This window comes from Podarcis pityusensis (assembly GCF_964106645.2).
Source record: "Podarcis pityusensis genome assembly, chromosome: 6".
In the NCBI taxonomy this organism is placed as follows: domain Eukaryota; kingdom Metazoa; phylum Chordata; class Lepidosauria; order Squamata; family Lacertidae; genus Podarcis; species Podarcis pityusensis.
Genome location: NC_138030.1, coordinates 50,488,593 through 50,630,428, shown reverse-complemented (window position 1 = coordinate 50,630,428; position 141,836 = coordinate 50,488,593). Strand labels below are relative to the sequence as shown.

Here is a 141,836-nt window from a genome sequence, read left to right as displayed (position 1 = left end):
TAGTTGCTTTGGGAGACAGTATTCAGGCATCCGAACAACATGACGAGTCCAATGAAGTTGATGTTGAAGAATCATTGCTTTGACACTGGTGATCTTTGTTTCTTCCAGTACAATGGCATTAGTTCACCAGTCTTCCCAAATGATATGTAAATTTTTACGGAGACACCACTGATGGAATCTTTCAAGTAGTTGGAGATGGCATTTGTAAGTGGTCCATGTTTCACAAGCATAAAGTAAGGTTGGTAGTACAATAGTTTTGTAAACAAACATTTTGGTTTCCCTGCGAATATCCTGGTCCTCAAACACTCTGTGCTTCAATCGGGAGAAAGCTGCACTCGCAGAGCTCAGGCGATGCTGGATTTCGACATCAGTGTTGGCCCTTGTGGAAAGATAACTATCCAGGTAGGAGAAGTGATTGACACTTTCCAACATTACACCATTGAGTTGGATTTGTGGCACTGCAGAGACTTTGTTTTGTGCTTGTTGGTGCAGCACTTTGGTTTTTTTGGATGTTGAGTGATAGGCCAAGCTTCTCGTAAGGTTCTGCAAAAATATTTAGGATGGTTTGGAGGTCATCCTCTGGGTGTGCACACACTACATTGTCATCAGCATACTGAAGCTCTATGATGGAAGTGATGGTAATCTTACTCTTTGCTTTCAGCCTACTCAAGTTAAAGAGCTTTCCATCTGTTAGATATATGATTTCTACCCAATGGGGAGTTTCCCTTTGACAATGGGAATTAAAATAATGAATAGAGTTAAACCCTGTTTAACACCTGATACCACTGTGAATGGTTCACTTTGAGAGCCATTGTTATCTGTGATGGTTGCTATCATATTATCATGGAGGAGCTGAAGGATGTTCACAAATTTATCTGGGCAGCCAATTTTCAGAAGGACAGTCCACAGGATATTACAATTTACAGTGTCAAAGGCCTTAGTCAGGTCAATAAATGCCATATACAGGGTTTGGTTTTTCTCTCTGCGTTTTTCTTGATGCTTGTCCAGCTTGCATGTGATGCTAAACCAAACCACAGCTGAGAACAAATGAGCAAGCTTGGGATTTCATTGACTGAATGCTGCAGCTCTCCTTTCCTGGTCCTGCTGCCACCATGCTAGCCAGAGCTAAGCTATGGTTCAGCTTAGTATTTTGTCCAAACCTGAGCTTATTGGTTCAGACATACTTCTAAGCACAGCTTATATCCCTTTGGGTTGGCTTTGAAAAGACACAAAAACAAAACACAATATGTAAGCAGAAATTAAATTGTGGGTGGGGAGACGTAAGCCGCTGATGAAAGCAGAATAAAACAAAATCCAGCAAAATTTAATTTGCTTTGGATTAAAAAAAAAACAACACAACCAAAAACATTTTTTCCTTTTACACTCAGAAGGCCTCACTCTCTCTTGTTGCTCCTCAGCCCATCTCATCTCACCTCACAGGAAGTTAAGAAGCTGCTTTATACTGAGTCAGACTTTATCTATGCTCTCCAGGGTTTCAGACAGTGGATATTCCCAGCCCTACCTGGAGATGCTAGACACTGAACCTGAGACCTCTGTTCTGCCTCTGGACCTTCTTTTTGTGTGTGTACATGCCCTTTTAGAAGAGGCCACCACTGCAAGAAACACACTTGCTAAACGTGTCAGTGTGAGTCTCCTTAAAATCATTGTAAGTTGCCTTGCACATTTTTAACTTAGTGGCAGGGTGTGTGTTTTAAAAACCAATACAGCCTGCTTCACAATAGCATCTCAGTAATCCTCATAACAAGAGCTCTGCAGAGTCAATGAATATTATTTATTATCCCCATATTGCAGAGGGGAGGCAATGGCGCTGAAGCTAAGAGGGTGGCCGAAGGCCATTGGGACTGAGGTAAGCCTCAAACCAGGGGCTGAGGTAAGGCTTACCATACTTCCCTGCTCCCAGTTGCAGCTTCATCCTAACCAACTTTACATACTCAAAAAATATCCAGTTGATTTCAGAGGGACTTACTTTAAGGTAATTATGCTTAGAATTGCATTCTCAGCTTTTGCAGTGGTGACACCACTTTTATATTTAAAACTAATTCATTACATTTAAGTCTTTCCAAAATTTTCAGGGCACTGTACATAGTTTTCTCCTCCCATTTTGTTCTCTCAACACCCAGTGAGACAGATTAGGCTGAGTGAGAGAGAGAGATCAGTCCAAATCACCCAGTAACCTTCACCACTGTCTGCGTAAGGATTTGAATCCAACCCTCTGCGGTCCTACCACTACGCCACACTGGCTCACATTTTCTACCTCAACATCTCATTCCCCAAACCTCATTTATCAAATTCTCTTTAATATCCATTATCCAAATTCACTTTTCTCCACCCCCAATGAAACCATACATCAAGGTACTCTTCCATAGATGGCACTTTTATTGAAGCATCTGGTTAAACTGGAGATTTTTGGTTGTCCGTTGCATAATTTAAGAGGAGTTGTGCTGTAGCTTCCATTTTCTATGAATGATTGTAGGTAACAAACCAGTTTCATTAACGTGTAACCCTGAAATTTTGGATCCCCTCCAAACTGATGCTAAAGCTTCGTACTCATTTTGTGCTGTTTACACCATTTCCCCACATCCTTGACTTTTGGAACAGAAATATGCTTAAGTCTTGTGCCTTGTTCATTGGCTGAATGAGTCACCTTAATACACAAAAAATAGGTTTAGCAAAAGCAAAGCAGCTTGCTGCTCACCAGGTTAGAGCCCTGTTTTCTTTTGAATTTACCCTGAAGGCAGAAGGGCCTTCAAGGTCTTGCACTGCCACTGTCAGTGAATTAATTCTGAGCTTGAAACAAAGATGAGCAACAGGGATAGTGTGGAGCCAATTTCCTTGTAGAGAAGGCATGTGCCTTGAGAAGGAGTGCTGCATCTCTTGGGGAGAGATTTGCATAGTTGTTGCTTTTCTGGATTAAGGCAACCATTTATTGTCCTGCTCCACCCGGATAATTATGGTCTGGTAAGGAGAGTAACTGGAAGAGTAGCTTTTTGATTCAGGCTCGAGAATCCAGTGTGCCTCTGTCTTGATGGGTATTAGCGCATCCACTTTACTTAGAATGGTCTTGTGCACTTTCCAAACAGCAGAATCAACCCAAAGTTCTTAGAAAGGTAACTGGATATGGGAAACCCTGTGCTGGCAAGCGGCTTGGGGAGATAAGACCTATCTCTGCTCAACAAACTCAACAGCTAAGGAGCTTCTTGGTACTGAGTGGCTGGAAGCCAGATCCCAGCTAAAGAGGGAAAGCAGAAGACACTTTGCTTCGCTACTTGGCCCAGTCCTGTGTAGTTCTTCAAGGGCCTGAAGACCACCCTGTGTGCCGGCCCATGCCTTGTTTGGGAATCTGCCAAGATATCCCCAGCGACAGTCACTCTTCCAACTATCTTGCACCTTGGCAGGTGAAGCAGAGCTCGTATGAAAAGGAGCCTGCCTTTCATGCCCAGGGTATGGAAAGCCCCAGCTTGTCAAAAGGAATACACCGCATGCCAGAAGAGCTGAAATAATTAATGTTGATATTCTGAGATCAGTAGTAGCTGTCTAACTGGTCACAGGGACTCTGTACAACATTTAACCCTGTCTGCATTTGGGATGTGCTTGCTGCATGTTCAAATGTATCACGAAAGGTTCTGCCACTGTTAGGGTTCTCCCACTCACAATGCTGCTTATTTAACATTTTTGCAAACTTCTCTCTATCATAAAAAAACCCAATTATCTCTCTCCTGCCACACATATATACAGCTACTGTACCTCACGGAAAAGGCAGCAGCTGAGACCCCGTACTCAGTGATAAAACTATCACTGCTTAGAATATACAACGAACATCACCAGCAGACACTCATGTTATCTAGAAAAAAATAAATTCCAGACTTGGAAGTGAATGGTCTGTTGCTGTTGTTGTTTTTTAAAAAAGAAGGGAACTCTGAAGACCAGATCAGGACTGAAACAGAAACATTCCAAAGCAGAGAATTTCTGAGGCATTCTCGTGTAATTAAAATTAATAAGACCAAGGGTGCTATGGCAGTTTAAGGGCTAATTGGTTTATTGTGACATGAGCGTTAGGTTAACACACACACACACACACACACACACACACACACGTATGCAAATGAAGTCAGTATCTCTTGTATGGTGTGTATGCATACATACAGTACAATATTTTGAAGCAGCTGACACTTGTTACGCTTCTTCCAAGAAAATGTGCTTCAGATTGGCAGGTAAGGCCATATTCATGCAGCAGTGCTTGCACTGCCAGTCTGGTGCTGCAGTGCAGAAACAGAAGAGGTAATTAGAATAAGCAGGTACTTTCCCTTGGGCATCCCCATAGTGAAATCAGGGGATATTCTTGTAACTTCCCCCATCAGTCATGCAGGTAGGCAAGAAACCAAGACAGGATAGGATCCATTCATGAACTACAGAGGCATTCATACAATACTTCAAATTATGAAGTCATGTGTGGGGATGCCCTAACAGAGAATGGAAATAATATGCATAGGGAAGTCATGTGCCCACACTTGTGTAGTAAGCAAATAGAACAATTTACCTTTTCGCATTTCCTCTCTTATTGAATATGTGTGTAGTACATGTTGCTTTTTGCACCTTTTATCACAGAGGGGAGGAGCATATTTGCATTTCCTATTACTAGATATGAGTTTACACATGAACAGAAAGTCAGAGATAATTGATGGGAGGCCCTGTTCTAGTCCTGGAAGCAGCAGCAACCACCTGCCTCCCTATTTCATTTCTTGCTATATTGTCTGAGTTGCTTCAGACATTTAAAACTATTGTTCAGGGGGTGGGAAAGAACAAGCAAAACACTTGGGTTTTGACACCTAAAACTAAGCCTGTGCATCTCCTCACATAGGGAAATGCACGTGTTGTTTCTACAAGTTGATGTGCACGCATCGTCTTGTAGGTGGGCTCAGCTCTGGGCATGCTAAACAAGCAGCAGAAAAAGTAGAATTTATATTACTCTTTTATGTCACTTTCCTCAAGCTTTCTTACATCCAAAGCCTTAATGGATCCAAACTACATTCCTATTGTCTTCTGCTACTTTATTGAAGAGGTAGGAATGGATGGCTTGAGTAACTGGGATAGCTTAGTTAGAGTGTGTTGCTTATAATGCCAAGGTTGAAGGTTCAATCCCTAGATGGGACAGCTGCATGTCCCTGCATTACAAGGGGTTGGACTAGATGATCCTTGGGGTTCCTTCCAACTCTTCAATACAGTTGTATGTTCAGAAACCAAAGCGCGGCTTCTGATTGGCTGCAGGAAGCTCCTGCAGCCAATTGGAAGCTGCGGAAACTGCGCAGGACGTTCAGCTTCCAAAAATCATTCAAAAACTGGAACACTCACTTCTGGGTTTCGATTGTTCGGGAGCCAATTTGTTTGGGAGCCAAGGCGTTCAGGATCCAAGGTACAACTGTACTGTGGTTCTATGGTAGTTACAAATTGATTAATATGATTCTGAAAATAAACAGCCACTGGCATTCCATAGAAGTACTGCAGGGTCTAGTACATTTAACTTTATAAAATTTGTGGATGATACTACATCTGGAGGAACTGCAAACATGCTAGAGTTTTCTGATATGAACCTGGGCTATAGTTATACAGTCATACCTCGGGTTGAAGTTGCTTCAGGTTGAACGCTTTCGGGTTGTGTTCCGCTGTGACCCAGAAGTAACGGAACGCATTACTTCCGGGTTTCGCCGCTCGCGCATGCACAGAAGGTCAAAATGATGTCACATGCATGCGCGGAACCGGTGAATCGCGACCCGCGCATGTGCAGACGCAGGTTGCGTTTACTTCAGGATGCGAACGGGGCTCCGGAACAGATCCCGTTCATATGCAGAGGTACCACTGTATTATTATTATTATTATTATTATTATTATTATTATTATTATTATATCCCACCTTTCCTCCAAAGGGCTCAAGGATGGTTATCCCTCTCCTCATGTGATCATCACAACAAATCTGTGAACTTTCTCCTTCAACCCATTTGAGCTAGGTCTTCAAGAAGCTTGACATGCGAGATCTGTAGGCCTAGAATAACCCATTATTTACTCCATAGTTTACCAATCACACCTTTCTACTCCCTACTTCCATTTTGGTTAGCATTGTGGCCTCAGGCAATCTCATGCTGCTAATGGATGTAATTTCAGTATTGGGATGCTAATATTGCTCTAAAACCCTAATCCAATCAATATGACCCTGCAGTCTGATTCAATCCTAAAGTGTGAGAGAAATGTAAGCCTTATCACTTGCTAAAGCTCAAAATTCAAAATCCAGCTAACAAACTACCAAGAAGACAGCAAGAAACACGAAGGCAGATCTGTTAGAAGTGGGATATATGTTAGAAGTGGCAAAGAAGATACAAATGTTTGGGAATAAGATAGGAGAACAACCAGGCAAGCAGCAAGAGTGCTGAAAATGGTATCAGTGTTAGCTCGGATAACAAACCAAGCATGAGTCAGCAATACGATTCTGTGACAAATATGGTGAATGTCTTTTTCTGTTATCAGCAGAAGCATCACTTCTAAGACTAAGAAGAAGTGAAGTAAGTGTTCTTTGTCATTAAGACTCACATGGTACTCACCCAGGTCTAGCTGAAGGTTGCAAGTGGAGTATTGCATTCATTTAGGCACTTGCAGTTCAGAAAAATTGCTATCAGGCAACAAAGGGGTTCACAAGAAAACAACAAAGGTGGCAAAGGGTCTAGAAGTACTCCTAGCTGGAAAGGCTAACGAAACTGGGCAACAGGTCCATCTTAGGGGAAATAAAGTTAGGACAGATATGTTGAAGAGTTTGCAAATATTTTTAAAATATCTTAGAAGATAAATGGACAACATATTATCCACTGAGCATAAAACAAAAAGCAACTGTTTTCAATAGCAATGATATAGAAACTTTTAAAAATCTATAATATCCTGGCTTTTAAAACCCAAGGTTGGCTGCCTAGAACACTCCCCAATGCAACATTTTGTTGAAGATTTATATAAATATCAGCGTGTACGAGGATTTATAGAGTACAAAGGGATAAGTCTCTGCCTATAGGGTTTATAATCTATAATCTATCACAGGGAGACAACAGAGAAAGGGGAGGGGCATGTAGAATCATAGAATCATAGAGCTGGAAGGGACCCCAAAGGTCATGTAGCCCAACCCCTTGTAATGGAGGAATCTCAGCTAAAGCATCCATGACAGATGACTATCCAGCCTCTGCTTAAAAACCTCCAAGGATCCTTCCACAACTTCCAGAGGGAGATTATTCCCCTGTCGTACAGCTCTTGCTATCAGAAAGTTGCTTCTGATGTTTAGTTAGAATCTCCTTTCTTTGTAACTTGAAGCCAGGGTAAATAAGGGAAGAATATGCATTACTAGTTTACACATATTTAGGCTTAATTGCAATAGGAAATAGAGACTGTGTCAAAGGCTTCACAGAAAAGATAGGTTTGGGATTTAAGGCAGAGCATCATTCAAGTGATGTGAGTAGCAGTTTCATACATAAGAGGAGGCAAGGAAGAAAGGAAGGAGTAATTTAAACAGCAGATTGTCTATTTTTAAAAATGATTTTAATTGTTTAATTTCAACAGCTTGTTTTCTATAGCTCTAGGAAATCATAGAATTGTAGAGCTGGAAGGGACCAGGAGGGTCTTCTAGTCCCACCCCCTGCAATGCAGGAATCATTTGCACAACAACCCTGAGATTAAGAGTTGCATGCTCTACCAACGGAGCTGTCCTCAGAACACTGCTAATATGGACATAGCATACAAAATCACAACGGACTCAAGTCCATTAATTTAAATGGGTCTACTCTGAGTATGGCCTAGTTGGATACTATCCATCATTTTTGCTCAAAAATGTTCAACCCTTGATTTCTACACACCATCACAAATATAGATTAAAGTCCCAGTTTTACCCAGAACTTTTACCGACTTTGGTTTTGCATATAAAGGATGATTAATGCACATTATGCTTAGAACTCATTGACAGGCTTCAAGGGCTTACTTCTGAGTAATCATGCAGAGGATTGATCTCATTATGATTTTGAGTTTCATTCACTATTGTGACATCTCCCTTCTGCTGTCTTTTGGGAGGTGGGGCTAAGAATTTGCCCCGTTTGGTTTCTAAACTTGGAAGTCAGACCTTTCTCTTAAATTATTTCACTCAATTCTAATCATTATTTTTGTGGAGATACCCATGAAACACATTGTGTGCCAAACATTATGTCTATCACCCTGTGTGTTTCTCCACTTACCTTCTTCCTTGGAGGGAAAATCATGCATCAGAACCAGAACTCATTTGCTATAGATGCTACTTCCACAGCAAATTACTGAAGAGGAATAGCAGAACTGTATTTCTATAGACCCCTAATATCCCTTTACAATGGGCATCTCTGAATTTCTGAACTGAGTCCAAGGGCAGTTATGGGATGCCTTTCTGTGAAGACTTTATGGAGGATTTCAGTCTGCTGTGAAACATTTTGATTGGGTATAGGTTGTTGAAGTACTGTACCTGACTTTCAATATTCCTTCTCACTCTCTAATTAAGATAAACATGCCTGTTCAGCCACCTGATCTGCCTTTCCTATTTCATACCCTTTTTAAAATTTATGAACAATACCGATAGGATGTCCAGTTTAAAAAGAAAAATCAGGACACCTTATAGAAAGGAAGAAAACAATTTAAATTAGACATACAATGTAACAAAGTTGAAAGCAGCATAACTGCATAAGACATAACTTTGGGCTTTAATGGGTGTTGGTATATGTTCTTTGGAACTTTAGCAGTAGCCCCAACTATGCCATTTTCAGCTGTGGACATTGGGGTGGGGGCACGTAAGATCTTCTTACAGCCCTTCATTGTAGCTGTTTTCTTCTCTGCTTCATGAGATGTTCAGAGGCAAAACACAACTCCCTGACATTGCTATTACAGTTAACTGGGCAACCACCACTTGCACTTCTGTTTTTTTGCAATTATGCATGAAGCGTGCAGAATGACTTCCAAGCTTCCATGCATAGGTTCATAGCTTCCCCTAGAAGCTGGATCCTGGCTTTAACTATAAGTTGTATCTTATATTTCTCGACCACACACACACACACACTACCTCTCCTTCTAGGAAAAGCAGGGTACAGTATTTGATGTTCTCTGTCTCTCATACACACACTGCAATTTTATCCTCGCATACAACAACCCCTCCTGCGTGGTCTCTTAGCCATCGCCAGTTGGCCAGGATTTAAACCTGCCTCTCCGCAAACCCAAGCGGACACTAACTAATCACTAGAGCACCGTAGATCTCGAAGAGGCTGCTCTCTCCGAATCGATTTTCTACGAAGTGCCTACCGGAAGCATTCCGTGACAATTGCTCCAGAGTAAAGACCGCTTACTTAGTAGGTCTGCTTCTGGATCTAAAAAAAAGGGGGAAGTTGCCCCCCCTTCCTTTACCAAGAATGGGATTTTCTTGCTCATTTCCATTTGCTTGTCAAGGAGCTTCGACTACAGCCGAGACCTTTGTAGTGGGCGTGGCCGTTTCCTTTGTAATAAATTCCAAAGATGAGCCTCCTGAATATGTAGTTCGCCTCGGCCAATCAGAGCGCACGGGAGCTCAGCTGTTTTACTACTGGAACGCAAGGAAACTTTTTTTTTTTTTTGGCGCTTGCAGAAGTTCAGCGCTCGTTCAGTGCCTGGAGGGGAGCTGCCGGACTCGGGGCAGTTTCCTAGCTCTTTCCCGCTCAAGCCACCGTGCAAGATGAGCGCAGCCGTGGAGGAAGCTGTCTTGCCGTCTATCTCCACCTTTGCCGGATTGGTGCCGCTGGAAGACCGGCAGCCCGACATGGTACAGGTGAGGGCGCACGGAACTGTTTGGGAAAGCGCCGGAGGGGCAAGGCGCAAGGAAGACCCTCCCGTCCTTTAAAACTAATATTAACGGAATGGCGCTCCGAGACTATTTGGAGGGGTTGCGGGGCAGGGGCCCTTGGCCCCCGGGGACAGTTTTCCCGTTCTTAATCGCCCCCCGTTGCGCCCCTTGCCGCCGCCAGGATCCAGATGTGTATTTTGAGGTGGGGTGTTGGAAACTCTGCGCGACGGCGCCTTGAGGCTGCACCCCACTTCTAACCTGCCTGGCTTTGCTGGGGAGGTTCCTGGTCTTTGCACTCGTAGGAGGAGAAACTACCTTGGATCATATAAAAATGACACAGGTCAGGATCGGCTGCGAGCAATAAGATTTTTCAACGATGTTAATTTAAAACTCTTGCCTGAGCTGTTTGAGGGCACCAACGTTATTGAGGTTTTCGCTTAAAAAAAAAAAAAACTTATCGAAATTATCTTAAGAATTTTGGAGTGGCACATGCCTTAAACTCAACTCACAGCTGTGAGGCTAAAATACCGCACTCAGCCTCTTGGAGCGCGGGCAGGATACTAGAATGTATATAAGCGAGTTTTATCCTGGTCCAGGAGTACGTGCAGAGAGTAAGGGTGGAGTTCCTGATCAGGCTGAATTGATGCCCGAATTGTTCGGTAGCAAAGTTAGCCCCTCACAGTTACTGGAATTCCTACCTGATTTGTGTCCCGATCCTGCGCAGCGTTAGGCACCCCGAGGGGCAGTGGCGGCGCGTGCAAGCTCTGATCGTTTAATAAAGAAACTTTGGGAGAGGGGCATTTTGAAGCCGGAATAGGTGTCCCTACGAAAAAGGCTATTGGGGTAGAGCCTTTGAGCAGAAAAGCGTGGTAGTGGAGGAGGAAGGTGGTTAAGCATTGCTCTCTCTCCCCCCCCCCCTTAAAATCTCCCTTTTCTTCTTAAAGGTCGTCACGGCTCCCTTATACGTATTTGCGTGCAAAATGTATTTTTGTCCCACGACAATTTCTGGGCGATCTAACAATTTAAAGGCTAGCTAGAAACAAAAACACCTTGAACATATTTTTGTGGGACTTGGAAAGGATGAAGTTTTTTTGACGGCCGAGAAATTTAAACTTAACTCTCCGCGGGACGTTTTGGTAAAGACCGCCGTAATCTGCAAAGGACGGAGCGTACCAGTCATATTCCAGCGCGAGGGGCTTCTCGCTGAGCGGAACCAATCAAATATTGGGGCGGGGGCGGAGAGAGGGCGGGGCTAGTGGGGGGGTCAAGTCAATTAGCTCCTCCATAATTAACTACATTCCAAGAGGAGATGGGTACATTTTGGAGAGATCAGGAAGCGATCCCGGCTCATTCCTGACTGGCGTACTAGCAGGCTGTGTAGACGCAGGATCCGCTCCTCCAAACCATAACGAGGGGATCGGGTGGGATCCAGTGGAGCCTAGCAGATTGGTATTAATTCGAAGTGATTTGAGTGCCAGGCGCGCCCTGCCCTTAAACTCATCGGAGAGGGAAGGTGCGCGCAACCCGTTTTTCAGGTTAGGGGGTGCTATAAATAGTGTCTGGATTTGGCTCCCCAGTAGCATGTTTGCGCCTGGCACCTTAACTCTTTCCCCGCCATAACCCCGCTGCTCCTATCCACGCAGCAGCAGCAGCAGCAGCAGCAGCAGAGGATCCCCACTCACGTGGAGGGCGCCGCGACCATCAAGAGGGAAGCGGACGAGTTAGGGAACTTCGTCGACCTGGAGTTCATCCTGGCGCACACCACGAACGGGCAGCCCACGGGGGTGGCGGCGCCCCCGCACCCCAACCCCAACTACCCGTTGCCCGAGACTCCCGAGAGCTGCGGCACCACCTACGACAGCGACAGCTCCAACTACCAGCAGCCCTCCAACAAGTTCGCCGCGTCCTACATGCCCAGCCCCGGCCACAGCTACATGGCCGAGCTCTTCACGCAGGACATGCAACAGCACCCGGCAGCGGGGCCGGGCCCTTGCGAGCTGCAGCGGCGGGAATACACGGAGCTGCGCGCCCCTGGCTTGGCCCACGCTCCCCCAGGCTTAGCTCGGGGCCTATCCATGGAGCACCTGCGCGTCAAGCAGGAGCCGATGGACGGGCAGCCGTGCATGATGAGCGGCAGCCCCGATTGCCTGGGGCCCGCTCCTCTGGACCACAAGCCCCTCCTGATGCAGGCCATGATGCAGCAGCAGCAGCAGCAACCGCCCCTCCCGCAGCACGCGCCCTCCGGCTTCCCCAGCGAGCAGATGAGCCCCGCGGCCGGCGACATGCACGCGCAGATGGGAGCCCCCCAGCATTACCCCCGGGGGGCCCACCTCTTCCCGCCCAACTTCGCCGGGCAGATGCAGCCCCAGTTCCGTGGACACTTCAGCGTCTTCCGGGAGTCCTTGAACGCGCACGCCCAGGGCCTGCACGGGCTGCTGGTAACGCCGCCCAACTCGCCCGTCTTGGATTACTATGCCCCGATGGGGCCCCCGGAGGAGTGCAAGCCGAAGAGGGGCCGCAGGTCCTGGGCGCGCAAGCGCACGGCCACCCACAACTGCGAGTTCGCCGGCTGCGGCAAGACCTACACGAAGAGCTCACATCTCAAGGCGCACATGCGGACCCACACGGGTAAGAAGGGCGCAGGGCCCGGGCAGGAGGGCGCGGGGCTGGGAGTGGAGTTAGGGAGGGGGATGTGGACCGCCTCGGGTGGGTGGATGTGGGGAAGCGGGCTCGCGGAGAAGGGCTCCCCAAGAGGAGGAACGGGGCGGAGGTGTTCCCCCCCCCCCCGTGGGCGCACAGGGTGTAGCAATGTGGAGAATTGGACGCAGGGCAGACTCGCAGAGTGTGCGAAAACTGGCAGCAAACTCTGCCAGGCTGATCTTATATGACACTTGGGCGTGCTTTGGCTAATCATGTCTTCCCGGGAATGTGCGGCTTGTGTACAGGGGACGCTGCAGGAGCAGAGCTTGGCAGGACAGCGCCAGTGCGCCTTGTTGCTTTATTCCACGAATTAAATTGTTTCTGGAAAGGCGCATGCAATACAATCCTGTGCATGTTGTTTGCCCGGAAGTTTGTTTACAGAACTCTCCAGTTAAGACCGCTGACTAGGTTGAACTAATGCGAGTTTGATGTAAAGCGGTTATGTCCAATGTAGGACATCGTTGGGGCCAGTTTTCACCAGGGATGTGAGATCAGTGGAGAGCACATTCCCTGGAATAGGCCCACATGATCTTTTATTTGGGCGAGTGTTTGCCCCAGGGTGGGTGGAGACAGGGCCATTTGCACTCCTTTTCACCAGGCTAGAAAGTTCACCTTTCTCTCCTTTTCTGTTTTTCCAGGTGAGAAGCCTTATCACTGTAACTGGGAAGGCTGCGGCTGGAAATTTGCACGGTCAGATGAACTAACACGCCATTACCGCAAACACACTGGTGTCCGGCCCTTCCAGTGCCACCTCTGTGACCGTGCCTTCTCCCGATCAGATCACCTGGCCCTGCACATGAAGAGGCATGTGTGAAGCATGGCCTGCTCCCGGGGCACCTGGGTGGGATGTGGTAGGGATGAAGAAGAGGGGGATGGGACAGGACAACGGGGCAGGGACGCAAAGAGACTCTGAACTCTATTTATGAAGGGATGGAATATTTTCTTATTGGAAGAGGTAAATTATGTATATATTAGTAAAACATTTTAATATTTAAAGAGGAAACCCAGTTGGTTCTTCCATGGCAATATGGAAAACGTTTGTGTATTTAAGAGTGAATAGTTACACAGATCTAACTGCAGCAGAGTATATGAAAAATTGCACTGGAAATATTTGTGTGTGGGCACTATAATTGTGGCAGCATATCTCTGCCATTCCCATTCCAAATCTTCAGTGTGCACACAGCCATAGTTCAAAGACTATGTCAATTGCCTCAAGCGAGTTTAACTTTTTAATGTTTTGCTCTGTACAATGGTCTTTATTTTTTATCTTGTAATGTAAAATGCTTGCTCTTGTCAAACTACCTTTTTATAGTAGGTATCCTTGAGGAAAAGAGGGACAAATTTAAACTTGCTGGCTCCTTTTGTTCAAAGGGATGGTGCCAAAAGGGACAGATCCAAAAAGGTTGGCTTGAACTATGTTACCCCAGTGAATTAAAACATCTGCATCTCATACCAAAATTTTTTAATCAAAGATAGATTTGGGCGGGGGTGTTACCTCATGTTTTGCCAATGTATATAATGACCAGGGAAGGGACTAGGGGGAAGTCAACTTTTTTCTGAAATGGTCACTTCTGGAACAGGCTGTAAAACCAAAATATAAACCCTGAACAAAAGGCAAAACTTATTCTGGAAGATTGCATGAGCTGAAGGGTTTCAAGGACCAATGTAGTGCAGGACAATCCTGCTGATACTTAACTCAGAAGCCAGTCCCATTTGAGTTTAATGGGACTAACAGCACAATCCATGCATTCAAAAAAAGCACCATTGAGTTTAGCAAGTGTTCTAAGGTGACCAAGCTGAAAATGAGGACAAGACTCCGGCATCTTTAATTAGTTGTATAGTTTAATAGTTGTAAGTTGTCACGCAGGCTTACATCTTCTACACAACTTTTATTAAGCAGAGGAATCCTGTCTTTCTCCCCCCCAACCCTTAACCCCAAAGTATGCCTAAAGTATGCAAAGTATCCCCAAAGTATGCAATGTTAATTCCCCCCCCCCTTGTCCTGCTCAGAGATGCTGCTAAAGCATTGCCAAAAATGCCTTAACATTCAAATACACTTTTTCCCTGCAAAATTGAGATATCACATATTTATAAGCAAAACCTTCAAAAAGTTGCCTTATAAATGTGTACTACTTCGGTGCTGTCAACCAGCTAAATTTCTTGTGGATGTGATCTTTGCTTTCAACGGAACAAGTCACACTAAATGCAGTGGGAGCCACTTTTAAATAAGTTTATATAGAATTGTGCTTTGGCTGGCTAACTGTACAATCCTATATGTTTACTGAAAAATAAATCCCACTTTTTTTTCAGCAGGGCTTACTCGCAGATAAGTGTGCATAGTATTGCAACCAAACTGTCTTAGCTTTTAACTGACAAGAAGATGTCCATACATCTGCTTGGTTGCAATACCTCTAGGTGCTTTGTGAGAATGTAACATGATTTTCAACCTCTTGTCTTCGTAAATGGGAAAGAAAGCCATCTTTGCTTGCTTCTTAAACAAATGTGTAAGGCAACGAATGCTCCAAGACTCTTGTAGATTTATGTACTAGCGACATTTTTGTAAAAGTACTAGCGACATTTTTGTAAAAGTACAACTGAAAACTATGGTTCTGTTCTTGCAATCATTTGTCCTGAAGTGCCTATTCCTTTGCTCAAAGTAAAGATGCTGTTTGGATCATGAAAGCAATCTGTTCTACAAGGCTAATGATTTGGTTGATTAACTGATAACCTTTTAATATCTGTTTTGGTGTCTCCTTCCAAAGGATGATCATGAAGCCAGGTACTGCTGCAGCTGCAATCCCTCTCCTACAACTGCCATGGCAGCTTTTTTACTTTAAATTTTTTTTGTAAAGGGCATTTTTGTCCATTTCTGCTATACTTGAAACTTTCTTTCCGAAGAGAAAAGGACCCTCTCAATATGTAGCTCCTGCAAACAAGTTGTAATTCTTTTTAAAAATGCTGTAAATGTATTGTTTTTTGTTGTTGTTTTTTTATAGGCTGGGTGAATGACCTCAGCCCTGGTATGTACACTGCACCTGTCTGTATTATATTGTTAATATTGTGTGTGTGTTTGGCTTGGGCCCATCGAGCAATCTACCGTGCAAAATGTTAGTTTTCTCTATATGCATACCTTTTAAAGATTGTTGATCTGATGCAGACAAATAATAAAAAATCTGAACTAAAGTAGTTTATTTCTAATTTAACTGCAAAAAATATGTGGGCAGGAGGACGGCGTCTGAAATGGCGAGGTAGACATCTTTTAAAATAGGAAACTGCTCTTTGTTTCACAAGTTAGGTTTAAAAACAAGAGTGGGGGACCTGTGGCCCTCCAGAAGTGGTTGGACTGCAACTCTTGTCATTCCCAATCCCTTGTGGCTGATACGAGTTGGGAGTTCAGTAACACTTGGACTAACGAAACCTGCAGATGTGCCAGTTTCAGTTTTCTCCCCATTTTGCTTGGGTGCCTAACACAGACGGAAATTCAGGTATGAGGTGGCCAGGTGCAAAGAGGGATAGGGTTCCTATGCCATTAATAGTTGTGTGGAAGTAAGTGGTGTTTATGTACCTGCTAAAATCCCCACTTTTACACACTTGTTAAAGGCGCAGGAGTCCCATCATTGTCTGTAGCTGGCCACCCTACTCAGGAACCAGGATTGTGTTTGCAGCTGTATTAAAAGGAAGCAAGGACTTCTGAGTCTCTGTGATGCCAGGTGGCTAGAGGACAGGTTCCTCCACAAATTCTATCAAGGCTGGGCATGACCCATCCCTCTGGCTCAGCTGAGCTCCTGTACTGGATCTACTGGTAGTTTCACTCCTTGCTAGGCACGAAAGCTTCCTCTTTAAATTAATAAGGGTGACTAAGTTCTGGCAGGTCCCAAGCCCAACAAGCAGGTCTTTCTCCCTCCCTCCCACAGGCACTCATACTCATTTTAAGGGCTGGGCTTGTGCAAACTTGATGCGGAGCTATTAGCACAGGCAAAATGACTGTCCCAAACAAGATGGGTTTCATGAGCTGGGGCTGGAACTGGAGGCCACATCTGAACAGAGGAATCTGTAGGGATGATGGGCTCTGGCCATCCACTCAGTCATCTGGTGGAGGGAGCTTTTCCGTTGTAGATTACTTAGCTAGGTGCAGAGTGGGAGGGTGTACATAGCGATCTGTCCTGAGAACTTTGCAGACTTATTAAGGGGTTTAAAATGAAGTAAGGGCAGCTATCCTGTGGGGGGTATTCTAGGGTAGCTGGTTGGTAGCGAGATCTGACGAAAGCATGCAGTTAGTTGTGTGCATCTTACAGAAAGGATAACTTTTATTCACTTCTTTGCTGTAACAGAGAGCTAGATTCTGCTCATGCTGACGGTGTAAATCTTATTTCGCCCTGCTGGAAGCCTTTGAACTAGTTGTGACTCACTAAATCTAGTGCTGACATGATTTTGGATTTGGTTAATCGCTAGCGCATAACCTGATTTCAAACTAGCTAGTTTGGTGTGCAGATGGCTGGTTTTATACTTGTGTGTTGATAAACTAATTTGGTCCCTTGTGTGAAGCTTAGCCGCCTCTGCTTGAATTTTGAAATATGCTTGTCTGGCTGGATAAATGGAAGATGATCTTGGCCTCAAATTAGATTTTCTAATAGATCCAGGTTTGTGTGTGTGATACTTCTCTAAGGAGTGTCTTTGTTTACAGACCAGAGAAAGAGGTGTGGGATAAGCTGAATACCTGATTAATCAGGCAAGTGTATGTACGTGTGTGTTTGTGAAAGAAAGAGAGAGAGAGCACCACTGCTCTTGATATCGCTAAGCCTCTTAGTTCCTACAAACATCCTGTAACACTGGAAAAGCTGGATTCAGAGTTTACCTCCCCTGCTCTCAGCAAATATCCACAGCCTGCGATTATTGTGGGGGGGAAATTATGTGGAATGACAGATAATAGAATAATAAAATCTTAGGGTTGGAAGGGACCCCAAGGGTCATATAGTCCAACCCCCTGCAATGCAGGAATCTCATCTAAAGCATCCATGACAGATGACCATCCAATCTCTGCTTAAAAGCCTCAAATGGAGCGTCTACAACCTCCTAACGGAGACCACTCCAATGTCTAACAGCTCTTACTGTTGGAAAGTTCTTTCTGATGTTTAGTCAAAATACCCTTTTTTGTAACTTGAAGCTATTGGTTCAAGTCCTACCTTCCAGAGCAGGAGAAAACAAGCTTCCTCCATCTTCCATGTGACAGCCCTTCAGATGCTTGAAGATGGCTATCATACTTCCTCTCAGTCTCCTCTTTTTTAGCTAAACATCCCTAGCTCCTTCAGCCACTACTCACAAGGCTTGGTTTCTAGACCCTTGATCATCTTGGTTGCTCTCCTTCTGAAATTGTGCCCAGAATTGGACCCAGTATTCCAGGTGTGGTCTGACCAAGGCAGAATAGAACGGAACTATTACTTCCCTTGATCTGGACACTATAGTTCTGTTGATGCAGCCTAGAATAACATTAGCTTTGTTTGTTTGTTTGTTTGTTTGTTTGTTTGTTTGTTTCTGCATCACATTGTTAAGCTAGTGGTCTACTATGACCCCTAGATCCTTTTCACATCTACTACTGGCTAGCCAAGTGTTCCCCATCCTATAAGTTGTGGAACTCATTCTTCCTGCCTAAGTGTAGAACCTTACATTTGTCCCTGTTGAAATTCTTTTTCTTAGTTTTGGTTCAGTTCTCCCATCTGTTAAGGCAATCTTGAATCCTGATTCTGTCTTTAGCGGCATTGACTACCCTTCCCAGTTTGGTGTCAACTGCAGATTTGATAAGCATCCCTTGAATACCTTTGTCTAAGTCATTTATAAAGATGTTGAACAACAACAGGCCCAGGACAACCTTGTGGCACCCCACTTGTCACTTTCCCCCCCAGGATGATGAGGAACTATTACTGAGCACTGTTTGGGTTTGGTCAGTCAACCAGCTACAAATCCACCTAACAATTACCTTGTTTAATCCACATTTACCAGCTTCTCCACAAGACTATCATGGGGGCCCTTGCCAAAAGCCTTACTGAAATCAAGATATACTATGTCTACAGCATTCCCCTGATCTACCAAGCTTGTAACTATAAAAAAAGAAAGAAATGAGATTCATCTGGCACAGGGGCATAGTCAGGATTTTTGTTGGGGGAAGCAAGCCTTTTTGTAGGGGAGCAGGGAAGAACCTTTCCTACGTATTTTTTATTGATTTGGGGGGAGGGCAGCTGCCCCTCCCTGCCCCGGCTTGACTACACCCATGATCTGGCATGAGTTGTTCTTGAGAAACCCACATTGGGTCTTTATAATCACAGCATCCTTTTCTAAGTGTGCACAGACCAACTGTTGAATTAACTGTTCTAGGACCTTTCCTGGTATCAGTGTCAAGCTTACCAGTTGGTAGTTAAATGAGCTTTAATTTCCCCCCTTTTTGAAGATGAGTACAACACCCTACTTTCCACAGCACTGTTACTTAGATCTTTGGTGGTTTATTGCTCTGTTCTTATATTTTGCAAGAGGGAATAAAGCATTTGTTCCCATAGTGTTTATAGCTAACTAGAGAGAAGGTGGTGTACCAAACAAAACCAAAAATGAGTGGGATACAAATATTTACTCTTTTAGGCAAGATGGTCAGGTGAAAACTCCCTAAGCTTCGGCTGCTGGAGCATCTATTGTTCTGAAACTCCTTATACAGCTTCTAAAACTGAAATAGGCAGAGGTTTACCTAGGGTCTTTTGCACCTTTGGCAAGGAGCTGTATCTGCACTGGTGCCAGAAAAAAAACTTTACCACAATAGCTACTGTAGAAATTGCTACATTTTACGTGATTCAAGTACTCAAAGCATTCAGAGTGAGGGCGAGGTGAGTAGAAAGGTCAAATAAAGAAATAAATAAAATGCACACCTTTGTGCCATGGTGCAAAAAGGACGGGAAACTTCTCTCGCATTTGATCTTGCATATATACATCATACACTCCATGATCTGATAAGTGATTCTTGTCCCACCCCTGGCTTGAGTCCCTGGTTGGGGCTGGTTTTGCCAACCCCTAGGTATGCCCCTGGTGTTGGCTATTTGCAGTTTAGTTGCGCTGCAGAAAGCTTGCTGGGGCGACCACACATGACAAGGAACTCAAAAATAACTTTAACAAGGTTTTAATAATAAAAACAAAAACTCCTTTTACACTAAATATATCAACAAGCATGACCCAACCACCAACCCATCCCCCAGGGTACTGAGAGAGCTAGGTGCTGCTCTTTATATACTATAACCAATTGCTGACACAGCTTAATTAACACAACTTAGCAGCACCTGCTATACTGTTTCACAGCTGTAAAACTGGGTCTCGTTATTTGCTCTGGCCCTTAAAGACATACACATCTTGTGGAACAAAAATGAACCTTCACATTTAAAGAGACATCTGGAAATAGGATACAAGTCTAATGCTCAGATGGCATCTAAAGAAAAAGCAGTACTAATGGGAATGTTATGTGTTGGGATGGAGGGGGTGGACTGAGTACAGCTATGCAAAATGTGAAAGATGGAGGGGAAAGAAGATGGTACCAAGAGGAAGGGCCTACAGGCTCCTCATCTCCACCATCTTTGGTGATAATATAAGCTCCTGTTCTGTGGGGTAAGGGAAAATGAAAACGCAACTAGCACAGCAATGCCCTAAGATGACAGAAAACATGAATCACCTGGATATTGTGATGAGGCCTTGATCCTATAAACAGGGCAGAAAGAATCACAATACTTGGCCTCTGAGGTGTTGCTCACTGAACTGCTGGGGGGGGGTGTAATTCGAGTGGAACCAGCTGCCTGCTTGCATACGTTACGTGATAGTCCAACCATTGGAAGTGAATGAGGCCCTCAGTGCAAATCATGAAGTGGCTGGTGTTCTCTGTGTTAGCTTTGTAAAAATCACAAACATGAGCTGCTTTGGGTGGAGTTAGTGTAGCAGTTCTGTATGCCTGCATGCCAGGTAGCTTCCAGGGAGCAGCACTTGTAGAACAAAAGCTAGGGTCAGAGTTCTCAGAAGAACTCAGTCGCTGGCAGGTCTTGATGCAAAGAGGCTGTACTGTATCTTGTCCTAACTTCAATTACATTTCCAAAGTAGAATTATGCCCCCTTGTGAAGACTTTGTATAGTGTACTATCAACACAGCTCGATAAGAATGCTAGAATCGTATGTATTTCTTCTTTCCAAAAACAAGTCAGCCGTGCATTACCCCAGTTGCCTGGGAGCAAGCCCTATTTAATTCTGACAGCCTTAGTTCTTCTGAGTAGTCATGTATAGGATTGCACTGTAAATAATTGTCCTGACATGGAATAAGAAATTCACATAGGGGAGTTTGTTGGCACCCGCCTGTCTCAAGAGACCTTGGAATGCACCTCTGGGGTTGAAGTCAAACCACTGCATTAGAAGCACCGGTGACCTCCCTGGGGCACAAGCCTGAGCAGTATAGATGGAGGTCCTGGGCTGCACAGATGACAAGACCCACCCCCCTCAGTCTCACTGAAGTGGTCCAAAAGAAAGCAGAGCAGTGCTTTTGGCATCAGCTTGGCTGTAAGAGTTGCTGGAAGGAGGCATACAAGGCACCATCCAACCATCTTAGGGACTACGCTTCAGATTTGTGTAGGGTTTACTTCTTAGCCTTTTCTTCTCCTGAAGATATCCCACAAGGCAGCGGAGGTTTAGGATCAGTTTTTCCTCCTCTTAGACGGGTTATGTTCCAAGGTTGATGAGCCCCCTCTGCCTCTCACTTCCCTCTACAGCATGTGCAGAAACCACCTTCTTGAGTGTTGGGCCCACTGTTGGTCTTGTCCACTCAATTTGCTGGAGCCTGTCTTCACATGCAGGGGCAAGTCCCTTACTCACGGAGGGTTTAAGATCCATTGGCTACCGTTACCTGGTATAGCCGGCCAGTCAAAACTGTTTACCAGGGTGTGGCTGCTGTCACTTGCTGACAGCTTCCAGGACCCACAAGGTGAGAGCTGCGTTGGATGGGAACCAAAGGTGGACAAACTACCCCCAAAGGAACATGACATGTCCCCCACCAGAGGTACTACCCTTCCCTGAACACCCCATACACCCCAGGTAGGGGAGTAAAGAGACATAATCAACAAGGTTGGGCTGGATCAGGCCAAAGGCCCATCTCCATCAGCATTCTGTTCCTCCAAAGGTCAACCAGGTGCCTTTGAGAAGTCCACAAGCAGGACATGAGCACACCACAGCCATCTCCTGCTTGTGTTCCCCAGCAACACTGAGGATTCAGAGGCTTACGGACTCTGGTCTTGGAGGTAATACATAGTCATCATGATAGCCCTATCTTCCAAATTCCAGTTTCATCTGTGGCATCTCAATTTTCACATTATTCGGGATACTGAAAACGCAAGCAGGCTACAAAGGACTCAAAAGACCTCTCTGGCTGGCTGAACTGAGCAGCAAGATGGCAAATGAGAGTCAATTTAATAAAGTGATGGGGGGGGGGATAGCTTCACACATAGGCCAATATGATCCAAAAAGGCAGTGGCTCACAATGAAAGGGAACTTGGTGGACAACTCAATTAAATGTTCACCGAGTGTGCTGTGAAGGTGGTGAATTCCATGCCAGGGATTATTAGGATGGGAATAAAAAACAAAACTGCCTGTAGCACAATGCCCTTATACAAGCACACTTGGAATACTGTGTACAGTTCTAGTTGCTGTAGCTCAAAAAGGATATCTTAGAGTTTGGTGCAGGAATGGGCAACCAAAATTATCAGCACCTTGCATGGGAGGAAAGACTATGATGTCTGTACCTTTCTAATTTTTTTTGGGGGGGGGGAGGTGACAAACAGCACAGTCCTGACAATGTCAACTCAGAAGCAAGTCTTATTAACACTATGAAACACCTCACAAGTGGTGAATCATCCAGGGAACATGGGTTCACTAGCAACTTCTATAAAGCCACACCATGGCTCACTAAATTCAACAGCATGCTAGAGGGAGGTACCGTAGCTGATTCATGGCAGAAATCAAAAATCGTGGCGCTACGGACACCAGGTAAATGCTCTCTTCTAGTGGGCTCTTGCTGCCCAATAGAGCGTATCAATCAGGACACTAAATTACTATCCTCAGTAATGGTTAACAGATTGCCCTCTAAAAGGAGTTATGACCTGTTTGACAGTGAAATTAGATCATGTATTTCTGTAAGTTCTGTGGGCTGTTACCTCAGACATTTCTTTATCTTTCCCTGACTCCTATTAGGCTCTGCATTGTGCAGCTGTTTAGACTGAAGTGTTGGCTCAGACACTGGTGCCTGGTGCCTATTGGAACTGACAGGTCAAAAGGCCAATGATACATGGAGCTGGAGTCAATGAGAGGCGGAACCAACTAATTCTCATTTTGCCTGCATTCCTATATAGACAGCTATAATGGCAACACTATATGGCTCCTTTAGATGTCCTTTTTTGTGCATTCGTGATTATGTGCACTCATGAAGGTCTTGGGATAGCTATGCACAAACCTGCTTTTAGCACAGGTTTTGTGGTGGACATACTATTTCATTTCCAGTCGGTGCATGTCCTGTACTTACTGATGGAATCCTATACCTTTATGATGCCAAAGGTTCTGGGAAAAATATTTTTGTCTCACTTTTGTTGCACTATAGTGCAAGGGTGTCCTTCAAGATGTCAATAATGCAATAACATGGGGGAAGCACTGCAGAGCTACTAGTAAAGTGGAATGATATGCAGGTGGTCCAGTATAAATCTACCACTAATATACTATTAATTATGTATTGTAGAATACACTCCCCCACACAGAGAAAACAGTCTGGAGAGACCCTATGAAGGAGGAAGCTAGCAGCTAGGTCCACCCTCTGGCCTGCTGGTAAGTAAACAGGCAGGTGGGGGCTGGGCAAGGGTAGGCTGAAGTTGTTGGGGTGTTGCACTAGCTACCCTCACTGGGTTCAAAGTATCTTCTTTCTCTGCTGGGGACTTTAACATGCCTCCCCAAGTTGAGACCTCTGCCCTGCTAGCAGAGGAGACTGGGTGCAAATTGTGATGCGATGCTAGCAAGGCAGAGGAAGGCTATGATGTGACCATCCATGGGGCAATCTCTGTTTGAGTGCAGCTAAGATCTGATAGCACCAAATATGAACATCAGGCAGCAAGGGAGAGCTGGGAATTATCACTGCCCTGTGGACTCTGGTGCCCAAAGGCAAATGTTTCCTAAGGGTGAGGCCGGCCTGCTTCTCCATGTGCGTGCGTACGTGTGTGATACCCATGGCTTAATAATCTCAGCCTTCAATTTGTAATCTGATCAGAGCTGTAACACTGGGCAAATAGCAAAGGAAAAACATGACCACATGCTCAGATTGTGCAACTGGCATGTTTGTCCTACAGAGGTTTGCATTAAGAAATGAATTTCCATATACAGTTGTCTGGGAATTAGGGACCTTGGTATCGTAGGCTACATATGGGGGAACGGGAAGGTCAACATTTTCTGTTCCTTGCAACCTGGAAGCAGTTGCTGTGGAAGTATGCAATTGTTTTAGATGTTTATTATTTAATATGTTATTCTTTTAAAAACTGTACGGTTTTAACACTGATGTATTGGCCGCCCTGGGCTCCTTTGAGAGGGAAGAAGTTAAATTCAATCAAATCAAATCAATCAATCAATCAATTAATCAATATTTGTCTTGATTTTCCAAGAACTGGCAACCAGAAGTGCTTGGCTGAAGGGGCCCTGTTGACACCTCTCCTTGGATTCCCAGGTGCCTGAGGATTCCTGCAACAAGCTCCTTGTGAACATGAGCCTCTGCCTGCATTAAGGCTCCACTGGGTCCTGACACTTACATTACCCCGCCTTGCTCTCAACAGCGTCAGATCTGGCTGCGTGGCCCGTTTAGAATCTAGTAAAGTACAGAAACGGTCGGGCAGAGAGGAATGTGGAGGAGCACCAAAGGAGCGCAGCCTCTTGCTAAATGCTCAGTTATGCAGAGCGACCACCAGAGGGCACTGTGATCCTTTTGAGCCGACGCGGCTGGTAAGGCTGCCGGAGCGCGGAGTTACGTAACCCGGGAGCTCGCACTGCCCTCCGCGTGGCTTTCAGCGCTTGCTAGGGAATGCCAGCTGGCGAAGGCTTCTGGTCAAACCCCCTCCCCTTATGCTTTGCAGCTCCGTCCATTCCAGTTCAGTTTTTTAAAGCATCTATTTTTATTGGTTTTCAATCCTGCGACAATGCAAGCGTACAAAATAAAATAAAATCCCAGCTCTGGCCTCCTGCAAACCTTTGCTCCGTGCTTTGACACAGCGTTACAGTCAAACTGTAGTGGTTATTTTTCACAGGTGCTGGGAGACACAGACATTTAAGTGAAAACGTCCCTTACTCAAAGTTATAAGAAACTGCTCCATGTTTTATTGTTGTTTAGTCGTTTAGTCGTGTCTGACTCTTCGTGACCCCATGGACCAGAGCACGCCAGGCACTCCTGTCTTCCACTGCCTCCCGCAGTTTGGTCAGACTCATGTTTGTAGCTTCGAGAACGCTGTCCAACCATCTCGTCCTCTGTCGTCCCCTTCTCCTTGTGCCCTCCATCTTTCCCAACATCAGGGTCTTTTCCAGGGAGTCTTCTCTTCTCATGAGGTGGCCAAAGTACTGGAGCCTCAGCTTCACGATCTGTCCTTCCAGTGAGCACTCAGGGCTGATTTCCTTCAGAATTGATACGTTTGATCTTCTTGCAGTCCATGGGACTCTCAAGAGTCTCCTCCAGCACCATCCATGTTTTATTACAAGTGATCTAATTTGACTACAAGTCACATTTCATGAGCTGTTACTTCCACTCTGAATATCATCCACTCTGCCCAGGTTGGACAGGGTGGGTTTTACCAGTGCTGTATGGCCCCAAACATAGGAGCCAACTCCTTGGGACAGAGGTCCCTTCGCTCACCCCCGAAAATATTTGAGGGGGCCACTGCCCCCCAAGTCAATGAACATTGCCATTCAAATGGTGTGCATGCACCGTGTGGTGTGATCACTTGAGTTATACAATCAGAAGCTATTCCCAAATCAGCATCTCACAGGTAAACAAACTAGCAGCTACTATCAAGCTCTGTCTTACATACTTTGTTTTTGCAAATATAACAGGGGGCAAATAAACACTGACGATAGCAATTAAAAGCATTGCATCAATCCTAACTTAAACATGCAGATTAACATAGGCAGTCTATGTGTTCAAAGAGGTGACAGAGTAAATCAGCTGCTGAGGCCGACACCCCTCTGCCTCCAGGGACGCAGAGACGCCAGTGATGGCATGAACAAGCTCACAGATCCAACCCACTCAAAGCGTGCCTGTTCCCTTGACCAGTTCTGGGGCTCTGGCTGCTTGCCACCCTAAGAGCTGGGCCTGTCCTGCTCTTCAAGCAGACAGAGTGTGTTGCTTGTTGGATCAATGTCTTACTTTGCACTTAGCCACCTCTTGTGTACCTGCCACACTTTGTAACCTGTGTCTGGCCTGCATACTCAATCTGATTTACAAATTAAAACCTGTGGCAAAAAACAACAACACAGAGCTGGGAGTTCGAGTTCTTCATCTTGCAGTGAGACAAGGACACTTAGTCCTTAATTATTTTAGGCACTACAATACTTGCAAGCCTCAAATACTAGCCTTGCAGTGGCAGAAACTTTCTCTGCCCACCCCACCCTCCTGATTCATTCTCTCCCTTGAAATGTTGGCCATAGTCACTTTTTTCCGGTTGGATGTCTTCTGCCCACCCACCCCAATTTTCCCTGGGAGTTTGGGGTAACCAACTCAACATTTGTTGAAACTCTGCCTTACATTGGCCCAATTTGATAGAAAGGCATGAGGGGAAAGGCTGTGTTTCACCCCATGGCTGGCTCTTGGTACCATCCTGTAGCAGTACCATCTGGGATGGGTGGGTGGGGGGTATCATCCTGTAGGTGACACCCCCGCCCCCACCCCAAATTCCTGTGCAACCCACATCACACTCAGCATTCACAATGGCCATGGATGCACTAGCTGGAAAACAAACGTGTTTCGCTAAGAACAAAATGCTGCTGTTTGGATGCTTTGAAAATGTGGTATTTCTCCCACAACAGAAGTATTACCTTGAGGCAAGATGTCTGGACCATGCACAGCAAAGCAGCTAACTACTGTGAATATATTGTGCAGCAGTCCGATCATCTGGAAAAGCCCTGAATAATGCGAGAAGCTTGGGCAATTGTTCCACAAGCCCTGTCCTAAATAGTCCTGCTGAGAGCAGAGAGGGAAAACAGCATTTGAGTGAGGGTCTGATCTGGCTTTAATACTCAGTGGTGTGGATCCTGGATGTGAGGATCACGGAAGATGCTAGGAACAAAGGAAGCTGCCTTATTATGAGTCAGACCACTGGGCCATCTAGTTCAGGGCTGTCTACACGGACTGGCAGCAGCTCTCCGGGATTTCAGGCAGGGGACAGCCCTACTTGGAGATGCTGGGAATTGAATCTGGAACTTCCTGCATGCCAAACAGATGCTCTACCAATGAGCTATGGCCCTTCCCCAACACTGGATGACTGTCAGGAGAGAAGATACACATTGCAAGGGTTGCTAGGATCTCCTGGATCAAAAGAGTCAGGAATTAAAGAGCTTAGTGAATGTGCCACAGATATGGACAGTGGAGCCAGGCATCCTTCACTCTTCCTGCTGCAGGGCCCTCTGCTTGGGCCACAGCATGTATGTTCTAAAAGCACAGCTGCAGCATGTGCAGTTCACCCCTTGGGAACAGAGCCAGGGGGAGGGGACGGATGCCAGCCCAGGAGAAAGCTGGAAACAATATTGTCCTGTGGGTTAATCCTGCCATTGCTAAATCATACCAATCTGCAAAAAGAAAGAAGTTGGAGGATGAGGACAGTTCTTCAAGCAGAGTAGAAGGTGGAGGCGGCCTTTTTGAACTGCTGATTTCATAGGCAGTCAGAGGAGGAGAAAGTAGTAGTAGCAGTTATTTATTGAGTTTATATACCGCCCTATACCTGGAGGTCTCACAACATATCACAACATATATAATATATAATACAAACATAAGGTCTCACAACATATCACAACATATATAATCAGAATAAAAACAACAACCCAATAAAACCCCCACAGAAAAGAGCCACATTTTAAAAGGGTATAGGATGTTAAACAGATCAACCAAAGGCCTGGTTAAAAAGGAATGTTTTTGCCTGGCGCCTATAGGTGTGCAATGAAGGCGCCAGGTGAACTTCCCTGGGGAGAGAATTCCACAGACAGGGAGCCACTGCAGAGAAAGCCCATTCTCATGTTGCCACCCTCCGGACCTCTCGAGGAGAAGGCACACAAAGGAAGGCCTCAGAAGATGATCTCAGGGTCTGGGTAGGTTCATATGGAAAGAGGCGGTCCTTGAGATATTGCAGTCCTGAACTGTTTAAGTTAGGATCTAAGATAAGGCAGTTGGACCTTTGTCCAGGGAGGCACTGCTCAAGTATCAACAGATACACACAAATACAACAATGTCAATACAAAATAATGCAAATACAAACAATACAATTTATATAAATTCAGAACATTTCAACCATACTAAAAACCAAACACATGGCTCAGTGGGGATTTGAACCCAACTCCCCTTAGTCCTAGTTGGGTGACACTCTAATCTAGGGGTCTGCAAACATTTTCATCAGGGGGCCAGTCCACTGTCCCTCATACCTTGTGGGGAGCCGGACTATATTTTGGGAGGGGGAAAAAATGAACGAATTCCTATGCCCCACAAATAACCCAGAGATGCATTTTAAATAAAAGCGCACATTCTACTCATGTAAAAACACGTGGATTCCTGGGCCGTCCGTGGGCCAGATTTAGAAGGCGATTGGGCCACATCCGATCCCCAGGCCTTAGTTTGCCTACCCATGCTCTAATCACTACACTATGCTGGCTATCTGAGTCTGATTCCTGGCCATCTCCTGTAAAAAGGACAAGGTTGCATGCAGTATGAAGCTTTACTGCCATCGTGAAGACAATGCTGAGCTAAATGGACATGTGATCTGACCTGATAATATGACAGCTTCTTACGATTCATGTCCTTTCTGGTTAGTACTGTTGGATCAGGCCTACTTTTGCACAGCCAACTGCACTTGTGCTTCTCCTGATACAGAGTCAAGGCATGGGAACGTGGAGACTTCAAAACTCAGAATCCCTCCCATCTCAGGACCTGTTGTGTCAGATGATTAAAGCAGCCTCCATTTTAAAAGAAACCGGGATATTCCTAAAATTAACCTGTCTGTATTTCACAAACAGTTCTTGTATTTGCTTCTCTGTGCCGAATGAAAGAGTCCTTGAGGCACCCAACTCTTCTGGCTTCCAGCCAAGTTCCTATGAGGTCTTCCTAAGCAGGCAGGTACTATGAGGGCAACCAAATCCCAAGGACAAGGCTCCTGTGCCATTAATAGATGTAACAACAAAGATTCTTATAGCAGCTTAGAGACTAGCAGATTTATCATGGCAAAGGTCTTGTGTCCTAAACCGACTTCATCAGATGCATGGTCCCTCAGTAGTGTACACATGGGGTACATGGGGGAAATTAATAAACTATGGAACCAAAAGACTGCAAAATGCAAGGAACACTATACAGTGGTACCTCGGGTAAGAACTTAATTCATTCTGGAGGTCTGTTCTTAACCTGAAACTGTTCTTAACCTGAGGTACTACTTTAGCTAATGGGGCCTCCCGCTGCTGCCGCCGCGCCGCCACCACGTGATTTCTGTTCTCATCCTGAAACAAAGTTCTTAACCCAAAGTACTATTTCTGGGTTAGCGGGGTCTGTAACCTGAAGCGTCTGTAACCCGAGGTACCACTGTAACTGCTGTTGTAAATGATCACATTGCTATTTGTGTTTTGCACAGAAATGTTACACACTATATATTTTTTATTCCATGGCCTTCCAGCTCCATGGTTTACAAGATTCTCCGCTCACCCCTATATATATGTGTGAGTGTGCACACGTAGCATCTGGTGAAGTGGGCTCTTGTAGACAAAAGCTTGTGCCACAATAAATGTGTTAGTCTGAGGCACAATATTCCTGTTTTTCTTCTGACTGTAGCAGGCTAACACAGCTGCCCATCTTGGATTCAAAACTAATTTAAGAGAGTGCCCTCGGTGTGCATAGATCTTTACAGAGTGCAAAGGAACAGGTCCCTGCCCCAAAGACCTTACAGTCTAAAATCTGACACAGGTGAAGCCAACAGAGGAAGGAAATGGAGACAGGTGTACTCAGGCAAGCAGTGGTTCCAGTTGTCTGTGTACTAGGCTGAGTTTCAGGAGGGCCTGGGAGCCTGTGGGTTATGCAAAAGGCTTCACAGCAAAGGTGGATTTTGAAGAGGAATTTGATGGAAGGGAGAGGTGGCATCGCAGAGATAATCTAGGAGGCAGTTCCAAGAATACCGGGCAGCAAAGGAGAGTTGTGTAGACTGATGATGCTTTTCTTATCCCTCCATGACAAGCTGAACGTTCCAAACTTCCCCCTTCAACACAGCTATCACAAAATCTCAGTCATTTTGTCCTCTTTTGGAATCTGTCAGCCATTTGTTCTCTAGGGAAAGGTTTGTAGCCTGCTATCTCTGTTGCGGCATGTATAGATACCTCCCCCTATTGGAGAGCGGTGATACTTCAGAGATCCAGCCTGATCTGATATATAGGTGTAAGATACCTGTATAGTGGTACCTCAGGTTAAGCACTTACCGTAATTCGTTTCGGAGGTCCGTTCTTAACCTGAAACTGTTCTTAACCTGAAGCACCACTTTAGCTAATGGGGTCTCCTGCTGCTGCCGCGCCGCCGGAGCACAATTTCTGTTCTCATCCTGAAGCAAAGTTCTTAACCCGAGGTACTATTTCGGGGCTAGCGGAGTCTGTAACCTGAAGCATATGTGACCTGAAGCGTATGTAACCTGAGGTACCACTGTATGTATGTTGTGTCTCTGTGCAAGAGAAAGAATTTGCAAGGATTTTATAAGTATTAATGATCACAAGTATATTTTGATTGCCTTTCTGTTTCCACAATTAGAATAGTAAGACACTGGTTTTGAAGTACTTAAAGGATGGGAGAGTGGTTTCAAACTGTTGCTTTCAAGACCATACTTGTGTCTTCAGGACAGTTCATGAATCCTGAACTATATAGATTCTTATAGGTTTTGGACAATTATCCCTTAACTGATCTTTGAAGCAGTGGATTCATCTTTTTTTGAACCATGGGTAGGCCCGGGGGCCGGATCCGGCCCAATCACCTTCTAAATCCGGCCCATGGACAGTCCGTGAATTGGTATGTTGTTACATGAGTAGAAGGTGTCCTTTTATTTAAAATGCATTTCTGGGTTATTTGTGGGGCATAGGAATTCGTTCTCCCCCCCCCCCAATATAGTCCGGCCCCCCACAAGGTCTGAAACTGAAAAAGTTTGCTGACCCCTGTAATTTAAACCATCCTAACTAGATAATTAAAAACCCTTAAAAACATGCAGTGTATGTTGAATTATCTTGAGAGCAGGTCCTTAAATGTGTGGGTGTTAAAATAAAAAGCCTTTGTCAGCAAGAAGAGAACCAGAGAGTAGATTTGGGCGGTGGAGGCAATCCGGTTTACTCTGCATCTTGTGTGCTCCCCCTGCTGGTTTGGGCAGTGGTGTACACACATCATATTAACCACAATCTATATCCTGTATCCATCCCGTCATTTCTTATGAAATTCTGCATTTTGGTGCACTTTTCCACGAACCACCTTCAATGCAAATCGAGGAAAGGAACAACCTAGCAGCATTTGAAACTGGCAGTGTGTACACGGCCTTATTCTGGGTTGTTTATTCTGGTACAAAAGAACCACCCAAGAGACACCCAGGATGATCCAGCGGCAGGTGCTACCCACCAGAGCAAGGACTCCTTGCATGCGTGGAGCCCCCCTCCCTATACTTAGCCCCATGGACTCCATAAATCCTTCAAAGTAATTGGTGCCAGCTGCCAGCCCAGCTCAGATGCCTTCACCCCAGCTGCTGAGGCCCCTTTTGAGGCCCAGTCACATGATAGTGCTGCACTGGTTGGAGGTTATTTTGAGCAGCTGCAGACAGCTCAGCTGTTGAGCTTCCCCACTGCAAGCAGGGCAAGGCAATGGATACAGACCTCTTGACTGGAAGCTCTTCATATTGTGCCCATCATAATGGGAAGGGCTTGCAAAGGATGGGCAAAGCCATCCAGGAGCAGAGGGCGTTAGGCTCTGTGCCCTCATCCAGGGGCTCCCTGGGATTGCTATAGAAATCACAGCACTTATCCAGTGCTCTAAAGCTAGTATTTTGAAGCTGCAAGAATGACAGTGCCTAGAATAATGGACTATCAAGAAGAAAACAGTACAAGGATAAACTGTATGTATCTCAGGGAAAGGAAACTGCCGACTCAATACAAATATTATGCAATATTTCAGGGAATGCAATTGCTCAGATAACATGGTGGTTTCAGCCTCCCCAGATCTTGTATGACATAATCTCTGTAATTCTTACAACCTCCAAGTAGGCCAATGTTATTTTCCTCATAACGGTGGTGGGTGACTGAAAGGAACAGGAATTTGCCTAACAGCAGAATCCTATACATGTTTATTTCGAATCTTAGAACTATAGAGTTGGAAGAGACCCAATGGGTCATCTAGTCCAACCCCCTGCGATGAAAGATCATGACTATTAAAAAAAAACCCTGACAGATCCAGCTTATTTAAAAACCTCCAATGAAGGAGAACCCAGCACCTTCCAAAGTAGTCTATTCCACTCTCAAACAGCTCTGTCAGAAAAAAATTCTGTCTAGTCGGAATCTCCTTTCTTGTAATTTGAATCCATTGGTTCTGGTCCTACCCTCTGGAGCAGCAGAAAGCAAGCTTGCTCCATCTTCCACCTGACAGCCCTTTAGATACTTAGAAATAAGCTTCAGTGAGCTCTCATTGAGTTACTCCCGGGTAAGTCAGTACAGTATAGAATTGCTGTGTAAGGCTCCCTAGTGATTTAGTGTCTAAAATGGAACCAAGGACACCCCAGTCATACCATCTCCTCATGTGAATGGTGTGGATGGTGTGTATCACTGCTGTGCTCATGAGTCCCCCATATAAGCAGCAGCACCCCACATATCTCTTTCCAAATGTATGGCACATTCCTGTGTGTGTTCATCTCCTTGCCCAACAAATGGCACCCAGCCTTCCTGCCTCCAGAATAACTCCAGTTCACATCACACTTGAAGCTACTGCAGTTACTGCCTGGGACTCATCAAATCAGTCTACAGAAAGGCAAGAGATGGGATTTCTGCTAACACAACTGCGGAACTGAAGGGGGGGGGGGATATGTGATCTGATTGCTTCTGACCTCCGTTAGACCTGTTAGCCATTTTTCTTTCTGGCAAGCTCCTTATGCCTTTAATACAGGGCTGGAGAACCTGTGTTGGTCCTCTAGGTATTGCTGGATTTCATCCCCTGCCAGCATGACTAATGGTGATCTCCAACATCTGATAGGCCACAGATTCCGCAACCCTGTTCTAATAGCTGCAGAACTGCAGGATTCAGCAGGTAAAGCTGCTCTCGATGTGGAATCACCATCAAGAGGGACAGTTTCACTTGTCCTTACTGGGGCTGGGCATGTTCCTGGTAAGTGCAAGATCTCTCACACTGCCTTCTTAGCGCTTGTAGGATGACAGATCTTGTCATTCACTTCAGCACCAGAGCACACAATCATCCTGCACATGGTGTTCAATTTTTCCTTTGGGGTAGCGTAGCTCCCTGCTTATGCTGAACACCAGCAGAACTTGTAACAGTCGGCAGGCTACCTATTCAATCCACATTTAAGAGGTGCTCTACAAACTGGAGAGGATTCTGCTCGTAGTACATGAAAAAAGACAATCCATTTAATGGGAATAGAAAACTACTACAAGCAAAAGTGGGGAAAGGGTTTCAATTTTAAGTCTTGCTACACAAACACAAGGCTAATACATTTTTAACAGACACAAGGCAAACAGCTTAACAGATAGAGCTTTCCATGAGGTGCTGCTGCGACTGCTGAGGGAGCAGTAGCTAAGCTAGCTACACTTGTTGATTTTGTCCTTGTTATATACCTATTAGTAGCTGCAGGACCTTGTAGAAATCTAAAAAGACAGTTCTAGACAAGACAAGACTATCATGTGTGATGCCCCTTCATAACTGTCCATTCAGTGAAAAATGGACTGGCTCTGATTACAGATTCAGGTAGGTAGCCATGTTGGTCAGTCATAGTCATAATAAATAACCAGATGAAAGATCTTAAGACAATCTTAAGATTCTTTTGAAAGATTCTTTTAAAGACTGTCTTAAGATGAAAAGACTTGATTCTCTTAAGGGAGTTATTTTTGGATCATCTTTTAATTTTTTTCCGTCTTGTTATTTATTATGGCTCTGATTATGACACTCAGCATATGGCTGCCTTGCTTGAAAATGAGGGTATGGTGGATCCTCTTGAATAATGGTTCCCAACTGGAAGCTCCCAATGGTGAACCCCATGCAGAATGCTTATCTTCCACTTTCTGAGCCAATAATTCTATTCACTTTGCCAGCAGAGGGCAGCAAAGAACATCAAGCCACAATTGATCCTCTACCTAAGATCATGGGGTAAATAGGGTAGGCGTTATAGCCATTGGTGCTTGCAAAAAAGCTTGAGCAAGTAATACTGGACGAATTTTGGTTGGGATACAGATTTTGTTCAAACTTCCCATAGCCGTGTGCCTTCACCATGCTGACAAAATAGTTATGTTTGTCCTGTGACCACATGCATATCTTTACTCCAGCACCAGGATTATACCGATGTGTGCATGTGTATCTCAACAGCTTACAAAACAGAGCCTTGTTCTGTGTTGAAATAGTATACCACCAGGACAGGCTCCTGTGCCTTTATCAGCTGCCTGATAGGAAGAAATACAGCAGGGCGCATCTCCCCTAGGCACAGAGACAGGACAGAGGGGGGAAACTGCACATGTTATATTTCTGCACAACATGCAGCAGTTAAAGGTCCATGAGCCCTATTAGAAAAGAGGTAGCAATCTCACTATTCAACATATGGGGAAATGCTTTGCATTTGCTGGGTTAGGAAGGGCTCCAGTAACAATGAAATCTGGGAAGTCTGCTTGCCACTGGCTAATCTAGCCCTGGGACGGCCAATGTGGTGTCCTCCAACACTCATCAGCCTCCGCCAGCAGGATTAGGGATGGTGGGAGTGAATCGCCCGCAATATCTGCAGGGCACCATGTTGGCTCCCTTCCTCTTCTCCAGATGTCTATGCTAGCTGGATAAACAAACTTCTCTGCTCCTTCTCACAGCTCTTCCTCCAAAGAGTCTCACAGTGCTGCTGCAGTCCCTGTTCCTGATGAAAGGAAAGGGCTGGGGGAGAGGAAGTGTACTGAGCACACAGCATAACAGTGTTACCTCTTTTATTATTGGGAAATATTTGTCTGGCATATTGCAAGAGTAGGAGGAGGAAACAAAGCCAATCTGCTGCTCATATATGAGCTTGTGAGTTGGGATTGATGTTTTCTTCGACTTAGATCTTATTGAGCCTGAGTTACACTATTCTGGTATCTCCAGTGGGAACAGAGCTTGAATTGCTCAACAACTAGTCTATGTCCACTGGGGCAATGGGGTTTTCTGCTCCTCTCACGAGGCCATGTTAAGTCATGCTGCCCAGATTCCTACTCCTAGTCACCTCACCTAAATGACTGGTTTCATTTGGCTTGAGCCTACTGGCCCCTTTGTTAGACCAGGTCTCATTACTCTCTATCTGCACGTAGCCTAAAGAAGTCTACTTGGCTAATTCAGTTTGCAATAGCTAGACCTTGCTTGTCTCCACTTTTACCCAGTGCTTCACAGCACAATCCCATGCACATCTACTCCTAAGTAAACCCCAGTGAGATTAATCAGACTTACTCCCTGTGTAAGTGTGTATAGGATTTTTGCCTCCATCACCCACTCTGGAGTCTGTACCTCCCTTGAACTTCTTATGATACCAAGGCTGCAATCCTAGCATCCTCACTTACCTGGAACAGAAAGTAAGTCCCACTGGACTCAATGGGACTTAGACATGTATGGGATTGTGCTGTAAGTCTCCTGGCCATGCTCTTGAGCAGGGATGGGAAGCTCTCCAGAAGATGCTGAGCTACAGTTCCCATAATTCTTGAGCATTGGCCACGCTGGCTGGGGCTGATGGGAGTTAGAGTCCAGCAACATATGGAGGGCTGTGTTTTCCCTATCCCCAGTCTTGGGTAACTTCCTGCTTCCTGACTGATTTATAGATACTTCTGGGCCCCTGACAGAATTAAGCAATCACTACTGGCATTCCATTTCTGACGATGGTTAGCAGTCACAGCTGCAAGCAGAGAGAGAAGAGCACAAAAATCTGTTACAGTGAAAAACACATACCACAACTTGACATTTCTATTAAAACCAGTAGTTTAACAATCCACAAGGAGGGGGGGGCTCCCAACAGAATGAAAGCTGGTAATTCTGTAGGGAAGCCGTAAAGTAGACTGTGGGGGGAGCATGACTATGCCCAGTCCAGAAGGGGAAGTTCTGTCCTGTTCTACATGCCTGTACTCCAATTAAGAAAGCCTCAAGTCTCTACATGAGAGACCATTAAAAGGATTGAGTGGTCTGAGACTTTAAAAAGAACTAAAATTATGTAATTTCATTCAAACTGGCTGTTGCATCAGAAGGAATTTTGCTTTTTGTTGTAACTGTTTACTGTGGGCATGCCTGAGAGCTCTCACAAAGCCTCCATTTAGGAACTAGTTCCAAAAGTAGAAATCAGCCTATCTGATTTCTGATCAGGTTGGGGTGATGGGCACCAGCCTCTATGGTCTCTGCACAAAGCATTTTGATTGGTGGAGCACTAGAATTCCTGGCTCTGTGTTCACAAATATTAAGGTGGGAGGCAAACCTAGGATCTCACCTGTACAGAAACATTCCCAAAGAGCTAGGGAGGGTGGGAGAAATATGATAACACAGCTCTAGGGTGGCTAGGTTTAAAAAAGGAGACTAGGGCTCCTTCACCTTTAATTGTGCAGACATTTCAGCAGATGGAAGCCTGCAGGAGAAATTTCCTCTGCTACACAACTTTTGAAGGTGCAGGAACCGTGTCTGCCTTCTCACACAGATCCCATTCTGTTGCAGTGGAGCATTACCCATTTTCCTGGGTAAGAAAAGCCAGAAGTTTCCTTTCTTTTCTATTTTTGCAGCGGCCACCACAAATCAGAAAGCAGTGTGACTGAGCTAGGCAGATGATGGAAATGAGCTGAGATGGATAAAGCAGGGGTGCAACTTCTGTGAGAGATAAATTTCAGAGGGACCTAAACAAGCTCAGGGAATGAGTTGTATGCTGACAAATGCAAATCAGTGTCAACTAATACAGAGTAAATGCACATTGGAGAGCATAATAAGAATTACTCATGCGCATCACTGGGTCCTAAATTAATCAGAGCCAATCAGGGGGAAAGACCTGAACATCTTTGTTTGCAGTTCAGTAATACGGACATGCAGATGGAAATGAGGGGAGACAGTGGAAATACTTGTTAAGCCTAGAGCAGGCTTCCTCAACCTCAGCCCTCCAGTTGTTTTGAGACTACAATTCCCATCATCCCTGACCACTGGTCCTGCTAGCTAGGGATCATAGGAGTTGTAGGCCATTTCAGGAAGCCTGGCCTAGATGATCAGTGTCAACTGGCCCTGCATTTCAGAAAGGTAAGAGAGGAAATGGTACCCAGAGAGGCACTACCCCAGTGGGGTCAGTATAAGAATCATGACTAGATGTTAACATTTCATAACGTTTTTGTTTGAACCCAAGTTGGTTTAACAAGGAAGATTGGGGTCCCCTGGCATCAACAGCCTGACTGGCAGGAATAGGATGAGGTAGAATGATCTTAGGTATTGAAAACGTCTTCCCCCAAAATGCTGGCAGCATAAAGGAGTGTATTTTCACCTTTGATAGGAATGTGCTATGGTAGCGTCTTTTGAAGAACTGTGTTCATAGTGATTATCCAAATAACAGCATAGGCTTCGTTGCCAGTGTCCTCACTGGCACTGTTAACCACCAGTAACGACTAGAACAGAGTTGGGAAAAGGAAAAGTTGAGCCAGATTTTTTCTTGATGTCTGCAAGATTATTAATCTCTAGGCACTGGAAATATTTGGAGGGTCTTTCTGCAAAGGCATGGTATCAAAGGCATGGTTTCTGCCAATTTTGCAGAAACTGACCACTAAATTTAGGGGCCAAATAGCTTGCAAAATGTGTACATTAGTCAAAACTGCATATGAACCATCTTTTTAAAGGAGACATTTGCTCTATAATGCTTCTGAATTTTTGTGAGGATTTTTTTTTTAAATCAAAAATTGCTGCAAGATGGTGGATAACTGAATTTAAGATTGGAAAAATGGGAAACAGAGAGGACAGAAATGGACAGATCCTTCTCTCCCTTGCACCCACTGTGGCAGGAAACAGATACCAAGCATATATGTTACTTTCTTACATAAATCAGGTACCATATTAAAATTATGAAAAACAAACATATTAAAAACAAACATTAGCCGAAAAGCAGCCATGGCAGCTTGCAGAGAAAAGCAACACAATTATGCTTTTGCAGCTCCTTCTTGCAGACAACAACCAGCCTGGCCCCTCTTGGAAATGACGTCTCTGAGCTCCCAGGTCTTCTCATTTTACAGCACGAAAATATCCTGGCAGGCACAAGTATATGTTTTCCAATATCTAACTGAAACACTTTTAATGAGCTCTGAATCATCTGTTATTCTACCCTAAATCTCCAACTGTAACAAACTCCGTGATTTCATGCCAATTAAAAGTGCTTCCATCTCTAGAAGGGCATGCCAATAGGTTACTCTTTGGGTTCCACTGTGCATGCCTGTTGGATTGCAAGAACCGGATACAGCTGAGAGGTGCTTGTTTTGCTCTTCAGGTTGTGAATAGCTATACATGCCTGGATATGTTTCAGTAATTCTTGGACTGGTAACTTCTCCATATCTTCCCATGTGATCTTTCTCCTTCAAATGTAAGGTAGAACGGTATGTTAGGGGGAGATGCTTTTTACGTTTCCTTTATTTTCTTATATATCTTAATTTTATGTTGTCCTCTGTTTTGAACAAACTTTCAATATTGCCCAATTTTCTCCATTATTTAGAAACCTTTTGTTGTTGTTGTTTAGTTGTGTCTGACTCTTCGTGACCCCATGGACCAGAGCATGCCAGGCACTTCTGTCTTCCACTGCCTCCCGCAGTTTGGTCAGACTCATGTTTGTAGCTTCGAGAACACTATCCAACCATCTCGTCCTCTGTTGTCCCCTTCTCCTTGTGCCCTCAATCTTTCCCAACATTAGGGTCTTTTCCAGGGAGGAACATTAGGGTCTTCTCATGAGGTGGCCAAAGTATTGGAGCCTCAGCTTCACGATCTGTCCTTCCAGTGAGCACTCAGGGCTGATTTCCTTAAGAATGGATAGGTTTGATCTTCTTGCAGTCCATGGGACTCTCAAGAGTCTCCTCCAGCACCATAATTCAAAAGCATCAAGCCTAGAGTAAACCCAAATAAACCTCAATCATCTTTTATTTCTCTGCTATTTAGGACCAACCTAGATGATATATGAGAGATCTTTAACTGGATGTCAGTGTTATTTTTCAGCCCCCTTGAATTGCCCAATCTACTCTAAGCCCCAGAAAGGGTATTAACAGCTTTGTGTGCATGTGTGATTTCGCTCAAGGCAATGGTGTGTGCCACACTCCTGATCCAATTTTGGGTAAGGCCAGGCTGTTTTTGAAAAAAGGTGTTGAGAGATCTGAGCGTGGATTAGATTGGTCCCTACAGAACATTACAAAAGTGGAAGTTGGAGACACTTGTTAAGCAAAATTAGGTTCAGAGCCAGCCTGATACACTGGCGGAAGAAGAGGAGTGCGGGGTGAGCGCACTGCCCCGGGCAGCACGATCCCGGTGGGGTGCCATCACAGCTATCCCCCCACCAGCGCTGGGTGCCACACCCCCAGGACACACATCACGCCCCTGCAGGCAGCATGCCACACCCATGGGACGCACTCCAGCCCCGCCCCCGCCTGCTCTCCACCCCCTGATGCTGGAGCATGAAGCTCCGCCACTGGCCTGATAATGGATAAAGTGAGATATGTGCTTCTGTTAACAGACCACAAGCAACACTCACCATGGACTGAATCCATGGTAGTTGCTTGCCTATCAAAAGAGGAGCACATTCTTTGATTTAAATACAATAAGGTGTATATACTGGTGCAACTTTTGTAGCAACCCTTTTGTACGGTTTCATTGGTGACAGGACTGTCATTGCACCATACCAACTGCTCCCCAGTTTAGATTGTTTGCCCTGTAATCTGGGAAGGCTAGTGTTGCTAAGGTCTGCTAGAGTGAGTGGATGTAACTGCTCTCCAAATGTCTCTCTAGGAGAAGCAGAGCAGGAAAGGCAGTGGAACATTGAACCTAGTGTGGCTGGCACTCCAAATGCAATGCACATAAAGCGGGGGAAAGGCCACACTTTCATGAAATGCTTCCAGACCTTGCAGCCAACTTAACCTTGGACCAACCAGCAAACTGGTTCTTCTGCATTCAGACCCTAGCTGCTGGCAGCTAGCATGTGCAGATTGGGTTGCACTGAGAAGAGAGAACTGCTCATATGCTCAGCACGTCGGCCACTGAGCTGTGGAGTTGGGTGTGAACCCAAGCTGGTTAGTGAGCTGGCAGTCAACACACAAAATCACAAGAGAAGCTGGCATGATACAGGCCCAATATGACATTCCAGTTAGAAAATTGGCTCCACCCAAAGCCCCCCGCGGGGGAGCAATTCTAGTGAGGGTGGGGCAGCTCAGTGAGCACTCAGCAGCCAGGTGTTCCAGTTTGCAGTGGGCCTTCTGGGCGCACATAACTGGGGCCACAGCCAGCCACCTCTTCTGTTTACAGCATGGGCAGGGGCAGGGAGGAGCCCCTCCATCACTAAAAATCTATAAAAATCCATAGCAAACTGAGGTTCTGTCTCCCCCTAACAAAAGGCCTGCCACCCCAACAAAAATCCTAGCCACGCCCATGGTTTACAGTACTCACTTTTCAGACATACCCTCCAACATTCCTCATGAAATTTCATAGGTCCCAAATCATAGGCTGTCTGCTGAAGAACAAGCAAACATAAGACTGAGTAGGAAAATCAAAGTAACCACAAGCACAGTCTAAGGGTGGAGTCCTTTGCTCCCAATATAGTGAAAACCTTAACGGTAACCCTACAATTTCCCATCACAACTTTGCTCTCCTCTTAGGGCTCAGCAACACTTTTGCTTGACCTGTATTTTGATTACAGTGGTACCTCGGGTTAAGGACTTAATTTGTTCTGGAGGTCCGTTCTTAACCTGAAATTGTTCTTAACCTGAGGTACCACTTTAGCTAATGGGGCCTCCCACTGCCGCCGCACCACTGGAGCACAATTTCTGTTCTCATCCTGAAGCAAAGTTCTTAGATACTGAGATACTATTTCTGGGTTAGCGGAGTCTGTAACCTGAAGTGTCTGTAACCTGAAGCGTATGTAACCTGAGGTACCACTGTATACTGAATACCCATTAATCCCCCTCAGTCTGAGAGCTTTCCTCATTGTTTCATGGCTGGTTTCTTGAGAAAATCCTATCTTGCCTGCTGAATTGGATCTTATCAGATGCACAGAAAATCAGTAGAGAGATTTGGCTTAACTGAGCAGGCCAGGGTGGTATAGTGGTTAGAATGTCAGACTCGGGGGGAGACCAGGGTTCAAATCCCCACTTGGTCATGAAACTTGGGCCAGTCACTGCCTCTCAGCCTAACCTACCTCACAGTGTTGTTGTGGGAATTAAATGAGGAGGGGGAGAACCATGTACGCTACCTTGAGCTTCTTGGAGGAAAAGGTGGCGTATAATGCAATCAATAAATGCAATCAATAAGATGGGGTTTTGCAAGGCACAGTTGTGGAACAATGAGAAAAGCTTGCAGACATGGGGGAATTAATTGGTACACAATATGATCAAAATATGGGTCAAGCAAAAGTGTGGATGAGCCTTAAATTCACAACCTGAACGTATTTCTCTTCCCCCCCCCCAATAACTATGAGCTTTCCTTCCCCCACCCCTGGATAACACCCCTTCACAGAAGCCAACAACTTATCTGGCCTGAGAGGGTATCTGTCCATCACAGGGCCACTGGAAACTGGTGTTTCTTTATGGCATATTCTGCAACATGCCATTGATGCAATAATAGGGCATCAGTGGTGGATTTATACTGGACCATCCATCCATCATTCTGCTTTGTTAGGTGTTTGGCAATGCTTCCCCAATGTTTACATATTGTTGTTGTCTGGAGGGGCACTCTTATATCACAGCACAACAGAAAGGTGGTATACAAATTTAATAAATAAACAGAAGTGGGGTAAAAAATAAACCAGAACATTTATGGTACAAAAATTTACAGAATTTCAGCAGAAAGCTATGGGACATGCACTGATTGGAAATGAAGCAATTTTCTAATTGTGTGACACAGATTTCCTCATCACTAAGCTGCTTGCTTTGTTTCTAAGCTGCCCCGAAATAACCACAGATGTGACTCAGAAAATGGAAGTAGCTACAAGAACAGTCTAAGGGTGGAACCCATATCCAACCCAATTTTGTGACAACTTAAAATGTAATTCTGTATTCTCCTTTTACTATGTGTAGTCTCTGCATCTGTGTTGAAAGGAAGTGCAAGAAGGAACAAGACAGACCAGCTGTGAGGTTTGGGTGGTCACAAGTTGTGTGGTCATTTTTGTATTTTCACATACAGTGGTACCTTGGGTTAAGTACTTAATTCGTTCTGGAGGTCTGTTCTTAACCTGAAACTGTGCTTAACCTGAAGCACCGCTTTAGCTAATGGGGCCTCCTGCTGCCGCCGTGCCGCTGGAGCCCGATTTCTGTTCTTATCCTGAAGCAAAGTTCTTAACCTGAAGCACTATTTCTGGGTTAGCGGAGTGTGTAACCTGAAGCGTATGTAACCTGAAGCATATGTAACCCGAGGTACCACTGTATATCAATATGACAACATTGAAGACCTGCAGAATTTGGAAACAAAGTGAAACAGAATGACAGGCAGAGCCCATTGGTAAAGACTTCCCTTTTTAGCAGTGAGCGCATTCATGCTTCTGCTTCTAATGCGGTAAGGAGCCATGTAAATGCCCAGTCATTGTGATTTTTCAAAAAGCCTGATCAATACAAACATGAAACAGAATGTTAGCAGAATGCTTCCAATGTTTTAACTCTGCTTTATAGAGTCAACACACAAGCTTACATTTTTGCTGTGCAGGTTTGTCAGCATTGCAACACGGATCAAAGCGACACATTTCTGGTGTTCTGAAGGGGAAGAGGGAAAGAATCCCTGCCTCTTGTTACATGTATCATTTCAGGCACACAGCACAAAAAGGTTACAAAGACGGGTTTGCGTCCTTATTTTGCATGCCTTATTCTGCTTGCCAGCAATACTGTCCAAGTCTTCTAGATTGTCAGCTTCACATTGCAGCAACCGTGAAAACATCCTGAGAATGCTGCAGGTGCTGGCCACAGGTTTCCAGTTCATTCTGGCAAGTAAGCAGTGTGTGAGAGAGTTTAACAGTATCAATACTGGTTACAAATCCGGGGTCACCAACTTTCTAGGTTCAGGGGCAAATTTGGATTTTTGAATAAGAGTCATTGGTGACTCGTTGGGTCACTTCTCCATTCTGCTTCCTCCCCCAGATCAGAACCCCTGCCCAAAATATAGTAGAATGAATCTGAACCTTGAAAAGCCCATAGAGCTGAAAGAAGAAATGAAAAAGAATGTCCCTATTCCAATTTCTCCCTTTCAAGGGAGAAAAAGGTAACTACTCTTCAGTGATGTAGCAGTTGCCTGGGTGCCAAATTCTTAGGGGTGCAAAATTTCAAAAGAAAAAAAGAGAAAGTAGAAATAATAAATTTAAAATAGTGCACCCTCCCCCTCACACAGAACATCTCCCAATGTTTGCTTGGACAGATGGAGGAGCGGATTTGAGCGATGGCCAGTTCCTAAGGCACCCTCTGCATGGGCTTTAGAAAGATACCCGCTCCTAACCAATCCTCTGTCCTACTCTCTGCCGTGCTCAACACTCATGGGGCACCGTGGCTGCCACTCGGTTAGGCCGCCAAGCTATTGCCCCATTGTTCCATATTACTGGTGGGCAGTGCTGAGGATCCTTACCTTGCCCTGGGTGCTGACAACCCACATGACACCATTGCCACCCTCACGCCTCATGACAAACTGGGGCAATGAGTGGGAGAATGTAGAATAGAGATCACCCTACCGATGCATTATTGAGTTTAAAAATTGAGTATTATTATCATGTCTCAGTTGTGAAGAAGGAAGTGGAAAAGAATGCAATGAAACTAACAGTCTGGAAAGGGAGGGAGGGTGATTAACTACTGGCATAGATGGTTGCCTGTGCTTGGGCAGAGTCAGGTGCCATTGCCAGCGCTGTGGGGCTAATCCAGCCTTGTACAAAACTATCAGAACTGCCCTGTGGTCATCAACTGGAAGCCTCCAATTTCCTCAGGTGCACTGAGAGATTTTTTAGCTTACTCATTACAGAAAATGATCTACTGAAGTTCCTTACCTCAGTCATTAATCTGTCTGCCCCCTTTGTTTTTCTGAAACCTCTCCTTTCAGGTGGCAACAATTGATCCATCCTAAGGACCAAATCTTCTACAGTACCTCGTTTCCTAGGCAACCAACAAGCGGCTTCTCTGGTAATATTAGAAGAGACAGCAGTGACACTGCAGTAGTGACTGCTTTTCTGGGAAATGTTGTGGCTGAGTTGCATTCATCATCATCTTAGCAGCATAAAAGAAGACACATCCCCAAACAAAACAGAACAGAAGTGCAGGAACTAATAGACAATGAGGCAAGTAGCATGTGTGAAGGACTATGACTCAGAGGGCATCAATTCTTTCTTTGTTCCATATCCCCACGACATAATGGAGACACAAGTGGGAGTTGGCAGGGCATGCTAGCCTACCGTGTCCTTTCCTTTCAATATGCTGCCCCTCTTCACAAATGGACACATTAACAGTGGGCTTTTTTGTGCTGAATACAGCAACAAATATGTCCTGGTATATGGCAGCCACTATTTCCACACACTGCATTTACTACGCACAAGCATCTCCTGCCATTAAAGCATTGGCCCTGCAAAATCTCTTAGTTTTGCCAGCCAGCATGGCCTGTATCCTGAACGCTCTACAGGAGGAAATCCATCAAGTGGAGCTGGGAGTAATGAAAGCCTCATCAGCGGGAAGTCTGCACCAGCATGGTCACCCTGCAGGCTCTGTGAAAGACAAGATTACATCTGCACCACTCCTTTAGAAATCTGACATAGCTCTGTGGGGTGTTGATCCCTAGCATCGAAATGTCTCTGGGGAGGAAGAGAGAGAGAGAGATGGATGCACAAGGAGAGTTTGACCAGGCTAAAACAGATATTTCCTTGTTAGACACACATACAGATTTCTGTATATGGTTTTCCATTACAGTCTGGAGCTCTGCTGTCCATGTTCGCTGGGAGCATGCGGCTCCCTCAACAAGGCAGGCTTCAGTAGTGTTCAGTAGAGTTTTTGTTCTATTCTACAGGATCTGAAGAGGAAATCGTGCCCTGCTTAGTTGCAAACCTTTCCCCTCCCACAGCACTCATTGTTATGGCAAGCACATGCACACCCAGTGGCAAACACACAGCACTCGGGCTCTCTCCTGAGATATAGAGGCAATTGTCATCCCAGGGAGGATGGGCTTGCAGTCCTTTTGCTGGGAAGGCAGACACATGGCAGTGCTCCTGGGCATTGTGCTTGCAGCAGAGAGTGTGCCATGGCTGTCTCTGCACCGGCTGTCGTTTCCAGAGGGTAGCGCTCAGCTCTGTCTGTGCAGCCTCAGCAGCAGGCAGGGCGAGATGCGGCCTGGAGATCATTGCTGTGACAGGCCTGTCGATGGAAGACGTATGGGCAATTGGTGTGGGAGAAACCTTGAGCTCTCCAGGTTTGTGCTGTTTGTGCAGGAGAGTGCCAGCCAAGGGGAGACCAGAAACGAGGGGCGGGATCCCGAGAATGCTATAATTAGAGGAGGTAAGACAAGTACTTTTATTGGGTTGAATTGCAAGGGTGTAGAAACCACACTGCCCTTCCTCTGGCGGAATGGGAAGACGAAAGGCGAAGTTCAGGCCTTCCATATGATCGTTTAGCAAGCTGAGCCCTTTAATCTTATCAAGTGAATCAGGTCCTCCTTACTGCAAAATTAGAGAGCGACAAAACAAATGAAATACTTTTTATACAGTGACTTCACACTTCCATCTTACATTTTTTAATTCATATTTTATTTAAAGTATTTGATATTATTAGTATTTATTTATACTTCCCCCCACCGGCAGGGAAACAGTTTCAAACTGATTGTCATGACTGCTGCTAGTGGATTTGGAAGTTTTCTTTTTCCTGAAAGGTGAGATAGGAAGGGTTTTTCAAACAAATAAATAAGATACCACCCACTCACAAGGAACACAGTCTAAACCAACAGGCCTGAGATGAAATATGTTCAGAACTACTCAGGGGCAAATGACATTTAGGCTGCAATAATATACACACTTACCTGGGAGAAAATCCCATTGGGGAAAACAGAGAAGACATGTACACAGCTGTGCTGTTTGAGTTCCTTCCTGCTTTATATGGCAAATGTGTTTCTTCGGTGCAAGAGTGGATAGCAGGGTTCATAGAAACTTGAACAATATTGTGATACCAGCTCAGAAAGATAGAGTTATAAATGGTAAGGCACAGGTGAAACATATCTCATTTCCTTTCTCAAAGACAGGACCCAAGTGGTGCAAGTTGGTTTTTTGGCCTCTTTTTAAAGTGAATAATTTATAGCATATAAGTGTTTGGCTGTAAACTGTAAACCCCCAATTAAAATCTTAATTTAGTCATGGTGCTCAGCTGCAGCTGTAAAGCACAGGACCTTCCCATCTTAGTTATAATATAATGATTAGAATTTACACAATGCTTTCCCTGAATGCTCAGTGTCATATCGGTACAAGAGACAGGGCCTTTTAAGTGGTAGCATCAATCTTTGGACCCACTGGGACCCCTCTTTTTATGCTTTAAAAGGTATGCAGAAAAAACTCTCTTATTACAAGAACCTTTCAATGTCTGATCACCTGCTACGTTTTGTGGGCTGCTGCTTTTATTTTGTTATGTGATTTTAGCGATGTTATTCTTCTACGTATTGTTCTTGTAACTTCTTGGTTGCATTATTTTTACAGTTTTAAAGCTGTTTTTTTTAATAGAAAATTGGAATATGAATGATACTTAAATAACACTTAACTCTCTGGCTGGTGCTCATAACGATGGGTTGAATGCAAGCAGCTTGCTACATGCAATAAATCCTTGAACCTTTATTTTAATCTACCCATCATCCTGTCTGAGTGCCCCAAAACACTTTTCCCACTTCCCCAAAGCACTCTCTCTCTGCCCTCTCCCTGTTGCCTGCCTTCTGGACCTTTCTGCCTTTTGTCCTTCAGTGAGACTTACTCTCCTTTCCTGCTCCAGTCTCTGCTTGTCTTGTTTGGTATGTTTGCTATTTTATCCTCATAGGACTACAGCTAGGTTTATTTCCCAGAAATGGCCATTTACCTGGTGGGAGTGGCTTGAAAAACAATATATAAGAAGGTACTTCTTAAGTATTTATGGTGGAGGGACACAGAATTACACACCCTGATAATGAAAAACTGTTGTTGTTGTTGCTGTTGTTGTTGCTTTAAAAAAAGACAATTGTTAATTCCTAGTGTACACAGGACCATAGTTATGGGAGCAGGGGCATACACTAGCAGTCTTATGTAATTTGCCACCCTGTGTTCCAGGCCCCTTCTTTAATCTGGGGAAAAAGTAAGCTTCTGGTCCTTTTTATTTATAGAGATAGGCGGGAACATGTTTCAGAGAGTATTCTACCTAATTGCTCAGTATTACACACTGAGATATTGCAGCTGTCTCCAAGCTTAGAGAATGCCAAGAGAAATATGTAGTTCTTCTTTCATCATCATCATCATCATCATCATCATCAACAACAACAACAGCTTAACCTTAATTTGGGAGTGTGCTGCAAAGAAAATTAAACAAATTTCACCAGGAGCAAAGATGTAAAGGTCAACCTCATTTGTATAGCAAGACCTGTCAAATAATAAGTAAAGCCCAGCCATATCAATATGCATCATCTAGTACTTTACAAGTGACCCACGATTGCTGTTCCTTAAACACCACATCTTGTCCCTGTCGATCAGCATTTTGGAAAGTAGGGATAGTGACGACAGTGTCTTAAAAGAACTCTTTCCCCTGCTAGCACTGCTACTGTTCCGTGTGTGTGTGTGTGTGTGTGTGTGTGTGTTTTAATGGTTGAAACAAAAAACAAATTAGGGATAACATGATGCCCTTTAACAGTACCCTAAACTGTCCTTGACCCTGCTGTCATTCAGGCATTTGTCCAGCTGCCTGTCTGACTGACTGTGTACTGCATGTCCAGTGGTGAATACAAAAGCATCTGAAGGAGGGATGTGTGTATACAAATATGTATCCTTTCAAACAGTGCAGCATTCATCACAAGGCATGCAATAGATACCCAAGAAACTCGTCTGCAACCATAAGTGAGAAACAGTCCCCAATCTCCCACAGCAGTATTTAACTGATGGCAATTAACACTCCTCTGGTCACCCTGCTAAGTCCTATGAAGCTCAATGCACCTGCTCTGCTCACCTGGTCTACTTAGGTGATGCTACAAGAATTATTTTTACTGTCTGGCTATATGTATTTTGCCTTATCTTCCTAGCACTGTATTAAGGAACAAAAGCAACAGTTCTGTGGCACTGTAAATGCTTAGCAACTTTATTTTGGCATATGCTTTTAGTGACAAGGTCCTATTTCATGAGATGTGTGGAAGTTTTAGAACTGGAACATAGAATGTCAGGAAAGAATTTACAGGTAAACTTACTGAGAATTATATTTTTGGAGAAATCACAGCAGGACCCTGGAGAATATTCAGTGAAATCCCCTCCTCCAATTCCAGCATTCACAAATAAGGTGAAATGTTTTGCATGCAGTTTTAATATAATTGTAATATTGTTGATGGAAGCAACGGGTGTGGACTATATTCCTTCCAAACCTTCTCTCTTATCCTATTGTTTCTTCCAACCACATGGACTAACAGTAGTTCCATTCAGTATTACCTGAGACAAAAGTTCTTGAAATAGCATTTTCTGCGAAATGTTGTCAATTTTATTTTTTGGGTCCCTCTCCCCCTCAACTGTTGGAGAATTCGCCCCCCTGTAGAATATTCAGTGAATCCTCCTTCCATTTTCCCACCTGCAAATGTGGTGGATAATTTTGGAATGCATTTTTTGCTCTGTGTTAGAAATCCCTTAACAGGTAGGGGTGTGTGTGTGTGTGTGTGTGTGTGTGAGAGAGAGAGAGAGAGAGAGAGAGAGAGAGAGAGAGAGAGAGAGAGAGAGACTTCTAGACTTGGAGCCATCTCAAGCATTTCTGACAAGGAAATCACTGGATGCACTATTGCACTAGTCTACTGGTGGTTTGATGGGACGCGGGTAGTGCTGTGGGTTAAACCACAGAGCCTAGGACTTGGGGTGAGCTCCCGTTGCTCGGTCCCTGCTCCTGCCAACCTAGCAGTTCGAAAGCATGTCAAAGTGCAAGTAAATAAATAGGTACCGCTCCGGCGGGAAGGTAAACGGCGTTTTCATGTGCTGCTCTGGTTTGCCAGAAGCGGCTTAGTCATGCTGGCCACATGACCCGGAAGCTGTACGCCGGCTCCCTCGGCCAATAAAGCGAGATGAGCGCCGCAACCCCAGAGTCGGTCACGACTGGACCTAATGGTCAGGGGTCCCTTTACCTTTTACTATTGGTGGTTTATTTTGGTGGTGAAAGTATGTTGGTGATATTCTATATACAGTAGTTCTGTTCCTGCCTTATGTGAGGTGGGGAGGAGAATGGACACCCAAAAAAACAGTGCAAGGTTTTCTCCACACACACACACCCTCCACCTTTCCTTCTCTTAATCTCCTCATCCTGCTCTTTTCATTTCCAGAGGAAACAGTTCCAGACTTCTCCATCTCCCTTCACAAATGTTGCTCATACCTTGCAAGGAGCAGTGTCATTCAGCTTGAACAAAGTAGTTCAGATGAGGACCATTCTGAACAATTCTGTTCTACTGAGCAGTACAAATGCAGATTGCGACTGATGAACTGGATCCCAAGTCTTTCCTCCAGTTTGTGTACTCACTGCAGGGAAATTGGGGGAAACGGAATCTCCCTCCTGAAATGTCATGTCCTTTAAAGGAAAGCACACATTTTAGGCAACAAGCTGCATTTTTTCCTCCATTAGAAAAAAATGCTATTCCAGCCCCATCTACTACTAGCACTTTTGCATCTGTTTGGAATGTCATGGATATGTTACGGTTATGCTACTGACATATACATCTATTAGCTGGCCTTCTGGACATCACTGATGCCCATTCACGCATGTCTCCTCCCTGCAGGAATGCCCTGCTGCCTTGTGAAAAGTTTTTCTTCTTCTCACTCTTAAATTTTTGTTTTTACTGCTCCCTCCCCTTCAGCTATGTATGTTATTATTTTAAAAAAAAAGAAACTAAGAAGGACATTCACAGCAGAATGGTTAATTCCACTCCCCCAGCCCCACCATAAAAAATAACATATGAGGACAGGATATTTCAAGTTAGCATAGAGTGCACAGGTAAAGGTAAAGGGTAAATAGGTAAAGCAGGGGTAGGCAGGTAAGCAGGTAAAGCCCAGGGGCCGGATGCAGCCCAATCGCCTTCTCAATCCAGCCCACAGACAGTCCAGGTCATGCTTTTACATGAGTAGAATGTGTCCTTTTATTTAAAATGCATCTCTGGGTTATTTGTGGGGCATAGGAATTCATTCATTCCCCCCCCCCCCAAAAAAAATATAGTCTGGCACACCACATGGTCTGAGGGATGGTGGACTAGCTCATGGCTGAAAAAGGCTGCTGACCCCTGAGGTAAAGGGATATAGGTGACACTATGGTCTAAACCACTGAGCCTCTTGGGCCTGCCAATCAGAAGGTCGGCAGCTCAAATGTGATGGGGTGAGCTCCCGTTGCTCTGTCCCAGCTTCTGCCAACTTAGCAATTTGAAAGCACACCAGTGCAAGTAGGTAAATAGGTACTGGTGCGGCAGGAAGGTAAACGTTTCTGTGCGCTCTGGCTTTTGTCACAGTGTTCCTTTGTGCCAGAAGTGGTTTAGTCATGCTGGCCACATGACCCGGAAAGCTGTCTGCAGACAAAAGGCTGCAGACAAAAGCCTTGCCTGAAAGCAAGATGAGTGCCACACCCCATAGTCACCTTTGACTGGACATAACTGTCCAGGGGTCCTTTATATTTACCTAGTGTGCTTAGTTAAATGATCACACAGATCCCTTGTTGGTCATCATGTGGAGATACCCTGAGCCTTTAATCTTGCCTTCTAAAGAACTTCAAGTGTATGGCATAACCTGAAGCGCTGCAATGTTTGTTCCTATTTCTTTGCCAAATGCTTCTGATTGCCAATCCTGCTAATATGTACCAAGCACCTGCTTCAACAGTTTCCTGAGATAAAGATCTAATCTTCCGCACTCATACAAACAGTCATTATATATCCTATTAGTTGTTCAGGAGCCACGGGGCTCCATTATTTGTGCTGCAGTGTGAGGTGTGCAAGCTGTAAGCAACTCTTTGGGATCCTTTGGGAAGAGGTAGAAATCTGCCAACATGTGAGGTTAACAAACTTTTTAAATATGATCTACTGCTATCCCAAAGGAAAGCAGTAGATCATATTCAAGAAGCAGTGGATTGTAACGTTCTGTTCTAAGAATGCAGGGGAAGGTATTATGAAATAGGCACTGATGTGGGAGCTGATCAGGAATGTGGGCTTGATGCTGAGCAATGGAAACAGTGGGGGCCACTCATGTGTGAAGGCTCCCTACCATGGGCATAGCCAGGATTTTTGTTGGGGGGGCAGAACCTCAGTTTGCTGTGTATTTTGATTGAAGTTTATTGATTGGGGGGCAGTTGACCCTCCCTGCCCCCCTGGCTATGCCAGTGCTCCCTACCACCGTCAGGTCTGGAGGCCAAAGGACCCACACCCCCATACCCACTAAACCCATACCCACTAAAGTGCTTTCACTTTCTGCAAATACCATCTTCAGGAAAAAAAGGGAGAGATAAAGATCAGTTGCACTGAAAAAAGGTGATTGGGAAAAGTTCATCACCCCAAATACCTGCTTATGAGGGAGGGAGGGATTTCTGGTGGTTTCCATGATAAACTGAAATGTATGCTGCCCCCTCTTCCTTAATTTCCTCTTAGATAACGGGTAAAAAGCCTGCTTGTGTGCAAGCCCTACTCTTTTATTTATCTCAGAGATGGGAGATATGTGAATAAGCAGCCGGTACAAGTTTCTGCATGCAGCTTGTGCATGCTTATCCATTTATTCAGAAACCACAAGCTCAGTCATAACTTTTACTTTCATGCTTCTTGCCCAGAAGGGCAGAGTTAAAGGCCCTTTGCCTGCTCAGCAGTCCCATTACCTGGGTCAACAAACACAGAGAGAGTTTTCAAACCTCAACACGTATGTTCTCACATGCACAAACTGACTGCCAGCAGTGCCAGGGCTCCCTCTCCCCCCCCTCGCAGCCCGACACTACTCTTTCTTGGCAGCCATTTTGTGCTGGCACCCACAGCACTTGTATCCAGGGGTGGCCCAAGACATTTTGCCGCTTGAGGCAGAACAGAAAATGGTACCTCTGCCACAGCAGGCTCCTCTTCCTCCTCCTCCGCCAGCCGTCTGCTGCCATGTCCCACCTCAACCTGAGGCAACTGAAGGAGGCCCAGGTAAGCCCTGGAAAACCAAAGGTGGAGGAGAAGGAAAAAGAGGCCAGAAAGGAGGAGGTGGCAGCAGCCCTGCGTCTTCCCAGGCTGCGCATGGGAAACAAGCACAGGAGGTGCAATCCTCAGAGGTTTGGATCTGCTGCCCCTCCCAGCTGTCCCCAGCCTGCTTTCTGACCAAGGCTAATGGGCGGGTCAGTCTTGCTTGTCTCAATGTATGAGTGCTGGCACCTCATTTTTTTAATACCAAAAAAAGCACTGCTTGCTGCCATACCTGGGTGTTGGAACATGTCCCTTAGAAAGCATGTTATCTGTCTAAACAGAGATTAGGTATCTTTCAATATTGTGTAATACTTCTGCTGCGCTGACAACTGTGTGATTAAAAAGTGGCAAAAAGGTGGATTTTCCTAATTCCCCAACACACTTAAGCTGGGGTTCTAGCCTGTACTAAGCCTTGTGAGCAGAGGTGTAAAGTAGAAGATACTCTGCATAAGGTGCAAGAGGCACACGCAGCAATGAACTCAAAACAGCCAATGGCTAAGCAGGAGTTGGCTTCTTTGGAGTCTCCCTCTGAAGTCCATCCCTGGTACAATTGTACAGCTGAGCCTTCAAACAGATTCTGCATGATAAAACAGACGGACAGAAAGTAGTGTTCCTCCTCTCCCAATGTGCTCTTGATGTAAGGAAGAGATATGCTGACAGTGGTGGGGGAGGGAAGAGGCAGAGGTCAGTAGCAGGCGCTCTCTTGGTCAACAGGTCCCCCCCCCCCCGTGACGCGAGGTGGAGCAGCACCAGCGACCTGTCACAGGGAGGATTGCTGGAATCCGTTGCATTATTCACTGGCACTTGTGGCGCCTGTCCTATAAAAGAAATGCCACTTCAGTACAATGATGGCATCTGCATTTGCGGTGAGGGGGGCGGGCGGGGAAGCGTCACGAAACACTTCCTACTTGTCTTCTGGGGGACACTGTCACAGCCAGTTGCACCTTACTGCGGCTTAAGAGGGCGATTGTTGCTGGCAGGTGGGCGCCGAGAGTCAGAGGGAAGTCGACCCTGGGAACTTTTTTTTGTTTGGTTTGGATCGATTAGCAGACTCTTTGGCTCAAAGCTGCGATCTTCGTCCCGGGATGGAGGCAGTTTTGCTCCCTGCCCCAAGCCCCCACCCGCAGACCCCAGGGTGGGCCGGCAGGGGGCGGCAGCGCGCAAAATCCCTCGCTTCCCTGGCGCAGCAAAGAATCGCTGCCACGTAGCAACACGCAAATCTCGAGCAAAATCTGTGGACCAATTTAACCGGGGGGGGGGGCGTTTCAGACTCTGGGGCTAGGGCGGGGGGGGGGTTGCTCCATCCCTCCTCAAGTGGGCTCTTAACAGCACCTGGGACAGTTCGTACGTAGAAGGGAACCCCGCGTTTGTCTGACCAAGGCTGAGCAATGCGATCCCTTTGCTTGCAAGACGCAACAAGCCGGGCGCCTTCGGTCTTGGGCTGGAGAAGAAGATCGAGCACTCTGGGGAGAGCGGGCCCGAGATGACAGGGCAGGGCAGGGAAGACACGGTGCTTCTAAGGCACGGCCCCCCCGAGGCTGGGGAACCATCGCTGGGATTGTCAGGTAAGAAGGGGCCCAAGGCAACGAGGCTTTCCTAGAGGGCAACCTGAAGCCTTAACAGGTTTATTGTCGGCTTCGTCCGATGCTTGATTGGAATGAGGACCTGAGGCACCTACAGCCGCTGTGAGGGGTCCACCGAAAGCACCTCGGGGGCGCGCGCGTCTTCTCTGGGACGTGCCTGTCCAAGGTGCTCCTCGGCGCGTGGGAGCTTCTCGGGTCTGCGAGCGGGAGCCCTAAGAGGGAGGGGCGCTTGCGCGGATGTCTTCCTGGTTGCGCATCTATGTGCCAAGGGAATCGCACATGTTTCCACGAGAAAATGTACGTGCCCCCAGCTGGCTTTCTGCGTCGGTGTGTGTCTGTCTGAGAGAGAGAGAGAGAGCGCGTTGCGCCGGTGCCCCTTCGGAGTACGCGCGTGGCCACAGCCATCTGTTTTGCTCCGCGCGCTTCTTTTGTGCGTCCGCGCCCCCTGCGGCCCGGGCGCGCGCGCCTGCGCGCCTCCAAGCCGGAGCATGCCTTCGAGGTATATGTTTTCCCTGTCATGTGGGTGGCGACGATATTTATTGACACTGTGAGCGCGAGGAAGGGGGCCGCCTCTGGGGTCCCGCGGAGCCGCCTCTCTCCGCCGCCACCAGGGCTCTGCGCAGCCCCCTCCCCGGAGCCCCACGGCGCGGCAGGGCGGGAGCGGGTCGGGGAAACAAATCGCCCCAATCAGCGAGCGGGGCGGGATCGGGCGGGGCGGAGCCGGCCAGGGAAGGCGGGACGTGCCCGCCGCCGTTGCTGCTGCTGCCGCTGCCGCCCCCTCGGAATCCTCTCCCAGAACTTTCATTAAAGTCGGTGTCCCCCCCGAGCCCGCGGCAGAAGAGGGACTGTCGGCTGCCACGCGCGGACACGCTGCTCCCGGGACGCGCAGCAGGCGAGCTCGCAGGGTGCGCGGCGGCGAGGCGAGGCTGAAGGAGTACGGTTCGGGCTGATGCAATTTTCGCTATAAGAGGATCCTCCACCTTGACAGCGCGCCTGAAAAGCCCGGGCGAGGCACCGGCGGGGAGCGGCAGGAGGAGGCGGGAGCGGCATGGAGAGGGTAAGGCGCGGGCAGAGAGAAAAGGATCCCGGGGTTGGGTTGGGAGACACGCGCGCCGGTGTGCGCGAGAGAAAAAGAGAAACGAAGGGGCGGGGAAAGCGTGGTAGGAAAGCGTGGTGCCGCCGAGGAAGCGCCGGCGAAGGTCCGGAGGCGGCGCGGCTTCCAGTGTGTTCCATCCGCCGCTGTCACCGGAGCTGCCTCGAGGCAAGACCTGTAGCGGGCAGCCCCGGAGGCGGGCTGTCAAAGGGTGTCCCGGACCCCTAAGCTTTACGGAAACCGCCACGCGGGAAGGGAGCGGGTGCGCGCGGCCTGTCTGGACGCCGCGGGTTTCTGGCCTAGGGGAGGTGAAGTTGCCGGGCGCTCCCGGGGGCCGGGGGATCCGCGCGCTGTAATTTTCCACCCCGGCATGTGCGGGGGCGGGGCGCGGAGCTGCTCCCACGTGGCAGCTGATGTAACCCCCCGTTTTCTTGCCCCCTCCGCTGCTTTTAAAGGGATCGCGCGCCCCCTCTGGCCAGGTGTTTCGGACTTCTCTGGATTTGTTTTCACCCACGGGGTGTGTGCGTGTGTGCCAGGGGTGGTGGTGCTTCCTTCAGCCGATGCTGTGGTGGGGTCAGTATTTTGACATCATATAGAAAGTGGAGAATGGTGTGAATTTGGAGTTGAAGGAGTGACTTAATAGCTACATCAGCTTGGGGGTAGTATCAGTGAGAGGTTTTTGCCAGCACTTGTCAATGGTGTGCCACCAGGATTTCTCTCTCTGTGTGTGTATGCCACACACACACACGCACACGCACATTATGCCGAAAAAGAACTTAGTTTTTCACTCAACTTTGGGAGGCTAAACTTGCCTCAAGGTATCCTGTGTTCTCTTTCTAGCTTGGCCACATGCCGACTTGTAGAATTACATATCTGAAAGTTAAAGGTGTTCAGGCAGTAGGAAATCAGTTAATGCAACAATGTACCAATGGTACAGTGGGGGGGGGGGAATCCACACATAATTTACATATTGTTAATTGCAACAGGTTTGATGGCTGCAGACGACTTTGTTGAATGTGCTGCTAGCTTGCCACAATAAAGTGTGCCCAACTAAAACAAAGAGCCTATATAATAGATTCAGTCCTGAGGATGGACTGAAAGGCACAAAGCTCACTTCGCACTCAGAAATGGAGGCTGTTCAGTTACAAAGAGAGACTGAGGAAACTTACAAAATTACTCCTTCTGAATAATCAAAACAGCAAAGACCCTTGTGGCACCTTAAAGAATTACATGTTTATTGTGGGTCGGAGCTCACTTCGTCAAATGCCTGAAGTGAAATATATGTTGACCCTCCCTGAATGCAGATGAAAGTAGAAAACAGGGAATGAATGTATAATTATTTTTTGCTGTGATATTATTTTTTGTTTATGCTGCCGCAAAACTAGCATGGCTACCCCCTGGAGTTCTCATTTAAAAAAAAGAATCTGTAACAATGTTTTATTTCTGATTATGAGGAATAATGTTCCGCCAGATCTCCATTTCAGCCCATCAGCAAAACAGTACCAACACTCATGGGCTGGGACGTGCAAGAGTCACTAGCTTACATCCCAGATCAATGCTTCATTCTGAGACAGTCTCATCCATCCTTGAGGAGATAAAAGTGCAGGTTGCCCTGTCCCACGTAGCCATACTTGTGCTCATGCAGGTCAGCATCAAGCTGTTTGCACCACTGAGATGTGGATGTTGCCAGTGTGGTTTGGGTGGTCCTCAGTTTCCTAGCATCTGGGTTCAGCCGCTTGAATAGCCAGACATGTAATCCTAGGGCAGTCTTCATTATTGTGTCGTGCTAGCCATCAGTGGCAAGAGTGGAGATCTGATTACAGTGGTACACTTCAGGTTACATACGCTTCAGGTTACAGACTCCGCTAACCCAGAAACAGTGCTTCAGGTTAAGAACTTTGCTTCAGGATGAGAACAGAAATTGGGCTCCGGCGGCACAGCAGCAGCAGGAGGCCCCATTAGCTAAAGTGGTGCTTCAGGTTAAGAACAGTTTCAGGTTAAGTACGGACCTCCGGAACGAATTAAGTACTTATCCTGAAGTACCACTGTCCTGTTAAAATAAAACTTTGGGCTGAGCTAAGGCCAGGATTTTTTCCATAGTATCAAGTGTGATATACTCCCGCCAGGTCTCAGAAGTTCCCTTCCACCAAAGTCGTTGCTGACTCTTCCAAGACAATTGACTTTCTTGCACGACTTCTGATCCCCTTATAGTTGTGACGTACAGCTGCTGAAGGCTATTCAGTGAACCAAGACATGGTTGGCAGGAGTGCTTCCTCCCCCAGGCCAAAATGCAGTGAGTGTGGCGGGGGGGGGGAGAGCTCCTTGTTCGGTCCCGTGGGCAGGGTGGGTCAGTCCACTTGAGAGAGAAAGAGTGTGTGGACAAAGTGACAAAGTGGCTCTGAGAGAAAGTGCCATCCCTGGGCACAGCTTCCCTCGTGTCCCCTTTGTGAGATGTCCTGCTATTTTGCAGGGTTTCTTAATTGCACTTCCGTGCTTTTGGCATGGCAGAGCAGAAAACTTTTCTGCATCCCAATTCAGTAGCTGCTTGTTGGCAGGACAAGGACTGCTCAAGTATGAAAAGGGAGCCATCATTCCGGTGTCTATCTAGAGTGGGGGCAAGTCACTCAAGCTTAGGAACGGGGTAGATTCCCTATCACATAATGCCTTCTGTGTCGCTTCATTCCTGCACCTCCCCACAGAGCATACTTTCCCCCCCTTGTCTGATCCCTGACAGCTTGAGGGTGTATCATTCATGTACTTCCTTATATTTAGGACACCGGAGCAGAAAGGGCCTCTGTTCCAGCTGCTCCTCAGGGTCCCTTTGGTTGCACAACGTCTCCTCTGGCCTCAAGAGTGTCCTTTGTTATGCTGCATTTTCACCTTGGGTCTTTGGCTAGTTCCTTGCTGCAAGCATAAGAGTGTGATTATTATGGTGTCCTTCCTTGAAGTGAAACGAACATTTATTTGCAAGTGTGCACTGGGCAGGATCCTGAGGGCAATTTGTTTGCTAGGCTGGTGGTTTAAACACATTTCTGGTTGTGAGAGCCAGGCTGTGAAGCAGCAGAGAGGATTATCACTCATGCCTCATATTTTATGCTGGGCCTGTTTCCTGGTTATAATGTGGAGACTTCACCTTTTACCTGAAACAGGGCTGCTGAAAACTCGTGTGTAGCAGCCATATATCCAAGACTGTGCATACTCTTGCATTTATTTATTTTTTAAGAGAGAGATCTGCACAGAGGTTGCCACAATTTGTGGTAGCAAGCATGTAAATCAGATTTGCACCTTTTGCATATCACCATTTCCCTGATTTCCGAAGAGATTTGCAGGGCGCTGTCACGCTTCCTCCTGAACTCAAAATCGTGTGCTTATTTCCCTTCTGGTTTTTGGGACTTGGATGTTCAAGCTTATATTTGCCTTCAGAACTTCCAGAAATTTGCTTTCCACCCACCTCTTTATCAACAACAGCTAAAATTCGCAGGATGCTGAATTTTCTGGCTGCTTCTAAACTTATGTCTATACTTCTTATGTTGTATTTCTTCCTTCCTCCTCAGGAAATAATAATAATAATAATAATAATAATAATAATAATATGCCAGCAAATTCAAACATCAAACAAGGGCTAGCCCAAAACATTTTGCTGCTTAAGTTGAAGAACATGAGAGACTCAGTGCCACCTCTATCTAAAATTAACCAGACTGGTGACATGTTAGCATCCTCCACTCTGCCTGGAGGTAGTAGTTTAAGAGGTCTGGTGTGGGCTGTGTGGCACACACAGAACTGCTGTCCAACCTTGCTGCTCCCCACAACCTAAATCTGCCACCTGTGGTGAACCCCTCTCTCTGCCTAACAGTATAGCTGGCCTTGTGTCCTGCCACTGCTACCTCTCTCTCCTCTTCTTCACTTGGCAGTTGTTCCCTCCCTGTGTTCTTCAGAAGCTCACTACCTGGAGGCCTAGAGATTGCAGTGCACCATTTTTTTAATGTTCCCTTTCCCAGCGCACAAGATCACACCCTTATCATTTGCATTCAGCTGGAGTAATGATCACTCCTTCGTTTAATGCTGCCAGTCTCTAATACAAAGTGAAACCCCACCTCATTGCAGCCAGCATGTTATAGTTATATGTTTAACGTACATCACATGCTGTGTTTGAATGCATTGTATTTAAAATGACGTAAAGGGAAGTTTACCTTAGGCAAGAAGTTTCACTCCAGCAAAAGTGTCAGAGAAGGCTGATATTTTTAAATTGGTTCTTGTTAAAGATTGTCTTGTGTTGGAATACAAACAAATGAACAAGGAAAGTCTCTGCTTTCGATTCATAGAGTCTTTTTCACATTTCATTTACATTTGGTATGAGACACTATTGTCATAGACACTGTGTGTGGTTAGGGGGAAAGAGAGGGAGGGAGAGAGATGGGGGGATAGCGATCTTCCATTCTGTTGCATAGTGTTTGCACAAGGTTTTTGTGTCAGCATCATGTGTGTAGGTCCTTTATTTATATATTTATTTGTATTGGCATTGCGAGAGATTAGAGGCTTCAAAGCTTGCTTGGTTTCAGTGTGGTTTGTTTGTATCTGTGAGCTGTGGGGGGGGGAGGTGTTGTTGGGTCAGATTAGCCATAGTAGTTTGTATGCTGTTGGGGTGGGATAGGTCGTTGTCTTGTTGTGCTTTATATGTGATAAAAAAGAGCTACACCGGGGTGAAGGTGTCCTCCTTTGCTTGCCCGCATGCTGCTTTAAGCTTAAGTCACTTACTCTCAGCAGCTAGAAATATTGTAACTAGACACTGGAAGGACCCATAAGAAGTGAACATAGACCACTGGTACAAAAATGTATGGGAAGCCGCCCTATAAGAAGACTGATACTTTTTCATTCAATAAGGTAAACTACCTGGTGATTCATCACAGGAGAGCTGCAGAGCTCTCACAGCAGGAAGTTGGAACTTAAGAAGCCAGCATGTGCTTCTGGGAGATAGCTGGCAGGAGCAGCAGTGGCTGTAAAGAAGCTCTGCAATGATGAACAAGCTTAGGATCTCTCTCTGGGTTCAGAGAGAGAAAAGTTTACTGAACTGCATAAAGGACCGGACCCATTTCCAATGTATTACTTTTGTTATTTTGCAATGTTTATCTTATTTTAACTAGTGTTTAAGATGGTTCTGCAGTAAAGCTTTGAAACTTATTCTTGTGGTAGAGAGAATTCATTTCTACACAAGTTCCAGGGCAGGGATTTCACTGACCAGCTCCCAACACAGCACAGTGTAGTAACTAAATGACTAAGCTTTGAACCAGGAAGTCCCTTGTTAAATATCCCCTCTGCCATGGATTTGGTAGAGGATGTTGGATGAGACATATTTTTCTCCAGTCTGCAGTACAGGGCTAATAATACAGAGTACCCTAGATGGCTGTTGTAAGGGCAACTGACAGTGTGTGTAAAGTGCTTTGAAAAATATACAATATTAAGTATGAATATAATCATGTCTCCAAAGAATGGCATATTTTTGGGTGCCAGGCAAAAAACATTTCTCTTCTTTCAGGCCTTTGGCTAATTAAAGCCTTTTAAATGGGGGGTGGGGTGGGGGGTGTTACTGTTTATGTCATTATGTTATATATTTTTGTGTTTTTATATTGTAAACAATCCTGTGATCTTTGGATGAAGGGTGGTGTGAAATTTAATTAATAAAAATAAAAAATGAATATATTTTAACTAATCCATGAGAAAATAGTTGATGGAAGAAATGGGATGAGAGGCAAGTCTGTGTGCTCATACTCATGACGCATCTGTTCCAGTTCACTGTCTTTAACTATTCAGTGTTTCAAGTGTCCAGGAACCAAACGTGTCCTGTAGTATTGAGGTTGCCACCTCTGCCCTGGAGAATTGAAAAAAAAAGTGGCAGTGACCACCTCCTGTTTTTCTGTAGTGAATGTGCCAGCTGTTTAGTGGTTGTCTCACAATAAGATATCCAGGGCCCAGTTTTGTGTTCACAGTCCTGTTCACAGGAAGTGAAGCACAATTTGTTCAGCTTTATTGCTTGCTGAATACAATTAGCATCCATAGAATGTCAAGCAAAAGGATCTAGCCTTGTCCTGAAGCTGAAATGAAGCGCTGTCCCCCCACCCAACCCCATGGCTCGCTGCATTTCAACCAAACTAGTGAGTCCACCATGTTATTTATAAACACCTCTCTCTTTTGCCCTGTTCTACGTTTGCAAAAACCCAAGCTGCTTAATTTGCTTGATTATATTGGTTTTCATAATTTATATTTGATCACGGATCCTGTGGTCCTGATGTTTTTTATTTAGTCGTTAGTGTTCCCGAATTTGGGTTCTGAATTTTAATTCAATAATTTAGAGAGACTGAATGACAGTCTGTGTCTACTTTCTTGTTGCCGAGTTCTGCTTTCAGCGCCAGTTTACCCTGGTACTCAGAGCCAAGTATATTATGGAAGTAAAGAGAAGACCAGGACTCTGGTGTTCATGCTTACATGTGCACATTCCCCTAGCTGGAGACCAGGTGAAGAGAATGAGGTGATGTTTCCTCCCTGGTGACCAGAAATGTCTAATGCAGCTAGGTCAGCCCCCTGGGGGGGAGGGCACCTGGGGCCCACCATTGGAAAGCACAGGCAGAAGTGGATGCTCAGATAGGTCTGCTAGGAGCTGAGAAGACAGAATTACCAGAACCCTTTCCTTACAGTAGCCACATCCTTGGAGTGGCGGCTAAGTGCAGTGATAGTACATTAAAAAGAATTTTTAACACTACCAATTGCTGCGTGCATTTTGGGTGGTTGGTATTCAGTCTCCATGGGGTATTTGACCCCTGGCATTTAACATGAAGCTGGGCCATTTGAGTTGAGGGTCTGAACAAAAGTCAATCCAGGTTTGCTTTCTCCAAGTCACCTTATCTGGAGTTAAATCATCGCAGAAGAGACAAAAATGACTCGGAATTTGCGTCCCCTTTGTGTGAGACAGTGGAGAAGAGCTTGCACACTTCATTCAGCTCCTTATCTCACTGGCTCAGGCTCAGCCACCAGCAAGATCCCTCTAAGTACCCACCCTGTCCTCTCCCCATCCACCCTGTTCCCCATGTGCTACAGTTTATAGAGGCAACCTTTCATGCTCTGCCCCCTTCATGACCAACAACCAATTCACTTTTGTCGCCGATGTCTTACAAACTATCTCGGGCGATGCCTTTCCCTGCCACAGACAGACACACAGACACCATGGCTGTCCCTTTTTCGCTGCTTGGCAGTACCACCTGGTCTCTAGCACAATGGCAGAGCTGACCTGGCACGTGACTAGGTGCACCAGGGTGGAAGGCAATTGCCTCCCATCTGTGTCCTCAGTGGCAGCTGTGCCCCTGTGCATGTTTGGTGCCCTGAAGACTTCTCCTGCCCTGAGCACTGGCTACGCTCTTTGCAGCCACGTGTGTGATTCTTGCAGCTTCTTCCCGCTTCAGAGATGGCAATGGGCTGAAGGAACCAGGAATGATGGGGCAGATATAAGTGCCTGTTAACCCAAACTCTGCATCCTCTCCCAGCCCTGCTCTCATTTTACCATCTTTGGGCATATGCTGAATGTAGACTGGGAAACGGCAACGTAATTTTTGCTGTAAAAAGAGATGGTCCTTGCAAATGCACCAGTCTTGGTCACGTGTGTTTGTGTGTGTGTTCCCCTCATTGAATATTTAGAGCAGGGGTAACTACCCCTGGCCCAGAGGCCTGATCCAGCCACCTTCCCAAACCACCTCCCCCACCCCTAATTTTGAAGGCAGTGGCAAAAAAGTAGTGCTGGTGTGGATGAAGTAAAGTAGACACAGAACTTGAGTGGTCAGGGAGGGTTCAAGCTCTCTGCTTAGCACTCTGATGGGGATGCAAATCTCTCATTCTGTGGTCATCAGATCAATCATTTGATGAGCAGAGATGAGCAATAACCCCCTCCTTCCACACTGATCTGCTGGAGAAGGGGGCTCTGTGTGTGTGTGTGCAAATTTGAGGTGACTGCAATAACTTTAGGCCACACCCACCATTAGTATGTGGCCCCTGCAGGACTGGCCAGGAGTGAATGCGGCCCTTGAACCCCCCCCAAAAAAGTTTTGTCACCCCTAATTTAGAGGACAGGAGTCTTCTCTTGTTTCATTTTCTCTAACCAAAGCCCGTTTTATTCTCCACAGCTTCCTGTCTCTTTGGTCTAATTTGCGCTTCTGTCTGAGCTCTCTGTGTAGCCTGGGAAGCCTAGCCATCAAGACGGACAGTGGGCAGCTGGGCGCTCACATCACGGCCCCCAACCATGGCAGAAAAATGCAGTGAGGGGTTGCTGGTGAGTTTGCGGGGAATACGTCAGGTTTGAGTTGGCATATTCTGCCCCCTTGGAATGCAGGGGAGAGGGATCCATGGGTCTCGGTGGTCTGGGGGGGGGGTGTGATGGTGAGGAATTGTTACTTAATTTGTTTGCTGCTTTTCTGCACAGATGTGCCCAAAGCGATGCACTACATGAGAACGCAGCAAAGCAGCATTAGCGTAAACAGCTCAGTACCAATTCGTTTCAAATCATAATACAGCAATCTCCACAAAGGAGTCTGTTTCATTAATACTGTACTGTTATAACATAGTACATTCATTTCAGAATAGGCGGTATAAATCATTAAAGCACAGTATCAATTTATATTATTTATCAGTTGCTAAAGCACATTTAAGCCAGAATTAGATACAATAAAGCTTTCCAGTGTAGCCAGGTTTTCATAAATAATATAGCCCGCAGGCAGTTCCTCAGATGTGTCAAGTGCAGGAAATCGCAGCCCTATATTTTACAGCTATCAGTATAAAAAGGTGTTAGATGCAGATGCATCACAACAATCTTAAGCAGAAGGGCAGTGGATGTAGAGTCTGGGAATTCCCCAAACTAAGAAAGCACACTTGGCTGCCCTCAGATATCTATGAAAAGTCATATAACTGTTTATCTCTTTGACATATGATGGGAGGGCATTCCACAGGGCGGGCACAACTACCGAGAAGTCCTCATGCACCTGTCCATTTCCTCTTCCCCCAAATAGCCTGGGAAGTGGAAGGCAGGATGTGCCTTCCGCAGGTGTCTTTTACCAGAGCTAGGCTCTTTGCTTCTCTCATAGGTGGAGTGATGCTGCTTCCCTTAAAGCCGCCTCCTCCCCATCATCCAACATTACCAGGGAAACATGTAGAGTTCAGCAGGTGGGAAATGTTAGCCCCCATCCACACGGCTGCGTTGTTTGTGTTTTGGATTTCTACATTTACTGAGAGCGAGGCTCCCAGGAGACGCCTGAAATAGCCTGCACCCCAGCCAGGGGGCACCGTGCCAGTTTCAGGCCTGGAACATGTGGGGGAAGGGGAGTTTGGATAGCTGCAACACACAGACACCAAAGTCCCTTGCATTCCATCCATAGAGATTGCAGGTCTTCTCTACTACAGCGTTTCACAGGCACGTCCATGCATTCCTTTACACATTTCCTCTCATGTGCTGCTTTATATTTTTCCTGCATAAAACATCGTTTTGCAAGCACAGAGCACTCAGACCCTGGCATTCGTGCATACAGCACAGCACTGTATGATCTGTGACCCACACACACTATTTCCTCCCATAGCTTTTTCAATCCACATGTCTGCATGTGTATTGGAATTGTTTTTAGATGTTTTAATTGTGCTATTGCTGCTCTGCTCGCTGACCTGCTGGCTCTTTTTGGAGGAACGTCAAGATACACATGTAATAAATAATAATACATCAGTGCATGCACAGACATATTTTCATGCACACAAACACACGTGTAAAGGGCTGTGCCCATTGGGTCATCTCCATTCAACTGAATGTGATTCTGCTGATTAGAAACCAAGTCAGGCCAGCCAGCATTAATCAAAATGAAAGGAGATGATAAACGGGTGAACCACCTGCCCAAGTGCAGTTCAGATTGGTTGAACCTAGACAGCAAAGGGTATGTGCGAAAACTACTCAGATTCCCATATTTGCCTGGTTGCAGGACATTTTGGACTGTGCACATACCCTTTGCTGCCCAGGTTCAGCACTTGGTGTTAGAAAGCATCCCAGCAGGCCTGCAAATGTGTGCACATGCTTTCACATGCACAGGCACTAAGAGCACTGCTCCTCTTCTGCTATATTGCAGTGCTCTTTGTGTGAAATGGTATATAATGACTTGCATATCCTTGCCTTCTTCCCTTGACACAACTTTTATACTGTTGCTCAATGCTCTGGCTGCCACTTTTGTTTCTGGAGTCCTTTGTCAATGTTGTTTTGTGCCCTGGGGTGGGGAAAAGAGGGTGTGCGGCGGGGAGAGTCCAGCATAGCTTCGGAGTACGACATATATTCCGAGTCAATCTTTAACCAATTCTGGGAGTCAATGTTGTCAAATGGGAAAGAGGATGTTTGCAGAGGCTACTAGGACAAGGGAAGGGGTTGGACTAGTAGGTGATCCTTGGGATCCCTTCCAACTCTATGATGGGAAGGTGAATCAGAAATGCCCCTGCATTTCACCCCACCCAATCACCTGGCGTTGAAGTTTCCTGCTTGCTCTCATGCAGTTCGTGTAGTGTCTCTAGGTCACTGGAGCAGGCACTCGGAGCTTTCTGGCCACAGAGAAGAAGCTAATCCCCTCATTGAGCTGCCTAGACATAATTGAAATAGCAGCATAAACCCATCACCCACTAATCGCCTATCCCAAGACAGTAATAGTATCTCAGAGCCTACAGCTTCTCTTTGAGGTCCAGGGAAAGAATGGGACAGCTCTCTCTGACACTTCTTTTTGATGGGGCTTGATTTGCTAATGTCCACATTCCCCAAAATACCAAATAAACATGACCTTGGCACAGGATGTCCCAGTCTGGGAACCACAAGTATTTCCAAGAAGAGACAAACAAGGGGTGGTTGTGGTGTCAATAGCACATAAAAACCCTTTTGGTCACCTCTCTCACCTCTTTGTGTCCTGTTCTCTTATCCCCCAGTTTGTCCTCTTGGGTAGTTCTCTTTCATCTGATGAGCATTGGCGGACTTGCATAGGATTTGCCCCCAGAAGAGAATATTTCCTGGCTTTTTCAAGGATTGTCTGTCACAAAACATAACTTTCTTATCGCACAGCATTCAACTATTGTCATAATGCCTATTTCTGATAGGTAGTGCAGAGCAAGACAATTATGCAGTTGTGGGTGGGGGAATAGTTTTGGGCCACTTGCTTCTTTCTGGAGCCACAGTAGCCAAGTCTTGTTCCCCATCTTGCTGCATGTTTACGTGTGTCATGAAATTGGCTCTATCAATAACTGGGGCTCTTTTGGACTGAATCTTTGCAAAATGCCACCTATGCAGCTGCCCAGTCCCTTTGCTCTATATTGGCTGTGGATTAACATAAAGGCAGTAGAGACTGGGAAGTGTTGTTGACACACAGTGAGATCCAGAAGTGCTAGTAGTAATTAGCCTTGGATGGTCCTTTCCATTCATCTGGCACTCTTTGCTGCCAGCATCAGCCAGCAGTGCCTGGGGTTCTGATGTTTGGACGGATCAAATGCCCAGGTATGCCCAGAGGTGCCAACTTTGGTCTATTTACCTCTTACCCAAAGTGACATTGTGTGGATCAGTCTGACGTTGTGGAAAATTACAGTTTTTCAGCCGGTTGGGGAGATGGAGCAAGCTGGGCACAAAGCCACAAGTGAGATGATTGCATGGGCCAGCGATGTCATTCACCCATAGTGCTAGCATCTATTTTGTGGAATTGATCAGTGTTTCAAGAGCCAGGTTTACAGGTATCTGTGGTGCAATGGGGTTTCTCCATCTGGCCTCTGCCCAGGTCAGTCAGCTACTAGGAAATCTGTGGGTACATAATATTTCTGTCAATGGGACAGTGTATTTCCTGCTTCTAACGCTCTAGGACTAGGTGAAAGAAGGAACCATTCATTTTAAAACAGGGAGGAGGAGGAAGACAGGCCACTGAGAAGCATCTAGGTCTGTTCAGCCATTGAAGAACTGTGTGTTCATAGTTCTGTATGTGTATATAATGCTCCCCAAAACTGGTGTGGATGATTCTCCTCAAATTTCCTTGGTATTGGCACTCTGACTCCAGCCCTTCTGAGTATGTGACTCTTAGTCCTGGACTGGCCTTGTTTTTACTTTCCGGGGATGGCAGCAGTGCTTGCCTCAAACCCAGAGTTCTATACAATGTGTAAGAAAAAATGAGGAACAGGATTGTAGCCTCTTTCTTTCTTTCTTTCTAAACTTAAAAAGTACCCATTGCTTTGTGACTTACGGTATAGTTTCCACACTCCCCGGAAAGATTGGACTTTTTCTGATAATGAAATATGAGAAAATGCAAAGAAAATAAATCAGAATGGGCGCTCATTAAATAACCAATGTTGTCTGATCGCCCTACAAGCATCAGGATAAATGTTCAGTGAGCAGGCTGTGTGGAAGCACCCAGCAATTACAGAAAAGAGGCAGAGATGGTAAGACAGGGAACGGTTATGTGTCAGGTGTTAACTCTAGCTCTCAGTGCTGTGCTGTGGAGCCAACTTCTGGAGAATTTTGTTTCGGTTCTTTCTGATCAAGGGGGTTTGGGGTGGGAATCCTGATGCTGTATGGAATTCCTACCTCAGAGGGGTTGCTGCAGGCTGGGAAATGCTTTCAAGTGCCTCAGGGAAAGGCAGTATCAACATTTTGGGAGTCCAATGCAGGGGTGAGGGCAAATGTGCCAGCAGGACATTTTTAGATCACTTGGATCCTGCTCCCCCTCCACAAGTTCTGCAAATGGGGCCATCATAGTACAGCTTGCAAACACCAGGATGTGGGCAGGACTTGGACCTGAGAAAAACAGCTCTGTCCTGCTGCTTCCTGAGTCCGGATGGACAAGACCTGGGCTCCAGCCAGCTACAGCATCCCTCCAGGCTGCCTGCAGTGGGATTGGGGCCCAGATAGTAAAGGGGGATGGCTAGTGTGGTAGTAAAGGGGGATCTGCAATAGTGTGTAGCGGACTGCAGTACCTTTAATTCGGCTGGGAACCCTGATTCCCAGGGAGATGTCAGGAGACACAGTGAATCCTGGAGAGGGTACTAAGTAGAGTGAGAGAGAGGATGCTGAGCTCTTGAGGCAGCTTGCCTTTTTCACTGGAATGGGGATCCATTCACAAATCCCATTTGCTGCCCTGACACTGCCTGATGGGTGTGTGTGTGTGTGTGTGTGTGTTTTCTCCCATTGAGGGGGTGGCATTTCCCCCAGCAGAAGTCAGTGCCAGACACTCTCTCACTTGCTCGTTTTTAAGGACATTATGTTTTGTCCTTGGATTTGCCATTGCCTTTGTTTGCACAGCAACCCCTGCCAGCGCCTCCTGACTCTTGGGCAGATTCCCTGGCTGCCTGGGGGCTTGCAGCATCTGCTGGGGGATTTTTAGGCAGACGGGGCGGGTAAAGAGGGCAGGGGCGTCCGTGGCATATATTGCAGTGATGACCCGGGCGGTTGTCTTCCACTTAGCTGCGGGGTTCAAGCCTAATGAGGGAATTTTACTTCTGGGTTTCAAGAGATTTAAGCCTGGTTCATGCCTGCCGGCCTCTGGCCAAACCACCCCCGCTGTGGGTGCTGAGCCTTTACTAGGCTGCGGAAGCTCCTCTGGCTGGAATAATAAGGGGGGAGCAGAAGGAGGGGGGTTGGTGAGGATTTTCTGCCTGAGCAGCCCTGGAGAATTGAGGCCGGGCTGTCAGCGGGGCCTGAGAAAGTCGCCTGAGGATGTATGTGTCTGGCACAGGCCTCTTTCTTTCCCTCCTTACCCACTTCCTTGCCCCATGTTCTCCCCCCACACCCATGACAGAGACAAGAGCTGCCACCTGTGAATGAGGCAGCTAGATAGGACCCAGTCCCATCCTTTTGAAATGCACCTTTCATATCCTGAGGTGTTATATGTACCTGGCACGCCAGCCCTGTTGCTGATATTCACAGTGTAATCAAGGGTAGATGAGGCTCAACTGCAACAAGTTGTCTGTCTACTCAGGCAAAGGCTTCTGTCACTCCAGTCCCTCAACCCCTCCAGCATGACCTGACACACATATTGAAGCATTACACCACTCTTTTCAATGGGCTTCTAAGGGGTGCTCTGCTTGATAGAATATTTGTGGGTTATCTCTCTCTCTCTCTCTCTCTCTCTCTCTCTCTCTTCCCCTGATCTGCATCAACTGAGTGGAAATTCAGAGAGAGTTGCTTGAAGCATTATATGTGATGTGCCATAAGATTGCCTAGACTCCGAGTTGCCGCTTATCTATCTGTACTGTTGGTCAGTGTCCCACCAAAGTACCTTCATCACACTTGCATTCTAGTCCTTGGGAGTTCTGCAAATATGCTTGGCTGTTGTCATGCCATAGACAGACATGGCCAAACTTGGCCCTCCAGATGTTTTGGGACTACAACTCCCATCATCCCTAGCTAACAGGACCAGTGGTCAGGGATGATGGGAATTGTAGTCTCAAAACATCTGGAGGGCCAAGTTTGGCTATGCCTGCCATAGAACAAAGAATAAACATTTAACATGGGACACAATAGCTAAAATCCCAAGAATCCTAGCTTGCTTAAGAACGTGACCAAAGCACACTTACTGGAAAATAAGCTCCACTGAAAAGAATTGGATTGACTTTTGCGTAAGCATGCATATGATTGCACTGTTATTTTTTTAAAAATGGTGTTCAGGGAAGATGACCACCATATTTGAATTGCTAATAATAAGGAGTCTATGGTTTGAAATATACCGGGATTTCCATACATCTTGACTTTTAAATATTAGAAACTTTGTTAGAATTTATTTATTTTTTTCTTACTGGCAGGTTTTCCTCTGATAGTTACCTGCTGCCATGCTGGTGGTGTTACTTTTCAGTAATGGCTTTTCAGCTTGCATGATTGCAGAGAAAAAAATGAAAACACATGGTCCATATTTTAAAAAGCACAGAATACAGAACATTCAGATGAGAACATTAGTGTTTAAGGATTCCAAAGGTCAAGACAATAATAAGCCTAACTTATCATACTCCTTACAGCTACACCCCACAACAAACTCCTGCATATATTCTCTCTTCCTCTTCACTTTTGTCTGAATCCCAACACTTATTTACCATAAATAATTTAAGATAAAAATCCAAGTTTTGCAAAAACCTTAAAAAATATTTTCCAGCCAAGTTCGGACTCTGTTCACATAGGTTTATGCAAACTTTATTTTAATTGAGAAACTGTGGCATGTTGCTTGCAGAATGTGGGGATTTTAGTGCACAATTATTGATTCTAATCATGCTCTCGTCTCAGTTCTTGTTCACCTCTGTTTGATGGTGATGGTAGAGAATGGAGTATTCGCCAGTGCTGAAGAACCAGATGTTCCAGCACCACTATGCCTGAGTTTTCTTTCTTTCTTTCTTTCTTTCTTTCTTTCTTTCTTTCTAATTAGTTTTTTTTAAGTTTTTTGTGTTACAAAACAGACAGACAAAGAGGGACAGGTACAGCTATTGTCTCCAATTTCAATTTGTAGTCTTTTTCACAGTTCATTTACATTTAATGAGAGACACCTTTGTCATAGACATCTTCCTTTTGGGGGAAATGGGAGAGGGGATGCCTGCGTTTTCTGATGTTGCATGCTCAAGGTGTATTTAAGTGCAGAAAGCCAGCATCCTTGGTACCTCTCCTTCCTTTGACATGCTTTTTATAAGCAAATACATATCCTCCTATCCCTGCAGTTACATTGATTTGGATAATAAATGGACTGCACTGGAATAGTAGTTTCCATTAATGTTGGTCTCTCCATCCCCCAGGATAGAACACACACCCCAGCATTGAACGCACGCATTCTTTTTCTTTGAACTTCAAATTTTGAAGTTATCTGAAAACACTGGTAGCTTGAAGTTACTACTTTCACATGGGAGACCTGGAACAGAAAAAAAGGGAAGCTTTCCTTCCTGATTAAAGCAAAATAATTCTTTGGGATTAAGGGGGGGGGGGAAGCACACTGGGCGTATTGAACAACTTCAAGCTAATCATGGTTTCTAATGGTCTGATATATGAGTGGAATATGTTTTAAGATATATAGATCTGTCTTGACTTCTTTTGGCATAAACTTCCCCTGCCAGGTTTCTCCCAGAGAAGTTAAAACATGTAAAAATAAATAAGGTATTTAGATCTGTTTCTATTGGTTTAGCAAGCTGCCCTTCAAATCATGCTAAAACCTTCATCTGCCTGAGAAGAGTGTTGTATTATTTCCAGTGGTTGCATGTTTCTTTACCGCACAAAAGTTGGTCTAATAAAAGGTTTCACCTTTGGGCTATGCTCACTTCTAACTCACCTTCTAAGAAGCTTGACTGAATATAGTTGCACATATGTGCATTATCTAATCTCCATATATACAATTTCGACTCAGCATATTTAATCCTCCTAAGATGCTCCATATATTGTCAACAGTATAGGATTGGATCCAGGCTCAGTCCTGTTTAGAATAGACCCATTTAAATCAATGGGACTATATCTTCTAAAACTAACTGAATATACAAACATACTGTAGTTCTTTGGATTTTTGCTTTAATAGGGCTATTTCTTAGTGGGAGTTTTCCAATAAAGAGCCAGTAGTTAAGTACAGTTTACTTAAAACAGCCATAGGCAACTATAGCCATCCCCTGTTCTATGCCCCCAGCATCTGATAATTGGAAGCTTGCTGCCTCTAAACATGGGAGCCTCTATTTTTAGTTATTTTTCTAAAAGGCACTGTATAGCTCCTATTCCCAATGAATTTTTCCAGCTCTTGATTTTGGTTTTTAAAAAACATCTACAGTTGTAGCCACAATCATATCTTGTGAAAATGGTTTCTGTAAGTTAATTGTACATTAAGGCTGACATCCTATACCTCCCTAGGACTAAGCCCCACTGAACTGAGTAGAACTTACTTCTGAGTAAATATGCATAGGATTGCTCTGTAACTTGTACTTTCTGACAAACACTTCAGAGAGCAAGTCCTTCTAATACCCTTTGCCAAAAGTTTTGTATATTGTAATGGCAATGAAATATCACTGAACTGAAATTGAACAAAGGTTTCTAATCTTCTAATCCTTTGTCCACAAGAGGTTACACAGACAAAAGATTCCATAGCAGCCAAACTTGTTGACCGATTTGTATTTGCTGCTTCCCATTGAATTCTATGTTGCTGTGTTGGGTGTGGGTTGAATGTTTGAGCATCTTCTGGTCTGACTTTCACAGTGTTTCAGGAAGGCTGCGATTAACAGGTTGGGAGTATGTTTGGGTTTTAAGTTTTGATCTTGCAGAGCATTGCTGGCTGCTTTACTAAAGCTACATGAGAAATGGGAAACTCTTCTTTTTGTTGAAAGGAAGTGTCCCAAGACCTGTTGTCAGCCGCTGCTGTGGGAGTTCCCGTACATTCAGAAAAGCTGTTGCATAAGTTTATTCACTTATTTCAGTTGGTTTCACATCCACGAAGTGATAACACCGACTGGATGTTAGAGAATGAGATATAGAGATATGAGATATAGAGAATTGTTAGAGAATGAGATATATGCATGGTGGGGTGAGGTGGTGGGGCTCACCTCACCTCAGTTGCATTGTTGCTGCTTCCTGGGAGGTGGAGGGTAAGGGATGAGGCGACGAGTTTATTTTATAATAGAAATGGCATGCCACTCCACTGTCCCTCTCAGTGTTATAGGTGAAATTATGGCCCCACACATACACAGTGAGGAATGTACCCATACTCCATCTGTCTGTAATGGAATATATAGTACTTGTTTGCAGCTATTGTCTCGGAAGTTATTACCACCGCTCCCCCATTCACACTGTACAACAGAAATGGTAGGAGCCTTTACTGTCCCTTTTTAAGAGGATGGGTGAAGTTATGACCAGATTTTCAGTTCACAGCATTCACCTGCATTCTGAGTAATACACTGGAAGCCTGGCTGTAGCAAAATGTCAACTGAAGTTATATGCCCATCTGTTTAGATTCTTTTACTCAGTTGTGTGACCAGTTTTTATTTTATTTGTTTTAAGATTCGTACCCATCTTTACCTTTTCATGAAACACATGATGGCTAATGTATTAAAAATATAAAACATATACATTAAAAACATGTGTAAAATTACAGAAACAATTTCTGGGGTGGGGTGGGGGAAGCAAAACGAAATCTCATAATAAGCATGGTGAAGGCTTCCTAGAACAAGAAAAGTATCTAAAAGAGTGGAAAATAAAAAGAGGGTGAGTGAAATATCCTAGGGAACAGCAATCCACATTGTGGGTGCCATGGCAGAAAAGGCTTTTTCTTTTGTTTCCACCTGCTGTATTTCTGAAGATGAGAGGCCATGAGGAACTCACTGAACATAGAAGCTGGGTGGGTTCTTATGGGAGGAGGCAGTCCTTTAGGTATCTATGAGTGCAGCCCAAATCCCCACCCCTCTGGCAGCCCAGCTGCTCGCAGTGGTGGCAGCACACATATGGATGGGGGGGGGTATGGAGGAGGATTGAGCCTGATGCCATCAGGTGGTGGCAGCAAGACCAGCTCAAGATCCAGCAGATTCTGGGCCAGTTCGGCTCTACAACCTCCCTGCTCTTGGAACACCCAGGTTCTGGGGATTTCAACTAGCCACTGCTGGTGCAGACACTGCCAGTGGGCAGTTACTCCAGTGGAAGGCTAAGCTCAGGCATCAGTGCTGAGTCAAAAGGTAGCTCCACTCTATCCAACCCCGCCATGGCCAGGCCCAAGAGGGGTTTTGATTGCTGTGTAAGCAAACCATCAATGGCTTTAAAGGCAATAATCAGCCCTTTGGATTGTGCCTGGAAACAAACTAGGACCCAGTGTACTTTGTACAAAAGAGGGGTTGCATGTCCCGAATAAACCAGCACCTGTTAAGTCTAGCTCCTGCATTTTGAACTACCAGCAGATGTTTCCAGGTAGCTCTGTGTATGCATTACATTTATCCAGTATAGATGCAACTAAGGCTGTGGCCAGATTTATTCCCTTCCTGTTCCCATCTGGAAATCTACTTGTCCATAGGAGCCTTTGGTCAGGGCCTGTTCTCATCCTTCATATGCTGAGCCTGAGAATAAATATGTGCCTAGGAATTTAAAACCCTTCCAAAGCTTGCTCCCACTCTTCCTGGGTTCCTGCAGGGTGTATGTATCTTTGTCGTGGACACAACTGAAAAACTGGGAGTAAGAAGGGCATGCCAGAAACTCTGACCTGCTTCAAGGTGATATACCAGTGGGGGTGAGGAGAGATGTACAAATCCCTTGGTATGAAGTGGGTGGGTGTGCTGTTGTGAATGTATGTAAACCAAAAGGTGCAAGCCGTATGTGTGTGTGTGTGTGTGTGTGTGTGTGTACACACAGGGGAATCGTTCTAAACAATTGAGCTAAGTCTGCAGTTGAAAGAATCTTTTGTGGAGAGTTTCAGTGTACATTCAGTTAGTCTTTATACATGTTCATCGGCAGATAATACACCTGAGCACACCCCGTTGAACCTGTAGTAGATCACTGCAACACCCACCAACACCCCAAAGATGTCCAGAGACAGGTACGTGGCCCTGTAACACAGTTATTGCGATGTAGATTGGCACAGTACATGATGTGACTTTAAGATTATTGGACCACAGAGACTAGCAAAGAACACCATTGTCCTAAGCAGTGATAGTAGGTGACATGGTCTTTTACCCATGATTCCTGTGCTGGATTTATCTCCAAGGGAAAGATGAGAAGTGACAGCAAAGGGACTCATAGATGGAACCCCAAACCCAGTGTGAAGCTCTTCTGTGATATGGCACAAATACTTGTGTGGTGGTTTTAAATGGAAAGACGCTCTCTTTCTTGCTTTAAGTTTGTTGTTGTAAATGGTTTAAGGTAGAATAAAGTCTTTGTACATATTTCCAATTTAGAAGAATGACTAAGCTTCCATTCAGCTCAAGATTTTTTAGCCAGGCTGGGTTTCCTGAGACTGACCCATCCAGGATTTATGTAGCCCTTGCAGAACATGGTTGTTCTAGTTTGAGATGTTTGAGCATGTTCCTTCTGTGTTCTGGTCATAAGTATCTCCCATTAAAAATAAGCCATCCCCAAGAGCACAGTTTCACCCTGCAGTTTGGTGTCTGATTTCCTGAAATGTAAGACATTTGTATCTGCACGGAAAGCATTTTCATTCTGCCAACTGTATTTTTCCTTCTTTGCATTAGAATGAATGTAACTAACAAGAATGAATGTGTCTCCTTTGCCCTTTGCTTTTATATCTGACATAGGATTCCTATCCTGCCTATCCTGTCTAGCTCCACCTTCTGGCTGAATTAGACTCTGTTGCTGGCATGACCCTCAATTTGCCTTTTGCAGCTGTGGCGGCAAGTAGGTTTTGCAGAGTGGGACTTACTGGTTCTAAGCTAGTATTGCATGCCGACTGCCCCCACGCGTGGCAGCTTATCACTGGACCATGCCTTGTCCATGTGTAGCAATGGCAGCCCCCCAGACCCCATCTGGTCTCTCCCCCCCCCTTCTCTGCACTTCCCTGCCATGTTCTGCTGTCTCATTCACGCCTCATTGGGCTCCTTGGACAGTTGATGCTCAGGAAACAGCTGGGGTGCTCGAAGCCATAGTAGGGGAGGTGGTGAGGCTTAGCATTCTATCAAAAGCAGTAAAGACAACAAGAGCGTCCCTAAAGAACAAGGCAGGTCAGACTGAGTCCAAAAGGGGAGACTGAGAAACAAGTTCTTGGTGCCCCTATGAGGAGCCCAAGTTGGAGAAAATAGAAGACATTTGTTGTGCCATCTTAACTTCCCCTCTTTTCTGTTGCTCATTGTTATCACCAGATGGTCAGCTCAGTGCATGGTGACTTCATAAATGGTTACCATGGAGATGGCTTTGATGACATCAAGAGGAAGGGAGAGCAGCAGCAGGATGTGGCATGTGATTCCTGGAGGAAAGGCAACCTGGGATGGCTCTGTGGGATCACATGTCCCTAAAGCAGCTTCGCCAATCTGGTGCCCTCCAGCCGATGGGATTTGTAGTCCAAAACATCTGGAAGGCACCAGGCTGGTGAGGTCTGCACTATTGGATAGGCTTCCCTTTCCACTTGGATAAGTTGTTGCTCTTTTCCCTTCGCCACTACCTCAATCAATTTTGGGAACCTTTGCATCTCAAGATAGTGGGATAAAGTTTCAGAAAGTTAATCTAAGCATATCTGGTTCATCCACCCAAAGAGCCAGAACTGACCTAAGATGAGGCATTGTTAAAACATGGTGGGGATTAGGATATATTTAGCAGCACTGCACATTCACAGAGTGGATTGCACCCTAATACCACTGTGATACAAAGTCAGAAGGTCTCAGTGAGGAATGGAATGGTTTAAGGCAATGAGTGATAGCTAGTTTTACTCAGTGTCTACTCTGAGCAAAACCCAGACTCACATATAGGAAAGTGTTTTACACCAAGTCAGTCCATCTAGCTCAGTATGGTCAACAAGGATTGGCAGAGGTTCTTTAGGGTTTCAGACAGAGATCTTTCTCTGCCTTGCCTGGAGAGGCCAGGAATTGAACCTGGAACTGTAAGCATGCCACTGTGCTATAGCCCCTCTCTACTGGAAGGAGAACCTGCAGGCAGGGGTATTGCTGAACCCCAGGTTTTTTGCAATAGGCTCTGGATCGCCTACTCCTTTGCCTCTTTTTTTTGGGGGGGGGGGGAACTTTTTAAAAACAAGTTTGCATATAGGACAGCTGGGCACACTGCAGAGTTCACTACCGGTGAACCCACTACCTTAGTCACCCGCTACCTTAGTTTCCCTTAAATATCAATACATTTAAGTTAGCATAGGGAGATTGAATGCAAATTTATGTCATGAACCCATGTATCCAGCAATATGCCTGCCTAAAGGTTTCCACTTATTTATTTATTTATTTATTTATTTATTTATTTAAATTTGCATACTGCTCTCTACCTGTAGGTCTCAGGGCAGTTCAAAACACAAAGTTACAATATACAAAGCAAAAAAATTGTAAGAAAAATAATCAAAGCACAAAATATATGATAAAAATAATCAAAACAATAAACAATTGTGATGTACAGTATAGACACTAATAAACAATACACTCCCCAACAAAAGCCCCTAAACAATGCTCCAGCCCACCCACAAATACAAATAGAAAATCCAAATTAACATATAACATTTAAAAACAATTTGAAACAACCCCATCCTCCCAATAAAACAGCACCCATCCAAGTTAAAACCACATCCCCGTGAAAACAATAACTTTAACACAAGGGGGCTGGCTCACTCCCTCGTTCCACCCCCACAGTGCTGCCACCAAAGGGATAACTCCCCTTTGCTGTTGCCCCCTTTGGTGTTGTGCCCCTTTCAGGGGCAGCCTTGCCGAGGGTGTCCCCACCCCCAGGCAGGCAGGCTTCATAGGGCTGCCCCAGCACTGATCTTCCACCTGGGACCTCAAACCTACCATCTTGTCATAGTTCTTGGTATTCTCTGAGTGGCAGAGCTATCTGGCCAAGGCATGGCTACAGAACACACACACACACATCCAAGGGTGACAAGGAGAAAGAGAAACCTTGACTCTCACAATCAAGCCTTCGACACCAGTCCAGGCCCAGTGCTAGTTAGCTATATCCTAAGCAGACTGTGGTGCTATATACAGGCCCCTGCAGAGGGGCAAGTGGCTGCGTACAGTTGCCATTGACCTCAGAGGGCTAAGCTAGCTGTGGGGCAGGACCTACACTGCCATGCCAAGAACTAGACTCAAGCCTGGCTACACACACACACACACACGTACACGTCTCAGAGCTGTCTCTTTACAGCTCTGACTTCTTTTCAGCTCTGTGACTGGCTGGGCTTTTTGGGATGCCCTACAACAGGTGGGTGCAGGCAGAAGTCCCTATAAGGCCAGGGGTGTGTGCCAAACCAAGACTTAAATAGCTCAGCAAGGAATACTGTATGTGAGCACTGTGAATGAGTTGTTATGAAATCTGTTTGGGCCCAGGATGCCTGCCTCTGCAGACTCCAGCAAGACTGTAATCCTGTGCCAGGTATTACTGCCTCCAAGGAGCCGGGCCAGCCTGAAAGCACAGGCGCTGAGCCCGCACTGGGTTTGGGAGAGGCCAGTGGGGGGGGGCGGAAGCGGGTGGAGTCTCCTTCACTGCAGGAGTAAGAAAAACTTAAGCCCTTCCTGGCTGCCTTTCCTTCTTGGCGCCCGGCTGCTTGCCCAAGCGCTGTGGGGTCTGAGCCCATCTGTGAGGCAGCCCTCCCCTTCTAGTGCTAGCTAATTGAAAGGGAGGGGCAGTCAACAGCTGGATGCTGCTAATGAGGCCTCATTAGGCGAGGTCAAGCTGAGCTGGCTCTTTCACCACACTGAGTGCCTGCTGGGCAAATGGGAAAGGGTTGCACCACTATTGGATGCAAAGCGGAGCAAGAGGCCCCACATGCTCCTTCAGCCCTGCACCCCAGAGTTCTCTCCATTTCCAAATGGAATTGGGAAGTCAGGGTGGGGATGTCAGAGTTGGGGATGTTGGGGAGGAGCTGTAGCTCAGTGGTAGAACATTTGCTTTGCATGCAGAAGGTCACAGGTTCAGTCCCTGGGAAAGGTGGGTCAAGGGTCTGACTTGATCATAGAATTGTAGAGTTGCAAAGGACCCTAAGGATCATCGCAAGTACTGCTGCAGCAGGAAGGTAAATGGTGTTTCCATGCGCTCTGGCTTATGTCACTGTGTTTCATTGCTCCAGAAGCGGTTTAGTCATACTGGCCACATGACCTGGAAAACCATCTGTGGACAAACGCCGGCTCCCTCAGCCTGAAAGCAAGATGAGCCATAGTTGCCTTTGACTGGACTTAACTGTCCAGGAGTCCTGTAGTCCAGCCTCCTGCAATGGAGGAATATGCAGCTGTCCCAAACAGGGATCAAACCTGCAGCCTTGGCATTGTCAGCTCTAACAACTGAGCTATCCAGATCTTGATAAATGATATACAGCAGCTTTCCATGTTGCTGTGCATGCAAGTCTCAGCTTCAGGTAAGCCAGATCCCTGCCCGGGAGCTGTTTGCTGCATCTCTACCTGAAGGTGCTTATAGCTGGCTCCATAGGCCAGTGGATATAATGGGAACCATTTGCATAGAAAAGGTACCCAGTTCAGTCCCCAGCATCTCCAGGTAGAGATGGAAAAGTGTTCTGGCTGAAACCTTAAAGAGTTGTTGCTAGTTGAATGTAGACACTACGCAGCTAGATAGACCAATGGCCTGGCTTTGGTATATGGCAGCTTCCTAGGTCCTGGTTCAGTGGGATCTGAATACTGAATGCTGGGAAGGAATGAGCCACACTTGGAAAATGAAGTACATCCATAACCTCTCAAGAGCAATTCCACAAAGGACCCTTGGAAAGCAAATGGATATGGGCTGTACGACAGGGATAGACCTCCAGGCTCATTTTGCTTGGTTTAGTCATGCTGGCCAAATATATCCTGACACTGCCTTGCACCCTCCAGCTTCATTTGTTTGTAGCCTGAAAGCATGATGTGGAATTTGCTGGGATTCCACGCTCTTTCTTCGTTCCCTCTGAGTCTTTACCTCATTCCCGTTTGTTCATCGTTTACCAAGTACACTTTCTGCAGTGGGACAAATAGGCTCGGGAAATGCTTTGAGCGAGAGGAGTTGCATGCTGCCTTTCACAGCAGTTCTGCCCTGACCCAATCTTTAATGAAAACCAAAGCACTGGAAGATCCGACTGCAAATCTCCCAGATAACATGATGAGCTTTCCTTGTGTACTGTAGGTTATCACTTGTTAGGAGGAGCCACCTTTTGTCCATGAGAGTGGAGACTAGGCTGCATGTGCGCCATACATTAAAAGTAGCTCATGAAAGGTGCTGGGAATCGCAGCTCTGTGAATGGATAAACTATGATTCCCAGGATTTGGTGGTGGTAGGGTGTATACAGCCTTAATAGCAGAGGAAATGGGTGATCCTAGGTCCTTCTGGGAGTGTGGGCTCCTCTGTGTGTGAGAAGAGGGAGAGATTGCAGCAGTAGAGGGGAGCCATGTGGCTGGGTATAGAATGTTGGCGGGTGCTGGGCAGCGCGGTGCTGGGCACTGGGCAGGCGGGGGCAGCATGGTGCTGGGAGAACTGAGCTGAGAGTAATGCCAAGTTCATGAGGGAGAGGCAAGCACATTATCGCCCCAGTAGCAGCGGGGCTGGATGTGAAGGAGGCAGCAAACAGCCACAGCTCTAGCAACGCCCCAGGATACCGGGAATGAGCAGCCAAGGGGTTCCCTGCCCCCAAGAGCAGGTCAGTGGGGAATCTTCCCTAAAGCCCTAAAGTGAGGGGGAGGGGAGGGAGCCTTTTTCCAATGGGGGAGGAAGGATTTGTGTGAGTGTGTGTGTGAGTGTTCAAGTTCCACAAAGAAGCGAGGGGGTCCTGTTGCTGCGGCTGCCACAGCAAGTTTAAAAAGGGGGTAAAGGGGAGAAGTTAATGCCGGAGACTCAATGAAAGCTGGTAACCACACTCTCTCAAAGCCTCTTTGTGCTGGCTCCCGGGGAGACAGCGCAAAGAGGTGAGGAATTGCCAGGCTCAATGTGGCTCAGGCATCACTGCCAGGCTGTTTCTCATGAGGGTGGAGATGCATAAAACAGTTTGGGGGCTCCAGCCCATAAACATACAGGAGTGCAGAAAGGGGGGGCTGCTGCTTGGCTGCCGTTCCATCCGCTTTATGAAGCCAGAAAGTCTGCATTTAAGGTTGGTTATGGTTGTAGGTGTGAGTGAATAAACTTTTGTGGCTGCACATGTGCATTATCCCCCCCGCTGGAGACTTCAGTAAGGTGGCCTTTTTCTTTTTGAGGGCTCTAGCCCTTGCTTTCTTGTATTGCTCCCTTCCATCACCTTATGGTGTGTGTTGTCTGGTAGCAGGAAATGCTTTCCAGCACTACTCAGGCCCTACACCTTTGGGGTCACCATTGTACCCTCACAGCTTATATACATTAAATTCCATTTGCCAGCTGGAGGTGTGGGGAGCTGCTGTGTTTCCCCGTGGCCTCTAGAGAGAGCCAGAGAACAGAATTTACTGCATGAGGGGCTGTAAAGACCATGTAGCTATTGGTAACTCCACTTCCTGCACACTTTAGCACAGGGGTGGGGAACCTCTGGCCCACGGAGCAAACTTGGCTCACCAGAGGTTCAAATATGGCCATCCACCCCAGCTGCCCACACCTGATGTCATATATGACGTTAGGTGCGGGGCAGGTAAGATGCATCTGCCAGTGCACAATCAGGAACCTTGAAGTGCACTCCTTGTTGTGAATTAGCAAGGGAAAACAGGCTTGCCCACCACCAATTTGTGGATCGGAAGCCTGCTGGACTGGCTGCATGTGGTGCTTTGAAGTCATAGCTTTGAGACCTCAAAGCACTGATTCCCTTGTGCAGTCAGGTGATTGACAGGTGGGAAGCCTCACCTACCTGTCAAATTTGGCCTGTGAGGCTAGATCAGATCCTGCTAAGGATCTGGCCCATGGAGCCAAGAAGTTTCCCCTCACTTTTCTTAGTAACACCTGTCCAGAACTTTTGATGCTCTGTGTGGAGTAAAGGGGAAGTTTCAGACACTGATGCACTGATTGCACTGCTGGGACAGTGTCTGTGGTCAGGGGTTTGGACAAGGAATTTATCTGAGCCTTTGAACAGAGGCATTCCTGAAACAGATTGCAGGATCCATGCTCTCAGTAACTTTTTAAAAGTGAAAACAACTAAAAGCAAGAAGAAAAGGCATCAACAAGGCCAGCCCTACCATTAGACAGAGTGAGGTGACTGTCTAATTTACCAGGTGCTGGGGTGCAATGACAGCAGCCCCTTGGGTATTCCCCCTGGTGAGTTCCCGGACCATACCATTTTGTTGAGGACAATGCTGCCTTGTGACATATCCTGCAACCACAGAAGTAGTCTGCTGCCCTCAGGTATGGTGGACACTATACCATTGCTAGTATTGAAATAAGATTTAAATGCTAGTCTAGTTGGCTTCTGTACATGGAATGGTGAGACGCCATTTTGTCTTTTGCCAAAGGCAGCAAAATGTCTTGCATCAGCCACAAGCAAACAATACCTTTATATGCATGGCTTTCAACACAAAGTATAGTATAGGGTGAATAGTCATATTTTTGGTGATTTGTCAGCAGTAAATTTAAAAGAGAGGAAATCGAACCTTTTAAAAATTGTATTAATACTGACTTGGTTATACTATCATTTTCACAAGAGATATCAATACTAGCAAGAAACTTCAAATACTGGAAGCCAGCTGCAATTTGTAAGTTCTGCAACTTGGTTTGCGGTAAGGGGAACACAGCATTTTTGCACTTCTAGAAGAAGTCCCACAGCCAGCAAGAATGACTTAAAAAAATGAAAATCGCGTTCAGTTCCCTTAGTTTTGGATGTACCAAGAAATATACTATGAAACTTTAAATGAAGTATCAGAATGACTACAAGTACAAAAGAAAAATCAACTCATTAATTAAGATTATTGGGGGTGGGACCTATTACTGTTTTTTTCTCATAGCACTTTGGAACAGGTTTCATATTTTTAGGAATGATATCTAGGAACTGTCTCTAAAAAACGGAACACCAACTTCACCAAATCTCAACACCAGCAAGCAAATGTATTGCTTGCATCACAACCAGAGCCATCGTGTTTAGGATACCCCCTCCTCTCCCTTCGGCAAAGACTTTTGAGTTTCCATTGCTACTTTTTTGTGAATCAGTCTTGACTGCACCCTTCCGAAGGCAAGAGCCTAAACCAGAGATGGGGAACCCAGGAGTGGATCTGCTACGAAACTAATGAAATTTAAACTTCAGGGCCCTTAATCCCAGAGGGGCCCCAGAAGCAACTTTCATCCACATTGCTTTTTTTTAAAAAAAAAATGGGTCTAGTAGACTCAATTTGAGTTGCATGGCTCAAATTGATTATTTATTTGTTTTAGTTATATTTCTCAGACTTTTGAGAGTCAGTAGCACGGATGTTGTAAAGATTGTAAACAACCCAACTGAAGAAGATAACAGTGGTTATCCAGACCTAATTGCTGGTTGCAAAGGGGCTCCCATAACAGTTCAACAATTAAGGTCTGCCACTGGGCCCTCCAAATAATTGCTGCACTGCAACTCATCTCTGACCATTGGACATGTTGTCTGGGGTTGATGGGAGTTGTAGTCCTGCATCTGGAGAGCCACAAATTGCCTGTATGTGGGCTAAACCTTGACTAAGTTAATCCCACCTACCCAAAATCCTGGATGGTCACAGTAGGTGTTATCTTCCAACCTGACTTGTGGGGCTCCGATACTGCAGTCGATTTCCTTGCTGTTGCACTGAAGGTGATAGCTACCAAAGCTGATCTGTCCCATTTAAAGGAAGTCTGAGGCCAGTGGTTGCAGTTTGTGTATGGGTTGGAGTGAGGAGAGTTGAGCGCTGCGTCCCCGGCTCACTCCTTTATGCCTCTTTTAAAACCTCAGTTTGCCTATTTATTTTTATCCTGCATTTGATGGGTTGATGCATAGATTTAATCAGGTCATATGTTTTACCCTCAGTTGCTTTCTGTAGCAATTTAAGGTTCAGCCTGGGTGCCAGATGGAGTCCAAACCGTTGTTATAGTCAGTGAAGCAGACAAATAATTTCCGTGATTAAAAAGAAGTTTGCTCATCAGTACATGAAGGGAGGGAGGGACATCACAATTGGTGACTTCTTTTGCAGTGTGGAGCAACATTTCCTTTCAAAGATTTACCCAAAGTGAGATTTCTGATTTGATGAACTTGCTACAGATCATACAGGTGGTTCTGTAGCTGCTTTGGGGTTATGGGTTGCATAATGAATTCATCCTGCTCCCAGCTCAAAACTATGTTTGAATTGCGCTGGGCCAAATGCAATTCAATGTCACCTTGTAGAGCTGTGTGTGTATATAGAACTTGTGGTGGCATAACTCTTATTTTTGGATGCACAACCTCAGTTCCTTATTCTTTTCTACCTGTTTTGGCTATTCTTGGCATGCTGGACAGTGCTACTTTTGACACAAGCCTTTGATTTGCTGCCTCTGTCCATTTAACAGGCTCCCTTTAGTTCAACATCCATTAAACCATACAGTATTTTGAATTAAGAGGGTGGTAATATAAGCAAATAATGTATGGAGGAAATATATAGAATAGTGTTGAGGTAAGCTTACAGAGAAGCACCAGAGTGACAAGAATCATTCTTGAGGCAAGCTGAAAGCTCCATCACAGGGAGTGAATTTGAAGAGCAATTTAGGGGTGGCAGATTTTCTCCAAAATATGCTGCCCCTGGGCCCTAACTTTAAGAGCTCTAGCCCCTGAACTGGCAGGTGGGAAAGTGCCTCCAAGATGGCACCAAGGATGCACATGGCAAGCAAGGTTTTTTTTAGTCATCCATCTAGGACAACCTTCCCCAATCTGTGGCCCTCTGGATGTTAGTAGACCATAATGCTCACTCTCCTGACCATGGGCCATTCTAGCTGAGGCTTATGGGAGTTATAGTCCCACACATCTGGAGGATAGCAGGCTGAGGAAGGCTGATTGATCTATGTAATCTTTTTTCCAAAGTGCCACCATCCTATAGCAATTCCAGAGAAGGATGAGGTGGAGAAAACATCCCACCTGGGAAAGCAGCTTGTCTCTTCCATCCCCGCAATTTATTGCCTAGCACCATTTTGGAAGTGCTGCTTCCTACGCCAAAAGGATTCAGGTTTGGGGGCAAATGAAATGAGAAGCGCCCCCCCCCCCCCGTGCTCATACTTAATATGTGTTGGAGAAGGAGAAAATCTATAGAATGATAGTGAATGCAGTCTAAAGGTTGTAGCAAAAGAAGGCAAAGAAAAGAAAAGATCAGCCCTGTCCATCAAACACTGAATAATATTTAATTTGATGCTTGGATTCACTATTCTTAATGTTAACTTCTCACTGGCATAATAATCCACTCTTTCAACATCTCCTGATTCAGGCATCTCCCTCCAATTAAATATACTTTCACATATTGTGTGAATAGCATCTATTATGTTATTTTATTTTATTTTATTACACTTATATCCCTCCTTTCTTCTATCATGGGATCCAAGTAGGCATGCATGTAGTTCTCAGGCAATCCAGCCACAAACTTGTTTAGCATCAGCCAAGTGGTGACCTCCTGTGCCTTCAGAACACACCTGGGTAGCAGCACCTCTGCTGGATGTCCCATGTGACTTTTACTAAAATGTTCGGGCTTCAGACTGAAGCATAGAACCCTCAATAAGGTAAGAAAGGTCATCTCCCCTCTGACCCATTGTATATTGAGTACAACACTGGTTCAATGCAATAAAGGTGCAGTATGTGAAGGTGATCATGGGAGCCCTTTGACCAGCACGGCTGGGGGAATTGGGAAAAGCTTTTCTGGTAATATCTGCTGCTTCCTCTTTTCCTCCTGACTTCCACTAGAATATTTAGAAACATACACGTTGTGCAGCTCCTAGCCTAGGATGAACATTCTGTGCCCAGTCTCTACCCACTGGCACTCCAAAATGATCTTCCCTGTTCCCTTTGGTACTGAGGGCATCATGTTGTGAACAGTTTGACTCCAGCATGCTCTAGGCTTCTTGTTGTTGATATAAGCTGAGCAGCTAGTTGTCTTCTTGCCTGCACTGCCCCAGAGTTGGAGGCTTTGTGGGGTAATGAGTGGGGGTCAGGTGAGGCTCCAGTTGACTCAAGCAGTGAGTGAGCTGGGATCAAAAGAGGGATTTCCCTTGGCTCCTAGCTAAGCCTTCCTTGCCACCTGGCTTCTAGCCCAGACCTGCTTCTCTTCCTTCACCACTGCAAGGGCAGCATGTCCCTTGGGAACCACTTGCCGGAAGGGGCTGTGCAGCTGACAGGAGCTTCTCTAGCATAAATCCTGTTGCCTGATTGAAGCCTCCTTCTGGAAGCAGCCCAGTGGCCTTACAAGCTCAGCCATGAGGCCCACCAGTTGAGCCAACAGGTGAATTAGCATAAGAAAGGTAGCTCTTGCCAGGGAGTCCTGATGGATGAGCATGAGGTGGTATAAGAACTTCCTTCCCCTTCTCATGCCTATGAAATCCTGCTGTGTCTCTAGGAGAAACCATGGGTGGCTCTCTGATCTGTGTCATCACTTGGGTCAAATTCAGTATGTATTTGTACCACATTTGCTATGCAACGGAGGGCTCGTCTACACTTCCGCACTTCCGCTTGTCCCATGCCTGGAAAACATGGGTCTGAGTGGTTTTGCCTGTGCCCCACAACTTCCTGAAAGCCTGCTGCTTAGTGCTAAATCAGAGCAAATGTCAATCTGGACAAAAACCCAACTGACTTTTGCTCCAATTCAGCAGTAAAGATTGGGTTTCCCCGAGGGCAAGCAGCAGGGCATGTGGAAGTGTGAATGAGTCCTGACTTGATGGGTGCAGGTAGGAGGATGCAAAATCATGCATATATGTGAATATAGATGCACACACACTTTTTCTTGAATTCACCAGCATTGTAAGTAAAAAGTGAAGTTTGTGGTACTTTTCCCTTTTGTGCTTTGTTAGAGGAAGAAGCAGGTTAATGGCATCCATGGGGATTCAGGGTAAATGGCTCCCCTAGTTCTGCCACCTCAAACTATTGCTCAGGATCAGTTCTAACATGGCTCCGGCTGAATATGAAAACATTTGCAGCATTTGCTTTTGTCCATTGAGGCACTGGTATTTCCGCAATAGTCACAAATAGTGAGGAAAGGTATAGTACTGCACTCATATGGGGATAGTGGCAGCACCAGGAAGAACCTATATTCAGGAGCGCACCAGGGATAAAGAGCCTTCCTGGGGAGGTGAACATTTAAAAATGCATTTCCCCCCTCAAGTAACCGCAACATTTCAGTAATGGGAGAGAGGCAAGCTAAATGTCCGGAGAATGGTGACTGTTTGCACGCATTCCTGGTGCACTGCCTATGTGGGGAGGAAATCCAGGCTTAACAAACAGCATTTAAGGAGGGCTCACAATTCTGCCAGAGGGAGAATTTGGTAGAAACCCGTGCTTCCACAGCAGACCAAGAACTTGGTAGCTTTCATCATGATTGTCTGGCACGTAAGGTGAACTTTGTGATACATTTATACCTGCACAAAAGCATCTTGCACCAATATAGTGTGATGAAATAGCTGCACCATGTCAGTACAGGAGGCCCCTGTGCATGCATACTGAAACCAAGGACATCACAGAGCTTTAAAGAGAAATTGCAGTGTAAAACCACTGAATTCATCAAGAGGTTCAGTGCTATAATTTGTTGACTGAATTGGAAATTTGGGACAATGTTTATTTGTTTATCACACTCTGCGTGCTACCTAGTTTACAAATGTCAGGGTTTCTGTGTTATCAGCAACAACTGTTTTGTAAATTACCACTGTTATTTACACAATTTATTACTACCTCTGGCATCAGCATTTGCAATTCTTCAACCCCCACCAATAACCATGTGAAGATATACTTGCAACTTTATGTACTTGATGAAATCAACTGTAGTCCACAAACGTTTATGCCGTAATTCTCTTTATTAATTTGTTGTCCTTTAAGATGCCACAAGACCCTTTTGTTGTTGTTGCAATAGGCTAAGACAGATACCACTCTAGAACTGCCAAGTACAAAGTCAGAACAGAAGCTTGGAATTATAAACTGATAATGAAAGTGTGTGTGTCTGCCTACCAGCTTGTTTTAGACTTTTCATTTTTATCCCACTTACGGACTTTAATTCAGTACTACTTAAGTTATTAAACTGGTGGCATCCAAACCATGATGTCCAAACTAAGAAACTGTGGTTTGAATGCTCCCTACAAACCAAGATAGCAGTCCATGGTTTGTTATCCTGCTTGACAGGGATCACTCAAATGATCATTTCCTAGTTCATATATTGTTGGAAACTCATTCAGGAAACAAGGAAATGTTGAATTAAGGAAGAGAAAAGGGAAGAGGCAGGAGTCTGTGTTCTCATAGCTTATTCTTTGGTTTGTTGGACCAGGGTTGTTGTTGCTGCTGCTATTTTTTAATTTATGAATCACTTTCTTATGTCTGATCCAAATGGAATCCTCTTCCACAAGTATAGAAAGGTGTGTGGAACTTTCCCCCTAGAAGCTGGTGTAGCTGTTCCTTCCCCTATTGGGTTAACCTCTTGCTGCCCCTAGGAATACCCAGCAACTCATTCTTCCCCAGGGTCCCATACATGGTTCTTCTCCTATTCCACCCCCCTCCAGGAGGTTCTTATGCCCTTGGATCTGGAGCATGAATGAGCTGCTGGATGCTTCCTGAGGATGCTTGGCAGGCCTTGGGTGGGAATGCGTGAGCAGTGCTCTTCTATACAGTAACTACCAGCCCTTGTTTCTGGAAAGTTCTGTATAAAAGTATTCAAGTAAGTGACTTTACACATATGTATAGAAAGAATGCCAAACAGAATAATTAACATCACCATTGAAAGCTGCATGACCATATATGCTCCTAGGTAGTAGTATAAAGCTGAGGCAGAATTTAGTATAAAATATGTTTTATACTTTATTTAAAGCACTGGTTTAAATCAGCCCTTGTTCTTGGAGGATATCATTATAAATCTACCCAAACAGTGAAACATTCTGTCTGTATGCGACAGGTAAAATTGCTGCCACCAATACATGATTTGGCCAGACCCGCCAAATACCTGTTTTCTTGCCAAGACAGTTTTCCTTCATGAAAAGTCAACTGATTTAATTTCTGACCCACTGTGGGAGCTAATTCACATGTCTTCCTCTAATAAGGGAATGTGTGACCCATTCCTGCCCTGCTATAGCCACTGCTTGTCTTGGCTGCCCAAAAATGGCAGGGTTGGTAGTTTCTTCCAGTAGGTGACAGAAAGGCAATGGTAACGGAGGATTAGCCTCGGTACTCACCTCCCCCTAAGAAGTAGTAACAGAAGCAGTGGAGGACCGATTCCCTGCATTTGTTTGCAAAGAGTGGCTTGATCCTAACATGCTAAGAAGCAGCAGTGTATGCTGGGAGTTGCCCAAGTCAATGGGCCACTTCCATGAGTTTCACTCCAGCCTTCTCTTTGAGTTCCTATTGGGAGTTCTCTGCCCAACAGACCACCACGTGGCCAGAGTGAACTGAGCTCCCATTAATTAAGCAGAACAGAAGCCTCATTAGCGCTCGCTTTGCAATTCAAGTTGGATTAGGCTACTCAGAGTGAGCAGCATGCTTTAAGAAGTCAGCCATGGAGGATCTGACCTGCAGCCAACTATAGTGCTGCCCTTACTCTTGAGATGCTGCTCCTTTGGCCATGGGAAACTGTGTACCAGCTAGGACAGCTGAACTGGTAGGACAAACTATGACCATTTTTCTTCACAGCCTAATGGTGTAGAGTCATTCTTTAATGTCAAGCTGACACAAGTAGAATATAAAGGATAGAGGCAGTTGTGTTGTGTGATACCCTGGGGCTTCATGTTACAGTACTAGAACATCATAAACTGCCACCCTATTCAGAAACCACCGGGGGGGGGGGACACTTCAACCACCCAGTTCACTGTTACTGACCTTCTTGAGTAAAGGAACTTCAGAGGGAGACTTCCAGCTTGAAACTGCTGAACTGTAATTTATGAAAAGTTCAGTTCTCTCACCTGTGCCAGAATCGAGCAACAGTAGCTCATTTTACCACATTGTTAATTAGTTTACTAATTATTAGAGAGAGGATTTGTGTGTTGGCCATACACAACGATTTGTATAGCGATTTGACAAAGTTTTAGTGTAAAAACAAACAAACAAACGTATTCATGGTATATTTATTTCTGGGCAGTTGTGAACAGCAGTCAACTTTTGTTCTTGGCTTTACATTTTTGGTTTATTTCATGGTAACAAATCAGAACTCCGCTTCCAACAGCATTATTGTGGCATGCAGGCACAGCTGATATACATACATGCACTCAGAGAGAGACCCCCACCACCACAGCAAATGCAGGATAACGCTTCATGCATCTGATCAAGTGGACTCTACTCCACAGGTCTTTGAGATGCCGCAATATTCTTGCTGTTTTTGCTGCAACAGCCTGACATAGCTACCGCACCGTTATGACTCCTTATGGGGAAGGCTACCAGGCTGTGTATCCAATTCCTTGCAAAGTGCTGTGTAGCCAGGCTGGCAACCCCATTAACTGTGCCAGCGAACGTGCCACGCGGTCACATGTGGCTGCCGCCTGAACATCTCGTCCCGAGCCCATGCTCAGGGAACATGAATGGCCGCAAGCGCCCGGCAAGGACTCGATCAATGCAGAAGGAATGGGGGGCAGAGCGGGAGGGGAGCTGGGAACGCACTCATTGCTTGATTTACAGCATCTGGACTCCCTGCTTCCGCGGGTGAGAGAAAGGGAGGGGGTGCTAGCACTTCCTCTCTCTGCCCCAGATTCCCTGCTGTGCCCTGGTGAAAGGCCTATTGGTCTAAGTGGAAAAGCACTGAGGAGCCTCTGCTGTCAATTGTGTCACACATCTTACAAAGCCAAAGAAAGAAGCTTCCTTCAGGTGGGTACAGACCCAGAACCTCAATAGGAAACTTGCCACGAAAGCCAGGAGTGGAATAACCTGTTATTGCGCCAATATCCTCAGATTGTCTTTGTGGGGACTCTTTGAGATAAAATTACACATACGCCATCATCCAAGTGGGCTGGAGCTTCTAGCCCAGGTCTGATATGGTGAGATACCTGTCTTTTTATCAGAATCCACTGAACGAACATTTAATTCTTCCGACACACTCCACTGCTGACCTGGAAGCTGCTTCTCTTCAACATGGAAATGTTAAAGAGAGATGTCAGCAGCTGAAAGGACTGAATCAGAACTTATTAAGAAGTTTTCTTGTATCCGTTTGGGCATAAATAGACACAGTGGTTCCTGTTCCAGTACAGTTTGCTAATTAACAATGCTAGGATGGTTGTATTTTTACTAGTTACTGCTGTTGTGAATGCTGCTGCTCTTCCCATCCCCATTTAAGTTCAATTCAGTCTTTGCATGTACTTTTTGCATTTTATTGCCATTCCGCTCCACTGGTTGTCCTTTTTCTTCTTCTTTTTGCTATGCACAGTGTGAGTGTGTGGTGTATTTACAGAACCAAATGAGGATAATACTTAGTGTCGTAATAAATTGGTTCAGTCTTTAAGATGCCACAAGGCACTTTGTTGGTTTTGCTGCAACAGATTAACAGAACTGCCCCTCCAGAAGCTGCATTTATGCAGTAACAGCTTGACTGTATCTGGAGGGAGAAGGCTGTTTGGTTAAGAGTAGCCACCCATATTAAAGACCCCATGTGACAGGGCTGGTTTAGCCTTCAGCCAAAAGGCACCAAGGGAAAGTTGCTGGCAATGCTCAGGCCATCAACCTTATCCCCGTCTAAGCAAACCATGCAAGGTTATTTGCACATACCTAGATGCATGTATACACATGTATATGTGCAGGTATGTAACAGTTACACACATACTTTTCTGTAAACAAGCATGCAGAGAAACCTTGGGACAAATATGCATAAATACATGTATCTCACTGCTAGTCTTAGAACGCTCTGGGGCTCCGTTCATATTCTGTTTCTCATTTCAGAATTGATGGAGGAGAGGCAACATCTGTTAAAGGTTATATTGTGCTACAGCTCTTCAAAAGTGCCAGATTCTCTGCCCCTAAAACACAAACATCCCCCATAAGAGCAGCCCTTGGAACTGCTGGGTCAAACGTTGCCATGATGCAGGATTGTCTCTTGGCCTGACTCCCTTGTCTTGCAACTATGGTTGGGGTGCATTCTGTGTATGCAAAGTGTTTGCTGACTTCCCCTCTTTGCATTTGCCCCTCCAAGACTCCACTTATCGTGGGGAAATGACTTCAAGCCTCCCTTGTGTCAAGGGTGGATGTGAAGAATACAGAGAAAGATTGGGATAAGGATATTAGGATGTGGTATTATTCCCTGCTTGCCACTGGCAAATGTATACCTTTGGCTGTGTACATACCATATTTTTAAAACACCCCCCCTAAGGATAATGGGAATTGTAGTTTGCCCCTCATAGAGCTACACTTCTCAGTACCCTTAACCAACTACAGCTCCCAGGATTCTTTTGGGGTGTGTGTGCTATAAATGTATTGTGTGTGCGGTCTTTTCTTTGGAGACAGGTTGTGTGCAGGGTCTCCTTGTCCCTTGCAGAGCATGGAGATCCTTGGAGGTGATCCTTTAGGTTGCTGCCGAGTCCCCATGATGCCACAATCCCCACTCCGGCTTCCATGGCCAGGGCTCACAGCAGAGGTCACTTCTAGCAGGCGTGGCTCTCCCGTACCCTGCCAGTCCCCCCAGTTAGCGCAGCAGATGGCTCCTTGGCAGCTCTGTGCCAGAGCGGCTGCTGGCTCTAATTGAATGACACGGTTAGGTGCACAACTCGCCGGCTGCCAGCCCCCTCCCATCCCAGTGGCAGGAGGCAAAGCTGAAACGACGGCTTCCATTTGCTGAGTGCTCACAGCAATTGTTTGCGATCAGCGGGCAGCCACGTGCGCCTACGTGGAGTGTGCTGCGTGCACCAGGGGGAGAGCAAAGGAGGTGCATCCACAGGAGAGGCTCCTGCGAAACGCTCCTGCTGGCAGCCTGTTCATCTCGGAGCTCCCGAGAAGTAGTGGGGCTCAGGGAGCAACATCCTCCCCAGCAAAGCATCCTGGAACATGGGGCAGGGGCAGGCTGCTGCTGGATCCCCAGCCATGAACAGGAGGGCCCACAGAGGCCAAGAGCTCCTTTCCTAGGACACCCACTTTTTCTTTACAATACCCTTTTTTCTGCTTCCTGTAGTAAAGCTGACCTATCTCATAAGCACTCAAGTGCAGCACCCTCTTCCTAACACACCAGCAACTGGAGGGATCACTGGCTGGGTGTGAGGTGCAAACCACAGGAGCCAACGTGAGTTTCTCAGAAAATAAAAGGAAGTGCTTTAGACCCTCATGAGAAGCAGCAGCATTGGGTTGGGGAGGTTTAAACCCAGGGTTGGGGAAACCTGTGGCTGAACTACAAACCCCAGCATCCCTGGTTGAGGATGGTGGGAATTGCGGCCCTGCAGTGTCTGGAGGGCCACAAGTTTCCCTGCCCCTGATTTAAACAGTCAAGATGCAAAAGCTGCTAGCACAGGGCTGATCATCCATCCGTATAACCAAGGGATTCTAGGATGCGCCAGCTGCAACGCCCTGCTCCCAATCTTTGCTTATTGACAGATCACTCCTTCAACTGGAAAGAAACAGCTCTGTCATGGTTTATTTAATTACTTATGAATAATAGGTGAAATATATTGACATTTGCAATGAGATTATACAGAATATAGTAGATTATTAATAACCATATATGTATCTAGACAACAATAGTACTGATATATCTATATGTATGGTAGTGTAGCTGATTATATTTAGTGTATCCTATGTCTTTTCTTATGTTTTAATTTTTTTGTTTTTTTATTTGTACTTCTCTCTCTCCCTTCTCTTTTATCAGTTTATTTTCTCTATAACTGAAATTTTCTTAATAAGATGTTAATAATTTTCCAAGTGGCAGTTGACAGAGGAGAGTCTTTGCAAATTGCTGATCCAACTTACTTCAAATTCTGATTTACCCCTCAAGTAGGTAGGCAAGCGAACTAACGATCACTTAAGTCTCATGCAGGAGAACTGAACCCAGAAGCATCTTCAGGTGATGTCCCATCTCTCAGTAGGAGGAGGGGGCAAGGTACAGGCAGTAGCCGCCAGAGAAATATTGCTCCAGAGCACGGCCAGATGTGCCCCATCCGCTCTAAGCGAAGAGAAGCCAGGCTTTGTTGTTGACACAGCACATCTCCCGTTCCTTTGATCTGAAGGCTGCCATTGTTATCCTTGGGCAGTACAGGGAACTGGTGGTGCCAGGATGGAGCTAGATGCATAAAAGCTCCATTTTTGTCCTGCAGAAAGCGGCTACGCTTGATGACAGCATCCTGTCCTGTGTGGTGCTTGGGCTTCTTCTGTGTGGGGCTGAGTGCTTCCAGCCACTTGGAAGTCGTACTGTTCCAAAGGTAGCTCAGACCTTGGCTCTGTCAACGCTGCGGCAAGTAGCCTCTGTTCTTCCCCCTGCCCCTTAGGGGATAGAGAAATTGGGGGCATGTCTAAGGCTTGGGCTAGCATTGGACGCATTCAGAAGGGGAACTCTAGGGTGATGGGCCAAGATTTTTTAGTATCATTTATTTTCTCTGACAGACCTTAAAGGACTCGGTATGATTAAGGAGGACTGAGGCTCCCTCTCCTGGTGATATCCTTTTACTACAGCCAATAACCAGCCTTTGTCACAGATAGACACACCGTGGGCACTTCCTTCCAGATGACCGGTTTACTAAGCATTCGCCCTGATTTGTTTGCAGGGAGATAACATTGGCTATTTAATGACCATTGGTTCAGAATTGTTTTTGGGGAGATTAGATGACATTGCGTCAAAGCAAGTGTTTCTCTCCCCACCCTCTCCACTCTCTAATGCATTCTTCCCACCAGTTTCCAGTCTTACAGGGAAGAAGCTGGCTTGTCACACAAGTTATAACTGTGCAACCCAAATTTGCTGGTGCATATGTTGTTTTTGGCCCCAGATGGGGGTGGGGGTGGAACAGGCTTACATGTGACCGCTGACATGCGCAGTGACCCGGAACTCAATCCTCATGCAAACGGGGAGTTGCCTGTAGTCCGTTTACCATTATATGTTCTTAATAGAACAGCTCTCACTTATGGGCTGACAGGTCAGATATAGTAATTTCCCCACTTTTATTGTGAGTATAAAAGGGACTTAACATCTATAAAAGGGCAATTTAGTGATGCCATGTAAACATCCATAGACTGTACGCTCAATGGGCATATTCTGAATTAGCTACCAAGAGCCAAAGAGAGGATCCAGTTTTCCTCCTGAGATTGCCAGGAACAAGCACGAGTATATTTCTGTTCCTTTTTCACACAAAACATAGTTAACATTGGGCATTCCCTGTCACAGGATACAGTAATGGTCACTGGCTTATAGGGCTTTGTAAAGGGCGATAAATAATTACAGGATGCGAAGTCTCAACAGCAGTCGGTCACAATGGCTTAAATCAGTGGTTTCTAACCTGGGGTGTCTTGAATGATGGTCAGGGGTGCTGCGGGCAACACTGGGCTCTGTCCCTCTTTCCTTCCCTCCCTCCTCTGATGCCCTTTCACATCTACCTCCCAAAGGCTTGCATAGCTGTTTGTTGAAGCCCTGGCTACAAGCTCCCCAGGCAACTGGTGCCTGTGGGGCTGGCCAGGAGGTGTTGGTTGCCAGGAGCTGAGGCAGCCTCAGAGTAAGCAAGCAAGTGGATGAGGGAGCCCAGCCAGCCAGTCCGCCAGCCCTTGCTGTGGGGAATGGACAGACAATTGGGAGGCCGGGCAGGCAGGCAGGTACTGCGCTGGCCTTTCTTGTTCTTGCTGTTTCCAAGGCTTGCCTGGGATCCGAGTGCCCTGTGCTGAAGGGGAGCCTATCTGCCATGTAGGCCCAGCGGCTCCTGCTGCAGCCACTGCTGCCTCCCAATTTAAGGTGCTGCCTGGAGGACTCCCAAGGAGAGGGAAGCGGAGAGGAGGCTGAGGGAACACTCCACAAGGGGGGGTGTTCAAAAAAGTGTGTGAGGCTGCCAGCTCTGCAAGCAAGGGGTGACATAACTGGGCTCCTGAGCCCCACAGGGGTGCCACAGAAAGAACGTAGTTGGTCAAGGGAGCCATGGACTCAAGAAGGTTGAAAACCTCTGGCTTAAATGAAACCTCCACATGGAGAGTTCATTCATGAAGTAATGACATAAATGATTCAGATAAATCTGTAAATATCAGGTGCCAGGGACAAAACAACAGGTATCTTCATGAAGCCCCCCTCCTGGCTTGTGGGCTTCCCAAAGCAATTGTTCTGGCCACTGATGGAAGCAGTATGCTGGGTTAGGTGGGGCTTGGTGTGGTCCAGCAGGGCTTTTCTGATGCCCTGATGGGCTTAGCTTCCCTGCCAGTGAGTAAAGGGATCTGCTTGCCTTTCCTGTGGCCTCTTGTGCTCCATCAGTAGGCAGGCAGAGGGAACAGGCACAGAGGCTCCTTTGTGCTGACTCCTCTTATGCCTGCTTTGTATGGGCTGCAGCTGCCAGCTTCCCTACAGCCTGACCCAGGACTATTCATCTGGGCAGGCAGGGGGTAGCAGCCCCCTTAGCATAATCAAACTCTCCGCCCCCTGCCTGCTTTGCCTCCAGCTGGGGAAGGGGAGTGACTTTAAACCACCAGCAGCGCAAGCATCCAAAGTTGCAGAAGGGTGTGTGTGTGTTTGTGTGTGTGTGTGTGTGTCCCCATCCATATGACTTGTTTTGTTATCTGCCTGTTGCCCCTTCTAAAGCCCCTCTTTTTGTGGGAAGACCTTACAGGATTGACAGTAGGGGAGACCCAGAAGGAAGGAATAGGATAACTTACCTCCGCCCACCCTCTTGCCATTCCCCTACCTGCAATAACTGACTGTCCTCTTCTGGCAGAATGGTGCTGTGCCTGGCGAGACGGCTAAGCGAGACGAGAACCTCAAGCGTGGCAACTGGGGCAACCAGATCGAGTTTGTTCTCACGAGCGTTGGCTACGCTGTTGGGCTTGGCAATGTATGGCGCTTCCCTTACCTCTGCTATCGCAATGGAGGAGGTGAGTATTGGCCGGGGAAGGGTGCATGCAGCACAAGAGAGATAGGACCCACTCTGCATTGCATTTGCTGACAGTCCTGGCCCTGACACTGTCTGGGGCTAGAGCGTGTGCAGTGTTGCAAATAGCAGGGTAGGACTGATTCCCTGCCCCCAGCCGGCACTAAACCCAGTGCTCTGGCATAGCACTGGTGTGTGTGTTTGTGTGTGGTGGGAATTGCAGTGCTGTGTCCTGCTAGTTCCGGGATGGAACTTTGTCCCCACAGACGAAGGTGTATCCTAGGAGCTTCATACACAACTATCTGGTGAGTATAGGGCTCCTCCTGCAGGAGAGGACTGGGATTCCATGCCACACTCTGGGCAGCTTTCTCCCCACCCAGAATATGACACTTGGGGGAAATCTCTGCATTTCTTAAGGGTTTTGAAGCTCCTTTTCCACTGGCTTGAAGCACAGGAAATTGCCTTGTACTAAGACTATTTGTCCATCTAGCCCAGTGTGCCAGGTAGAAGAGGTCTTTCCTCGATGTGATATAGTGGTTCAGAGCCTCAGACTAGGACATGGGGGAAACCAGGACTCAAATCACTACCTCACCAGGGGGAGAAGTTAAACGAGGGGAAAGTGGGATGTAAGTACAACAAATGAATATGACATCCGATCTTGAGCTTTTTCATCTTGAGATGCTGGAGATGGACCTTTTTGCCTACAAAGCATGTGCTTTACCCCTGAGCTATGGTTCCTCTCCGGTGCTCATTTCCTCTTCTGTCTCCAGGTGCTTTCATGTTCCCCTACTTCATCATGTTGGTGTTCTGCGGGATCCCCCTCTTCTTCATGGAGCTCTCGTTCGGACAGTTTGCTAGCCAGGGCTGCCTTGGTGTCTGGAGGATTAGCCCCATGTTCAAAGGTGAGAGGCAGCACATTCAGTGCATACATTCTGTCCGGTTATTGTGCTACAAACACATTTGCAGTCTGCATCCTTTGCTCCCCATGTGTGGGTAGAGACTTGTGCGCACATCCGTACAGTATTTGCATTTCAACTGGAGTTGCTAGGAGCAAAATCAATTTAAGACAGATAATCAGTATTTTGGGGCAGTGGACCTTTGGCATCTCTGGGCAGGATTAGTTCAAAAGCAAAATTTAGAACATGTAATACTGCACATGTAATACCACTTCCTTTTCATCATGCTTAGTCTCACCTGTTGTAAGTGCAGGAGACCATGCAGGGCATGATGCAGCATCTGTGCAGCCAGTGTGCTCCCTCCACCTGCATCTCACGTTCCTTGTTGCAGTTGTGCCTTTGCTGTTAGTGAACCAGGGAGGGCAGGCAGCAGCAGCATAATGTGTGAAAGGGGTGGGCAGGCATGCAGGCCTGAGTGCTGACTAGGCAGAAAGCTGAGGTCTTGGTACGTTAAATAATAAATCAACAAATTGCATAACCAGGCCCAAATTGTGCTGCAGTTTGTCTGCCTGTGCCTTATATCCACAGCCTCAGTGTATGTGTGTCCATACTTGCACAGGCCATATACTTTATTTGGCTGCAAACTCCCATCCCTAGATGCCTTAGAGCTCTCCCCCTTGCAACTTGTGCTCACGCTTTCCTTTCCCTCCAGGTGTTGGGTATGGTATGATGGTTGTGTCCAGCTACATTGGAATCTACTACAACGTCGTGATCTGCATCGCCTTCTATTATTTCTTCTCATCAATGACACGGGTGCTACCCTGGACGTACTGCGGCAACTACTGGAACACACCTGATTGCGCTGGTGTGTTGGACGTTACCAATGGCTCAGCTGGGTCATCGCTCAACTTCACACAACTCTTTAACCAGACGGCCAAGCGCACGAGCCCCAGTGAGGAATACTGGAGGTGATGATGATGGAGGGGGGCAAATGGGTGTGGGATGAAGAGGGAACCAGCTTGTCAGTCGGGAACTGAGGGCCTGCCTCACAAGAGAACAAGCTGACCACCATGGACACATCTTAGTTCAAATATGCCAGATGGAGATCATGGCCTTATTTTTACCTTCCCTAAATTGTTAAGGATGTTACCAAAACGCTCCAGACCTGGGATCACTGGGTGTCTCTAAGGGAGGCTGCATATTGGAGAGATGTTGCCCCAAATAGGGACCAAGCACAAAAGTTTTGAATGCAGCTGTCCTGAAAGTTTCATGGGTCATCAGAATGAATGTGGGGAAACCTCTTGTTTGTCATAAATGATGGGAGAGTGTCTAAGGATTTGCAGCCAGAGGCAAGCACATCTGGATAATTCGAAGGCAGGCTCTTTATTGCTGAGCCAAGGGATGGAGATAGTAGGTGTGAATATGAGCCTGCAGCATTTTCACTTTAAAAGTTCAAAACCATCCTGTGTATTTTGCCTCTTGAATTACAAGATTGGAACAGAATATATGTTGAGGATTATTTTTATATTCATCTTCTGATTGACCTCAGCTCCAGTCGGGCCCTGAAATGTTTCTTATATTGTGAGGAGGGTTATAAATTGACTGTTCCCATAGGAATCTGAGAGATGCTTGTGATATTTTTTTTCTTTTTCTAAGTCTCATGATGCAAGTGGTCTAGAAATAACCAAAACCTTGAGGCTAGTGCTAAATTGTGTGTATTCACTCGCTTGCTTGCTTGCTTGCTTGCTTGCTTACTTATGCAAAGGTTCCTATCTCCGATTTTCAACTGTTTGATCAAAGCAGCTAATGTCCTAAGGCCATTACGCCAGCATTTAACATAATAGGCTGTCACTCCTGGCAATGTCAGCAGCCCTAATGTCTGGGGTTGGACCTTTGGGTGGGGGCAGGTTGGGCAGGTGCAGATTGGTTGGGGTGTGTTTTCTGGAGCACATATGAACTCTGGTTTGTGCTGCTGTCTTCTACCCCAGGCGGTATGTGCTGAAGCTGTCGGATGACATTGGGAACCTGGGCGAAGTACGGCTCCCTCTTCTGGGTTGTCTGGGCGTCTCTTGGGTCGTCGTCTTCCTCTGCCTCATCAAGGGTGTCAAGTCCTCAGGAAAAGCAAGTAGTGTTCCTTCTCTTCTAACTTCTCCATGGAAATCCAAAGCACAATGACCTCTCTGGCCCTCCAACATGGCCTACCCAATGCCTGTGAACAGTCTACCCCTCCTCTCTTATCCAGGCCTAATGAGTTGCTTGTGAGAAACGTTTACTTCAGAATTGCCCTTCTAGATCCTTAGGAAGAGGCTGAGCTGTGTGCCCAGTGCTTAGACCTTGACTAAGCAGGGGACACAGATTCATGATATAGGCAGAAAAATCATGCTGCCAAACAGACTGTTGGTACTAAAGCAGTGTTCCTCACTTGGGTCTCCTGCTGCTGTTGGCCTACAACTCCCACCACCCCTAGCTAGCAGGACCAGTGGTCTGAGATGATGGGAACTATAGTCCAACAACAGCTGGAGATGCAAGTTTGAGAAACGTTGTACTAAAGAAACATTCAACAATAGCAGTAACAACAGTGGCAAGTTTTCCTTAAGAGCGGGACGGGGAGTAAAAGTTAAGTTGCAAGCCTGTTGCGACTGACACAGTGATGAAACTAAGTTTTCTGGGGAAGAAGACATCTTTGTCCAGTTGCTGGAAACCATAGGCAGATAGAGTGCTCTTGTGCTCGGGTCCTGCTTGAAGGTTTCCCACAAGCATCTGAGTGGCCGCAGTGACAACAGAACACTGGACAGGATGCCATTGGCCTGATCCAGCTGACTCTTCTAATGTTCTCATCCAACTTTCCTATTGACTCCCAGGTTGTGTATTTCACGGCAACCTTCCCGTACGTGGTGCTGACAATCTTATTTGTGCGGGGGATAACCCTTGAAGGAGCCGTTACCGGGATCATGTACTATCTGACACCGCAGTGGGACAAAATTCTTGATGCAAAGGTACTTGTGTGGAATGCCTGGTAGGCTTGAGCTGTTGCCCCTGGGACATGATCTCTGGGATTTCATGATCACACCACCTCTTCCCCTCCCCTCCTTACCATAGGAGTTTGGGGGCTTGTGTAAACTAGGCAAGGAGCTGTGCTGGTAATGCCCTTTCCTTGTCTTTCGTAGGTATGGGGAGATGCGGCTTCCCAGATCTTCTATTCATTGGGCTGTGCCTGGGGTGGACTTATCACCATGGCATCATATAACAAGTTCCACAACAATTGCTACAGGTAAGATTCATTCTATAAGCAATCCAGAAAGGATGTTGAAACTATTTGTTGGCGTGGCATAGTTCTTGTCTCTGGAAGGTGTCTATAGGGAGGTGCACCCCTTCCATTTTGAGATGCTCAATTTTAGATGCTGCCCATTTTCAAGTTGTTCCATAAAACCATGAAGTCTAGGGACTTGATTTCATCACCAGAGCCTTAACAAAACATATAGGGCAAGGTGGCTAACCTGTGGTCCTCCAGACGTTGTTGACCGCCAGCTCCCATCAGCCCCAGCCAGCATGGCCAATGGTCAGGGATGATGTACTCCAAGGGCCACAGATTAGCTACCCCTAATATAGGGGATATGTTCAGAATTAAACACGGTGGACTAGTTACCTCATATATATGTCAGCCACACTTTGTTAAGGGAAGTAAGAGGTGATTTTCCCTACTCCTTTTAAAATTTAAATTTTGTGTCTTACGCTTTTTTGTTCCTCCATAAATCAGAGCTGCTTATCTCTGGTGATATTGTTGAGAGTTAGAAGCGCTTAGCTTTAGGAAATACAAAGTACATGAGATACCATGAAACCATTCGCTTGACCTTTTCCTCCTTCATTCAATGATTTTTTCATGGCTGAAATAATCTCTCCTCCTCTCCACCTCCAAGGCTCATTCTTTGACCCTTTCCTTGGTGTCTCATAATGTGACATGTCCTCCCACTTCCAACAGGGACAGCATCATCATCAGCATCACCAACTGCGCCACAAGTGTCTATGCAGGCTTCGTCATCTTCTCCATCCTAGGTTTCATGGCCAATCATCTAGGTGTGGATGTTTCCAAGGTGGCTGACCATGGTCCTGGCTTGGCCTTCGTGGCATATCCAGAGGCACTGACACTACTTCCTATCTCGCCCCTTTGGTCTGTTCTCTTCTTCTTCATGCTCATCCTGCTGGGGCTGGGAACACAGGTAATCATGGAAATTGACCCGTCAGATATTGTGGGGTGGGAGAGAGGGTATAGGCACCTATGTAGAACAGACACATTTGCAATTGGGGCACTTGAGTGCTTTAGTAATGGAGGGCTGGATATGTGAGAGTGGGCACTGGTGTCTGAGGCATTGCAGAACTGGGTGATGGAGGGTTTGACAGAAATCACCCAGGGCACTGCATCAGAAATGAATTCTCCTTTTTCCAGACTGGGTAGAGCAAGGACGAGCTGAGTCACATGCTTAGGGACTAGGGATAGGTAGCCAAGCTGGTTGCATCCAGATGTTTTGGACTACAAATTTCCCATCCGCCCCATGTGACATGGCCAATGGTCAACGATGGTAAGAATTGTAATCTAACAACATCTGAAAGGTATCTCTTTGGCTATCCCTACTGCAGACAAAAAAGTTACATTATATTTTTTTTTAAAAAAAATTATTATTATTATCATCCTCATGCATTTTATTTATATCACAGCTTTTACCCTGACAGGGACTCAATGTGGCTTACAGATAAAATAAGAACAGATAAGAATGGTGTTATATAAAATGTTATTTGTGCCCACGTTGTCCCAAAGAACAAAGAAAGCATCTTTGATCACAGGCTGTGGGCCACATCTCAAACAGTCCAGATCCTCGCCCTGAAAGTGTATTAGAACTGGTTCAGGTGGAGGAGGAAGGCAGCAGGCCCTGTTGCTAAAGGGGGTGGATGGAGAGGTTGGAGCCATCTCAATATTCCTCACGTCCTGTTTCTCCTTGGTCAATTCTCTCCTTAGTTCTGCCTCCTGGAGACTCTGGTCACAGCCATTGTGGATGAAATAGGAAATGAGTGGATCATCCGTCGGAAAACCTTTGTGACTCTAGGTGTGGCTGTAGTGGGCTTTCTTCTAGGGGTTCCACTCACTACACAGGTATGGGGCACAGGGAGAGGGGGCATTCTTAGGGAAATCAGCCCTTACTGAGCTGAAGGCAATAGGTGTTGCCCATACTGACAGCTTTCCTTCCCTCCATTCTCCAGGCTGGCATCTATTGGCTGTTGTTAATGGACAACTATGCAGCAAGCTTTTCACTTGTCGTTATTTCGTGCATCATGTGCGTCTCTATCATGTACATCTATGGTAAGTATCCTGAGAGTTGCCTGGAAGCTTCTTCTGCGGTAGCGAGTCAAGATATGGGCCGTTTGCACTTCATCCTTTTTAGAAGCTATGTCAGGAATAAGCTGGGCAGCGACTGGCATTCCCAATCAGAATTGGGCAGGGTATTCCACAGTCCAACAAAACCTTTCACTGGTAGTCAAGACTACCAAGACATCTTCCTTCTGTCTGCAGTGTGACTGACAGATAGGAACCCTAGGATTGTTAGGGAAATTGAATAAATTATATTCAACAAGAAAAAGGGACTGTGGTACCTCTGGAGGGAAATCAGCAAACCCTCTGCTCATTCTTGGCTTGTGAAACCTTCACCATAGATTAGTTTCTCCAGACTAACGATGAAGCCAATGTTTTCCCTAGTCCCCAAATCCATATAGGAGTAACGTCACTCAGGCAGGGCGATACGGATTCTGTTGAAGATAACATGTCCAACAAGGCTTCTACCAATGGTCAGTTTGGTGAGGCACTTGCTGAGGTCCAAGATGCTGACCTGATTTCCCATTCGCCAGTGAGAGAAATGCTTGTTGCTAGGAAAATAAACTGTGCAAGAGCAGGCCTGGTGTCAGCATCTGGAATCTTGGACAACTGCTGAGGCCTCAGTATTATTTCTTGGCCCACCAATGCTGATGGCTGCTCTGGATCCTCTATGCCTTTCAGCTGGGACTGCAGGCAGCACTATATCATCACCACCACCACTCCCATCACCACAATTTATTGATCACCTTCTTAAACCACTGGTCTTAAGGCAATGTACACTTAAAATTATTAAAAGCAATTAAAAACACAATAACAATAAATACAATTAAAACCCTAAGGAGTAGACACTCTTGTAAACAGCTATTTATCCAGCTGGGAAAGTCTTTGCATTTCCCACAGTGCCCTAGAGCTACATCAGGCACCCAAGGGCATTGTGGGAAAGTACAAGGGTATCTCCTAGCTGTCTGTGGAAGTTGGCTCACTAGAGGGCCCAGTTCCCACCCCACATAAGAAACACAACCCTGGAACTGGCTGTGTGCAAGGGTTCAGCTCCGTTGTCTCATCCAGGTCCTTTCCCATGAAGCAGTTGGAACCTCTGGGGCAAACTGACTATCTGGTGCTCTGCTTCCTCTGTCAAAGCAGGGAAAATCTGTGGAATCATGATGTGGGGTGGGAAGAGAGACCCATCACGGTGGGAGAAAGTGCACAATCTACAATGTGGAGTCCCACAGACACCCTACTACATACAACAGGGCCATGGAAACCTGCAACTGGCCCTAGTGCCCAGTTACAACATCCCTGGTTCGTGCCACTCCTCTGATCACCCTTTGCCTCTGCTTCACACAGGGCACCGGAACTACTTCAAGGACATTGAGATGATGCTGGGCTTCCCACCACCCATCTTCTTCCAAATCTGCTGGAGATTCATCTCTCCTGTTATCATATTTGTGAGTGTGTGACAAGAACACTCCCAGTGAGAGGGGGCTAGAATGGGAGGGAGAGGACTGTGAACAGCCACTCACATATGAGTTGGGGGAGGGGGGAGACGTCAGGTAGTGCACCAGTACAGGAGAGAACAGTGCCAAGGAAGAAGACAAGGGAAATACCAACGAGGAAGAACCACATCTGCAGAGGCAAGAGGGGTTCCCAAAGATGCAGTGAGTGTAACATTGGGCATAAGCGTAACCAGTATGAAGGAGGACAGGAGGGTGTGGAATTAGGGCAGTTGCCTGATGCCATCCCCCCCTTGCTCCCCTTGGGCTTTGTATCACTCAGTCTTCTTTCCCCTCTCTCCTCAGTTCATCCTCGTGTTCACAGTGATCCAGTACCGACCGATCTCCTACAATACCTATGTGTACCCCACCTGGGCCATCTCCATCGGTTTCCTTATGGCGCTCTCGTCGGTCATCTGCATCCCTATCTATGCCGTGTTCTGCGTGTTGCGCTCAGAAGGGGACTCGCTGATGCAGGTGAGGCTGTCCGTTAGCAGGCTAGCCGAGCGCCCCCTGCCTTGGATCCCAATGGCCAAGGGCTTTGAAACCACTAACCCGCTCCCTTGCCTCCTGTCTCCCTGCAGCGTTTGAAAAACGCTACCCGTCCCAGCCGCGAGTGGGGCCCAGCCCTTATGGAGCACCGGAAAGGCCGCTATGCGCCAGTACTCAGCTCCTCCACGGAGTCCCAGCTGGAGGTGCAGCTGCTGAACCCCGAGAAGCCCAAGAGCGACGAGGCTGGCGTGGCTGTTGCCATCACCGTGGGAACCAACGGCTCTACCCACAGCCAGGACTCCAAGATCTGAACATGAGCCTGGGAGGCAGGGCAGGGAGCCCTCCTTGCACCTCCCCTCTCCCACCTGCCCTGGTTCTCCAAACCCTACTCTGCTCAGATATATGACAGCGCCCCCCCACTGGGTGGGGGAGCCCTGGCTCCCGGGCTGCGCCGGACTCTGGGGGAGGGGCTGTGAGTTCCAACCCCACCCACCTCATTAGTGCCCCCGTGCCATCTTGTAACCCTCATGTTTACAGTCACGTTCGGATGGCCCCAATTCGCAACCAGGACCAGGGTCAGGGGTGGGGAGGGTGTGCACTGGCTGAACCGTTGGGGGTGCCTTGGGAAAGGGCACCAGGAAGAGGGTCGGTTGGAGCCTCGCTGGCTCAGCAACCCCTTTGGGGGTGGATTCTGGCAGCTGCACCTGGGCCCAGGGGGTCTGGTATCTATTGGGGGTGGTATGCCCCATACTGCCCTGGATCAGGGCCCTGGGGACTGGCCCCACAGATAAGCAAATGGGGGGTTGGGGTGGGGGGAGGGGGAGGGCAAGAGGGTTGGTTGTAATTGTAAATGTTAATCCTGACATTCTAGGCATCGCTTGGCCACAGGCTAGGCAGCCTTCAGCTAGACTGTTGCCCCTGCGAGGGCTTTTCCAGAGATGCACTTAAGACTGCACCTCCCCCCCCAACCACTGCACAGACCTTCCCAGCTTCCCCACCTAGGAAAGGAAAGCTAGCTTCCCCAGCACTTACCAATTTGCACTTCTCGCCATGGCCTCCCATGATAAGAAACGTTCCTGCTAGAAACTATGTATTGAATTTGGCAGGTTAATGATTGGGGTGGGTGGGTAGGGGGCAGGAGAGCTCTCTTTAATTGGGTTGCAAGAGCATGGGAGGATCACAACTCCATGAACAAAAATATGCACTTGTCTCCCTCCTGATCTTAATATTGAGCCTTATTTGCACACCATCCAGAATCACACACCTGCAGAGTGAAACATAAGCAAACAGCATCTCTCACAAATAGAAAAAGCGACAGCTGAGAGGCTGGATGCACCGTATTACCATGATAGACATCTTGGGCAGCGCCACAGACTCTGGGCAGCACATGCAGCCCACTGGACAGATTTTGCCCAGGTGTGCATTCCTGGTCTAGACAGCATCTTCTGGATGCTCCCCCAAGCCTGTTATTCTGAAGCACTTTTCTACACTCTTCCCCTAAAGGGAATAAATTAATTTGAATGGGGTCTCCACAAAGGTAAGAGACCATTGGGACCTAGCTCTGCCCTATCCCACAGGGAAAGGGACAGAGCCAACCATGGTGCTAAGAGCAGATGATGTGCCAAGTCCTGCCCACACCATTGCAGGTGGGAAAGACACACACACACAGAGCAAAAGCACAAGCTTCCCTAAAGGCTATCCTGGCCAGGCCTGGGTTCCATGTGGCCCACTTCTCCACTAGTGGTGGGGGCAGAAGCTGCTAGCTTCATGGTGAAGCTTTGGAGAAGTTGGCCATAGGCACCAGCCCCATCTCCAGCTCCAAGGCTTTTCTCCCTAACACAAAGCAGGGCCTGTGCTGCCTCAGATGGGTAGGAGGTACTAATGGTTCCGTCTTCCGGCCTCACCATCCCGTGTTTCCATGTCAGTGTTGCTGCCTGCACTTTACCCCCTAGAAATGCCTGGGTGGAGGAGACAGGAGACCCCGGCAGCCACAATCCTGTCTTGTACCCCGATGCCAATTCACTTAACCAATGCCAAACAGTGCATGTCGGGGGGCACCCCTCAGCTCCCAGCCGTGCACGATTGCTGCGGTGTAGCCATGGTGCCAGCAGCAAGGGCACACCTGGCTCCTACCCACGTGGTACCTGCTCCAGCCGGTGGCATGGGCATAGCAGCCAGCGTTCAAGTGCCAAACGTCTGCATCGTGAGCAGTTAAGAGGGGGGGGGACAGATGGCTCCATGCCATGATGGTACTTTTGCCCTAAGCCGCAAGCCCCCAGACCTTCCCTCCTCTGCGCCGAGGCTGCACTATTTAATGCATGGTTCCGTGTCTGTCCTTTCCTCCTGTGTCGAAGGCGGCAGCTAGCATTGCCGCCTCATTGTTCATAGCAATAATTGTGACGCGTCTCCCATACTGTGACTCTTCCAGTTGTAGATTTTTAAAGTCTGATAGATTTTAATGAAATTTATATTCCTGAACCTTGGGTGGTACAGTTCTTTGGTGTGCGTGGAGGAATGGGGAAGGTGTGGGTTGGGTTCACAGCCTCACTGCCACAAGGCCCACTGTCCTGTGTTGTGGACAAGAAGGAGAAGAAGCATCTCACTGGCATGGGTCCCACTTGCAAGTAGTTTATCTGCATTCATGGGTTGGGGGAGGTTGTGTGTATGCATTTCTTTGCCTTTTCGCTTTCCCTGGAATCCCATTGACCCTGTTCACAAGGATGAGCAAAAGGCAACCGCAGCAACTCTTGAGGCACAGGATGCTGCAGGGCTAGGTCCCTTGAAGACTCTGCAGCATGGGAGCGGGAAATGGGGTACTTAAGGGAAGGCGGCAGCTCTCCATTCCCTAGCTGGGTCCTTGGCATCGCAGCAGCCGAGTGCGAGGGCAGAAGCGGGGCACTGGGCATGGCTCTGTAGGAGGCGTGGGGTGGAAGACATGGTCCAACCCTGCTACTGCCAGCCCACAGGCTGAAGCAATCCTGCTCCCTTTCAGAGGCACTGGCAGCACAGGTCTGGGCAACAGAACATCATTGTCCTTCCTGGCATGGTTGGGTTCCTCACCATCTCGCTGCGGCCATCCATAGGACCCTCGTGCTGAGTGGCCCCGCCGGGGTAGTGCCTGATGGTATAAAGGAGAAGTCTGGTCTCTGAGAGTTGGTGAAGAAGCCGGACTGATCTCTCCAAAGCTTGGTCCTTTTGCCGAGCCTCTTAAGCCACTGCGAAAGGAAAGGAAGGGGTTACCAAGAAGCAGGAGGTGTTGCCCAAGCATCTTTCTGTGTAAAGCGTCAAGGACAGAAGAGCCTTAGTCACTACAGCAGAACTAATGGGTCCTGCACAGAACAAACTCCAGAATTTTTACTTAAAATATGGCAGGTATGCTAGAGACCATACAGCACAAAGAGCCAACAAGATGCCCCCTCTAGATGTTAGACTCCCAACAGCCCCACTTGGAGGGCACTGCGTTGGTGACCCCTGCCATAGAATAATAAACCAACCCTGAACTATGGTTGCACCTCTCTGCTGCAGGCGCCAGTTTGACAGCTACCCCTCAGTTATAATATTATGCAGCTTCATGGTATCATAGCTTTGGTGCTTGCAGGCCCACCTGAATTGCGGCTGGTAGCTGCTACTCCCAAGATGTTTTGACATCAGGGAAGGGCTGGTGCCTGGCTTAGGCTGGCTTAGCTGCAAATCCCGTTCCATGGCACGCTTCTCCTCTTGTAATTCTGTGGAGAGAAGACCATATTTCATGGGGGTTGGGGGAAGCAACAATCGTGAAGAGCATTGGGGCTGGCACTCACAAAGAGACCATGCCTCATTGCAAACGCCACTCCTTGGCAACACCTGCCTAAAGATGATGGCTATAGGCACCATGATGCTGCATCCCTTCCCCAATTCCCAGCCTGGCCTTATCCGAGACTTGGGTTCTGCATACCAGCCATGGTGGGCTCATGTGTTGCCTCTAGCAGCTCTGTAGCATGCTGATGCGCCTCCTCCAGTTGGCACTGTGGAACATGAAAAATGCTATAGGAAACACAACACAGAAGAAAGAAGCTGCGCCTTTAACTATACAATTTCTCTTAAAGATGTACATGTCTCTGCTTACAGGTTTTCCTCGTGTTGGAATGTCTTCCCGTATTAAATACCTTACTTTTCCTCCCAGCCTTCTAGTTGCCCCAGTCACTGCAGAAAGCTAATGGATAGGCACCAGCATATCCAGTCCCTTCAGCTGATGACGCTCGTTTCATATTCTTCTGGAAAATAGTCTGTCAGGTTGCTGACTTAGAAACTTAGTGGGCTGACTTAATAGGCTCTCATTTGCTAGAGGTTTTTAAGCAGAGGCTAAATGATCACTTCTCAGGGATGCTCTAGCAGTGGATAGCCTACATTGCCAGAGGTTGGAGTAGATGATCATTGGGACTAGATGATCATGCCAACTGCAGTTCAACAATTCTTTTGACCCTGATTCCGCAGTCACAACTCACTGTGATTTCATAACTTGGCAGCTCTCAGCAGTATGGGTGTACTGCTGCAAAGGTGTGTTTTTAAAATCATCATCATCATCATCATCATCAGACACTGGTGACAGGAAGTACTCTTGCAGCAGTCCTGCAGCCCAATGTGATGGTGTTTTCACATCCAAATCATCGTAACAGTTTTCCTGCCACTTACATCTTTCCTCAGCTGCTCCCTGTCCCCCAGATTTGGGAAGGAGACAAAAAAGCTAGCTATTTGGGCAGTTGTAGAACTGGTATGGAAGCCAAACACCCTTGTCACTCCTCTCAAGAGTTCTGACCCAAGGCCTGTTCTAACCCAGGCTGCCATAGCCATGGGAACAGCTTTGTAGATACAGCTCTGAGACCAAGCTCCTATGTACGTGGGCAGGAGGGAAGACATGAGAGCAGTAATACTAGAACTTGGGTCCATCCAATGAAGAAGATGGTTGCAACATTCAGGACAAACAAAAGTAACTATGGAATTTGCCCCCATGAGATATAGGGATGGGTGCCAACTTAGATGACGTGCCGTGGGGATATCCTGCATGCAAGTTTTCTATAAGCATCTGTGAGAACAGGGTGCTAGACTAGATGGGGCTTTGGTCAGATCCCACAGAGCCTTGCCTCTGTTCTTACACAATAGTCTAGAAGGGCTGAGGAAATGTTGCCGCAGATGCTCCACCCAAGCTGCAACAAAAACCAGTCTCACAGACCTATTGGCCAAAACTTGAAGCAGATGCTTGGAAGCACATGGGAGAAACACTGCTTATGAGGAACTCTAGAGACCCCCCTTGAGATGAGAAGGGTTCAGCCCTTACCTGTAAATAGGGGATGTATCTTTCCAGATCAGAGCACTCATCCTCTAGCAAGGTTCTAGGAAAAATGGTACAGCCAGTGAGACCCAAAGGAGGTGATACATTTGGGACAGAAAGCAATTGCCAGCACTACAGACTTGGTGTCTCCACATCTTCCTCACTTTTTGTTTACGTTCCCAATGTGGGGGCTGGCAATTCAAATGAAAGTTAGATGTGAGGATAGCCACCATCTGCTTGCAGTGGCAGCTCATGTTGCTAGGGATGAGAAGAGAAAACCACGCTACTTTGAAGCAGTTCGTAACTAGGCACAAGTATCTCTAATGCCGACAGTGTTTCTAAACCTTGTTTTGTGCTCTGCTGTTCTCCTTGTTCAGAGTTCCCCAAGTTCCTGGCTGGTGAGCACTTTCTGGCATTTCTTGGGGTGGACTTTAGCAAGCTCCCTTCAATAACTGTACATACTGCCTGGAATTTGCAGGATGCCCAGTGGCACAAGATGGAAGAATCTTTACAAAGCCCTTTGTGTGTTCCCCACTGGAGACTGCACTGGGAGCCAAGACTATGTATGGCTTAGACACCACACTCCTGTGTTGCTTATTGACCTTCTCTTGAGGTTCCCACCTTTTTATGCTATGCCCTTCCCACCAAGTTCTGCCACAATTGTTGTTTGATCTGCTTCACTCCTTGCAATTACACAGAGCAAAATGTGCCATAGAAATTATATCTGTACCCAGAGGAAGTTTGGAAAGAGACTCTTGCCCCTCCTTGTCTTCATGATTGTGGTAGAGGCCAGACTGGGAGACAGATGATGGGGAGAGTTAGAAGGTAGAATACAAGCTGCTTGGGTCCATCTGCACACATTTTCACACAATGCCATCCCCAGCTTCCCTTCTGTCTCTGCAGTGAGTTTACTGTTCTCAGACACAAGGTCTTCTGTTATATCTGCCTTCCAGACACCTGCAACGGATACCTGTAACCCTCTTGTGCCTTCTTCCCTCTTACAATATTTGTGCAAATAAAAAACCTAATAGAGCAAAAACTTACCGAAGTTGAGAGGCTACCTCACTGATATGGGCAATATTCAGTTTATTACAGAAGGATTCCAGATTAGCAGTTCTGGAGAATAATGGCCTAAGGAAACAGAAATTGGGTGAGACTTGCATTTTCCTGTGACCAGACGGGCTTGATGCCTGCAACTGGGCATTCCTGAACTATACAAAGCTTGAATGGGACACTGGCACAAGGATCAGGTAACAGAATTTGGTTGGGGATGTCAGTCATTTTCTTTCCAGGACCCCTAGTCTCTTTCAATGAGTTGTACTCCTATCCTCTCTGTATGGTTGTCACAGGACAGGGATTCATCAAACTGAACTAGCATGCTTCTTAGAACTCAGACACAGAACTTTAAAATCACAGACCATGCCCCAGTAGAAGCAACCCTCATAATAGGAGAGGAAGCATAAACTACCCAATCATGGTCCTTCAGCCCCATCCTAACCACAAACGAACTACCTAGAGAGTCTCTTGAAAACTCTCCAAAACTACTTTAAGGACAATGATGTGGACGACATTGCAACCCCCCTTCTCTGGGACACAATGAAAGTGGTCATCAGAGGAGCTTACATAAAGGAGAGGACATCCCTTAAAAAACAAACTTCCTCAAAATTTAGTAAATTAGAACAAGACGTTTCAACCTTGTCATCACACTACAAACAAACAGGAGCCAAAAATCTCCTTAAATTCATAGAACAAAAAAGAAGGGAAACTGACTCTCCATAAATCAATAAAACAATGATTAACATCCTATACCCTAAACAATGCTTTTACGAATATGGAGGTAAGAATTCCATACTATTAGCAAACAGATGCGGGGGGGGGGGGATCACTCAAAACAAGTATATACTGTGTCACTATAAAAGACGGTTGTGTTAACATCCACCACCAAAGAAATAACCTCAGAATTTTATGCCAACACCTCCCGCAAGCCACCTGAACAGGAAATCAGAAGATTCCTAACAGGGCTGACCCTGCCAACCATAACTGCAGAGGAACAAAAATTCATGGGGACACCATCGAAAACATCCCCACAACAGCACACCCATTTCTCCAAAACAAACTAAAGTAAATCCCCACAACTCTGATGCAATCAAAGAACAATGGGAGCATGATATAGGCTATGAAATTAACCCCACCCAATAGACTAGAATGTGGTCTATACCTCCCTTTAAGTCCATATCAGCCAAAAGAAGGGAACTCATTCCGAAACTCACCTACAGGTGGTACTTAACACCACAGAAACTGGAGCTGATATGCCCAGGAACCTCACCAAGATGTTTGAGAGACTGTACCTCCGCATACCAACCTGCTCTTGGTTTCTTCAACTAGATATAAAAGGAAAACATACTAGGGGTGGGATTCACCTACATCTCTGTCAGTGGAAGCCCTGCACAAAGATTTCTGCTTGCTCAGTGAGTCTCCCCACCCCATTGATATTGCCCAATCTTTGCTGGCTGAGTCTGTAATTTCACAGCCTCTCTGACTTAACATTAAGGTTCTATCCAAAATGGAGACTTATACCGGTAATTTAAGTGGGCACACCACTGCTAATTCTACATAGGCATTATATGCATATCTATATAAATAATACAAGCACATTTCTAGATTAATATCACAATGGGACTGAAACCAGCACGGAGGCCAACTCATTGCAAGTCCCCGCTCCTGGAACTTGTATGAGGATCAAATGGGTTAATAGTGATCAGCCCTTAACCGCCCATAGATGCAAAAAAGAACCAGTAGCTGCTAGGTTTCTAAATCTATGGCATATGGCACTCTGTGGTTAGGCTTCCTGCAGACAAAATCAGTCCTGGATTCTGAGACCTCCTGTGGTGATACAGTTTATGGTGTTCCGGGTAAGAACACAGCCCAGAAGCTCATTGTGTGGAGGCTGCAGCTTCCTTCAGTCTTACCTGATTAGGGCACTGCTCCCAGATGAAGACTGACTATTGCCAGCATTTGCCTTCAGTGCAAAGGTGACCACATGAGGGCTGTATTTAGCGATGGCACAATCTTGGTTCCTGTGAAGCAGAAAACGTACAGCCATAAGGCAATTGTTCATCCCCAGTCTTTGGGCTGACAAGGACAAGAGAAGACCAGTTGGTGGCAGTGCTGGGTCACAAAACCACCCAGTAGCTGGAATGAATAGAAGCCTAAAAGGAAAAACAAGCTGGACTAAAGAGCCCAGTGAGGTCCAACTGTCCATACAAAGTAGACCACAAAAGTAGTTTGACACAGAACCAATAGAACACATACTGTATTGTGCGGTGGGGAGACTGAGGCAAAAATTTGATGCTACCCCCCCCAGTCCTTGCCCTGCCTTCCCAAAGCCAGCTAAGCGAGACAACAGGCTTTGGGAGGGTCCTAGAGCACTCCAGGGAAGCAGCAATTAGGCTTTGGGCAGGAGACAGGAGGACTCTAGGACCCTGCCAGAGCCTTTACACCTCCTTTGCTAAGCCTAGTACCTTGCTTATCTGGCTTTGGGAAGGCAGCATGAGGGCTGGGGAGGGTGCCAAATGTTGCCCAGGGCCAACAAAACAGGCCTTGAGGGCTACATGCAGCCCTCAGGTCATTCATTGGCCCACCCAGTTCTAGGCAGCACACAGGGAGCCATGGCCTGTGCTCATGTCAATGTAGGGAAATTCAACAAGAGGGGAACTATTTGAAAGTAAACAAATGCAGAATTTCAGGTTGTGACTGAGAGATAGTAGAAAGGTTTGAAGGGTGTGAAGGGATTCTCCTATACGGCAACATGGTACGAACAACTCCAGCATGAGGTGTTTGAGAGCTCATCCCTTACTAGCCAGCCTGTTCTAATCCGTGCCTTCACTGAGCTATTCATTGGTTACACAGGGCTAAGGCAGGGAGCAAATCCTCAGGCAAGGGTTCCAGCAGGTGCTGATCCCAGTGCTCACTCAGATGAATGCTCACTTTGAACCTGGAGGTGGGACATAATCCCAGCCTCAGGCTATGGACTGAACACACCATAAAAAACAAACGCACTAGCAGGACTGGCATTCTTGATAGAGGCGCTCAGCAATGTGATTCCTGCATGATGTAAGGGAGCTAAGTGGGAATGACAAAGGCTATATGATTGAGACCCAAAGAATGGGAATGTAAGGCTGGAATTAATTCTACAGATAAAAAAGACTAGAGAGACACACAAACTGACAAGCTGCACTTGAATGGGGAGCGCAAGTTATAGATGGAGGTGTATGGTGCAAACATAGGTTTGGCACAGGTTATTTTTGCTGGACATTGGCCATCTGAGTGGCAATCATGTGGAAACTATACTGGAACTGCCAATTAAATTGCATTGGAGCGGATATTTCCTAGTAAGCATTTCTGGAACAGTCACCCTTAGAAGGCAAAGGGAGAAAGAATACTGTGTCACTAGTGTAAATATATAGTTTAGTCACTAGGTGGCACTGGACTTATTTATATCTGAGTGGAATCAGAGGTTTCCCCCATCCTGTTCTTGTTAAGAGAGACAATCAAGTTATTGTCTAGCCTCCTAACTGATTTGTCCCATGAAACTCTAAGCCTCTCATAACAAATAGTTATGGCTTCCTCAATCTAGACTGCTTTGGCCAAAAGATGATATAAAACTCACCCATTCCACACACATAAATACCACCAGCCACATCAGTTGGAAACTAATGGGCTCATTCTTATATCAAATAGGCTTCAGGTCTTAAGATATTCTGCTTGCTTTTCTTCTATCCCTTCTACCTGCTCCCCCTCAACTCAGCCCTTAATTCTCTCAAGTCCCTTCTCTTTTAATCTCCAGTACCTGCCCTCCTGCGATGCCTTCTGCTGTAGGCCAATTAGAAGAAGGCGGATCTCCTCCCTCACCAGCTCCTTGAGGTTGGGGGGAGCTGCCAGCAAGGCCCAGCTGTCATCCGCTTGCAGTGGGCTTTGCTCCACTCCAAGGAGGCCTGACTGCAACTCCTGATGTAATTCCAACAGGGTCCGCACCTGTAAATAGGGAAGGGGTTGGACTGCATTAGGGACAGTGCATTGCCACATGCAGAAATTCACACATGTGCACATTGACACAAACTGCAGTAACTTTCTCAAAGTAATCTTTCCCCCACCCTCCACCTCCCCAAATGATGAAGCACTGACACAACCTAAAAATACAAGTTGCACTCCCATTTCCAGTATTGGTATTCTGCACACCTGGAAATCAAGCCAGGTGCCTGCCCGCAAGAAAAGAAAACCAATACCTAGCTATGGGTTAGTTACTCACCTGATAGTAGACAATTACATTTCATAAAGGCCACAGTCAGGGAACTAACAACTTTTCGGAAGTATGTCATCCATCAAGGGAATAAAAGATGCCTCAAATGTGATAAATGTGTGTGAGAGCACACTGAATTCAGTAAAACATTGCATCTGCCCAAAGACTGGGAACAGACTATGAGGCTATTAGTTTATGTGAAGAGTATTTTAGGCTTAAGAGTGAAGTTTTTAGGTTTTAAAAAAACAACTCTTTTGCAGAAAGTGGGCAAAGTTGTCTGCAGAAGATAAGAACACCAGCCAGGACACTGTCATTCCAATGTAGTTGGCAAGAGGGCACTGCATTGTTGCTGTCTGTACACTCCATAAAAGGTGCAAAGCTGCAGACAGCCCACCCACAATCATTCTCTCCCTCCCCCCATGAGGAAAGTCAAGGTCATGCCGCAAAAATATCTGCAGGATATTTGTAAGGCAAGCGAGCGCCAGAACTCCCTTTCTGGCCCCACACATCCACAAGAGGAACGTTATGGTACAGCTGCTTCCCTGGGCGGCCTCTCAGATATCCAATTGGGGAGGGGAGCAGAGACACATACAAGAACACAGCAGGGAGACAGTCAGTACCTGGGCTACATTTATCAGGCTTGTGATGAAGAGGTAATAGACAGCCAGGTGAGAGACCCCATAAAGGCTGGGGAGGGGGTCACTGGTCAGAATGTTGGGGGGGGTGGATCTCAAGCAAAGCTCTAACATGAAGAAGTGATAGAGAGAAAAAGGTGCCATCTTGTCAGGGTGTGCTGTGCTTGCTCTTCTGGTTTCAGGAGGAGGTAAGGCAATTACCATGTGAAAAGCCTCTGGGATGTTTACTGTTCTTCTCAGCTGCAGTCAGGACCATGCTGAATAAAGAAAGGGCATGAATGGCTGGAGGAGAACAAAGGGCCTGGAATAGCATGGATTAGGGGCTCTGGCCAAGCATTAGGAACCAGCTGAGCTGAGAGCTGGCAAATGGGGACCTTGTCAAACAGGGAGGGGGTGGTTGAAACATTTTATCTCCTCCTTGACTCACCTTCTCAGATATGCTTTCCTTTCACTGAAATTAAACGGCACTCAAAGCAGATGTAAGTGGCAAACCAGAGGTTTTCTCCATACACATGAATACACATGATACATCATACACATGAATGCTACTCTATATGAAAATGCATGTATGCCAAAACTAGTGGCCAGTACTCAGTGGAAGGGGGCTTAATACAATTTATAAGCCCTCCCTTAGCTTCACTCAATTTTAGCACTCAGTCCACTCCACTCAATCTATAGACATGAAAGGCGGGCCCTTTCATCAGTCAAATCCCCTTACAAAATTAGTGCTGCCTCTTTAGCTGATGAGACCTAGATTTGATGCTTTATTCAGATATCCCTGTCACCAGCCACTTCTAAATTGTGTAGTAAGAGGGGTGGTTTGTTTGTTCTGCTCTTTTGTGAATCATTTTGAATAGGAGATCCAGTATTTCGGTACTTAACCTCAGCATGAAGTTCCAAGCTCCGTTCCACAAGGCCATGACCCAAGATAGCTTTCGCCTCAAGCCTCTCACTGGGTGCTAATTGTTCCTCTACCATTGTCCAGAGTGATGGTACAGACTGCAAGGATTCCCCAGATGCACCAGGCAAGGGCAACATGGGTGCTGTATCCGATTCCACGATAAATGAGGCTTTAAAGGGGGGGGAAAGATTGTGCCAATGAGACAGTGAGTAGAAGCTCCACATCACAACTACTCGGTGCAACATGCAGTGGTGCACCTAGGTAATTTTAGACACTGAACTTAATGGTTTTACACATGGGCTGCTGCCCTCCCAAGATTCACAAATATTATTGAAAAGCATTGAAAGTATTCAATTATCTGAGGTTCTGCCCCCCCCAACAGAAGCCTGGCCCCCCACAATGTCCTATTTATGAGGTATTTTTACCCATGATTTCCCAAGAAAAGTTCAACAACTTTGTCCCTCCCCAATTAAAATCCTGGCCACATCCATGGTTTTACACCCCTCTCCCATTAGACAGCCACTACATATTACATTTGTCAGTTGTCAGTTGTAAGGTAAGCCATTCCCATGTTTTATAACTGCTCCTACGTTCCTGATACATTAGCACAATAGATAAATGGTTGTGAAATACTCTGAGCATGTACAGTTTCACATTCTAAACTCACTTAAGTCATAGCACTAGCATTACAGAAATACAATGGAATTTGCTTCAGCTGCCCTGATGTTAAACACATTTATTGGGGGGAGGTGATCACCAAGGATGAAAGTAAAAGTAAAAAATAGAATCGAGTCCCATGTACATGCCTGGCTAACCACCCTCTGACTAAAACTGTTGTAGAAAATAAGGATGCCGCTGTGAGTACCATCAGCGCCAACAGACCACAACATGCCCATGTCAGCCCAGGTGCTGCCACAGGTCGTTTGTTCCTGATTCCATCACCTGACACTCTCTAGATTGCCATTTGAGGCACCCCATTTTTGTGGTGCTCTGTACTTTCCCCCTGAGTTGCACTACTGTCTACAAATCATGTTACTTGCACTCACCTTTCTCCCACGTGAGCCACCAGAGAATAAGAGCATATCATTTTTCTTGCTCCCCATATACCAAACCCATCCCCTCACATTAACCTCGAGAGTCACACTAATTCCCGTTAATCGTTATTATTGTTGTTGTTATTATTATTATTATTATCATTATTATTAATTTGTACCCCGCCCATCTGGCTGGGTTTCCCCAGCCACTCTGGGCGGCTTCCAACAAAGATTAAAAATACATTAAAATGTCACACATTAAAAACTTCCCTGAATAGGGCTGCCTTCAGATGTCTTCTGAATGTCAGGTAGTTGTTTATAGCCCCAAATGTAACCTATTGCCCATTATCCCTCCCCACAGTTGCTCCCCAGTGCTTAGCTCACCTACGTCTCGGCCCACCAAGCCCACTTCCGCCCCAGACATTTTACTTTCCCCACACTTCCTCACTTCCTACGGACTCACGGACATAACTCTGCGGTAGCCCTCACCTGCGACACCGGGCGGAGGGGCGGAGGGCCAGGCGTATTGCCCTATCCGAGCCCCCTCCACCCTCTAACTCTCTGGAATATAAACTCGCCGTCTCCATGGAAACGCCCCGCCGCGTTCCTCTGAAGCCTCGCCTCTTAAAGGAGCCGTGCCCACGAGGCAGACAGGATGTCGGTCGAGCGTGGAGACGGGGGTCCCGGAGGAAGGAAACGTGCGCGTTGAAGCTCTTGGCGCGCCCGCGCTTGCACCCAAGCAATCGGAGGTAAAGAGAAGCCACACGTCGGCCAGTTTTCATCCGGAAGGGGTCCCACTGGCTTTACGCTTTGGCAACAGTACAGTATTGAGAAACTTCTTTCTTTGCCCATTAATGTTCCCAGGAATACGGGGGGGGGGGGGGGGGAGAGAGAGAGAGATCCAGCGCTGCGCGTGTTTTGGAGGCCACGGAGACTGGGAACTGGGGAGACACAGCATTCGCTGCCCGGATGAGTGTTCGAGGGGTTTGGAGAGGGAGACTTTTCTTAGCAGGCTTTTCCTGAGGTGCAGATAGGGGGCCAGGTCCCTCCCACCGCCCCGGTCCCGCCCGCTCCGTTGGAGAGGGGGTGCTGTGCCCCTGGGCGGGCTCGGGTTGCAAGAAGGGGCGGGCCGGGCCGGGCGGCGGCTGCACAAAGGCCGAGGCACGCCAGGGCGGTTCTTAGCCGCAGCTTCAGCAGGCAACCTCCCGGCGGGACCCCGCGGGCGGCATTGGAGCGGACTGGATGCCCACTTTCCCCGCCAGCTCTCCTCCGCTTCGCTTCCCTACTGCTGCTGCTGCTCTGCTCCTCCCTCTCGCCAACTCCCATGCCCGGCATCTGTCCCTCGAGTTCAGCGATGCCCTTTCCGTTGGCACAGCTGAGCTTAGCGCTGCTGCTGCTGACTCTGGTGCCCATCCCAGGACTGGCAGGGCCAGTGACCACGTGCGATGCCAACGGGAGCCTGTACTATGTTGGGGAGTGGTATTTCCTGGACAGTGACCACTGCACCCAGTGCGAGTGCACAGCGGAGGGGCCCGCCTGCGCCCGCACGGACTGCACCGCTCTGCCACCTGCCTGCATTCACGTCAGCCACTACCCCAGCGACTGCTGCCCACGCTGCGAAAGGGTTGGCTGTGAGCACCGTGGACAAGTGTATGAGCTGGGGCAGCATTTCCAGGTAAGGCATTCAAGGGAGAATTAGGCAAAGGGGTGGCATGAGAAGGAATCTAGAGCGAGGTGGGCAGGGATGAATAGGTGATGGATGGGCAAAGTGAGGATATTCAAAAGCAGGAGAAAAAGCGAACGCTCCTGAAAAAGAATCTCAAGCAGTCCCTTCTGTTTCTTAAATCTTGTTCTGAAAGGGAGGCCTAGGCAGGAGAGTAAGAGACTGGAAGCAGGAACGCTGTGTCTTTATAGTTTATTACTGGCTGAAGCAAAAGAAAATACAAACAAAACTAATAAATTGCATTTTTCCAAAGTGGGCGAGAAGCACCAAATCAAAAGTGCTCTATGAAGCTGGAGGTGCTCTTAAGATGTTCCCATAAAACCAATAATTCAGAAGGCAATTTTATTGGCTGTAGTACCTAGCTGAGCATCCTTTGACTAATTGAATTTCATTTTCATCCATTTCTTAGGCCTGACATTGACCTGTTCAGACCTTGCTTCTGGCTATTGTCTGTTGCTGCCAAAAATGTGTGTAGTTTATTTTAGGACTTGAGTCAGACCAAACAATCTCTAGCATGGCTGACTTGGACAATTGAGGGTAGGTTCGGAAAGGAGTATTTTTGGCACTAAGCCTGCACTAGCCGAAGGGAGTCAAATTCTGGCCCTGAGGCTGCAGGTGGAAGATCAAAGCCCTCCATTCCTGGGCTCCATGCCTCTTTGGATAGCATGAATTGAGTGTTTGCAAAAAATAAGTGTATTGATGAAGAAAGGACCAGTTGCTACATATAGTCAAAGAATGGGCAGTGGGGTTCTTCCTAGGTGAATTGTCCGTTAGCTAAACACCAAATTATTGTGTGTCTGTTTGATGACTTATCTCTTGGCCTGTCCCATTTACCCAAACACAAAATTCTATTGAAAGGTACACAGAAAGTAAATGCTTTCTGCAAAGCCATATTGAGCCATAATTTCCCCCCAAATAATAACTTTATTATGGCCAACCAAAATATCATATAATAGGAAGCAAGCTTCTGATTATCCAGAACCATTTAGCTGGGGCCTAACTTGCCCTAAAATACTTTGCTCAGCCAAAGCTTCTCAGTTCTTTACTAGGGATGGCCATTTTGCTCTAGGTCCAGAACATCTGGGTTGTGGATACAGTAATATAGGGCTGCTTCCCAGCACCTCCTGGAACTAGGTTATCTTACATTTGCTTACAAGCAAGACAAGTGCTGTAGATCTAGAGAGAGAAAAATTCTGTAATTAGGAAGGGTAAACACTTTCCTTTGTACTGTAGGTTTGTAGTAAGAACAAGATATCAACTTGCCAGTGAAGTTGTGCAATCTCCTTCCCTGGAGTTATAAAGATGATCATGGACAATTACATCATTAAGATATGATTTTTGGTGTTAAATGTTGATGTCATCTTCCAGCTTTGTTATTTTAAAGTATTGTGATGAGTGATCTAGAACAAGTGACCAATGTTTTTATTTGCAACCACTTGAACTTCAATGGAGCCCAGTCTTTATCATCACCCACCCTGAAGGTGTGAAATCAGACAACCAATCTATTAGTTCAGGAGGGAGGGAATTTGACAGATGGTAGAATCTTGGAACTTTCCCCTTAGGGCAGAGAACAAAAGCATGTGGCTTGGCTAGAATTACCTCATGTTTTGCAAGTGAGAAGGCGAATGAGAGGTGAGGTGCTGAAAATGACTTCAGTATCCTTTGCTGGATATTTTAAGGAGGAGCTTGATTGGTTAATGGGTTCCAAAACACATTCATGGGCCTTTTTAGCATATTGGGATCCTTGATGGTTCTGTGCTACTGGGGACAATCTCTCACTCACTCACAGTTTTCTCTATTCAACATTTTCTTATGACCAGTCAGTTTCCCCAGTGGCCAGCCGCATGATTATTTGAGAGTAATCTTGAGTTGGCCAGAGCTGACAAGATACACAAAGTCAAGGGACAGATTACAGATAGGTAGCCGTGTTGGTCTGCCATAGTCAAAATAAAAAATATTCCTTCTAGTAGCACCTTAAAGACCAACTAAGTTAGTTCTTGGTATGAGCTTTCGTGTGCATGCACACTTCTTCAGATACACTGAAACAGAAGTTGCCAGATCCTTCTATATAGTGAGAAGGTGGGGAGGGGTATTACTCAGAAGGGTGGTGGGAATGGGTGATTGGCAGATAGCTGGGATGAGCCTGTTGACGACTCTTAACGACTGCAATAGGTCTTACAGGAAAAGGCAAGGGGTGAGAAGGTGAGAAATGGCTTAGTCATGTATAATGAGATAAGAATCCAATGTCTTTGTTCAAACCAGGTCTCTCCATGGTTTTAAGTTTGGTAATGAGTTGCAATTCAGCAGCTTCTCTTTCCAGTCTATTTCTGAAATTCCTTTGTAGCAAAACAGCTACTTTGAGATCTTGTATAGAATGTCCTGGGAGATTGAAGTGTTCTCCTACTGGTTTCTCTGTTTTGTGATTCTTGATGTCTGATTTATGTCCGTTTATTCTTTGGCGTAAGGTTTGGCCTGTTTGTCCAATATAGAGAGCTGAAGGACACTGTTGGCATTTGATGGCATACACAATGTTAGACGATGAGCAATTAAATAGTCCCGAGATGGTATGTGTGATGTTGTTGGGGCCAGTAATGGTGTTGTCCGGGTGTATGTGGCAGCAAAGTTGGCATCTGGGTTTATTACAGGCTCTGGTGCCAGTGTCGGTGTTAAGTCTGGTTGTAGTATTATTGTGGGTTAGGAGTTGTTTAAGATTGGGTGGCTGTCTGTAGGCAATGAAAGGTCTTCCTCCCAGAGCTTGAGAAAGAGAACTGTCATTGTCCAGGAGAGGTTGTAGATCTCTGATGATGCGTTGTACTGTTTTAACTTGGGAGCTGTATGTGATGACTAGAGGTGTTCTGTTATTTTCTTTTTTGGGTCTGTCTTGCAGCAAGTTCTCTCTGGGTATCAGTCTGGCTCTGTTGATCTGTTGTCTAACTTCATCTGCTGGGTATTTTAGTTCTAAAAAGGTTTGCTGTAGATCTCTTAGGTGAGAGTCTCTGTCTGTAGAATTGGAACAGATGCGGCTGTAACGTAGTGCCTGGCTGTATACAATGGACTGTTTGGTATGTTTGGGATGGTAGCTAGAGGCATGTAGATATGTTTGTCGGTCAGTTGGTTTACGGTATAAGGTGGTGTCTATGCGCCCATCCTGTATTTTTATAGTAGTGTCCAAAAAATGTATTTCTTGCATAGATTGATTCATTGTTAGGTTGATTGTGGGGTGAAAATCATTAAATTTCTGGTGAAAGGTGTCCAGGGTCTGTTGACCATGTGTCCAGATGATAAAAATATCGTCAATGTATCGCAGGTACAAGAGAGGTTTGAGTGGGTAGGAGTTTAGGAAACGTTGTTCTAAATCTGCCATGAAGATGTTGGCATACTGTGGGGCCATGCGGGTGCCCATTGCTGTGCCGCTGATCTGAAGGAACAGGTCATTACCGAATTTGAAGTTGTTGTGGGTAAGGACAAATTGGCAGAGTTTGGTGGCAAGGTCCGCTGTGGTTTTATCTGAAATGGTGTTCCTTATAGCTTGTAAACCATCGTTGTGTGGGATGCTGGTATACAGAGATTCCACATCCATAGTAGCTAGTATAGTATTGTTGGGAAGATTATTTAAAGATTGTATTTTCCTCAGAAAATTGTATTTTCCTCAGAAAATTGTATTTTCCTCAGAAAATTGTATTTTCCTCAGAAAAGTCAAGGGAGATTGGTACAGAAGCTTTTCCTCCCTCCTTATCTATCAATTCTTGGTTGATAGTGCCATCTGATGGTATAATCCCAGTACTGCCATGGCTATGCATTCAGTTTGGAATGCTTCTTCACACATTACAAAAAAAGGAAGATGATGGGCCTTATATTTCTTTTGTGATCACCCCCTCCCCTGATACTTAAAGCACAGATACAGGTAAGCAAAGATGCAGTCAGGAGCCTAATCCAATTAAGTATCTGAGGCATGAGTTTCCCACCTGCTTGCATACACACATCTCTTTTTGCAAGTTACAGACAGAAGACATGACTAATTCATTCTGGAACTGCAAAATCCAGTCAATTCTGCAACCTGGTGGTGTGGGGTGGATGGGTAACCTATTTCTCTCAGCCTAATTTCATTAGGAGGAAAAGGGGGAGGGAAACAGGGTAGCAGCTGCATCATCATCATCATAACCATGTGCTGTCCACGTAAAGCTGCCTTGCTCTATTGACCAATATTTGTCTCTCACAGCCCTCAGAGTGCGAGCAGTGTACCTGTGACCTAGATGGCATCGCTCGTTGCCTAGTGGCAGACTGCGCCCCTCCTCCCTGTGTCAATCCAGTCTACGAGAAGGGCCACTGCTGCCCCACCTGTGAGGACGGTGAGAAAGACACACCTTCACAGCAAGGGACAAGTGTTCCACTTCAAGCTGTCCAGAAGGGGGAGAGAACTTTGTCTCCCTCGTTGTTCAGGGCCCCTGTCCTACTGGAGCAGGGAAGTGAGAGGAATTGGGCCAAGCTGACCAGACACAAGGTTGCTTAACTGAACAGGAAGCCTCCTACTTAGAAATGATGGTGGGACACCTGGTAACCCCCACCTCATCTTGAAGGATTTGGCAGGTGTTTGGCCCTAGTGTTAGAAGAGGGGCTCCCCCCAAAATGAAAAATGTCCTCCTGGTACAAAAGCAGCCTGTAGCACAGAACCTGTGGACAAACAGGCACTAGGTGAGCTCCCGGTAGAGGATAGGGGTGCAAGGCTGGAGTAATAATAATTTATAATTTTATTATTTATACCCCGCCCATCTGGCTGGGTTGCCCCACCTACACATGTACTCTTAAACTGCTTGCCATTTCTGCTTCTAAAAGTCATGATGAGACTTCTGCAAACAATGGCAGACTCTAATACATGGACATGTCTCTCCACAGGGCCCAACTGCTACGTGGATGGGAGCCAGCGACGCGTAATTCCTGCTGGGGAGAGCATATGGGTGGGGCCCTGCACCCGTTGCCGCTGTCATGATGGCCAGGACGCCGGTTACTGGGAAGGAAACCGCTTAGCTAAATGCGAGCGGCTACGGGGATGCCGGGCTACAGGTGCACATCACACCTGAGCTGCTCCAAACACCAAACAATTCCTGGGCCAGCCATTCTTCAGCACCTGCAAGGCTTCTGCTTACCCAGACAAGCCCTAGTGTGCCCTTACACCCAGCCCTGGCCCAACTCCTTCAACCATACACATAAGCAATTGCCAGTCGCAGACCCCTTTCAAGATCTACCCCCTTTCCCTTGACAATGTCTAGAGTTATTAAACAGGGGAGTAGCTCATATGAGAAAGCCCGTTTTATTTAGGATGGGTGGGCAACCTGTGGCCGTTCAGATATAGTTGGACTCCCAGCTCCCATCAGCTGTAGCCAGCATGGCTAATGGTTAGGAATAATTTAGCCACATCTTGAGAGCTAGAGGTTCCCCATATGATTTAGGGAATCACCCACCAACCACCACCACATTCCCACTCCAGCTTCAACTAAACATAGCATCTTTTGCTACTATTGAACAGTTTTTCTCTGTGTGTGAGCATCAATAAAAGAACCTTGTAGAATAGTTCTCTCTTGTCTTCTGGGCTGAGTAACTACGCCCAGAGTTTCCTGGGCCAGAAAACCCAGTCCCTGCTTTAAACAAACATGTTGGGGAAGCACAATGAGGTGCCATTCATTTGGAAACGAATTTAATTCTTAATTTTGTACCTTGCCAAGATAGATTGCATAAACCTGCAGTGTTGCCTCTATCCACAGACCCCACCTGAATCCCATAGGCAAGGAGTCTCCCAAGTTTTGAAACTTTATTGAATACAAAAGTCTGATCGTAGTGACCAGTGCTGCATTCACCATAGGCTTGAAAAGGGATCAAAACATTCAAATGTACAAAAGTCACCAACACCTGGGCTGCGCAACACGCTGGTGCCTGGCTTCAAGCCTGGCCCAGCTGCCATCCCAAAGTGGACCGGCGCAGGAGATTCTACCTGCCAGGCACCATAACCAGAGATGAGGGACACCAGCAGCTTCCTAGCTCCAGGAATTAGGCACACGGCCACCATGTGTCATGAGCAGACGGTCGGACCCAGGGGCCTGGCCTCAGGTGGTGGCAGATGGCAGCTTGACAAAGAGGGCACGATGAGTGGTCAACGGCAGGTTGCCTGGCAGATGGCGGGAAGGTTGATTGGTGAGTGAGGGTTGGAATGGGGTAAGTGGGTTGGAGGTGAGAGGTAGGGGACAGGCAGCAAGAAGCCAACTTCACCTTCCTCTGTTCTGTAGCCATGGCCATAGGCCCATCGGTGCCTGTAAAAAAGAGAAGCTAGCCCACACCAGAGAGTAGGCCGAACCATGCCATTTTGATTCCACCCTTGCTGAGAAGTGAAGCACACACTGCCCAACCAATATTCCCCATTCACAGACAGAAGAGCAAACACTGCTAGGAAGAATGACCTGTTGTCCCTTGACAGACAGGCTACCTGTCACACTAACCCAGGAAGCACTCAAGTATTCTAATGAGGGTTTTGTATAAAACACCCCTGTGTTACTGGAGCCAGAAGTGACACCCAGGGCCCAGCAGGGGGACAGCACCAAGCCATGAATGGAGGTGGGCAGTGGCCAGGCCCATGAGAGCTTCTCCTTTGGAAGAGCTTCTCCTCAGCTGGGCACAAGTGAACCACCTGGACACCTTGCGAGCTGGCATTTGTCGTAAGGCCAGGCCACCCCCTGGAAGGAAGGCTCAGACGGCACTCTTGCACACTGAGAGGAAAGGAAAACAACTACCTGTACTGTACTTCCGGGATCCTTAAGGGATGCCGCTCTGTGAAAAGTTCTGGGAGAGGATAGGGAGGTTCAAGAACCTGCACAAGGTTTCTCTGCTCTCAGTGCCTTCCAGCCAGGAGTGGGGCTTGGCTGTGCCCAGGACCCCTAAGCGCTGCGCCAGGCACCACGTCACACTCACACTTCCTCCCCAACCTGTGAAGGGCACTGTGAAGAACTGACTAGTGATCAGGAGATGGGCTTCAGCCAAAGGCTGGGGCAAGGCGAAGGTGTAGTCTTGGCCTTTCCCGCATCCCCACAAAGGAGGCAGACAGCTCCTCCAAGCCAGGACACAGTCCTCTGAACCAGTCAGGGCTGGGATCCGCACAGCTCCTCATGCATGGGGCCATGGGCAGAGCCAGGCAGCAAAGAGTCAGCCCCGAGGGGGGCGTGGTGGTGGGCGGCCAATCTCCACGGTTACATTGGTGTACATGGGACGACGAACCACCTCCACCAGGCGGTACTGAAGCGAGCCAATGCCATCGCGTTTCATGGTCACCTTGGTATTCTGGATTTTGGTGAACCTGCCAGGAGAACCAGAGAGAAAGTCATCTTACACATGAAAGTGGGCAGTTAGGTTAATTCAAGTTAAACCTACAAGCCATTCCTTGATGAATGGAATAGAGCAGGCTTCCTCAACCTCGGCCCTCCAGATGTTTCGAAACTACAATTCCCATCATCCCTGACCACTGGTCCTGCTAGCTAGGGATCATGGGAGTTGTAGGCCAAAAACATCTGTAGGGCTGAGTTTGAGGAAGCCTGGAATAGAGAATCTAATGACAGCTCAGGCCACTTGGAAGGATTTTGGGAAGAGCCTTACGTGGCATTATCCACGCACAATAAAGCAATTTCTTATGTCAGATTTCCAGCATACAAAGCACTGGGACTTCCAAAATGAAATTGTGTTTTCTGAACACATGAACGGACAATCACCATGCACAGCCCTTCCAGGTTGAAAGTCCCAAGTAACAGAGAGCTTCTCCACCCAGAGCTCAGCTGTAAAACAACAGTCCCTGTCAAATGATATAGCAAGGTTTCAAAGTGTGATGGCGTCATAGGATCCTGGAGGGCCATGGATGGTGACTGCATTTAGTTCTCATGATAGGTGATTACTACCACCACACAACCTTCTCAAGTGGAATGTCAGGGTCTCATGAAATAAGGTTTAGTGTATTGCCCTGAAACCATGCCAGCTGTGGCTTTTCTCTGGTTCCAGACAATAAATGTTAGGGCACAGGACAGGAGTCCCTTTCTCTTTCTTTGCCTAGAACTAGCAGAACATAGATTTAACCAAACACACCTGGTGCATGGTTGGGACTCTGATTCATGTCTGTGTCTCTTAGAAGAGGCAGAGAGTGGAATTAAAACTGGGGGTAGATCAGAAAGAGAGGAATGCACACGCAGTAATAGAAAACACTCTCTGGGGGAAGGCTAAGGACTTGTAGGCTATCTTGGTTTGTTTCATGGACATTCTACAGGGAGGCAAACAAATGTGGCCCCTCTCTCCTCACGAGGTGTAGAGTAGTATGCTATAAAAGGGAAAATGTGTCTGGAAGATTATATTCCATTGGAAATCAGGCTTGAAAGCCATTATGTGCCCAGGGAAATGGTGCAGAAATTTTGTGGGAGCTTTCTATCTCCTTATGTAGCTTGCAATGGACTAGGTAGGGAGCTAGCAAGCACATTGTCTCTCTCACCGCTGGGGATTGGGCTCGTTGTGTCGGTCACGCTCGTGCTTGATCATGCGGTAGCGCCCAATGCGGGCATCAGGACGTGACACTTTCATGCCATTAAGCGAGATCCTGTGTAAAGAAAAAGTGCAGCTCAAAGACCAGCAGACAGGTTGGGGGCAAACTCTAAATAAAGCTGGAGTTAGTCCTCACCCTCCAGTCCTCAGCACCCCCAACCCCTTCTGGCTTTCAGAGTATTGGCTCCCCAGGCCTTCTATTTGGCCCTGCCTGTTATGTGCTGTGGAATACCTACCTGCCTATGTCCTCCTCTCTCAGATTTGGGAGCATTGTTATAGGAAAGGCAGGTGTTGCATATTGGCACCTGCCATTTGCACAGCTACCCCACCCCAGAAGAGAATGCTGTTCCCTGCCACTCAGCACATTCCCAGGAGACACCACACGGAAAAACAGACTACATGGCTACTACAACCAACTTGCAGAGAACAAGTTCTGGCTAGGCTTGGCCCAGCCTCTCACGCACCGGTTAAAGATGTCGTCATCTTCCCCACCCCAGCCCCAGTACTCGTTAGGGAAGCCATTGATCTTCAGAAACTGTGTCTTGCTCAGGCCAGAGACACCTCCGAAGTAGCCAGAGTATGGCAGCCTGCAGAGGACAAGCAGGAGAGATGGGAATCAGTCAAGCCACGAATGGGTTCAGGAGCACAGAACCTGGGTGGTCCAAGCTACACCTGACACAGTCTAAATCCCAGTTTCCAAATCAGCCATGTGATGTCACCCATTGCTCCCACTGCATCAGGTCTCTCCTAAATCCTTCCCATTTCCCTTCTCCTTAGCTGGAATGCAGGGTTCCATTTTATACACACTGTACCTCCTCCATCTCCTTTTGCCATGTTTGGCAGGTAAGAATATAGGCAACACAGAACATTCACGTGGGGATCCTGTCTGCTTGTTTACATCACCTTCATATAGGTTTTGCAAGCGCCTATTCCATAATGTAGTATCACAAGGACTTCCCTGGAGCATTTCATCTAGTCATATAAGAGGCAGCAAAGTTTAAATTAGGGGTGTGCACCAAACAGAAGATTCAGTTTGGACCTTGAGTCAGTACTTCAGAAAACAACATGCCTCAGTCCCAAGTGCTTCTGAGTCTGAGTTGGGGAAAAACAAGATTTCATTTCCCCTCATTCACTATTGGGTTGTTGTTGTTTTTTAAGCTATACCTTCCCCCCTTTTTACAGTGGATAAAATTTGCAGGCACATTTGCCGCTCCACAGCGGATTCAGCCAGCCAAATAGTTCCAGGGTGGGGCTTTTTTCTGTCAGGTACCTTTGAAATTTTATGGTTATTTTTCTAAGGAAACTTTTCCCCCTCCCCCACTATTGGATGAAATTTGCAGGCATCAGAGTCTCCAAGAAAGATGAATCCTGTCAAATTTTTGAATGATAGCTTCATTGGTTTTCCCACAAGGACAGCCTTCACAGTTTGGGGATGGGTAAAAAGTGTCCACTTAAACTTCCCATGTCTTTTGAGGGCAATTGTTCGGAAACCAGACACGAAAGAGGTTTCCCTAGGTATGAAACTTGCCAATGGCAGACAAATTGGTTCAACTTTTGTGAACTAGGGACTTTTAAAGTTAATCTTGGGAGGCAGGGGACAGAACTAAAAAGGATTTCCTTTCCTCCTCACAAAGCACTGGGGTTGAAGACTCCAGGTGAACTCATTCCCTCTGGTTACAAGCTTGACCTGTCAGTCACATCACAGCAGAATCCCGCCCCCCTTACCATGGCATTTGTTCTACTTCAGCCGTTCCACACCCCTTGTGTTTTCCTTATACACTAAGGTTAGCTACATTAGTTTTGATTTCAGCAGACAATTGTCAGAGTTGTCACGGTGCCATGAGGCACTTTGGGAAATCCCCACTTTGTCTCTGGATCCTTGAAGAGGTTCCACTTTGTCTCAGACAATCCCAGAATCCCTGCAAAGCACCCTGCTTTGGCTTGGGATTCATTCAAAGCCGTTGTATATCCCCACTTTTAAGTACAAAAACCCTGCAAATTATGAAGAAATGTGACATGGTAGTCTTAAGAACGGGGGAGGTTCCTGTGCTGCAATCTAGATAAGAAACACATTTCACAGCTTGCAGGTCCCCACAATGTCCAAGCCACACAGAATGAGAGCACATAAGTTATGTGTGCAATAAAGTCATATATTCCTCCTTCAATTTTGCCTCTGACACTCTGAACATTTTCAAGGGGCCACTGGCATTTCAAAAAAGATCAAAGTGCACAAACTCACCGGAAGCCAAACTTATCCATGGCAACAGCAAAGTGCCGGGGTTGGTCATAACAGCGATAGAGATTCCGGTCATCCATGGGCACCAGGTCAACATCGCTGAAGATGAAGCAGTCATAGCTCTCATCATCTCGAAGGGCTTCTAGGAAGCCCACATTCAACAGCTTAGCTCGGTTAAAGGTGTCTTCACCAAACTGTACGGAAAGATAATGAAGGACAGGATCACATCAACTGCCACAACCCTTTTACTCTTACCTGATGCATCTGGCTGACCTCTCTCTTGTTACATTTCATTGTGAATAACATTCTACCGTTTTCCTATTTTTTTCTAGAATTGTTATATCTCGCTTTATAGATCTTGCAATGTCCCACCAACTGTATTGCAGATTTATTGTCATGTCAGAGAGCAGGCCTGATTTTTTTTAAAACAAGAAGCAAGTGAGAAGCATCTACGTCACATTCCACACTTACCATAGGTGCAAAGTTCATGGTGCATTGTAAGGCCCACACTCAACTTCCCCCACAAAGCAGGAAGCCTTTACTTCCACTCAGAACAGAGAGGCATATATTCATGAAAACTAACATACCGCTTTCCCTAATCAGGTTCCTCTCAAGGGAACCAGATGGCACTATGTTCTAAACCCAACCATCTTGCTCTCTTCCGCATCAGTGGTGCCATTAGGACAGAACTTTGGGTCAGATATCCAGGCCCTACTCCTTCTGCTTTGGAGCACAGCAGGGCTGGAACACCATATTTTGAAGTAATGCACATTACCATCTGAAGGAGATGCCCATGAGACCATTCAGTCCAGAATACTCAATGACCCAACTGCACCACTGCTTCACATTATCATTCTCTACGCACCTGGTTAATTATATAGATGCCATAAGACACCTTCTGGCGCCGTAGAATCGGGTGCAGGTAGTGCAGCCAGTACTTGAGGTGGTGCTCCCGGTGCCGGAACGGAATGAGGATGGCCACCTTCTGGCGAGGCACACAGTCTGGGGGAGAATACTTGCCGCCCTCCCGCACATCTGGGTTTTCCCGTTGCACCCGCTCCATGCTCATGGGAGTGCTGAACTCGATAAGGAGCCGGCCCACTGCAGGAGAAAGGACTCCATTATCTATGCATCAGCCACAGCCTCTTGACTTACACAAACAGCTCATGTCCCTTTCACCAGCCAAGTTGGTGGGGCACTGCCCAGAAAAAAATCAGCAAAGAAACCTAAATACCGAAACATGTATCAAGCATAGAGACAGCAAACAGTCAAAGCAGAGTTAACTTGAATACCCAGCTAAGTGATTCAGAGTTAACAGGAAAGGTTGTTGCTTGTTGCAGGTTGCATTGTTTAATAAAAGTTTTAGCCCCAGTTAAATATCAATACAGTCGTACCTTGAGTTTAAGTAGCTTCGGGATGAGTATTTTCGGGTTGCGCACTGCGGCGACCCAGAAGTAACGGAGCCCTTTATTCCCGGGTTTTGCCACTCGCACATGCGTAGACAGTCAAAATGACATCACGCGCATGCGCGGAAGTGGCGAATCACGACCCGCACATGCGTAGACGCGGGTTGCGTTCACTTCAGGATGCGAACAGGGCTCCGGAATGGATCCCGTTCACATCCAGAGGTACCACTGTACCAAAGCTTATGCTTCAACTCTTTATTCACCTGTCAGGAATAAGGGTATTAAGTTCTCTATGCCTTAAATGTTTTGCCCCCTAGGGTGAGGAGATGGTCTACTTTGGTCTTCACTAACCAGGTGCTTTCCAGATGTTTTTGTGCTACGTTTCATCAGCCGCAGCCATGTTGTAGTCCAATACATTTGGAGGGCATCAGGTGAGTGAAAGCTGGTCTACTTCATGCATTCATTCAAAGAGATCAGCATAAGAAGAAGCTAACCCTTGTAGCCCCTACTAAGCCGTGTCTGTGCAGAAGCTGAGCCCTTTCCCCAATTACTTGTAGCCCACTTGCAGAAAGGTACCAGCTAGGTACAGTGGGGCTGGGAAAGAGACAAGGAGTTGCCATGGCAAAAAAGGAAATAAAAAATCCGCTATCTGATCACTGTAAATATACTAAGAACACTATTCAGTTTGCCAGCTTTCAACAATTACTGTCCACATATTCCCAACTGTTTTTCCACTGCAGGATTGGCTCCAATGGTAGAGGCTATTGGAGCCTATGATTTGCAATACCATGCCTGTTCTGCAGATTCCTAGATCTTCTAGTTCCTCTTATCAGGAGCCAAAGCCACTTGACATATTTGCATTGACAGGGAAACAGCAGGTGGCAAGCAGGGCACAAATAAACCCAATAACTGCAATACAGTTTCCCCACTAAAGGGCCTTCTGTAGGACACGGCATGAGGCAGACAGAGCTCATCTGTAATCTTACCTAGGCCAGGAGGCATCTCTGGGCAAGGTGGTAAGGGCTTCTCGGTGACAGTGCTGTTCATACTGACGGACTTCACACTCGGGGCCAGGAGCTCAGGGCCCAGAGGCCCGGCGGTCCCGTTAGGCCGAGAGACGTTGACGTAGGGCAGAGTGCGGGAGGAGTTGCGCATATTGAAGCGGCTGAAAAAGTCCAGGCGCTGGGCGTAGACATCAAAGTAGAGGATCATGATGATGAGGAAGTGCAGTAAACATAAGAGCAGCACAGCTTTGCAGATCCTCTCCAGGGTCACTCCCACCAGCAATCTGCTCATCTTCTGGGCACAGGCCAGCCAGCATCAGGGGGGCACAGTGTAGGGGGCTCTGGCCCAGGCACCAAGCCTGTTTGGGAAAGATGGAGGGGTCAGCAAATACACCTTCCCTACCAGCAGCACCCACCAAACACTCTCATAAGAGCACAGTGTGTTAAAGGCAAGCAAGTACTACCCCTTCTGTCTTCCCCACAAATTTTGGGCAAGTTTCATGGGGAAAGGGTGGCCATCCTATCACTACCATCACCCACAACCTGCAGAATGACTATGCATGCTTACACTATGGCATTGATTCCAGTCTAAGTAGATGAGCTTTTTCAATCTAATAACTCTCCTGACATTCTATCTCCCCCTATAAAGAAATGTTGGCAAATGGGCAAGAAGCCGCCCAGCCAAAGAAACAAAAACAAAAGAGATGAAGGGCTGGCACTCAACAAGGGGTTATTAAGAAGGAAGGAGAGGGCTTTCCACTTGCCAGCACTGATATCCTCCTGCCCTTAACATCAGAAATGAAAGAAGGGCAGATGTCCCTTGAGCTTTGGGGAGGGCAGACACAGGAATCAAGAGGAGAATGATCCAAGTTAGGCACTGCATCCCTTTCCAGGGACCAGGGCCTGTCTTATCTCTCCAACAGCAACTCAGATACCAGCTCTGGAACTAGACCTTTACCACACCAGACCAGCACCCCCTACGCCCCCTTTTCTGTATTCAATTATCCTTTGCTCCCTCAAAGACCTACATCCTGCACACACAGACATGACAGATAACACAGATCAATCACCCATCATGACACCTCTTATCATAAAAAGGCACCAGTTCCACAGCATTTGGAAGGGAACAATTCTCAACAGGAGCTTTATTTAAGAGGGGCTGTTCCACTTTCACTTTGAAATCCTGCCATCCCATGCTGGAGTCCCTTTTGTGTGTGTGGAGGGGATAAAAAAAGGCAAGCTGGATCTAAGGCACAATTGCACACATGTGAAGAGTATCTGATCTTATCCTTATCAGCAGGATCTCCCCCCCCCCATCTGTGAAAACGAATTTGTAGGATAATAGCAGAAAGCAGGCAGAAAGAACAGAACGCAGAGCAGGGCTGCACTCCTAGCCCCAATTATCTGAGTAAGCCCCACTGTGTTTAATAGGACTTACTTCTGAACAGAAGGACGCATGAGGCGCTGTGGTCTAAACCACTGACCCTAGGGCTTGCCAATCGGAAGGTCGGCAGTTTGAATCCCCACAATGGGGTGAGCTCCCGTTGTTCGGTTCCAGCTCCTATAGGCTGTTGAAAGCACATCAAAGTGCAAGTAGATAAATAGGTACTGCTCTGGCAGGAAGGTAAATGACTTTCCTTACGCTGCTCTGGTTTTGCCAGAAGCGGCTTAGTCATGCTGGCCACATGACCTGGAAGCTGTCTGCAGACAAACACTGGCTCCCTCGGCCTATAGAGCGAGATGAGCGCTGCAACCCCAGAGTTGTACACGACTGGACCTAATGGTCAAGGGTACCTTTACTTCTGAATAGGAATGGTTAGGATGGCACTCTCAGGATTCCCAAGGAGTCTAAGGTCTAACTAGAGAAGTAAATTTTCTGGAAATATTGAAGCCATGATTTAAAAACCCAGGGTTTTTCCCACCACTACCTCAAAACAGACATTTCTGGGGACCCTGAAACATTTGCAATACTTTTTTAATGCACTATGCAGATTGAGGGGTGTTAGGGGAGGAGGAGTACCTCTGGCAGGGGACTTGTAAAGCTCTTTCTGGGAAAGTTTGTCCACATTTGGTTCCCACCCTGCACTCAGCTCTCGCCTGTGGCTCCTATAGGCTGTCAGAATGTGACAGTGGCACACTCCAGGAAATGGCTTCAACTGGCTGGCTAAACCAGGTAAGGGTGGCCAATGGATCTCAAATCCTCAGTAAGTTAAGGACTTTCCCTGTATGCAAAGACAGGCTCCAATATGTTCAGCAGAAGAGACCAATAGTGGGCCAAATGGTCAAGAAGGCTGTAAGGAACCTAGCATCTCTTTGGTTCTACCAGTTTATGAGGAGCAGGCAAAACACTATACTGTACAGAGAGAATAAATCATCAACATTATAGCAAGACAAAGAATATTATTGTCTCCTCCAGACCTCCAGTGTCAAGCAGACATAAAGCACTCAATTCCATAAAAAGAACTGAGAGGGGAAAAGAGGGTGACCAAGACTCAATGGATACTACATGGAATTTAATCAGTCTCATTTTCAGAGCTATTGCCATCAGTTTCCGCTTCTTAATATCTGTCATCATATTTATCAGAGACTTCTAAAACCTCTACTTTCTCCACTCACACCCACAGTCCTTTGAGGCCCAGGCAAGAGCACAGAAACAAACCCAACAACTGTGCCAACAAGAGGAAGCCCACAAGCAAAGTAACTGAATCTTTCACATGTCAATTGCAGTGCCTCACAGAGGTAGCAATGCAACTTGCTTTTGCATTTGAGAATTGTGCTTTCAGTGTGCAACTCATGACCTGCTTATTCTAAGTGTACAGGAATAATATTGTAAGGATCTTGTACTGTACAAAGTCTTACATAAAAGTCTTCCTATTATGAAGTTTTTAGAAATCATTTTGGGGAGTAAAACTCTATCCACCATTCCAAAAGAAAATGTTTCATAAGCCTATTTTTTCACTTTAGGGGGCAGGGTAAGGCTTTTTGGTGTGGAACTGGGTATCCCCTCCAAATATTTTTGTTTCCCCGCCTAGACCTTCACAATCCCTGTGAGGGAAAAGTGCAGGGTATAAATATATAATCATCATGTTTCCTGCTTGACAGGGGGTTGGACTCGATGGCCCTTGTGGTCTCTTCCAACTCTATGATTCTATTATCATCATCATCTCAAGTTACTGTGCATGAAATATCAGCTTAAAAATAATAATAAACCTGCTCCTTTAATTCATTCTAGCTGTTTGAAATGTTAGGAAGTACTGAACATGGGACTGTGTGTAAGTAGGTTTTGTTAGAACAGGGGTGGAGAACTTTTGGCCCTCCTGATGTTGCTGAAATACAACACCCATCATCCCTGTCCACTGTCCATTTCTGCGCTGGGGCTGATGGGTAGTTCAGAAACATCTGGAGGGCCAGGGGTTCTGCATCCCTGTGTTAGAAGAAGAATAAAGTCTCTATAACAATAGATTTATTTATTTGGAGTCTTACCTTATGCCAAAGTCAAACATTTCACTGCACTCACTGCCATTGATGGAAGGAAATAGGAGTTTTCAAGTAACTACTTCAGGCACCAGGACAAAGCATCTGGCTCTCAGCTTAATACAGAGGAAAGTTATAATAAGCTGTTTCATTCAGGCAAATGCTGGGCTAATCACAAAGCATTTAGCACGTCAGACAGCTGCATATTCAGTACATTCACCCACATACCTTAATCCCATAAAATCTCTTTCATCCTTTGTGACTGAAACAGCAGACTTTCTGCCTTACTACTGCACTATAGAGTTCTATGACCCTCACAAAAAGGGAAGAAGCCAATAACTCTCCTTACATGGGGAGGCAGTGAATAACAGAATCACAGAATTGTAGAGTTGGAAGGGACCACGAGGATCATCTATTCTAGTCCAACCACCTGAAATGGAATTTTTCACCCAACATGGGGCTTGAACCCTTGACCATGACCCTGAGATTATGAGTCTCATGCTCTTTTAATTGAGCTGTCAGAATAAATTTTTGGTGGTGGGTGTGGGAGTAGTCACTCTTTCCAAAATATGTATGCACAAGAAAACACTCCTGTATTCATTTTACAACAATCAGTTGATCATCACTACTTCCTTCTGCCTCCAAATTCACAATGACTGTGGGCAGTGTCCAACGCTCCTGTTCCACTGGTACAAAAGACCTTGTGCTAATGGAATGGAACCTCCTCTCCCATTCAGCTCCACATACACTCTCAAAATCAGCTCTGGAGGATTGGGGAACCCTCTGGAGAAGATTTTTGGGGAACACCAGGGGTAGGAGAAGAAACAGAAGTGCCACTGTTGCCAGCAGGACTCTGTTGATGCTGCTTTGGATGCAACCCTAACAGATAGGAATCTTCACTTCATCCAGGTCTAGATCACACAACCAACAGATTAAATTGTAACACTCTTCCTAAAGATCTACCATCTGACCTGAAGGTTTGGAGCGAGGTTGAATGCTTTCCCATGGGGAAAAATGCACCCACAAAGTAATGTAAATGTCAGGGAAAGCATGGATTTCTCCCAAACACCCACATTTCTATGTGCAGGGAGTTTTTATATCAGCTGTGAGCTAGGGGTTGAAAAGAGTTGAACTAAAACGACAGTGTTCACCCTGGCACACAAACCACAGCTTTTCACAACTTCTGAAATACATGCTGGGACATTATATGGGGGATAGAACAGAAGTCTTGAGTCCTGGATCTTTTGCACTAGGTCCTAGATCTCTTGCCCCCCTCTCTCTTTTTTTTTTCCCAAAACCATTTTGCTTGCAGGCTAGCTTTCCCTTTGAAAGGGAGCCTAAATTTACACCTACACATGAACGGAAATTAACATATGCAAATATATATCATGGGCATGTGCCCTGAGTATTTTAAGGTCCTAGTAATGCCCCTAAGTATGTTTATTGTGAATGCAGCAGAGTGGAAAAAGGATTTATAAGGCACTCTCATTTAATTTTAACATTGCATGTCCCAAACACCCTACTTACTTGCTCCAGGACACAGTGAGGAAAGTGCAATGAGAGGAACAATATAAACATCTGAGCTGAAGCAACAATTCCCATTCCAGAGATTCACACATCTCACCTGCCACTACGGCACACCCAACAAAGAATACACTAAGGAGAGCTCAACAGCAGAAGACAACATAGCCAGGGGCATTCTGATGGTTCAGGGAATGAATGAAGCCCCGTACAAATTTGCAGCTTCCTTGCCAAACCAACTGACACCAGCACCACTGCTGTATATGGGTCATGCTCCAAGCAGAAGCGGGCTGCAGAGCACATCACACTCGTCTCAGGGCCATGTAGCTTCCTAACGGTTCACAATGGGCCGGGTGCACTTGCTCTACTCCAACCACATTGCAGAGCTGGAATCTCAAAAGTAGCCATTTCTCAGAACGTGTGCCAGGGCAGCATCCCAGTGCCTTGCTGAGTCTGCTGGATGAATAACCTCACCAGAGTTTGCTCTATTCGTGGTGAAGATAACAAGGCCTTGCTTAAATGGAAGGGTGTGGGGAACCTCAGAGGTAGTTTTAAGGTAGCGCAGCCAGTTTGGCCACACTAGGCACTGGCACCACAGGGGGGCACCACAACAGTGATGTAGAATGGGGCATGAGAGGGGGGCACCAAAGTTTAGCATCACACAGGGTGCCACTGAAATTTGGGGATCCAAAGTCTGCCACTGGGAACCTGAAGATTAAGAAAATCAGTCCAGACACATCCTTGTTCACAATAAGATGGCTCCTCTTAAGGAACAAAATATCTCAAAACAGAATATGTGGATACACGTTGGCATCCTAGAACCACTATGTTTTACCTGTCAACCAGATGTCTCTTGTCCTAAAGCAGCCCTTGTCAACATAGCACCCTCCAAAGTTTTGAACTATAACTCCCAAACAGCCCTAGATGGCACATGCTAGCTGGGCCTGGTAAAGTTGTAGTCCATCATGTAATTCCTTCAAAATTATGGCTTTGCTGCACTCTGGCTAGTGGAGTGGGTGCCAAAGGAATATAATTATCTCCTCCCAGGAGCTTTGCTGGTCCCCGAGTTCATCCTCAGATACTTCCTTTGCCAACCTACATCCACTGCATTCAAGAAAACCCCTGGCCTTCTCTCACACAAGAGGATGAGAAACAGAGGCAGAAGTCAGAAACTGCTTAAGTGGCAACTTGGCCCGTGTGTCAGAGACAGCTCATCTCTGGGGCAAGAAAGACTATTTGTGAAGCTAGTACACATTGCAGGAGCCCATTAGCCACCATCTTATTCCTAGGATATTATCTACAGCAGCCTCTTAAATGAGATGGCATCCCAGGTCTGCCTGTGTTTTCCCTCACAGGAGTCTCTCCATTCCTTTCCCCTCGATTAAGTATGTAGCTGGATATCCCATTGTACAAACAGAGTGCAGGCAAGCTGTGCAAAATACAAGTTAGCAAAGCTGGAGAGATGGGCTTTTGCAATGTTAACAATCCACTAATGGAGCCAGACTGCAGCTGGGCTGCTCCTTGGCTGTGAATAATTTATCTGGAAATTCAGTCTTGTCTTCTGCCTGATGATCACCAGAGAGCAGACAACAATGTTTATACAATTTGTGGGCATTAAAAAATATCCAGGTTTTAACTGGAGTCAGAAAACATAGTCTCGGGTCCATAATGTTCCTTGCTGACCTGACTTAGCATAAGCATCCCTAACAGTTACCTGTTTTGGAAAGTTACCTATCTGTGAAAACAGGAAAGTGAAACATTCGTAAATGGTGCCTGCAGGAAGGCACAGGCAACACAGAGCCCCCTGCTTCCCAGGCACACACATTTCTAGGCTATATATAGTGCTAGCCCCTAGTCCCATATGGGCTCCCAAGGGGCAACAAAACCAGTTGGCTGAAGAGAAGCCCATGGGGAAGCTCTGGGAAAGGTAAGTGGATGCCAGCCAAGGGTTGCTGTTGTGTGTGTGTTTATTCCTCTCTTCTTCTTTTTTTGCAAAACTGATCCAAAAGACAGCAACAAGGCCATTCTGTTCCACACAGAGCACACAGCCTGGTAAACATATACAAGCTCCATTATTTTCCGCCTGGGCTGCCTTGGCTGTGAGGCCCCTCGTTCCTAAAAGCAGCTGCCCCTTCCCTTTTCCTAAGAGAAAGGCTACATTGTTTCTCCACGGATCCCCCTGCCTGGAACAGGAAATCCCCCGTCTTGTCAGGAACCTCAAACGGGTAGAAGAACCTCAAAAGTGATCCGGCCCAGAGGCGGAGGGGCTGAGAACAAGCTTGTGCAGCAGGTGCCAGAGCGCCCCCCCCCTCCCCAATTCCCAGGCGGCCCAGACACAGTCCCAGCCTTTCTCTGCTCGAAGAAGCGCCTTGGGGATTGTGCAGGAGCCATCTTGGGGGAGGGGGAGCGAGGCTGGCTGGGGGAGGGGCTCAAGTGCCAGCATCCTAGAGATACGCGCAGACAGACAGCCAGAGGCACACCTTTACTCTCGCCCACGTACCTGCTTGTAAACAGACATCCGTGCACAACTGTTATCTAGAGACACGCATCTACGCTGCACACCACCGAGAACTGGTACACGCGAGAGCATCCATCCGCGCCTCTCGACACACCTATGCCCAAGCCCATCGGTCCACACAGTGCCCAGTTTGCCCAGGAGTGGGTGATCAGACGAAACATGGCTGAGGTGCCGGAGGAAGCGCCCCGCCTGGGGATGCGCCCCTGAACCCCGGAGGTGGGTGCAGGTGATGGAGGCGCCGAGAGGAGCCGTGTGAGGAAGACCTGCTGGGAACACACCCAGCCCCTTCTCCACAACAAAAGGAGGCTGGCGGCCGCAAAGGCAGGGTCTCTCTCTTCGCCCACCCGCCCGCCCGCGATGGGTGCAGCCCCTCTGGGCTCCCCGCGCCCGAGCAGCGGACTCCCTCCCCGGCTCGGCCCCGCTCGCTCCAGCTCACCGCCTGCTCGTTCCCGGCCGCGCCGTGCGCTCGTGGTGCCGCTGTCTCTCGGCGCCCGGGCCGGGCGGCTCAGGGGACGGCGCGGCGGCTCCCCCGGCCCCAGCCCAGCCCGGCCCGGCCTCAGAGCGGGCGGCTGCCCGGCCAGCTGCAAGAGCGGCTCCTGCGCCCCATCCCGGGCAGCACAGCGGAGCCCAGGCAGGACGATGAGCGGCGCCCACACCGGGGAGCGGATCAGGCCTGCTTGGGCGCGCCGGCAGCTCCGCCTCCTGCGCGCTCAGCGCCGCCCCTGCCAGCTCCGGCCAGCCATTCCCAGCCAGCCCGCTCCCCGGGCCGCCGCCGCCGCCGCCGCCGCCGCCCTCGTCAGCCCCGTTTAGTGCAACAGGACGGGGGGCTGCTCTCCAAGAAGTCACGTGGGAGATTAGGGAACGCGGAGAGAGCGTCTTCGGGATTGGTGGAAATCACAGGTTCCTCGCCGGCTCTCAGTCCCGATCAGAGGAGAAGATCCTAGGGGGTGGGGTGGGGAGTACCCATTCATCACACA

The 141,836-nt window shown here is 46.6% G+C and overlaps 5 protein-coding genes across 13 annotated transcripts; 3 read left to right on the top strand and 2 right to left on the bottom strand.

The window, feature by feature from the left end:
- The first annotated feature begins 9,636 nt into the window (after positions 1 to 9,636).
- On the top strand, positions 9,637 to 15,754 carry KLF17 (KLF transcription factor 17). 3 transcript variants are annotated; one of them, XM_081008897.1, is made up of 3 exons: positions 9,637 to 9,856; positions 11,530 to 12,499; positions 13,210 to 15,754. In XM_081008897.1, exons 1-3 carry the CDS (start codon positions 9,764 to 9,766, stop codon positions 13,383 to 13,385), a joined length of 1,239 nt encoding a protein of 412 aa, XP_080865023.1. In that variant the 5' UTR covers positions 9,637 to 9,763; the 3' UTR covers positions 13,386 to 15,754. The 3 variants fall into 3 exon arrangements, with proteins under 3 accessions (XP_080865023.1, XP_080865021.1, XP_080865022.1); XM_081008895.1 differs by having other exon boundaries at positions 11,518 to 12,499; XM_081008896.1 differs by having other exon boundaries at positions 9,639 to 9,856; positions 11,527 to 12,499.
- A 39,205-nt stretch (positions 15,755 to 54,959) lies between these two features.
- On the top strand, positions 54,960 to 107,716 carry SLC6A9 (solute carrier family 6 member 9). Of its 3 annotated transcripts, XM_081009405.1 has the most exons (14): positions 54,960 to 55,279; positions 63,481 to 63,626; positions 96,843 to 96,999; positions 97,766 to 97,897; positions 98,604 to 98,859; positions 99,880 to 100,012; positions 100,753 to 100,887; positions 101,059 to 101,162; positions 101,871 to 102,108; positions 102,903 to 103,037; positions 103,145 to 103,244; positions 104,601 to 104,701; positions 105,053 to 105,223; positions 105,331 to 107,716. In XM_081009405.1, exons 2-14 carry the CDS (start codon positions 63,597 to 63,599, stop codon positions 105,547 to 105,549), a joined length of 1,911 nt encoding a protein of 636 aa, XP_080865531.1. In that variant the 5' UTR covers positions 54,960 to 55,279; positions 63,481 to 63,596; the 3' UTR covers positions 105,550 to 107,716. The 3 variants fall into 3 exon arrangements, with proteins under 3 accessions (XP_080865531.1, XP_080865532.1, XP_080865530.1); XM_081009406.1 differs by lacking the exon at positions 63,481 to 63,626 and having other exon boundaries at positions 54,961 to 55,279; XM_081009404.1 differs by lacking the exons at positions 54,960 to 55,279; positions 63,481 to 63,626 and adding an exon at positions 80,498 to 80,601.
- On the bottom strand, positions 107,667 to 119,155 carry CCDC24 (coiled-coil domain containing 24). Of its 3 annotated transcripts, none has more exons than XM_081009525.1 (9): positions 118,905 to 119,155; positions 117,363 to 117,523; positions 115,396 to 115,580; positions 113,516 to 113,623; positions 111,591 to 111,677; positions 110,553 to 110,607; positions 109,173 to 109,242; positions 108,843 to 108,963; positions 107,667 to 108,453 (listed from the first exon to the last, which is right to left on the bottom strand). In XM_081009525.1, exons 2-9 carry the CDS (start codon positions 117,516 to 117,518, stop codon positions 108,084 to 108,086), a joined length of 1,152 nt encoding a protein of 383 aa, XP_080865651.1. In that variant the 5' UTR covers positions 117,519 to 117,523; positions 118,905 to 119,155; the 3' UTR covers positions 107,667 to 108,083. The 3 variants fall into 3 exon arrangements, with proteins under 3 accessions (XP_080865651.1, XP_080865649.1, XP_080865650.1); XM_081009523.1 differs by having other exon boundaries at positions 117,363 to 117,550; positions 118,905 to 119,154; XM_081009524.1 differs by having other exon boundaries at positions 117,363 to 117,550; positions 118,879 to 118,981.
- Positions 119,156 to 119,551: 396 nt separating this feature from the next.
- Positions 119,552 to 125,706, top strand: LOC308479121 (von Willebrand factor C domain-containing protein 2-like). The gene is made up of 3 exons (XM_081009603.1): positions 119,552 to 120,090; positions 124,358 to 124,487; positions 125,032 to 125,706. The coding sequence occupies exons 1-3, from the start codon at positions 119,740 to 119,742 to the stop codon at positions 125,214 to 125,216; spliced, it is 666 nt and encodes a 221-aa protein (XP_080865729.1). The 5' UTR covers positions 119,552 to 119,739; the 3' UTR covers positions 125,217 to 125,706.
- Positions 125,707 to 125,925: 219 nt separating this feature from the next.
- Positions 125,926 to 141,537, bottom strand: B4GALT2 (beta-1,4-galactosyltransferase 2). Of its 3 annotated transcripts, none has more exons than XM_081009527.1 (7): positions 141,296 to 141,531; positions 133,329 to 133,705; positions 131,802 to 132,037; positions 130,940 to 131,130; positions 129,165 to 129,287; positions 128,651 to 128,755; positions 125,926 to 127,477 (listed from the first exon to the last, which is right to left on the bottom strand). In XM_081009527.1, the coding sequence occupies exons 2-7, from the start codon at positions 133,636 to 133,638 to the stop codon at positions 127,327 to 127,329; spliced, it is 1,116 nt and encodes a 371-aa protein (XP_080865653.1). In that variant the 5' UTR covers positions 133,639 to 133,705; positions 141,296 to 141,531; the 3' UTR covers positions 125,926 to 127,326. The 3 variants fall into 3 exon arrangements, with proteins under 3 accessions (XP_080865653.1, XP_080865654.1, XP_080865655.1); XM_081009528.1 differs by lacking the exon at positions 141,296 to 141,531 and adding an exon at positions 140,842 to 141,032; XM_081009529.1 differs by lacking the exon at positions 129,165 to 129,287 and having other exon boundaries at positions 141,296 to 141,537.
- Positions 141,538 to 141,836: the final 299 nt, after the last annotated feature.

Excerpts from the sequence above, each read along its gene's own strand:
- LOC308479121 (XM_081009603.1), top strand. The coding sequence starts at position 119,740 with ATGCCCGGCATCTGTCCCTCGAGTTCAGCGATGCCCTTTCCGTTGGCA. Across the intron at positions 120,091-124,357 it reads AGCTGGGGCAGCATTTCCAG|CCCTCAGAGTGCGAGCAGTG; the intron begins GTAAGGCATTCA and ends TGTCTCTCACAG. Across the intron at positions 124,488-125,031 it reads CTGCCCCACCTGTGAGGACG|GGCCCAACTGCTACGTGGAT; the intron begins GTGAGAAAGACA and ends GTCTCTCCACAG.
- B4GALT2 (XM_081009527.1), bottom strand. The coding sequence starts at position 133,638 with ATGAGCAGATTGCTGGTGGGAGTGACCCTGGAGAGGATCTGCAAAGCT. Across the intron at positions 131,131-131,801 it reads GCATCTATATAATTAACCAG|TTTGGTGAAGACACCTTTAA; the intron begins GTGCGTAGAGAA and ends CTTTCCGTACAG. Across the intron at positions 127,478-128,650 it reads AACGAGCCCAATCCCCAGCG|GTTCACCAAAATCCAGAATA; the intron begins GTGAGAGAGACA and ends TTCTCCTGGCAG.
- SLC6A9 (XM_081009404.1), top strand. The coding sequence starts at position 80,566 with ATGAGCAGCCAAGGGGTTCCCTGCCCCCAAGAGCAG. Across the intron at positions 100,013-100,752 it reads GTGTCAAGTCCTCAGGAAAA|GTTGTGTATTTCACGGCAAC; the intron begins GCAAGTAGTGTT and ends ATTGACTCCCAG. Across the intron at positions 100,888-101,058 it reads ACAAAATTCTTGATGCAAAG|GTATGGGGAGATGCGGCTTC; the intron begins GTACTTGTGTGG and ends TGTCTTTCGTAG.
- KLF17 (XM_081008895.1), top strand. The coding sequence starts at position 9,764 with ATGAGCGCAGCCGTGGAGGAAGCTGTCTTGCCGTCTATCTCCACCTTT. Across the intron at positions 9,857-11,517 it reads GGCAGCCCGACATGGTACAG|CAGCAGCAGCAGCAGCAGCA; the intron begins GTGAGGGCGCAC and ends TCCACGCAGCAG. Across the intron at positions 12,500-13,209 it reads GCACATGCGGACCCACACGG|GTGAGAAGCCTTATCACTGT; the intron begins GTAAGAAGGGCG and ends CTGTTTTTCCAG.
- CCDC24 (XM_081009525.1), bottom strand. The coding sequence starts at position 117,518 with ATGTTGCCCTTGCCTGGTGCATCTGGGGAATCCTTGCAGTCTGTACCA. Across the intron at positions 109,243-110,552 it reads GATACATCCCCTATTTACAG|TGCCAACTGGAGGAGGCGCA; the intron begins GTAAGGGCTGAA and ends CATGTTCCACAG. Across the intron at positions 108,964-109,172 it reads ACATGAGCCCACCATGGCTG|AATTACAAGAGGAGAAGCGT; the intron begins GTATGCAGAACC and ends TTCTCTCCACAG.